This window comes from Salvelinus fontinalis, chromosome 41 (assembly GCF_029448725.1).
Source record: "Salvelinus fontinalis isolate EN_2023a chromosome 41, ASM2944872v1, whole genome shotgun sequence".
NCBI lineage: Eukaryota > Metazoa > Chordata > Actinopteri > Salmoniformes > Salmonidae > Salvelinus > Salvelinus fontinalis.
The window spans coordinates 7,740,038-7,884,216 of NC_074705.1; the positions used below are offsets into that span (position 1 = coordinate 7,740,038).

Genomic DNA, 144,179 nt, shown 5'->3' on the forward strand with positions numbered 1-144,179 from the left:
ACCGTTTACTCCAAATGCTGTTGATTTCCATTTTATTCTTAAACGGAAGTTGTAGTTCAGTCGTGTCTCTCCTTAAAAAACAAAAATGAGTGGCTGGAAGAAGTTGAAATATGGAACCCTGTGGACTTCACTCCACTTTAGAGCATGGAAGAATTTATAGATGTGCAGCTTGTGCTTAACCTAACGTAGCAGGCTTGTGCCAAACATTCGCAAACTATTCAGATTGGAATGGCAATGCGTGGAAACCATACAAATCAAATTGTATTTGTCAGATGATTGGTAAACAACAGGTGTAGACTAAAAGCAGTGGTGGGAAAAGTACTGAAAAGTCATACTTCAGTAAAAGTAAAGATACCTTAATAGAAAATAACTCAAGTGAAAGTCACCCATTAAAATACTAATTGAGTTAAAGTCTAAAACTATTTGATTTTAAATATACTTCAGTATTAAAAGTAAACGGAATTGCTAAAATATAGTTATGTATCAAAAGTAAAAGTATTAATAATTTCAAAGTCCTTATATTATGCAAAACAGACAGCATAGTTTCTTTATTTTTTTTACATTTTTTACAGATAGCCAGGGGCACACTCCAAGACATTTGTGTTTAGTGAGTCCTCCAGATCAGAGGCACCAGGGATGTTTTCTTGATAAGTGGATGAATTGGACCATTTTCCTGTCAAAATGTAACGAGTACTTTTGGGTGTCAGGGAAAATGTATGGGAAAAGTACATAATTTTCTTCAGGAATGTAGTGAAGTAAAAGTTGTCAAAAATAGTGAAGTACAGATACCCCAAAAAACAACTTAAGTAGTGCTTTAAAGTATTTTTACTTAAGTACTTTACACCACTGACTAAAAGTGAAATTCTTACTTACGGGTTCTTTCTTTTCCAACAATGCGGAGTTAAAGATGCACTATGCAGAAATCGCTCCTCCATTTCCTGGTTGCTAAAATTCAAATAGTTCGCCTAATTTCAGTTTGTGACAAAACAAGCAAGTATAGGGTAGAGAATCATTGTGTAGACCTTACATTGAAATGCTTACTTACAAGCCCCTACCCCAAAATGCTTTAAGAAGTTTTAAAAAATAATAAAAAATAAGTGTCAAGTAAAAAATTGAAAATAAAGTAACAAATAATTAAACAGCAGCAGTAAAATAACAAGAGAGGCTATATACAGGGGGTTACCGGTACAGAGTCAATGTGCGTGGGCACCGGTTAGTTGAGGTAATATGTACATGTAGGTAGAGTTAAAGTGACTATGCATAGATAATAAACAGAAAGTAGCAGCAGCGTTAAAGAGGGGTCTGGGTAGCCCTTTGATTGGCTGTTCAGGAGGCTTATGGCTTGGGGGTAGAAGCTGTTAATAAGCCCTTTGGACCTAGTCTTGGCACTCCGGTACCGCTTGCCGTGTGGTAGCAGAGAGAACAGTCTATGACTAGGGTGGCTGGAGTCTTTGACAATTTTTAGGGCCTTCCTCTGACACCTCCTGGTATAGAGGTCCTGGATGGCAGGAAGCTTGGCCCCTTGATGTACAGTGCCATACTCACCACCCTGTGTAGATCAGGTGCCTTGCAGTTGCCGTACCAAGCGGTGTTGCAGCCTGTCAAGATGCTCTCAATGGTCCAGACCACATTTTTTCAGCCTCCTGAGGGCAGGCGCTGTCATGCCCTTTTCACAACTGTGTGGGTGTGTGTGGACCATGATAATTCCTTAGTGATTTGGACACTGAGGAACTTGAAGCTCTCGACCTGCTCCACTACAGCCCCGTCTGTGGATGGGGGCGTACTCGCCCCTCCGGTTTCCTGTGGTCCACGGTCAGCTCCTTTGTCTTGCTGACATTGAGGGAGAGGTTGTTGTCCTGGCACCACGCTGTCAGGTTTCTTTGCCCCCTCCCTATAGGCTGCCTCATCGTCGTCGGTGATCAGTCGTACCACCGTTGTGTTGTCAGCAAACTTGATGATGGTGTTGGAGTCATGCACGGCCACGCAGGGAGTACAGGTGGGGACAAAGCACACACCCCTGAGGGGCCCCCGTGTTGATGATCAGCGTGCCGGATGTGTTGTTGCCTACACTCACCACTTGGGGGTGGCCCATCAGGAAGTCCAGTATCCAATTGCAGAGGCAGGTGTTTAGTACCAGGGTCCTGAGCTTGGTGATGAGTTTGGAGGTGACTGTGGTGTTGGTACATGGGACTATGGTACAACTTCCGTTTAAGAACCCAACAGCTTTTACGTTGAAGAGCATTTGGAATAAATGGTGTCTGTTGCAAAAGAATCAGGACAGTTGAGAGCTGCGCGCTCTTGCTGCCCGACAGATGATTCCGCTCAAATGAGGCTGTGTGTGCGGCCCGTGTGAGATAAATAATCTATATAATGAACTAGCAGCTTCAGGAATTCCATTTTTTTCATCAATTATATAGCCTTGATTGAAAATAACTCCCCGGACCAGCAGGCAGCCCTGTATGTCGAACCCTGGATGAGTGTGTTTGTTCTTGTCAGCCCCTAACGATGTGTGTGTGTGTGTTGGTTTGGCAGCTGGAGAGGATCAACTTGTCAGCTGCCCAGACACTGAGGGCAGCCTTCATCAAGGTAAGACACACAAACACACGATCCCTGACATCTAACCCCTTACCTCATAAACGTATGACCTTTGCCCTTACGTAACCGCTGGGCTCTGGTTGCAAGGATGGGCAGTGTAATTGTGTGTTTGTGTTGCTAGGCGGAGAGGGAGAACCCAGGCCTAACTCAGGACATCATAATGAAAATTCTGGAGAAGAAAAACGTTCAGATAAACTACACAGAGTCTCTGCTGCGCATGGCTGCAGATGACGTGGAAGGTGTGTGTGTAGAAAAGTGCCAGCACTAAGCATCTGCTTACAAGGGCTTCAGTGTGTTTGTAGCTGTTTATTAAAATATACTCCTATTCCCTGTGTGTGTGTGTGTGTGTGTGTGTGTGTGTGTGTGTGTGTGTAGAGTTTTTAGTGGACAGGCCAGAGCAGGAGTTCCAGGACCTAAATGAGAAATCCAGAGCTCTGAAACACATCCTCAGTAAGATACCTGACGAGATCAACGACAGGGTACGCTTCCTACAGACAATTAAGTGAGTACACGCACACTGTACACACTAACACACACACCTTCATGAGCATGTCCTTCACATCCTGCTTCTTGATTGGTGTTGGTTGTTTTCCATAGAGACATCGCCAGTGCTATAAAGGAGCTCCTGGATACAGTCAATAACGTCTTTAAGAAATACCACTACCAGAACCGCAGGGTAAGACACAGAGATGTGGAATATACACTGAGTGGACAAAACAGCTCTTTCCATGGCATTGACTGAGCAGGTGAATCCAGGTGAAAAGCTATGAACCCTTATTGATGTCACTTGTTAAATGGACTTCAATCAGTGTAGATTAATGGGAGGAGACGGGTTAAAGAAGGACATGGATTGTGTGTGTGCGCCATTCAAAAAATATTCAAGTGCTTTTAACCAGGGTATGGTAGTAGGTGCCAGGCGCACAGGTGTGAGTGTGTCAAGAACTGCAACGCTGCTGGGTTTTTCAGGCTCAATAGTTTCCTGTGTGTATCAAGAATGGTCCACCACCCAAAGGACATCCAGTCAACTTGACATGACTGTGGGAAGCATTGGAGTCAACATGGGCCATCGTCCCTGTGGAACACTTTTGACATCCTTGTAGAGTCCATGCCCTGACGAATTGAGGCTGTTCTGAGGGCAAAAGGGGGTGCAACTCAATATTAGGAAGGTGTTCCTAATGTTTTGTACACTCAGTGTGTTTCTTCCTTATCTTTAATGTGATCAATGGCTGCAAGGAGAGCTGATATCATTGTGAAGGCGATGTTCACATCTGTCTGTCTCTTCTCTCTGTGTCCAGGCTCTTGAGCACCAGAAGAAGGAGTTTGTCAAATACTCCAAAAGCTTCAGCGACACTCTCAAAACATACTTCAAAGATGGAAAGTGAGTCGTGTAGAGTAGATTCATAAGGAAGCTGAATAGATAGATATATGCTTATCGAAAGCAGTGAATTGTGATTGGGGGATTTTTTTTCTTCACAAAATAGCACTTACTAAACCCACAGCAAAAATACACTGAACAAAAATTTAAATGCAACATATAAGGTGTTGGTCCCATGTTACATAAGCTAAAATAGAAGATCCCAGAAATGTTCCATACGCACAAAAAGCGTATTTCTCTCAAATGTTGTGCACAAATTTGTTTATATCCCTGTTAGTGAGCATTTCTCCTTTGCCAAGATAATCCATCCACCTGACAGGTGTGGCATATCAAGAAGCTGATTAAATAGCATGATCATTACACAGGTGCACCTTGTGCTGTTGACAATAAAAGGCTACTCTAAAATGTGCAGTTTTGTCACACAACACACTGCCACAGATGCCATGTTCTGGGGGAGCGTGCAATTGGCATGCTGACTGCAGGAATTTCCCCCAGAGCTCTTGCCAGAGAATTGGGAATTTGACAATACGTCCAACCGCAGACCACATGTAACCATGCCAGCCCAGGACCTCCACATCCAGCTTCTTCACCTGCGGGTACGTCTGAGACCAGCCACCTGGACAGCTGGTGAAACGGTGGGTTTGCACTACCCGAAGAATTTCGGCACAAACCAAACCGTCTCAGGGAAGCTCATCTGCATGCTCGTTGTCCTCCACCAAAGCTTTGATCTAACTGCAGTTTGGCGTTGTAACAGACTTCAGTGGGCAAATGCTTACCCTCGATGGCCACTGGCACGCTGGAGAAGTGTGCTCTTCACGGATGAATCTCGGTTTCAACTATACCGGGCAGATGGCAGACGTGTATATTATCATGTGGGCGAGCGGTTTACTGATGTCAACGTTGTCAACAGAGTGCCCCATGGTGGCGGTGGGGTTATGGTATGGCAAGGCATAAGCTATGGACAACGAACACAATTGCATTTTATCGATGACAATTTGAATGCACAGAGATACCGTGGCGAGATCCTGGCCCATTGTCGTGCCATTCATCCGCCACCATCACCTCATGTTTCAGAATGATAATGCACGGCCCCATGTACACAATTCCTGGCAACTGAAAATGTCCCACTTCTTCCATGGCCTGCACACTCACCAGACATGTCGCTCATTGAGCCTGTTTGGGATGCTCAGGAACGACAGCATGTTCCAGTTCTCTTCAATATCCAGCAACTTTCCACAACCATTAAAGAAGAGTTGGACAACATTCCACAGGCCACAATCAATAGCCTGATCAACTCAATCCCCAGTTCAAAACTATTTTTCCCAGTCGCATCTAGTTTTTTCCCGAGTTCCCTGTTGTCTTGAACGCACTGAAGTCAGAAGTCTGAAATTTCCGTGTTCCTAGTTGTTTTAAACACTGCATTGGTCTCAGCGGAGGGAGGGAGAGAGCAGCAGAGGGTCTGCCTCTCACGGTCCCTGCTCTGTCCTTCCTTGCCTTGCCTCAGGTGAGACTGACCAGAGATGGGGGACACCGTCTTCCACCTGATGGCAAAATGAGTCGGAGCTCATCTACCTCATGCACAAATTCATGTTGTTCCTATGACCGGAGAAAGTGAAATATTCCTCGATATATTAAAATAGACACGATGAGCTGCTAATAACAATAAAAACGCATTGCTATCGATACACTTGGCTACCAATTAATCACAGCTGCAGCGCGAGTGGTGTTACAGAGTACGTTTTATGTTTTGTAATCGTGTTGAATAAAAACAGTGTTGACAGTGCTGAATAAAAACAGTGTTAACAGTGCTGAATAAAAACAGTGTTGACAGTGCTGAATAAAAACAGTGTTGACAGTGCTGAATAAAAACAGTGTTGACAGTGCTGAATAAAAACAGTGTTGACAGTGCTGAATAAAAACAGTGTTGACAGTGCTGAATAAAAACAGTGTTAACAGTGCTGAATAAAAACAGTGTTGACAGTGCTGAATAAAAACAGTGTTAACAGTGCTGAATAAAAACAGTGTTGACAGTGCTGAATAAAAACAGTGTTGACAGTGCTGAATAAAAACAGTGTTAACAGTGCTGAATAAAAACAGTGTTGACAGTGCTGAATAAAAACTCAGTCATAAAAACAGCAGCTCTTTGCTGTATTCTTTGAGTCTCTATGCTCATGGTTTTTAAAAGTTCTGAAATCTGATGTAGCTAGTATCAAACTTTGTAGGCCCACTCGATTTAGCCACAGATCTGCCGGTGCGCAGGGCTTCTGAATCAAGTGCACCGCCAATTGCGCCACCGACCGGTTGGTGACCACTGCCTTATATGAACTGTAACTCAGTAAAATCTTTGAAATTGTTGCATGTTGCGTTTTATATTTTGTTCAGTGTACATTAATTCTAATAATATTAGTAGTGGGAATGTTCTTACTGTTTATTTTACGATGACCATGAGAAACCAATTATATAAGCAGGTTTGAAATGTCAGGGCTATTTTGAAACAACTGTTTTGCTGACATTGTGTGTTCGTTTTATTTGCAGTCGTTAAATAACAACAACTGAACCATCCTTGTTTCCAGGGCGATCAACGTGTTCATCAGTGCGAATAGACTGATCCACCAAACCAACCTCATTCTGCAGACCTTCAAGACCGTCTCATAGGTACAATAAGAGTGTGTGTGAGATAGTATAGAGATAGTTAGAGTTCTAGTTGGATATAACCTGTTGTTGCATGAACATTGCCATTGAGGGCTTCCATCATTTTAAAGTAGACAAGTGAGTGGCGATTCCTATGGATTGGGAGGTATCAGCCAATGAAGGAATGAGCAGAACATTGGCTGCTTCTTCAAATTGGGTTACCCAGTTTGTAAATGGCTTTAAGCTGTATCACTGCTACCTAATGGCCACAATAAATGAATGACACACAAGATTTGGTTCAGGATTCCAGCACTGCGGGTGGCGGTAATTCACCATTATGAAGTTCATGCTTTTTTTAAACACAACAAAGAAGAAAATGGACTACTTCAAAATGGAGATAGCACAGGCAGTGCCATTGAGGCTGTCACAGAAGCCATAATGGGACAGATACAAAGATGAGATCTCTAACTAACTCTGTGGTGGGAGATTGTTTATTAGGCTGGTGCTACTGTCTATGTCCACTGACATCCTCCTCTCTCCTCAAATCAAATCAAGTTTTATTAGTCACATACACGTGTTTAGCAGCTGTTATTGTGGGTGTTGCGAAATGCTTGTGCTTCTAGATCTAACAGTGCAGTAATATCTAACAAGTAACATCTAACAGTTTCACAAGATATACCCAAAATGCACTTAAATCTAATTAAGGAATGGATTAAGAACATATATACATATGTCAGAGCAGCATTGGACTAAGATACAGTGGCATAGTATAGAGTACTGTATATACATATGAGATGAGTAATGCAATATTTACAAACAATTAAAGTGACTAAGATACCGCAGAATAGTACAGAGTACAGTTTACGCATATGAGATTAATAATGCAAGATACGGAGAGACATTACGTCCTTGATTAAAGTGGCTAGTGTTTCATTTCCTTAAAGTGGCCAGTGATTCCTAATCTATGTCTATAGACAGCAGCCTCTGATGTGCTGGAGATGGCTGTTTGACAGTCAGTGGTGTAGTATAGAATACAATACATTATATACATATGAAATGGGTGATGCAATATGTAAACACAATTTAGAAGTGACTAAGATACCGTAGAATAGTGTGGAGTGCAGTTTATACATATGAGATGAGTAATGCTAGATACGGAACATTATTGAAGTGGCTAGTGATGCATTTCTAAAAGTGACCAGTGATTTCTAATCTATGTCTCCTGTGTTTGTGTGTCTTTGTCTGAACGTGTGTGTAGGCTTGCCTTGGAGAGGCCATCCAATCTTCCAACAAAGCAACATTAAAAATGCCATATGTTCGGAGAGCACCTTTTACCAGATTCAAATGTACAATAGAGGCTTGATTTTTACCGGACAGTTTTAATTTATACACTTGAGGTGTGTTCAAAAAGGCTGATGTTAGCAGTGAAATACGTCAGCTTTTAAACTGTTAGCTAATGTTAGTGAATGTTTAATGGCCAAAATCTAGCTGAAGAACTTCAGCATATGTGACAGCTTTTTTACTTATCCCTAGCTACTGTTTAATTGTTTGAATCAGCATTTTAACGTTTAGGGACAGTCTTGTTGATCGGGCTGTGACGATACCAGTATGACAATATTTTTTCCATTTTTCTTTGGTCCTATAAAAACCTGCTGTATGTAAAATATTCTGTGCTATATCTTAGAAAATAAATAAATGTGACAAGATAATGATATTTGTTTCTAACTTTAGGGCTGTTTCCTAAAGATGTAAAATTCGCTTTGTGTTTTGTTTCTTGCCATGGTATTAATGATACTGGTATCTTCCTGGCCCTTCTTGTTGAACACACCTGGTCTTGTTAGAAGTAGAGGAGACGAGGCGTTTGTCAGACTTATTGCCATTTTTGATCATATATATTCATGTGATTACTTTACATTAGGCTCAAGGTAGAAGTTGCCCCTAACCACATATCTAGGATCAGATTACCTTTCCCCAATCCTAACTACCTGTTACTGGGATGGAGAATACAGTTAGCTCCAAAAGTATTTAATTTTTTGTTGTTTTGGCTGTGTACTCTAGCACTTTGGATTTGAAATTATATAATGACTGAGGTTAAAGTGCAGACTGTCAGCTTTAGTTTGAGGGTATTTTCATCCATATCGGGTAAATTGTTTAGAAATTACAGCACTTTTTGTACGTAGTCCCCCCCATTTTAGGGGACCAAAGGTATTTCATACAAATTCACTTGTGTATTAAAGTAGTAAAAAGTATTTGGTCCCATATTCATAGCACACAATGACTACATCAAGCTTGTGACTCTACACATTTGTTGAATGAATTTGCTGTTCGTTTTGGTTGTGTTTTAGATTATTTTGTGCCCAATAGAAATGAATGGTAAATATTGTATTGTCATTTTGGAGTGAGTTTTAGTGTAAATAAGAATAGAATGTTTCTAAACTCTTCTACATTAATGTGGAAGTTATCATGATTATAGATAATCCTGAATATATTGTGAATAATGATATGAGAAAGTTAGACACACAAACATGCTAATGTAACCTGTTATTGTAATGGTGAGCGGTTAGCATGTTTTAGGGGTATGATATTTGTGCATCTGTAACTTTCTCACTCATCATTATTCACGATGCATTCAGAATTATCCATGATCATGGTAGCATCCACATCAATGTAGAAGTGTATTCTATGACAGTCTGCACTTTAACCTCATTGTCATTGTATAATTTTAAATCCAAAGTGCTGAAGTACAGAGCCAAAATAACAACAGCAAAAACTCACTGTTCCAATACTTTTGGAGCTCACTGTATCTGACCTTGTGTCAGCGTTTAGGGGCAACTTCCTCCTGCATCTACTATAGCTTCTTAATCATGCTTTCAGAACGGAAACTGCTTTCACTACCTACTGTGCATCTCAAGTGTCTCCCTCTCTTAAGATAAAGCAATAGGATGTTCTAACCCTACTGGGTATGACCTTTCACCTGTCCAGTTTACAGAGTAGTGCAGAGGAAGGGAGCAGTGTAAGGAGAGGAAACCTTGTTAGATTATTGAGATGCACCCGTATTCTACTCTCTATTAGAAGACAGAAAACCAAAAGACTTCAAGCACAGAGTTGCTGAATCCCAAGTAGACTCCTGTACGAGGGGGTAGGGGCAGACTAGGGAGGGATCAATTTGGGATTCATAAAGTAACATTCTCACTCTGTCTGTGTGTGTAGCTACAGCGAGCATGACTGAGGAGAGAGGAGGGTTTGTAAAAGGAGTCTGTCCCTGATGTTTAAAGATGAAGGGATAGAAATGGCTCCAGGTTGAAGCTGTCTTTGTATTTAACTGATACTGTATATCTGGTGGCAAATGTTCAATAAATTATTTCCTAATGATGCCGTTTGTGTTTAGAGGGGAGACAAGAGATTTTTTTTAAGACTACTGGGATTTATCCCAGTAGATTTCCCATGAATGGAGTACTTCAGATAAGATAGTGTTTTATTGTCTGTTTACACAGACAGTTGCCTCATCATAAAAACTAAACTTGTTCTGTTTTCTGTTCCAGAGATCTAGTGCTTAGCCCCTAACCCCTCTCCTCTAATCACTTGTGTATATCTGAAAGGATTGTATAGGTGGAACCAGACCTAGGTTAAATTACTAATTAAAATATCTCAATTACTTTCACATACATTTCAAAGTAAGTATTCAGATATACTTAGTAGCTGTAGCTGAATATTGGAAAGTATTTCCTCATTGAAGAACTTTTTTGTTAACAGGCAGGCAGGTCCAATTTGTAAGTCGCTCTGGATAAGAGCGTCTGCTAAATGACTTAAATGTAAAATGTAAATGTATAATTTTCAGGAAATATAAGGTAACTACTTCCTTATTGAGAACAATAATAAGTATGTCGGATTTCTAGTGTGGTCTTGCTTTTTGCAAACACACTCATTACATGAAAATCTAGTACTTTGAAGTACACGATATTCTAGTTCATTCATTGTAAGTATACTAAAGACATTTTTTGAAGACATGAAAAGTATACTTTTTGTAAGTATACTGAAGTACACTTATTGAGATATGAAAATCAAGTGTATGCTCAAGAAGTATACTGCAGTACACTTTTCACCACATGAAAATAGAGTACACTTTGGATATACTGTATTTGAATGAAAATGAGGTTGAATATAAACTACATTCATCAATCTGACTTCATTATTATGCGAATAAATACATCAGGCCCTGTACTTTTCTGGAAGATCTTAGTCAAGGCAGCGACCATGGCGTCACAACTCATTATCACTATAATGAACATGTGTCTATCTCGCACCTTTATGCAAGTATTAAGAGGCTAGTTACAAATAGCTAATCCTGGCGACCAATGTTCTAGCATTTAATTTATTGAGGCAAGTAGATCAGGGATGTCAGGTGGAACCCAGCATAAGCTATATGTATAGTGTAAATGGGTCTTTCTATGTACTAGGGTACCAGGGAGGATTTCCTACACTGAACAACTTGTTACAGATGTTGATAAGTCATTGATCATTTTTTAAATGTCATTACATGAAGATAGAAGGGGGCATCATAGCTATATTCAATCAAATTCACGAGTTGATTTAATACCTGTTTAACACACTATCATGGTTGGTGTCTTGACGGATTTGTCCAAAATCGTGTGACATAAAATATGACCTTCTGTCCTTGCATTTATGGTGGTGTAAGTTGTCATTATATAATATCTTACACAATCAGTTAAATTATACATTGAACTTGAACCCTGTAAGAATCCTGGATCTAGCTGTTGGACAGTTTGTTGTATAGAGATATCAGAAATGCAGTGTAACTACATAACATTTTGGGTCTCCTTATCTTATGGTGTGAAAACAGTTTTCATGTGTACACAATTCCAAAATAATGTATTTGATTGCAAAATCGAATGCTTCTAACCCGAAAGAGTCACCTTACCTTGATACTTAAAACCTAAATCGATATTGTCATTAACGTGGTTCTTCAATGATTATGCATAATACTTGTTGGATGCACATTTGGTGTCCAGCTGATCAGTTACGCCATGATATTTTCACACATCATCATCTGATCCAGAAGGCAATTTTCTGAATGACAGTCAAGTGATGAACAGCTGTTGTGATAGCGCATGCAAAGGTGTTGGCGAGGAATGTCCAGAATATTTTGGTGTCTCATTCCTTAAACTCGTGAAGACAGTTGTGCCTGGATCCACATTGGATCTAATATCTACATAGCCACGGGAAGTAGGGGTGCTGAATCCCAAATAGACTCTTGGATGAGGGGGTAGGGAGGGACTAGGGAAATATAAAAAAATGTCTTCCCAAAGTAGCGCACTGTTACAAGTCCTGTATTAGCAGACCAAATAGCTCTGCAGCTCTGGCAATGTTATTTTTTCTCCAGAAAAGTAGTGCGTTGGGCCTTTTTTACTGCTGTATTAGCAGATCAATTATACAATTGTATAACATTGAGGTCCTCGAAAAGGACAATAGAGTGCTTGAAAACGTCCCTGAAACTCCTTGAATTAGACTTGCCAGTGTCTGTATGAACCCTACTTAAAGGATGTATAGTCCTAGTCCTGTGTTGTTGTATAGGTGGAGTAATGGGCTAATTTGCATGTATTCCCTTTTATTCCTCTAAGTACACATGTGGAACTGCATGAAAATCCTTTTGATCTTGTTTCAAACCATTTAGAAATGTTAATCCCAATGTCACACATTGTCCTTATTATTTATAGAAAGACCCTAATAACAACTACCGATAGACCTACAGTCGTAGCCAAAAGTTTTGAGAACGACACAAATACACATTTTCACAAAGTCTCCTGCCTCAGTTTGTATGATGGCAATTTGCATATACTCCAGAATGTTATGAAGAGTGATCAAATTAATTGCAATTAATTGCAGAGTCCCTCTTTGCCATGCAAATGAACAGAATCCCCCCAAAACATTTCCACTGCATTTCAGCACTGCCTCAAAAGGACCAGTCAGTGATTCTCTCGTTAATACAGGTGTGAGTGTTGACGAGGACAAGGCTGGAGATCACTCTGTAATGCTGATTGAGTTTGAATAACAGACTGGAAGCTTCAAAAGGAGGGTGGTGCTTGGAATCATTGTTCTTCCTCTTCCTGTCAACCATGGTTACCTGCAAGGAAACACGTGCCATCATCATTGCTTTACACAAAAAGGTCTTCACAGGCAAGGATATTGCTGCCAGTAAGATTGCACCTAAATCAACCCTTTATCAGATCATCAAGAACTTCAAGGAGAGCGGTTCAATTGTTGTGAAGAAGGCTTCAGGGCACCCAAAAAAGTCCAGCAAGCGCCAGGACCGTCTCCTAAAGTTGATTCAGCTGCGGGATCGGGGCACCACCAGTACAGAGCTTGCTCAGAAATGGCAGCAGGCAGGTGGGAGTGCATCTGCACACACAGTGAGGCGAAGACTTTTGGAGGATTGCCTGGTGTCAAGAAGGGCAGCAAAGAAGCCACTTCTCTCCAGGAAAAACATCAGGGACAGACTGATATTCTGCAAAAGGTACAGGGATTGGACTGCTGAGGACTGGGGTAACGTCATTTTCTCTGATGAATCCCCTTTCCGATTGTTTGGGGCATCTGGAAAAAAGCTTGTCCGGAGAAGACAAGGTGAGCGCTACCATCAGTCCTGTGTCATGCCAACAGTAAAGCATCCTAAGATCATTCATGTGTGGGGTTGCTTCTCAGCCAAGGGAGTGGGCTCACTCACAATTTTGCCTAAGAACACAGCCATGAATAAAGAATGGTACCAACACATCCTCCGAGAGCAACTTCTCCCAACCATCCAGGGACAGTTTGGTGACGAACAATGCCTTTTCCAGCATGATGGAGCACCTTGCCATAAGGCAAAAGTGATAACTAAGTGGCTCGGGGAACAAAACATCGATATTTTGGGTCCATGGCCAGGAAACTCCCCAGACCTTAATCCATTGAGAACTTGTGGTCAATCCTCAAGAGGCAGGTGGACAAACAAAAACCCACAAATTCTGACAAACTCCAAGCATTGATTATACAAGAATGGGCTGCCATCAGTCAGGATGTGGCCCAGAAGTGAATTGACAGCGTGCCAGGGCGGATTGCAGAGGTCTTGAAAAAGAAGGGTCAACACCGCAAATATTGACTCTTTGCATCAACTTCATGTAATTGTCAATAAAAGTCTTTGACACTTATGAAATGCTTGTGATTATACTTCAGTATTCCATAGTAACATCTGACAAAAATATCTAAAGACACTGAAGCAGCAAACTTTGTGGAAATTAATATTTGTGTCATTCTCAAAACTTTTGGCCACGACTATACTAAATAGTAAATAAAATAATTCCTCTGTAAAATGTGGAATGCATTTACTCATTTCAACTAATAGGATGTATTAATAACTAACGAATTAACACTCAACTACAGTGTACATGAAATACATGTGACATTACAGATAACACACTAACACCCCTTCAAATGAGTGGATTCAGCTATTTCAGGTATTTCAGGTGTATAAAAACAAGCACGCAGCCATGCAATCTCCATAGCCAAACATTGGCAGTAGAATGACCTTACTGAAGAGCTCTGTGACTTTCAACGTGGAACCGTCTTAGGATGCCACCTTTCCAACAAGTCGGTTCGTCAAATTTCTGCCCTGCTAGAGCTGCGCCGGTCAATTGTAAATGCTGTTGTTGTGAATTGGAAACGTCTAGGAGCAACAACGGCTCAGCCGAGAAATGGTAGGCCACACAAGCTCACAGAACAGGACCGCCAAGTGCTGAAGTGCGTGGTGTGTAAAAATTGTCTGTCCTTGGTTGCAGTACTCACTACCGAGTTCCAAATTGCCTCTGGAAGCAATGTCAGCACAAGAACTGTTAGTCGGGAGCTTCATGAAATGGGTTTCCATGGCCGAGCAGCCGCACACAAGCCTAAGATCACCATGCGTAATGCCAAGCGTTGGCTAGAGCGGTGTAAAGCTCACTGCCATTGGACTCTGGAACAGTGGAAACGCGTTCTCTGGAGTGATGAATCACGCTTCAATACACATGATTTTTGAATGAGATGTTTGAGGAGCAGGTGTCCACATACTTTTGTTCATGTAGTGTAAGACTCAACATGGTTACACGTGTCTTCTGATCAAAATTATCTAAGAGAAAAAACTGTGTGTGTGATACACACAGGAGTTTGCTAACAAAGTATGAACAAATTCACTGTCCTTATAACCAAAGTCAAGCAGAAAAACTCAAGCCCAACCTGAATGAACATTTCTTTGCCGTTTGCTAGTTTAAAGAAGTTAGGAAAACACACCAAGATTCTAATCTAATCAACTCAATTTAAATGACAGGTGTGCACCCCTGTCGCTCAGGCTTTGAACTATCCGCTGTCCAATGAACAGAATAACACAGTTTCCCTGTAACACAACCTGGTCTCAGAACATTTTGTATTTTTCTGTAAGTAAATCCAAGACACATTTAGCATATGTTACGTTTCGTATGGTATGTATTAATTTGTGGATGTCCATCATCCATTTTGTATGATATGTTACACATTACAATTTGTATATGTTATGAAATGCAATTAATACAGTATATAAGAAATTGCAATTCGTACAATATATTACAATATGTTAGGAATTCGCAAAATGTACAATATGTTACGAATGTGAAAAAACGTATCATAGGTTACGAATCCAATTTGTTGTGGCTAACGTTAGCTAGGTGGCTAATACTAATGTTAGCTAACTGGCTAACGTTAGCTAGGTTAGGAGTTAGGTTAAAGAGTTAAGGTTAGGGTTAAGGGAAGGTTTAGCTAAAAGGGTTAAGGGAAGGGTTCGCTAACATGCCAAGTAGTTACAAAGTCGCTAAAAAGAAGTAAGTAGTTGAAAAATTGCTGATTAGCTAGAATGCTAAAGCTGTCCATGATGAGATTCATACACAAAACCTTTGGGTTGCTAGACTTTTGCGTAATATGCCTACTTATCCACTCCAAGTAAACAGCAAAGTGGGTCAATTTCCGCAACAACTACGAGCGTTGAAGCATAGACAACATTTCTCTGCCAGTTTGGTTTCATTGCTACCACACTGTAACAGCATGAAGCAAACCCATTCACATGCACAGATACTGTATGTGACTGTGTGAGAGCGAAGTCTTGCATTTCAATATCTGTGGTGCTGCTCGAGGCAATGCCATTTACCTGAGTCTACCTTTAAGTATACTTTTTCCACCTGCAGGCACACTAATGATATGGTCCTTTTGAAATACTTAAAACACAGAAATAGATTACCCCTCAGTTTTTTTAAATCCTTTTAGGGGAAGATCAGCTTTAATGTTGCAGATAGGTTTGTAGCTTCCATCAATGTAATTGCCTGCATAATTTCCAATCCCCCATATATTTTTTTGTAAATATACAGTGCCTTCGGAAAGTATTCAGACTCCTTGACTTTTTCCACATTTTGTTAGGTTACAGCCTTCTTCTAAAATTGATAAATAGTTTCCCCCCTCATCAATCCACACACAATACCCCATAATGACAAAGCAAAAACAGGTTGAGAAATGTTTGCTAATTTATAAAAAATGAAAAAATATAATATCACATTCACATAAGTATCCAGACCCTTTACTCAGTACTTTATTGAAGCACCTTTGGCAGTGATTACAGCATCTTCTTGGGTAGGACGCTACAAGCTTGGCATAGCTGTATATGGGGAGTTTCTGCCATTCTTCTCTGCAGATTCTCTCAAGCTCTGTCAGGTTGGATGGGGAACGTTGCTGCACAGCTACATTCAGGTCTCTCCAGAGATGTTTGATCGGGTTCAAGTCCGGGCTCTGGCTGGGCCACTCAAGGACATTCAAAGACTTGTCCCGAAGCCACTCCTGCGATGTCTTGGCTGTGTGCTTAGGGTCGTTGTTCTGTTGGACGGTGAACCTTGCCCCAGTCTGAGGTCCTGAGCACTCTGGAGCAGGTTTTCATCAAGGATCTCTTTGTACTTTGCTCCGTTCATCTTTGCCTCGATCCTGACAAGTCTCCCTGCCACTGAAAAACATCCCCACAGCATGATGCTGCCACCATCATGCTTCGCCATACGGATGGTTCCAGGTTTCTTCCAGACGTGACGCTTGGCATTCAGGCCAAAAAGTTCAATCTTGGTTTCAGACCAGAGAATCTTGTGTATATACAGTACCAGTCAAAGGTTTGGACACCTATTCTTTCCAGTGTTTTTCTATAATTTTTTAAATAGTGAAGACATCAAAACTATGAAATAACACATGGAATCATGTAGTAACCAAAAAAGTGTTAAACTATTAATATTTTTTATAATGAAGAATAATCATGGATTACGGTTCAACAATATGTCTCATATTTCTAATGTCAGTTAGCCTACCACTGACTCAGTGTTTACAATTATAAAGCGTTTAATATAGATTTCATAAGTGGCAGATATAAAAAAAAAGTGTCTGGTAGAAATGAAAGAGATGAATTATCCTGCGTTGGTGTCTTATCAACAAAGTGAAACAAACAACTTAAAAAAGCCCCCCAAAATGTTCTAATTTTTTGAGCCAATTTATTTTAACTTCATTGTCATTTGGTGATGGAAACTATACTATCTCTGACAGGAACATTCTGATTTAGTTTATGGTCGAAGCACTCCAATTTAAGCCAATCATTAAGTTGGTTCTGGTTGTACTTACAACCACGAACGGCACATGTTGTCCCCGAGCTCCATAACATTTCATCATCTAGCGAGTGAATATCTTATTATTGCTTATCCCAGTTGGCTTCTAAAATCTACTCAGTACTTCGCTACTTCTGCCGGAAATGCCACCCATAATCGTTTCCCCAGTAACCTCCCCAGGAAACCTGTGGATACATTTTACGAACACAATCTATTTTACAATAGTTATCTTTTGTTTCTCTTTACTTCTATCCTTCCGCTACACTCAACCCCTCCCATCTACAGTTGAAGTCAGAAGTTTACATACACTTATGTTGGAGTCATTCAAACTCGTTTTTCAACCACTCCACAAATTTCTTGTTAACAAACTATAGTTTTGGCAAGTCGGTTAGGACATCTACTTTGTGCATGACACAAGTCATTTTTCCAACAATTGTTTACAGACAGATTATTTCACTGTATCACAATTCCAGTGGGTCAGAAGTTTACATACACTAAGTTGACTGTGCCTTTAAACAGCTTGGAAAAGTCCAGAAAATGATGTTGTGGCTTTAGAAGCTTCTGATAGGCTAATTTACATAATATGAGTCAATTGGAGGTGTACCTGTGGATGTATTTCAAGGCCTACCTTTAAACTCAGTGCCTCTTTGCTTGACGTCATGGGAAACTCAAAAGAAAACAGCCAAAACCTCAGGTTCATCCTTGGGAGCAATTTCCAAATGCCTGAAGGTACCACGTTCATCTGTACAAATAATAGTACGCAAGTATAAACACCATGGGACCACGCAGCCGTCATATCGCTCAGGAAGGAGACGCGTTCTGTCTCCTAGAGATGAACGTACTTTGGTGCGAAAGTGCAAATCAATCCCAGAACAGCAGCAAAGGACCTTGTGAAGATGCTGGAGGATACAGGTTCAAAAGTAGCTATATCCCCTGTAAACGAGTCCTATATCAACATAACCTGAAAGGCCGCTCAGCAAGGAAGAACCCACTGCTCCAAAACCGCCATAAAAAAGCCAGACTACAGTTTGCAACTGCACATGGGGACAAATATCGTAATTTTTGGAGAAATGTCTTCTGGTCTGATGACCTCTCCTATCATTGCTATGCAGACGACACACAATTAATCTTCTCCTTTCCCCCTTCTGATGACCAGGTGGCGAATCGCATCTCTGCATGTCTGGCAGACATATCAGTGTGGATGACGGATCACCACCTCAAGCTGAACCTCGGCAAGACGGAGCTGCTCTTCCTCCCGGGGAAGGACTGCTCGTTCCATGATCTCGCCATCACGGTTGACAACTCCATTGTGTCCTCCTCCCAGAGCGCTAAGAACCTTGGCATGATCCTGGACAACACCCTGTCGTTCTCAACTAACATCAAGGCGGTGGCCCGTTCCTGTAGGTTCATGCTCTACAACATCCGCAGAGTACGACCCTGCCTCACACAGGAAGCGGCGCAGGTCCTAATCCAGGCACTTGTCATCTCCCGTCTGGATTACTGCAACTCGCTGTTGGCTGGGCTCCCTGCCTGTGCCATTAAACCCCTACAACTCATCCAGAACGCCGCAGCCCGCCTGGTGTTCAACCTTCCCAAGTTCTCTCACGTCACCCCGCTCCTCCGCTCTCTCCACTGGCTTCCAGTTGAAGCTCGCATCCGCTACAAGACCATGGTGCTTGCCTACGGAGCTGTGAGGGGAACGGCACCTCAGTACCTTCAGGCTCTGATCAGGCCCTACACCCAAACAAGGGCACTGCGTTCATCCACCTCTGGCCTGCTCGCCTCCCTACCACTGAGGAAGTACAGTTCCCGCTCAGCCCAGTGAAAACTGTTCGCTGCTCTGGCACCCCAATGGTGGAACAAGCTCCCTCACGACGCCAGGACAGCGGAGTCAATCACCACCTTCCGGAGACACCTGAAACCCCACCTCTTTAAGGAATACCTAGGATAGGATAAAGCAATCCTTCTGACCCCCCCCCCCCTTAAAAGATTTAGATGCACTATTGTAAAGTGGCTGTTCCACTGGATGTCATAAGGTGAATGCACCAATTTGTAAGTCGCTCTGGATAAGAGCGTCTGCTAAATGACTTAAATATAGATGTAAATGATGAAACAAAAATAGAACTGTTTGGCCATAATGACCATCGTTATGTTTGGAGGAAACGGGGAGGCTTGCAAGCCGAAGAACACCATCCCAACCGTGAAGCACGGGTGTGGCAGCATCATGCTGTGGGGGTGCTTTGCAGCAGGAGGAACTGGTGTACTTCATAAAATAAATAGCATCATGAGGAAGGACTTATGTGGATATATTGAAGAAACATCAAGACATCAGTCAGGAAGTTAAAGCTTGGTCGCAAATGGGTCTTCCAAATGGACAATGACCCCAAGCATATTTCCAAAGTTGTGGCAAAATGGCTTAAGGACAACAAAGTCAAGGTATTGGAGTGGCCATCACAAAGCCCTGACCTCAATCCTATAGAAAATGTGTGGGCAGAACTGAAAAAGCCTTTGCGAGCAACGATTCCTACAAACCTGACTCAGTTACACCAGCACTGTCAAGAGGAATGGGCCACAATTCACCCAACTTATTGTGGGAAGCTTGTGGAAGGCTACCCGAAAAGTTTGACCCAAGTTAAACAATTTAAAGGCAATGCTACCAAATACTAATTGAGTGTATGTAAACTTCTGACCCACTGGGAATGTGATGAAAGAAATAAAAGCTCACGTAAATAATTCTCTACTAGTATTCTGACATTTCACATTCTTAAAATAAAGTGGTGATCCTAACTGACCTAAGACAGGGAATCATTTTTACGAGGATTAAATGTCAGGAATTGTGAAAAACAGAGTTTAAATGTATTTGGCTAAGGTGTATGTAAACTTCAACTGTATTTCTGAATACCATCCTGTTTGATTTCTATTTGCCATATATTTTTTTAACTCTACTGTTCCACAAAAGTTCTGAACCTATATACATTTTACAGACACAGTATATTTTACATTAGTTGTCTTGTTATTAGTCCCACCCTTCAGCTCCACTTAACTCCTCCCATCTATCTTTTAACACCATCCATATTGGATTTCCACTTGCCATATTTTTCAACTGTGCTGTGATATTTTACAAAGGTTCTGAACCGTTCTATTCTCATAGTTTCTACAGATTGTAAATGAAAGTTAAAATCTTTTGCTGGAAGTTTTATTATTCATTGATTGACTAGGACTTTTTAAAATCACCGAACAGTGCTATCTGCAGAGTTAGCTCCAGGTAAATATTACAATTCTTCAGCCATTGCTGGACTTTGGTAGTTTAAACTGCAATCGGTGACATTGGTCCCATAGGCACCAATGTGATAGCAGCTGGGTCTTGTCTGCTGAGTTCATTGATTGTATATGAACCAGAAAAAAAAATTGTGAGTGGATGTCTCGCTTCCATCTCTGACTACTCCTTCCTCCTTCCTTCGATTAGTAGTCCTGCTTGCTCCAGTGCTTTATCTACATTAGGCACTAGTTGTCTCTCGTAGTCCCAGACTCTCTTGTCTTCATGCAGCTCCTCCTTGGTCAGTCCTTGTCGTAGGGGAACTCTGACATGGATGATACGACACATGTTAGGAAGAACCTTCACCGTCTGCCCGAAGTTACGCAGCACAGAGTGGACCGACGTCTGCTCCACTGCCCTGGGGTCAGAGACACAGAAGGGTTGTTAGACAGAGGCTCTATTCTATCCTTTCCTGGGTCTTACTTTCATCTTGTAGGGGTGGTAGGTTCTAACCAGAGCCCTATACTACCAACTCTGAGTTCAACTTGCGATAACCACTTACATAAATGTGGCTCACCTTTTAGCCAGGCACATTTCTGGGCAGGCTAAATCAGGGCTAACTCTACTCATCCTGAATGAAATATCTGAGCTGTGAGTTGAGGACCATTGAGATCAGGTTCCCATCATCCCTTTCATTTGAGGAGGACCACTGATTAAATATTATATTAATCAAATGTTTTTTTCTGTGTAATGTTTTGTTGTTGTAATATTAAATACACATTTAGTAATGACAGGATACATTTGAAACTTCACGCAGAGTATAACTTTTGTATGACTTTATATAATTATTTTATCTATGGGAGTGGGGAGAAAAGTTGCTTGTGCATTGATAAACACACCAAAGACGGCATTAACTAAACGTAATAAAAGTAAGACGGCACTTCTTATGACCTTTTTCACACCATAACCTGCAGAATTTTCAAGGTAGCTTTTATTTCATGTTGATTTGGTTAAAAATGTAATGTAGCGCTGACTCGCCCATGGATTTATGTTTCAGCGTTGTCTCAATGAAGAGTTCGGGGCTCAACTAGCCACGTGCGACATGCATGAGCAGTTATAAGTCTGCCTGAGTGAGCAGCAGGAGGACACGCAATATCCAACGTCGTAATAGGGATGAAGCCTGACCTGGAATGTGAACCTAACTGAAGCTGACTAGCTTTAGAAAACCCTGAGTATATCTAGCTAGCTTCTTAGTATACTACTCTGGGCCATACTATCGTCTTGGAGGGGTGGTAGGTTCGAACCTGGGCCGTACTATCATCTTGGAGGGGTGGGAGATGCGATAGTCTGGCTCCTCTCTGTAGATGTGCTCCATGATGTTGATCCCTGGAACATTTCTCCATCGGGGCCGTTCAAACCTTCCACTGGGCTCAAACTGGGACTTAGGGAAGATGTGGTTCTCTATGAGGAACACTTCGGCCTGGGGAGAAGGAGGGTTGAGTGAGAGAAGGCGAAAGAGAGAGAATGAATTCTGATTTTTTCCCCCCCTTCATATCCGATATATCTTTCTCACTGCCCACACCTTTATTGTATTTTGACCCATATCAGATTTGCACATTCACACTGACGTAGCATATGAAATAGCTTGCAAATGTAATGCGTCAAAAGACTGGATTCCATGGCTGCGTTTACACGTGCAGCCCAATTCTGATCTTTTTTCAATAGTTGGTCTTTTCCGTTCTAAAAAATGTCAGAAGATGAGATGATTGGTCAAAAAACAATAACAAAACCAAAAACACCAAAGATCAGTAATTGCGGTTTACACATTGGGGAAAATATCAGATTTGTATCAGATAATTGGCAAGAAAATCTGAATTGGGATGCCTGTGTAAACATCCTAACATATGCATACTACACACATAATGATCATAATTAACAGACATACGCACTACTTCCCTGAGTCCTCCCCCTACCTTTTGGTTTTGCCTCTGAAGTACATCCATCATCTGGGGCAGGGTTTGATGCTGGTACGGAGCTATAATCTCATCTATGTCGTTCAGCAGTACATAGCGTGACTGATACATGTGTCTGTAGACACAGTCATTCAGAGTGGTCAACTGGCCATAGTAGTGGATGTCCCCTCCATGTTCACTGGGCTGCCACCCGCGGGACGGGTTCATGTATTTATCGATAGGCCAGGGCACCACCTGCAGTCAATCAATCCGTTAGTTAATTTGGGAGAACGGGCTCGTGGTAATGACTGGAGCGGAATAGGTGGAGTGGTATCAAATACATCAAACACATGGTTTCCAGGTGTTTGATGCCATTCCATTTGCTCCTTTCCAGCCATTATTATGATCCGTTCTCCCCTCAGCAGCCTCCACTGCTATCTATCTATGTATCTATCCATCTATCTATCCATCCATCCAATCAGTTAATTCCTACCTCCACAAAGCCGTCGTGTGTGTAAATCTGTAGCAGTCTATCCAGCTCTGATCCACAGCTGGTGTTATACACCACAACATGCTGCACTCCCAACAACCTGCAATATAGAAATCAATCAATCAACCATTTAATCAATCAATTGATCACTCAATCAATCAATCAACCATTTAATCAATCAACCAATCGATCAATCAATACCCACTTGTACATCTCCAGAGTCTGGGTGACCTGAAGCACGTTGTTATAATCGCCAAATAAATTGGACCAACAGACAGTGAAGTTGAACTGAAACTCCTCTTCCTCCCTTTTCACAAGGTTCTGGATGCGGAGGAAGGTTTGCTTCTGAGCGAGCTTGGCGTCAGCTTGTGTGGCGAGGGTCACGTGTGACGGGTTGCAGTCGGGACGATTCGGACAAAGGACGTCGGTCGTCACGAAGCGGAAACCTTTATCCCAATACAGAACAGAGTCACATATATGTAAATCCACAAACTAATCAGCGAATCACCAAGCCCCTTATTTCTTTGATTCGGGTGTTGATTCAGGTGTGTCAGTGCAGGGCTAAAACCAAATAGCAAATAGCAGGTACCAAAGTGATCCGAGTGCATCTGGACTTCAGCCTTCATTCCATTAGCCCAGTGAGTCCCACAGTAGAACACACAGTACAGAGGCTGGACTGAGTCTCGTCTGAAGATACTGATGATGCGTACGGAGCTTCCCTCCACACGATGTTCCTTGTAGGCCCCCACCATGAAGTGTTTGGTGTCGTTGACGGGCGTGATGGACTGGTCAGAGATGTGGTGCGGATAGAGGTGCTGGTGGTTGCCTGGCTGTGACCTGCGGAATCATGGACAGATTTTTCCTTTTGGCACATTTATTAAGTTTCTTGATCGTACGGCAGAGGTTTCACGGTACCTGGGCAATGTGAAGATGACGTAGACCATGACTGCCAGAGCAGAAGCTATCAGTAGAGGGAACGCACGCCTCTTCACCATAATGAGCCAGATCTATAAAGGTAGTTTATAGAAGGTGAAGATTGAGGTGACCTTTGAAGAGAAGGGAAAGTTAATAATGTAGTCGCACTTGCTCCCTGCCTGCGTTTACACATGCAGCCCAATTCTGATCGTTTTTTTGCCACAAATTGGTCTTTCGACCAATCAGATCAGCTCTTTTTCCCATAATTGGGCAAAAGATCAGAATTGGGATGCCTGTTTAAACGCAGCCTCTGATCCTTAGAGTGAGATGAAGATATTCATGACATGCAAAATGTTGTATCTAATGACACTCAATAGGCCTCAATTTTAAGTTTCAACTTTCAGCATTATTTGTCCCAGAGACGGAAATAGTGGCTTTGCAGGAGAGCACGTATGACATGAAAAACATAACAAATCCACATTGACCAGAATAGAAATGACAGCAAGGGACACAATGGAAATAAGTAACTGACTTTGTTGTATTAGTTTTGTCTAGTTTTGTACTGTGTGTATGTATTTCTTAAACTGTCAAATAAAAGAAATCAACCACTGCCTTGAGGGGAAATAAAAGGTGTGTGCCGTGGTTGATCGCAGTTGTAGTTGTGTGTGTGTGTGTGTGTGTAGAGTTCTTAGTGGACAAGCCAGAGCAGGAGTTTCAGGACCTAAATGAGAAAGCTCTGAAACACATCCTCAGGAAGATACCTGACAAGATCAATGACCAGGTACTCTTACCAAAGATGGTTGAAAAATGAAGATGTCCCACTTAGGCTGTTTATCATATAAAACAAATTGTCCATTCCGGTCTGCTTAATTAACGGGGTGGCTCTCGCATAGACACCAATGCATTAGCAGCTAGGTCTGGTCTGCTTAGTTGACTGTATATGAACCAGTAAAAAAATGAGGGAGTGGGATGTCTCTCTTCCTCTTCCGTCTCTGTGCTTACTACACACAAATGGTGTGGATATTACAGCCTACTACAGGATGGGACAGTAGCCTCTTTCTTTCTTTCTTTCTTTCTTTCTTTCTTTCTTTCTTTCTTTCTTTCTTTCTTTCTCTCTTTCTTTCTTTCTTTCTTTCTTTCTCTCTCTCTCTCTCTCTCTCTCACCTGTGCGTCACACAATGCAGATTGTGGAAGCTGTACTGTAATTGGAGAAATACACTTCATTTACATAATGTTGGGGGACCCTAGAGCCTGGACATGGCATCTCATATGGGTGTTTCCCACTTTACATCACATGGCTAACTGGTGCTTGTTGCCAAGAGGAATAAGTGGGATGTCTCTCTTCCTCTTCCGTCTCTGTGCTTACTACACACACACGCACGTGTACAGATAGAGCCATAGAGGTGGGGCACCTGCACTTTTTCCCTCCTATGAAAAAAGTGCACTTTTAATTGGTAGCAGTTTTTTAAAATAATTCTTCTGTATATCATTGTCCGTCTCTTTTCTCTCTTGTAATTTAAATGCAACGAATTGTCCTTCAAAGTACATCATTTACACCACTGATCCTGCGTAACCTGCCGGTTACTTCATCTAATTCATATTCTCGCTACCCAGGCTTGCAATACATATGTCAATCTGTGCTTGAATTAGTGTAAATTACAGTTTGCACTTTTTTTGGTAGGCCTATTCCATTCCAATATCCCATTGTAGCAGCCTGCTAAACTAAATACAGTACAGATCAAATATGTATTGTATTTCACACATGTCAACAGTCATCACCAAGGCTACAGACACTGACTGACACTCTGCAGGAGACAGGGCTTCGTCGGCTGTGAAAACCAGGAACAACCTCATCTCCAAACTAGCTGGCTCTACAGAGAGCACTGCCACCACCAGAACTAGCACTCTCATTCTCAGCAGCACCTTTACAGGAAATCACATGATTTCACATGTGGCCAACTTACCTGGTAAAATGTGTTTTTGGAACACTTGACATGTGATCACGTTTTCACATGTGTAGTTTCATGTTATCACATGTTGCTTTACATTGTTGCCAAGTAAGACACACACACACACACACACACACACACACACACACACACACACACACACACACACACACACACACACACACACACACACACACACACACACACACACACACACACACACACACACACACAGGGTTGGTCCTGGTCGATCCCTAGATGGGAGACCAGATGCTGCTGGAAGTGGTGTTGGAGGGCCAGGAGGAGGCACTCTTTCCTCGGGTCTGAAATGTTTACTCCCAATACCCCAGGGCAGTGATTGGGTGCCCTGTGTAGGGTGCTGTCTTTTGGATGGGACGTTAAATGGGTGTCGTGACTCTCTGTGGTCATTAAAGATCCTATGGTACTTATCGTAAGAGTAGGGGTGTTAACCCCGATGTCCTGGCTAAATTCCCAACCTGGCCTTCATACCATGGCCACCTAATCATCCCCAGCTTACAATTGGCTCATTCACCCCCCCCCCCCCCCTCTCCCCTGAAACTATTTCCCAGGTCATTGCTGTAAGTGAGATTGTGTTCTCAGTCAACTTACCTGGTAAAATACAAATAAATAAATAAAACACTACCCCATAATGACAAATCAAATTGAAAACAGGTTTTTAGAAATGTTTTAAATGTTTCATATAATTTAAAAAACGAAATACCTTATTTACATAAATATTCAGACCATTTGCTATGAGACTTGAAATTGAGCTCAGGTGCATCTTGTTTCCATTGATCATCCCTGAGATGTTTCTACAACTTTATTGGAGTCAACCTGTGGTACATTCAATTGATTGGACATGATTTGGAAAGGCACACATCTGTCTATACAAGGTCCCACAGTTGACAGTGCATGTCAGAGCAAAAACCAAGCCATGAGGTCGAAGGAATTGTCCGTAGAGCTCAGAGACACGATTGTGTCAAGGCACAGTTCTGGGGAAGGGTACCAAAACATTTCTGCAGCATTGATTGTCCCCAAGAACACAGTGGCCTCCATCATTTTTCTTAAATGGAAGAAGTTTGCAACAACCAAGACTCTTCCTGGAGATGGCCGCCCAGCCAAACTGAGCAATCGGGGGAGAAGGGCCTTGGTCAGGGAGGTGACCAAGAACCCAATGGTCACTCTGACAGAGCTCCATAGTTCCTCTGTGGAGATAGGAGAACCTTCCAGAAGGACAACCATCTATGCAGCACTCCACCAATCAGGCCTTTATGGTAGAGTGGCCAGACGGAAGTCACTCCTCAGTAAAATGCACATGACAGCCCACTTGGAGTTTGCCAAAAGGCACCTAAAGGACTCTCAGACCGTGAGAAACAAGATTCTCTGGTCTGATGAAACCAAGAGTAAACCCTTTGGCCTGAATGCCAAGCGTCACATCTGGAGGAAACATGGCCCCATCCCTACGGTGAAGCATGGTGGTGGCAGCATCATGCTGTGGGGATGTTTTTCAGAGGTAGGGACTGGAAGACTAGTCAGGATCAAGGGAAAGATGAACGGAGCAAAGTACAGAGAGATCCTTGAGGAAAACCTGCTCCAGAGCGCTCAGGACCTCAGACTGGGACGAAGCACACAGCCAAGACAACTCAGGAGGGGCTTCGGGACAAGTCTCTGAATGTCCTTGAGTGGCCCAGCCAGAGCCCGGACTTGAACCCGATCTAACATCTCTGGAGAGACCTGAAAATAGCTGTGCAGCGACGCTCCCCATCCAACCTGACAGAGCTTGAGAGGATCTGCAGAGAAGAATGGGAGAAACTCCCCAAAAACAGATGTGCCCAGCTTGTAGCGTCATACCCAAGACGACTTAATGCTATATTCGCTACCAAAGGTGCTTCAACAAAGTACTGAGTAATATTTAATTTAAAAAAAGTATTTTTGTAAATATTTATATCCATATACATACACGCATGCATACATATACACATATAGACATACACATACCTATATAGACATACATACTTCTATAAGAATAGACCTTTATTATTATTCCCCGCAAACCCTACCACCCTTCCCCAATTGGAGTAAACTAATAAACACTTAGGCTATTACCTTCAGTTTATGCATCTTATACATATTTTACAGACACAATCTATTTTACAATAGTTATATTTAGTTTGTTTTTAGTCCTTCCTCTATTTCTGATGTCCATCCAGTTTGATTTCTATTTGTAACTGTGCTATTTCACAAAAGTTATGAAGCTATATACATTTTACAGACCCCGTATGTTTTACATTGTTTGTCTTGTTATTAGTCCCATCCTTCAGCTCCATTCAACCCCTCCCATCTATCTCTCAACATCATCCATTTTGGATTTCTATTTGCCATATATTTTTCAACTGGGCTGTGATGCTTCACAAAAGTATTGAACCTTTCTATTCTCATAGCTTCTACAGATTGTAAATTCAATTTTTATTTTTTTGCTAAAATAATTATATTATTGATTGATTGACTATGACTTTTCAAATCACCCAGTATTGCTATCTGCAGCGTTAGTTCTAGGCAACTGTTGCAATTCTTCAGCCATTCCTGGACCTGTGACCAAAAACGAGCTACATATGGACAATACCAAAATAAATGATCTAATGACTCTGCCTCCTCACAGCAGAATCTGCAGAGCTGGGAAGATTGTATCCCTCATATATATAACGTTCTATTGGTTGCAAGAATTTTGTACAATAATTTAAATTGAAAAATGTGAAGTTTTGAATCCGGTGTTGTTTTGCGTATCAATTCATAAACCATGTGCCATGGAATGGATACATCGAAAATCTCTTCCCAACTATTTTGCAATTTACATGGCTCGGCTATCAGTTTTTTGGTCCTTAAATGAAATTGGTATAGGTTTTTATTTATCACACTTTTCTTTAACCATTTATGTTCTTTAATACAGGGCCGACATACAAGTTCCTTACTTCTTTCCCCTTTTACTTGCCTCTTCCATTTTTGTTGTAATGCTGCAATTAGTTGGTTGTAATTTTGGGTAGAGCAGAGATTTCCATATGTCTGTGTTAGCTGCATGTGTGACATAACTCCTCCAGTCCTATTTATGATATCATTCACTAAAATTATACCTTTTTTAAAAAATTCTTTAAAAGATATATTTTTTTGAATCAATTTTGAATCAAAATACTTTCAGTTTTTTACTTTAAATACATTTGCAAACATTTCTAAAAACCTGGTTTTGCTTTGTCATTATGTTATTGTGTTTAGATTGAGAACGGTTTTATTTAATACATTTTAGAACAAGGCTGTAACATAAGAAGATGTGGAAAAAGTCAAAGGGTCTGAATACTTTCTGAATGCATTGTATCCGGAGACTCCGGATACCCACAAAATTAAACAGTAAACAGTTACAAACTGTAACTGTAATCAGGTGTGTTATCAGCAGAACATATTGTAATCAGATTACTGATACATTTGAAAATCTAAATGATTAGTTCTTGGATTACTTTTAAATTCAAGAAAGGATGTTGTCTCATCAGGATCCTGGCAACACTGTTCTAGATGTAGTGGTGATGACAGTAGTTCTGACTGACAACTTTACCAGGACACGGATCTGCTGATGTCAATCTCTCTCCATAAACCTAATCTATGCTAAGTGACACGTTGTTTGCTTAGCTAGCTAGGTAGCTCATGTCAAATGAATAGGTTACTATCACGTATCTGAAAATACATGATTAACTGATGTTTACTGATCATGAAAAGCATGCAGTTACTTGCTGTATAACTCTGATGATAGAGCTAAATGTGGAATAATCAGAAATGTCTGTAGTTCTGACTATGCTATTCAAGAGGTAATGTTACTAAAAACAAATAGTTATACAATGTATTTAACAATCTCTTGAAAACGGCTAGTAGCCCACTTGTTAATGGTTTTTAGTGAAAAATCGTATACATTTCTGGCACCAACATCAATCAATTTCTGAATATACCTGTGTGTAAGTCCAGGAAGAGGAGCAAATTGTATCCACAAAAAGGTAGTGATGTGTAGATAGATTCAAAGTTCAAATTGTTTAGTCAAATCCACCAGACGCAGCCAAACCATGGAAATGGTGTGGATATTACAGCCTACTACAGGATACGACAGTAGCCTCTTTCTTTCTTTCTTTCTTTCTTTCTTTCTTTTGAATTGATAGGCTGTTTATCATATAAAACAAATTGTCCATTCCGGTCTGCTTAATTAACGGGGTGGCTCTCGCATAGGCACCAATGCATTAGCAGCTAGGTCTGGTCTGCTTAGTTGACTGTAGATGAACCAGTAAAAAAATGAGGGAGTGGGATGTCTCTCTTCCTCTTCCGTCTCTGTGCTTACTACACACAAATAGTGTGGATATTACTACACACAAATGGTGTGGATATTACAGCCTACTACAGGATGGGACAGTAGCCTCTTTCTTTCTTTCTTTCTTTCTTTCTTTCTTTCTTTCTTTCTTTCTTTCTTTCTTTCTTTCTTTCTCTCTCTCTCTCTCTCTCTCTCTCACCTGTGCGTCACACAATGCAGATTGTGGAAGCTGTACTGTAATTGGAGAAATACACTTCATTTACATAATGTTGGGGGACCCTAGAGCCTGGACATGGCATCTCATATGGGTGTTTCCCACTTTACATCACATGGCTAACTGGTGCTTGTTGCCAAGAGGAATAACCTGTTTCACAGCACATCCTTGCTGGTAGAACCAGTTTGTTGAGTTTGGGACTATAAAGTTCTGTCTGCGTTCAGGTGAAAATGTAGTTATTGACATAGCCTTGTTCTGTTCAATGTTCTCTACCTATATTAATACCACAATTCATGTTAAGTTCAAAAGATACAAATGACTGACCCCATTCTAACCAATGAGTGTTCAGAACTTTATTTCAGAATCATCTTTTTGCAGATACAACCTTATATTCCCAAGCTCTCGTAATTGTTTGTCTTGTCGTAGCCTAGGCTAATGCTGTCTGTCTGCCTGTCCATTTGTCTGTCTGTCAGGTGAACTTTAGAGTGTAATGCCACTTTCAATGCTGATAAACAGCACAAGCCTACACACGCGAACACACACACACACACACAAACTATCTCCACAGTTTGTTTTAATCGCTTTGGTACTATTTTCACAAGGATGTGGTACATTTTCACAAGTCTTAGTGCAAAACTCCAAATGGGTCACACTTGTAACACAGCCAGTCTTTCATTCAAAACCTGTCATTGTGCATTTAGATTGTAAGCATCTCTACCACACACCCATTGATTCAAAATATATGTTTATTGTGAAATGTAATGAGAACATTGGTTTAATCAAATAACATTTTATTGTAGACCTTACAGTGAAATGCTTACTTACGAGCTCCTAATCAACAGTGCAGTTTAAAAAAATACGGATAAGAATAAGAGATAAAAGTAACAAGTAATTAAAGAGCAGCAGTAAAAAATAACAATATATACAGGGGGGTGCCGGTACAGAGTCAATGTGCGTATGTAAAAAAAATAAATAAATAAATAAATAAAGGGGAAACAGGTTGTAGCGAAATAACAACTGAATACCAAGCAATGTCCACTAATGAACCCCCCCCAAAAAATTTTTTTACCACAAAATGTAAGGTAAGGTATGCTTTCCGTCTTACAATATAACATTTGCTGAGTGTAGAGTTAATTAAAGTGACTATGCATAGATGACAACAGAGAGTTGCAGTGGTGTGGAGAGGGGGGGATGCGCATAGTCTGGGTAGCCATTTGACTAGATGTTCAGGAGTCTTATGGCTTGGGGGTAGAAGCTGTTTAGAAGCTGTTTAGAAGCCTCTTGGACCTAGACTTGGCGCTCCAGTACCACTTGCCATGCGGTAGCAGGGAGAACAGTCTATGACTAGGGTGGCTGGAGTCTTTGACAATTTTTAGGGCCTTCCTCTGACACCGCCTGGTATAGAGGTCCTGGATGGCAGGAAGCTTGGCCCCAGTGATGTACTGGGCCGTTCGCACTACCCTCTGTAGTGCCTTGCGGTCGGAGGCCGAGCAGTTGCCATACCAGGCAGTGATGCAACCAGTCAGGATGGTGCCGCTGTAGAACCTTTTGAGGATTTGAGGACCCGTGCCAAATCTTTTCAGTCTCCTGAGGGGGAATAGGCTTTGTCGTGCCCTCTTCACGACTGTCTTGGTGTGCTTGGACCATTCTAGTTTGTTGTTGATGTGGACACTAAGGAACTTGAAGCTCTTAACCTGCTCCACTGCAGCCCCGTCGATGAGAATGGGGGCGTGCTCGGTCCTCCTTTTCCTGTAGTCCAGAATCATCTCCTTAGTCTGGTTACGTTGAGGGATAGGTTGTTATTCTGGCACCACCCGGCCAGGTCTCTGACCTCCTCCCTATAGGCTGTCTCGTTGTTGTCGGTGATCATGCCCACTGTTGTGTCGTCTGCAAACTTAATGATGGTGTTGGAGTCGTGCCTGGCCATGCAGTCATGGGTGAACAGAGAATACAGGAGGGGACTGAGCATGCACCCCTGGGGAGCTTCAGTGTTGAGGATCAGCGTGGAAGATGTGTTAGTACCTACCCTCACCACCTGGGGGCGGCCCGTCAGGAAGTCCAGGATCCAGTTGCAGAGGGAGGTGTTTAGTCTAGGATCTTTAGCTTAGTGATGAGCTTTGAGGGTACTATGGTGTTGAATGCTGAGCTGTAGTCAATGAATAGCATTCTCACATAAGTGTTCCTTTTGTCCAGGTGGGAAAGGGCAGTGTGGAGTGCAATAGAGATTGCATCATCTGTGGATCTGTTTGGGCGGTATGCAAAATGGAGTGGGTCTAGGGTTTCTGGGATAATGGTGTTGATGTGAGCTGTTACCTACCTTTCAAAGCACTTCATGGCTACGGACATGAGTGCTACAGGTCTGTAGTCATTTAGGCAGGTTGCCTTTGTGCTCTTGGGCACAGGGACTATGGTGGTCTGCTTGAAACATGTTGGTATTACAGACTCAATCAGGGACATGATGAAAGTGAGTGCTATGAGGCGGTAGTCATTTAGCTCAGTTACCTTAGCTTTCTTGGGAACAGGAACAATGGTGGCCCTTTTGAAGCATGTGGGAACAGCAGACTGGGATAAGGATTGATTGAATATGTCCGTAAACACCCCAGCCAGCTGGTATGCGCATGCTCTGAGGACGCAGCTGGGGATGCCGTCTGGGCCTGCAGTCTTGCGAGGGTTAACACGTTTAAATGTTTTACTCACGTTAGCTGCAGTGAAGGAGAGCCCGCAAGTTTTGGTAGCGGGTCGTGTCAGCGGCACTGTATTGTCCTCAAAGCGAGCAAAGTAGTTGTTTAGTCTGTCTGGGAGCAAGACATCCTGGTCCGCGACGGGGCTGGTTTTTCTTTTGTAGTCCGTGATTGACTGTAGACCCTGCCACACACCTCTCGTGTCTGAGCCGTTGAAATGCGACTCTACTTTGTTTCTATACTGACGCTTAGCTTGTTTGATTGCCTTGCGGATGGAAGAGCTACACTGTTTGTATTCGGTCATGTTTCCGGTCACCTTGCCCTGATTAAGAGCAGTGGTTCGCACTTTCAGTTTTGCGCGAATGCTGCCATCAATCCACTGTTTCTGGTTGGGGAATGTTTTAATAGACACTGGGTACAACATCACCGATGCAATTGCTAATAAACTCGCTCACCGAATCAGTGTATTCATCAATGTTGTTGTTCGCCACTTTGCGTAACATATCCCAGTCCACATGATCGAAGCAATCTTGAAGTGTGGAATCTGATTGGTCGGACCAGCGTTGAACAGACGCTTCCTGTTTTAGTTTCTCATCATCTTAAATAAGCATAACCCGTTCAAAAAATTTGAACCAGGAACAGAGATAGCCCTTGGTTCACTCCAGACCTGACTGCCCTTGACCAGCACAAAAACATCCTGTGGTGTACTGCATTAGCATCGAATAGCCCCCGCAATATGCAACTTTTCAGGAAAGTTAGGAACCAATATACACAGGCAGTTAGGAAAGCAAAGGCTAGCTTTTTCAAACAGAAATTTGCATCCTGTAGCACTAACTTCAAAAGGTTCTGGGACACTGTAAAGTCCATGAAGAATAAGAGCACCTCCTCCCAGCTGCCCACTGCACTGAGGCTAGGAAACACTGTCACTATCGATAAATCCGCGATAATTGAGAATTTCAATAAGCATTTTTCTACGGCTGGCCATGCTTTCCACCTGGCTACCCCTATCCCGGTCAACAACCCTGCACCCCTCACCGCAACTTGCCCAAAGCCTCGCCCATTACTCCTTCACCAAAATCCAGATAGCTGAAGTTCTGAAAGAGCTGCAAAATCTGGACCCCTACAAATCAGCCGGGCTAGACCATCTGGACCCTCTCTTCCTAAAATTATCTTTCCCGAAATTGTTGCAACCACTATTACTAGCTTGTTCAAGCTTTCTTTTGTATCATCTGAGATCCCCAAAGATTGGAAAGCTTGTCGTGGTAATTTCTTGTATTACTCAATGATGAGAGAGCTAACCACACACAAATCAGAATTATATTATAAAGTCCATCTTTAATATAATATGAGCTTCACCATAGCCCTTTTTTGACTCTCAGATCAATTCAGTGTCTATAAATGAATTCTCTGAGAGTCCTTACAAAACAATTCTTAGTTTCATTTATAGCCAAGATACACCCCTCTCAACTTACAAAGAATCCTTTACCCAAAAGAGGAGTATCCCATAGCTAGACAGCATCAGCTATAAATCATCGTTCAGTTTGGTCCCCTAAACAAGGTTCTAATCTCATTCTTGGTACTTCACTGTCTACCAAAACATTACCTCATCCAATGGCATACATCAATTGTCAAGTCTAGATACTCCCAACCAACATACAACCCCTCCTGGATAAGCTCAGAAAAGACAGTGTGCCTCTTCGGTCATATACCAGATCAAGATAAGGGCAACCTCAGAGGGGACATACAATGGTTCCAAACACTGCCTTACTCCTTCCCCCCATGAGAAAAGTAGGGAGTGACTGGGGTACAGACATTGTATGAGATAACTAACTGGTTCCCCATTAATAACGCCATCCCTTCACATGGTTTAGGAATAGTTACAGACACATTCCCATAAGAAAACAATGTTCCATTCTGTCCTCCTCCCCTTCTGATATTCTACATAGCACCACATGGTTTAACAGATACATTGGCATATGAAGACAAGCCTGACCTCTCCCCTCTCTGGGCCCCAAGTGACTAAGCCCTAGCTCAGAAGGGAAAATACAACTGCCCACAGTATCTCACAAGCATATGATGAAAATAACATCTTATCTATCTATGTTACCTAGCTAAATCTGATTCTGCCACGACAAGCTGCCGCGCTCATCCCCCTCTTCAAAGGGGGGAGACACTCTAGACCCAAACTGCTACAGACCTGTATCTATCCTACCCTGCCTTTCTAAGGTCTTCGAAAGCCAAGTTAACAAACAGGGTGCACCTCAGCCACGTTCAAGGTCCTAAACGACATCATAACCGCCATCAATAAGAGACAATACTGTGCAGCTGTATTCATCGACCTGGCCAAGGCTTTCGACTCTGTCAATCACCACATTCTTATCGGCAGACTCAACAGCCTTGGTTTCTCAAATGACTGCCTCGCCTGGTTCACCAACTACTTCTCTGACAGAGTTCAGTGTGTCAAATCGGAGGGCCTGTTGTCCAGACCTCTGGCAGTCTCTATGGGAGTGCCACAGGGTTCAAACCTCGGGCCGACTCTTTTCTCTGTATACATCAATGATGTCACTCTTGCTGCTGGTGATTCTCTGATCCACCTCTACGCAGACAACACCATTCTGTATACTTCTGGCCCTTCTTTGGACACTGTGTTAACAAACCGCCAGACGAGCTTCAATGCCATACAACTCTCCTTCAGTGGCCTCCAACGGCTCTGAAATGCAAGCAAAACTAAATGTATGCTCTTCAACCGATCACTGCCCACACCTACCCACCCGTCCAGCATCACTACTCTGGACGGTTCTGACTTAGAATATGTGGACAACTACAAATACCTAGGTGTCTGGTTAGACTGTAAACTCTCCTTCCAGACTCACATTAAGCATCTCCAATCCAAAATTAAATCTAGAATCGGCTTCCTATTTCGCAACAAAGCATCCTTCACTCATGCTGCTAAACATACCCTTGTAAAACTGACTATCCTACTGATCCTTGACTCGGCGATGTCATTTACAAAATAGCCTCCAACACTCTACTCAGCAAATTGGATGCAGTCTATCACAGTGCCATCCGTTTTGTCACCAAAGCCCCATATACTACCCACCACTGCGACCTGTATGCTCTCGTTGGCTGGCCCTCGCTTCATATCCATCTCCAAACCCACTGGCTCCAGGTCATCTATAAGTCTTTGCTAGGTAAAGCCCCGGCTTATCTCAGCTCACTGGTCACCATGGCAGCACACACCTGCAGCACGCGCTCCAGCAGGTATATTTTACTGGTCACCCCCAAAGCCAATTCCTCCTTCGGCCGCCTTTCCTTCCAGTTCTCTGCTGCCAATGACTGGAACGAACTGCAAAAGTCACTGAAGCTGGAGACTCATATCTCCCTCACTAGCTTTAAGCACCAGCTGTCAGAGCAGCTCACAGATCACTGCACGTGTACATAGCCAATCTTTAAATAGCACATCCAACTACCTCATCACCGTATTGTTATTTATTATATTTATTTTGCTCCTTTGCACCCCAGGACCTCTACTTGCACACGTATCTTCTGCACATCCATCACCCCAGTGTTTAATTTGCCATACTGTAATAATTTCACCACTATGGCCTATTTATTACCTCACCCCCCTTATCCTACCTCATTTGCACACACTGTACATAGACCTTCTCTATTGTATTATTGACTGCATGTTTGTTTATTCCATGTGTAACTCTGTGTTGTTGTTTGTGTCGCACTGCTTTGCTTTATCTTGGCCAGGTCGCAGTTGTAAATGAGAAAAAATGTATAAAATTGAGCGGAGGCAGATGGAGAGGAGTGTAACGATCGTCGTCTTCTTCGGACGAGGAATGGGAAAGATCGGACCAAAATGCAGCGCGGTACGTGTCCATGTTAAATTTATTAAAACTGAACACTAAATACAAAATAACAAAAGTGAAACAACGAAAATCGAAACATTCATGAAAGTGTACACAACACAACACAAAACAGGAAACAACTACCCACAAACACAGGTGGGAACAGCCTACCTAAGTATGGTTCTCAATCAGAGACAACGATTGACAGCTGCCTCTGATTGGGAACCATACCAGGCCAAACACATAGAAATACAACACACAGAACAAAACATAGAATGCCCACCCCAACTCACGCCCTGACCAAACCAAAATAGAGAGATAAACAAGGAACTAAGGTCAGGACGTGACAAGGAGGCTCGGAAGAGTAAAGATGTACTTCCAATTGGCTCATTCATCCCCCTCCTCTTCCCTGTAACTATTCCCCAGGTCGTTGCTGTAAATGAGAAAGTGTTCTCAGTCAACTTACATGGTAAGATAAATATATAATATATATATATGCATATACACTGCTCAAAAAAATAAAGGGAACACTTAAACAACACAATGTAACTCCAAGTCAATCACACTTCTGTGAAATCAAACTGTCCACTTAGGAAGCAACACTGATTGACAATAAATTTCACATGCTGTTGTGCAAATGGAATAGACAAAAGGTGGAAATTATAGGCAATTAGTAAGACACCCCCAAAAAAGGAATGGTTCTGCAGGTGGTGACCACACACCACTTCTCAGTTCCTATGCTTCCTGACTGATGTTTTGGTCACTTTTGAATGCTGTCGGTGCTTTCACTCTAGTGGTAGCATGAGACGGAGTCTACAACCCACACAAGTGGCTCAGGTAGTGCAGCTCATCCAGGATGGCACATCAATGCGAGCTGTGGCAAAAAGGTTTGCTGTGTCTGTCAGCGTAGTGTCCAGAGCAAGGAGGCGCTACCAGGAGACAGGCCAGTACATCAGGAGACGTGGAGGAGGCCGTAGGAGGGCAACAACCCAGCAGCAGGACCGCTACCTCCGCCTTTGTGCAAGGAGGTGCACTGCCAGAGCCCTGCAAAATGACCTCCAGCAGGCCACAAATGTGCATGTGACTGCTCAAATGGTCAGAAACAGACTCCATGAGGGTGGTATGAGGGCCCGACGTCCACAGTTGGGGGTTGTGCTTACAGCCCAACACCGTGCAGGACGTTTGGCATTTGCCAGAGAACACCAAGATTGGCAAATTCGCCACTGGCGCCCTGTGCTCTTCACAGATGAAAGCAGGTTCACACTGAGCACATGAGCACATGTGACAGACGTGACAGAGTCTGGAGACGCCGTGGAGAACGTTCTGCTGCCTGCAACATCCTCCAGCATGACCGGTTTGGCGGTGGGTCAGTCATGGTGTGGGGTGGCATTTCTTTGTGGGGCCGCACAGCCCTCCATGTGCTCGCCAGAGGTAGCCTGACTGCCATTAGGTACTGAGATGAGATCCTCAGACCCCTTGTGAGACCATATGCTGACACATGCACATTTGGGGCCTGCTGGAGGTCATTTTGCAGGGCTCTGGCAGTGCACCTCCTTGCACAAAGGCGGTGTTAGCGGTCCTGCTGCTGGGTTGTTGCCCTCCTACGGCCTCCTCCACGTCTCCTGATGTACTGGCCTGTCTCTTGGTAGCGCCTCCATGCTCTGGACACTACGCTGACAGACACAGCAAACCTTTTTGCCACAGCTTGCATTGATGTGCCATCCTGGATAAACTGCACTACCTGAGCCACTTGTGTGGGTTGTAGACTCCGTCTCATGCTACCACTAGAGTGAAAGCCCCGCCAGCATTCAAAAGTGACCAAAACATCAGCCAGGAAGCATAGGAACTAAGAAGTGGTGTGTGGTCACCACCTGCAGAACCATTCCTTTTTTGGGGGTGTCTTACTAATTGCCTATAATTTTCACCTTTTGTCTATTCAATTTGCACAACAGCATGTGAAATTTATTGTCAATCAGTGTTGCTTCCTAAGTGGACAGTTTGATTTCACAGAAGTGTGATTGACTTAGAGTTACATTGTGTTGTTTAAGTGTTCCCTTTATTTTTTTGAGCAGTGTATATATATTAAGCTGAGTATGTTAAGTACAATATCACCAATCTGAAATGGTGGCACCATCTCGCGATGATGTGCAGAGTTGGGTTCCTCTCCCAATCAGTGGCAAAGGTTGAGGGTTGAGTGTTCTGATGTGTAGCTGCTGCATCATGGCTATTCATCAAATAATGACATACCACGTTCAAGTATTACGTGATTAAATTAATCATATAACAATTAATTAAGTAGTAATCTGGGGTACCAAGAGAAAAATGTATTTAACGAGTTACTGTTTCCCGGCTTAACTCAAGGATATCAGAATATCTCAATATACTATCCGTCATCCATCAATCATTTGCTCCTATTTCAGTCTCATTCTGAACGTCGTAATATCCTATAAATCTGTATGAATCTCTAGTCTCCATGATGAATCAGCGATACACAAATTGGCTTAATTATTTATTTACTAACTAATAATTAATCTCACAGAATTACATAAACACACACAGGATAGATGATACACTGATTATTAACATGATGCAATGAAAAGTTCCTAGTGGACTAACCCGATATGATGGCTGGTTACACAATGAAAGGGGGTGGGGAACGAAAGAACGGGAGAAGGAGAGACAAAGGAATTAAACTATCGTACATACAGTTGAATAATACGCTCATCGTAAATATGGATATTTAGCATCCTAACAACCGCTCATTCGGATTTAGAAATGCAATGTACATATTTACGCTTGTATGTCTTTCTCGTCTCTCTCTGTTGAAATACGCCGGTCCATTTTCTGGGGAGCCAGCCGACAGAAAGTCTTTGGTTGTGTAAGTCTCTGGTTGACCACCAGAGGTCACCATGTCCTTTGTAGTGGTAGCTTCTTGGTCTCGGAGTGTCTGTTAGAACGTATCTTCCAGTTGTGTACTACGCAGTGTTCAGCGGGCCTTGCCCTTCACTCTGGTTGTTTAGAATAGATACCCTAGAGATACCTATAGTGGTGAGAGGAAATTGGTCTCTCGTCTTTGGTCGAGTTTCCTAGGCTAACAGTGCATAAACAGCAGCAGACTGGATGCTCCTGTGTGGTCTTCTTTTCGAGAGAGTTTCAGAGGGTCTTTAAACCATTTTGTAATGTATTCATCTTGCGCTGCACGTATAATGGTCTTTAGTTTTAAACCATTTCTCAGCCATGTAGCTACTGCTCCACGCTGTCTGGTCTCTATTTAAATGACAACCATTTCAATGTGTAGCCCCATCTCCACGTTGTCTGGTCTAATGTACATTTTGTTTGGAGTCCTTTTATAAGCACTCTTGGAAAAAGGGGCATTCCATCCTTTTGGCATAATATCTGTGCTCACGTGGGCGTGGTTACTGACTGGGTAAAACTTTACATGAAAAAAAAAAATCTTCTCACAAATAGTTCCATATTTAACCCTCCCGCTGTTCTTGGGTCAAAATGAACCGCCCTTGTGTTTAACCCTCCCGCTGTCATTGGGTCAAAATGACCCGCCCTTGTGTTTAACCCTACCGCTGTCATTGGGTCAAAATGAACCGCCCTTGTGTTTAACCCTCCCGCTGTCATTGGGTCAAAATGACCCGCCCTTGTGTTTAAATTCCACAACATTTAGATGTAAATCTTATAACTGGTACGTGTACATTTGTAGAGTTACCGTTATTTGGTTATACCGTCCTTAATGATATCACAAAACAACAAATGATTTGACATGATTGTTTTTAAGTCCCTCCCGACTATTTTCCACATTATTTATGTTAGAAATATTATTTCAATGTCCAACCTTTTTTTTTTTATTATTATTTTTTTTTTATCCCATTTTCTCCCCAATTTTCGTGGTATCCAATCGCTAGTAATTACTACCTTGTCTCATCGCTACAACTCCCGTACGGGCTCGGGAGAGACGAAGGTCGAAAGCCATGCGTCCTCCGAAGCACAACCCAACCAGCCGTACTGCTTCTTAACACAGCGCGCCTCCAACCCGGAAGCCAGCCGCACCAATGTGTCAGAGGAAACACCGTGTACCTGGCCCCCTTGGTTGGCGCGCACTGCACCCGGCCCGCCACAGGAGTCGCTGGAGCGCGATGAGACAAGGATATCCCTACCGGCCAAACCCTCCCTACCCCGGACGACGCTATGCCAATTGTCCGTCGCCCCACGGACCTCCCGGTCGCGGCCGGCTGCGACAGAGCCTGGGCGCGAACCCAGAGACTCTGGTGGCGCAGTTAGCACTGCGATGCAGTGCCCTTGACCACTGCGCCACCCGGGAGGCCAATGTCCAACCTTTTGATGTCAAAGTTTGGCTATCTGTCAGCCCTGTGCCGAGCTGATCTGACGCCTATGATCCTCACCCAAGAGAGAGAGTCATGACAGCACCAAAGGCTAATAGTACCAAAGGCTAATAGCACCAAACACAAAAAAAGCCAAAAGCATGGTACTAGAGCATGGCTAAAAGGAGAACATTATTCTTCAGTCTCAAGATTATATAATCATTCGGAATGACGTATACATACATCATTACAGATGTCGGTAGATATGAAACTGATACAACTTCCAACTGAACAAACAGTGAGTCATTGCTACTTTGTCATGTTTTGTGGTAGAGAGAGTGAAATTCAGCAGTTTAGCAAATGCAAGGATGGATTGTTAGTTCCTGAGCCTAGAATTTGGTGTCCTGACATCTGATACCAAGACAAATGGAAAACCTGTAGACCAGACCGTTTTAAGTTATGTGCATGTAATCATATGATTATAAGCAAAAGTATGTGAGGATGTGGTCGTCTTGAATATTGGTCATCATCTTGGATCTTGGTCATCATTTTGGCATCCTGGTCATCATCTCGACATCGTGGTCATCATCTTGGATCTTGGTCGTCATCTTGGTATCCTGCTCGTCATCTTTGCATCCTGGTCATCATCTTGGATCTTGGTCATCATCTTGGCATCCTGGTCCTCATCTTGGCATCCTGGTCCTCATCTTTGCATCATGGTCGTTATCTTGGCATCCTGGTCGTCATCTTGGATCTTGGTCGTCATCTTTGCATCCCGGTCGTCATCTTTTCATCCTGCTCGTCATCTTTGCATCCTGGTCGTCACCTTGGCATCCTGGTCATCACCTTGGCATCCTGGTCGTCATCTTGGATCTTGCTCGTCATCTTGGCATCATGGTCATCATCTTGGATCTTGGTCGTCATCTTGGTCGTCATCTTGGCACCTTGGCCGCCATCTTTATCATCTTGGATCTTGGTCATCATCTTGGCTGACTGGTTATCATCTTGGATCTTGGTCGTCATCTTGGCATCCTGGTCGCAATCTTGGCATCCTGGTCGTCCCCCACAGTGTGTGTGTGTGTGTGTGTGTGTGTGTGTGTGTGTGTGTGTGTGTGTGTGTGTGTGTGTGTGTGTGTGTGTGTGTGTGACCAACAAACAAAACCTCGACTTAAATCGAAAACACGTGTTTTTGTGATCACGTTTTCACCTGTGTAGTTTCATGTTATCACATGTTGCTTTACATGTTGTCACATGTTATCACATTAACGTCAAATGAAGACGTGTTTTTGGAACACTTCACATATGATCACATATGAAATGCATGTGTTTTTTCCATAAGGTGAGTATGGTGCACCAGTAAGGCCAAGGTCGTCACACACACACACACACACACACACACACACACACACACACACACACACACACACACACACACACACACACACACACACACACACACACACACACACACACACACACACAGCTAAATGCCATCATGCGTATCACCCACAATCTGTAGTTAGAATGACTGCCACCGTAGGGAAGATTGATAAATGAGACTAAACTGTCTAAACTGTATAACCATGTCAATAACAGGTGAAAGGAATCCAACCACTTACAGATTGGATTAGTTTGATTTAGGAACAAGCACATTATGATCCAGTCCACTTCCCTGGCTCGCTGTCCTGGCAAACATCACCCCACACCAAATATAAGCCTCCCATCAAGAAAGTACCAGGACAAGGATTTGCGGGTGGGTATAATTTGTGGAACGTTCCAACAGGAATCCGTTCCAAAAACTTCTAAATATCAAGGCTGCCAACAAACAACGCATACAGAGTCGTATAACAGTAGAATTAGATACCGGGTAGTGAGTGAGCTATGTAATTACGTTTTTCACTCACCGCGTTTATTGAAAAATGTCTCTCTTCATTCTGGCAGCCTCCACCATTTCTCGTTCGTTGGTTTAGTTATTATTTCCGATGTTCCTGCATTCGCCGGTGAACTCTGTTGCGCCTCAATTATGAAATCGCTGTGGTTGAAATGTAACTAATGACCGCTAGCCCAAGTATTTTATTAGCTAGGTGGCTTGTACACAATTGTTACCGATGATACTGTATATACCTACTCGTACTACAGAAACATGCATTGTATTTTGCCAAGGTCTCTTTGTGTTAATCCTGTTTCCCAAATATAGCAGGTAACTTGTGTCTATGTCGATGTTGTTGCGTTCATCTTGCCTAGTTAAATAAAGGTTAAATAATTAGAACATTTAAAATATATACTTTGACCTATTTCCGTTAACCCCAAGATGCTTGATTCACTACAGCTGCTTTTGAATAACTTTCCAGTCGTTTTTGCTTTACATTCCGACTTTTGAACGTCTGTTTATTGGACATGTATATAGTGTCTAATCAAAAAGAACAACGTATGTAAAGCATCCCATCTGTTTAAGGTTATAGTGTGTGTGTGTGTGTGTGTGTGTGGTGTAGGTCCTCTTGATGTCCACTAGGTGTCAGCACAGCTTCAATAATGTCACACCAGGTTCACAACATGTTTTCATGTGTAACAAATCAAATTGTATTTGTCACATGCGCCTAATACTACATGTGTAGACCTTACAGTGAAATGCTGACTTACAAGCCCTTAACCAACAATTTAGTTGTAAGAAAAATGTGTTAAGTAAAAAATAAGAAATAAAAGTAACAAATAATTAAAGATCAGCAGTAAAATAAAAATAGCAAGGCTATATACATGGGGTACCGGTACAGAGTCAATGTGTGGGGGCACCTGTTAGTCAGGTAATTGATGTGTTCCAAGTCCAGTGGTGTAAATTACTTAACAAACATGTATTTAAACTACTCCACTACATTCTGTTTATATCTGGGGGGTTTTGTATCTGTACTTTTACTCTTTCTGTTTCTTTACAACATCAAGTTTTACTTCACTACATTTCTAAAGAAAATAATGTATTTTGTACTCCATACAGTTTCCCTGGCACCCAAAAGGTACTTTTTGCATTTCGAATGCTAAGCCGGACAGGAAAATGGTCCAATTCACACACTTATCAAGAGAACATCCCTGGTCATCCCTACTGCCTCTGATCTAGCGGACTCACTAAACACATGCTTCGTTTGTAAATTATGTCTGAGTGTTCCCATGGCTATTTCTTAAATAAAAATGCAAGAGAATCGTGCTCTCTGGTTTGCTTATATATGGAAGGTCAAATCATTTATACTTTTACCACTGATACTTAAGTATCTTTTAGCAATGACGTTTACTTAGTATTTTACTGGGTGACTTTCACTTTTACTTGAGACATTTTCTATGAAGGTATCTTTACTTTTACTCAAGTATGACAATTGGGTACTTTTTCCACCACTGTTCAAGAAATTTAACACCCAAGACCCAACATTCACTTGGTGGCTTGAAATAAGAGTGCTGAACTAGGATCTGTTTAGCATTTGTGAGTAGAAGGAATAACATTACTTTGACGGGGGTGGGGGGTACAGATTCCAGTTCAGCATTCTTAGCCTGAGACGTTTCATAAATGCGTACAGAGGAGTACTTTTCTACAATCCGCTTTGCCCAGATCATTCTGAATCAGTTGTCTCTGGAATAAGATTATATGGACAGGCGTGGGTTTGATTGTAGATCAGCACTCCTACTAAACACCAGTTGCTGTAACCTAACATTTTATCATCCAATTTCCCTTGCTGTCTAATGTCCTTCCGGAACCCCACCTCAACATTGTCCTGTCAAGGCAACAAAGGCAAGTTGGCATGCTCTTGCAAGGATCCTAACTCACAACCTCTCCTTTGGGAATTCACCACCATGACTACTACTACAACTATTTCTAAACTATCTTAACATGTGGCTTTCTTCAGGGGGACCAAGACTAGGAACACCTTTGAATGGTCTACAAAGCATGCCCCCAGGTCAAAGTTGGCTTTTTGCAGACAAGGATTATATTGTTACTCCACGACATAATATGTTATCACAACTCTATTAAAAGGACATTCTATACAAGGTGTCACTTCAGTCCTTCTATTTGATGGGAACTAGCCCCTACCCCCTACACACCTCAAGTTAGCGCTTTCATGCCCACAAAAGGCAACATCAAAAATAGTTATATTTAAATTACACTTCTGGGATTTGAACTCTCAAACTCTGGTTTGTGGAGCAACCACCATAACCTCAACTCTACCGGACAGACAGATACAAAATGTAAAGGGGTACTTGAAAAAGCACACATCAAAGACAACATTTCAGAGGTTTGGAGAATGGTGTGGGGGCTTGTACTTCTTGCATCCACCAACCGTTCCTCAATATTCTTCTGATGACTACAAGCATAGATTATGAATCTTCAAACCCTACACTATAGGATGGTTGTGTTTAGGAACGGAGGACGAAATCCGAAAGGGACGTGTTTCCAATTACCAGCAAATAGACCCTAGAAATGTTATACCATCATCTTAATATTGTCACTTTGTCCCTTCATTTGCCTACTACTGTCTATAAGCTATCATAACATGTGTTTTTCTTCTTTGGGACAAGGTATCGGAACACCTTTGAATGGTCTACAAAGCATGCCCCCAGGTAAAAGTTGGCTTTTGCAGACAAGGATTATATTGTTACTCCACGACATAATATGTTATCACAACTCTAGTAAAAGACATTCTATACAAGGTGTCACTTCAGTCCTTCTATTTGATGGGAACTGGGATGATGGGAGCATGCCAACTTGCTTTTGTTGCCTTGACAGGACAATGTTGAGGTGGGGTTCCGGAAGGACATTAGACAGCAAGGGAAATTGGATGATAAAATGTTAGGTTACAGCAACTGGTGTTTAGTAGGAGTGCTGATCTACAATCAAACCCACGCCTGTCCATATAATCTTATTCCAGAGACAACTGATTCAGAATGATCTGGGCAAAGCGGATTGTAGAAAAGTACTCCTCTGTACGCATTTATGAAACGTCTCAGGCTAATAATGCTGAACTTGAATCTGTACCCCCCACCCCCGTCAAAGTAATGTTATTCATTCTACTCACAAATGCTAAACAGATCCTAGTTCAGCACTCTTATTTCAAGCCACCAAGTGAATGTTGGGTCTTGGGTGTTAAATTTCTTGAACAGTGGTGGAAAAAGTACCCAATTGTCATACTTGAGTAAAAGTAAAGATACCTTCATAGAAAATGTCTCAAGTAAAAGTGAAAGTCACCCAGTAAAATACTAAGTAAACGTCATTGCTAAAAGATACTTAAGTATCAGTGGTAAAAGTATAAATGATTTGACCTTCCATATATAAGCAAACCAGAGAGCACGATTCTCTTGCATTTTTATTTAAGAAATAGCCATGGGAACACTCAGACATAATTTACAAACGAAGCATGTGTTTAGTGAGTCCGCTAGATCAGAGGCAGTAGGGATGACCAGGGATGTTCTCTTGATAAGTGTGTGAATTGGACCATTTTCCTGTCCGGCTTAGCATTCGAAATGCAAAAAGTACCTTTTGGGTGCCAGGGAAACTGTATGGAGTACAAAATAAATTATTTTCTTTAGAAATGTAGTGAAGTAAAACTTGATGTTGTAAAAAAACAGAAAGAGTAAAAGTACAGATACAAATTCCCCCAGATATAAACAGAATGTAGTGGAGTAGTTTAAATACATGTTTGTTAAGTAATTTACACCACTGGACTTGGAACACATCAATTACCTGACTAACAGGTGCCCCCACACATTGACTCTGTACCGGTACCCCATGTATATAGCCTTGCTATTTTTATTTTACTGCTGATCTTTAATTATTTGTTACTTTTATTTCTTATTTTTTACTTAACACATTTTTCTTACAACTAAATTGTTGGTTAAGGGCTTGTAAGTCAGCATTTCACTGTAAGGTCTACACATGTAGTATTAGGCGCATGTGACAAATACAATTTGATTTGTTACACATGAAAACATGTTGTGAACCTGGTGTGACATTATTGAAGCTGTGCTGACACCTAGTGGACATCAAGAGGACCTACACCACACACACACACATACACTATAACCTTAATAAAACAGATGGGATGCTTTACATACGTTGTTCTTTTTGATTAGACACTATATACATGTCCAATAAACAGACGTTCAAAAGTCGGAATGTAAAGCAAAAACGACTGGAAAGTTATTCAAAAGCAGCTGTAGTGAATCAAGCATCTTGGGGTTAACGGAAATAGGTCAAAGTATATATTTTAAATGTTCTAATTTATTTACTCTTTATTTAACTAGGCAAGATGAACTAAACAACATCGACATAGACACAAGTTACCTGCTATATTTGGGAAACAGGATTAACACAAAGAGACCTTGGCAAAATACAATGCATGTTTCTGTAGTACGAGTAGGTATATACAGTATCATCGGTAACAATTGTGTGCAAGCCACCTAGCTAATAAAATACTTGGGCTAGCGGTCATTAGTTACATTTCAACCACAGCGATTTCATAATTGAGGCGCAACAGAGTTCACCAGCGAATGCAGGAACATCGGAAATAATAACTGAACCAACGAACGAGAAATGGTGGAGGCTACCAGAATGAAGAGAGACATTTTTCAATAAACGTGGTGAAGTGAAAAACGTAATTACATAGCTCACTCACTACCCGGTATCTCATTCTACTGTTATACGACTCTGTATGCGTTGTTTGTTGGCAACCTTGATATTTACGAAGTTTTTGGAACGGATTCCTGTTGGAACATTCCACAAATTATACCCACCCGGATTTGCCAATGTCAATCTCTCTCCATAAACGTAATCTATGCTAAGTGACACGTTGTTTGCTTAGCTAGCTAGGTAGCTCATGTCAAATGAATAGGTTACTATCACGTATCTGAAAATACATGATTAACTGATGTTTACTGATCATGAAAGGCATGCAGTTACTTGCTGTATAACTTACTTGCTGTATAACTGATGATAGAGCTAAATGTGGAATCATCAGAAACGTCTGTAGTTCTGACTATGCTATTCAAGAGGTAATGTTATTAAAATCAAATAGTTATACAATGTATTTAACAATCTCTTGAAAATGGTAAGCGGCCTAGTTGTTCATGGTTTTACCAAAAAACGTATACATTTCTGGCACCAACATCAATTAATCTCGAGAAGGATCTGAATATACCTGCGTGTAAATACAGGAAAAGGAGAGAATAATATCCACAAAAAGGTTGTGATGTGTAGATAGATTCACATCCAAGCACTGACATTTTTTCAAAGTTCAAATTGTTAACCTGTTGGGGATGGGGGCGCTGTTTAGACTATTTATGCTAATGTGGCTAATTTTTTAAACGGCTTCCCACAAAATCCTTGATCGTACAATATGCATATTATTATTATTATTGGATAGAAAACAGTCTATAGTTTCTATAGGAGTTGAAATTTTGTCTCTAAGTGGAACAGAGCCCATTCTACAGCAATTTCCCTGACATGGAGTCAGATTTGAGAAACGTTGGCCACTTTTCTGAAGTCATTTAAACGGGCACTGTCGTTGCTATGACTATACGGACACTTCTTACGTCTTCCCCTGGATGCCTTTACGTGATGACGATTCCAACGGGCTCGATTGCTCGTTCACAGGCCCTACAAATGAAAAAAACCTTTAGCTAGCAAGTCTTTTCTTGCTGCGTAACGCGCGTGGAAGACACCGACCCTCTCCTGTTCCAAGCGTTAGTTTAGCCTGTTATATTTCTCCGGTCATCTTTTCACTCGTTATAGGAGTTACAAACATCACAAAGTAGTTAATTTAAAGCGTTTTATAGCAATTTATATCCGTTTAGTGCGATTTTGGGACATTTATTTTTGCAACGATGTGAAAAGTTGGGCACGCTTTTCAGTTCATCCCGAACGTAGTTGACATTTCCACATGGCAAGAGGACAGCTTTCCACCAAAAGACGATTTCTCCCAAGAAAGGATCCTTTGCCCAAGATACTGATGGAAGAACAGCTCAAGGTAGGACATTTTTATTATGATAAATCGTGTTTCTGTCGAAACATTTTAGTGGCTTAGGACGCCATGTTTTTTGACGTAGCTTCGCTTGGCGCAAACTGTATTGAAAAGTAAGGATAAATTAAAAAATGTAATAACGCAATTGTATTAAGAATTAAATTGTCTATCAATCCCTGTCCACCCTATATTTTTTAGTCACGTTTATGAGTATTTATGTATAAGAGTAGATCACTGTCTAAGTGGCGCAAGGACGTTTTCTTTACCAGCTTGTCTACATTTCACATTGTCTAACCATGATTTTGGTGGCTAAATATAAACATTTTCGATCAAACTGTATATGCATGTTGTAATGTGATGTTACAGGAGTGTCATCGGAAGAATTCTGAGAAGGTTAGTGAAAAAATTAATATCTTTTGGCGATGTTGACTTTTATCGCTCACTTTGGCTAGAATCAATGCTGGGCTGCTAATTGCTATGTGCTAAGCTAATATAACGATTTATTGTGTTTTCGCTGTAAGACACTTAGAAAATCTGAAATATTGTCTGTATTCACAGGATCTGTGTCTTTCGATTCGTGTATGCTGTGTATTTTTACGAAATGTTTGATGATTAGTAGTTAGGTAAACACGTTGCTCATTGTAATTATTCTAGTCCATTTGTGATGGTGGGTGCAATTGTAAACTATGCCATATACCTGAAATATGCACTTTTTTCTAACAAAACCTATCCCATACCATAAATATGTTATCAGACTGTCATCTAATGAGTTTTTTTGTTGGTTAGGGGCTATAAATATCTTAGTTTAGCCGAATTGGTGATGGCTACTGGTGTTGGTGGACAAATAAAAGATGGTGGATTATGCTAATGTGTTTTTAGGTAATAGATGTACATCTTTACATATTGTGTCTTCCCTGTAAAACATTTTAAAAATCGGAAATGTTGACTGGATTCATAAGATCTGTGTCTTTCATTAGCTGTATTGGACTTTAATGTGTGAAAGTTAAATATTTAAAAAAAATATTTTTTTTGAATTTCGCGGCACTGGTTTTTCAGTGGGGGGGGGGGGGTGTGCCGCTAGCGCCACGCTGATCCTAGACAGGTTAAGTCGAATCCACTAGACGCAGCCAAACCATGGAAATGGTGTGGATATTACAGCCTACTACAGGATGTGACAGTAGCCTCTCTCTCTCTCTCTCTTTCTCTTTCTCTCTCTCACTCTCTCTCATTCTCTCTTTCTCTCTCTCTCTCTCTCTCTCTCTCTCTCTCTCTCTCTCTCTCTCTTTCTCTTTCTCTCTCTCACTCTCTCTCATTCTCTCTTTCTCTCTCTCTCTCTCTCTCTTTATCTCTCTCTCTCTTTCTCTCTCTCTCTCACTCTCTTTCTCTCTCTTTCTCTCTCTTTCTCTCTCACTCTCTCTCTCTCTCTCTCTCTCTCTCTCTCTCTCTCACCTGTGGGTACACAATGCCGATGTCGAAACTGTACTGTAATTGGAGAAAAACATTTCCATAATGGTGTGGGGCATGACATCTCATATGCCTGTTTCCCCCTCAACGTCACATCGCAAACTGGTGCATGTTGCCAAGAGGAAAAGCCTGTGTCACAACGTGTCCTTGCTGATTGAACCGGTTTGTAGAGTTTGGGACTAATAAAAAACAAATAGTTATACAATGTATTTAACAATCTCTTGGAAACGGCAAGTAGCCTAGTTATTCATGTTTTTTAAGTGACAATCCTACGTATATATTTCTGGGACCAACATCAATCAATTTCAAGAAGGATCTGAATATACCTGCGTGTAAGTACAGGAAATGTAAGGAGTGACGCCAGACAGGAGAAGCAGATCCTTCGCCCTCGAGCGCCAGAGGGAGGAAGAGCGGGAGCAGGCGTGACAGGAAAAGGAGGGAATTAAACTCAGCAAAAAAAAGAAACGTCCCTTTTTCAGGACCCTGTCTTTCAAAGATAATTCATAAAAATCCAAATAACTTCACAGATCTTCATTGTAAAGGGTTTAAACACTGTTTCCCATGCTTGTTCAATGAAGCATGAACAATTAATGATCATGCACCTGTGGAACGGGTGTTAAGGCACTGACAGCTTACAGACGGTAGGCAATTAAGGTCACAGTTGTGAACATTTCTGACACTAAAGAGGCCTTTCTACTGACTCTGAAAAACACCAAAAGAATGATGCCCAGGGTCCCTGCTCATCTGTGTGAACGTGCCTTAGGCATGCTGCAAGGAGGCATGAGGACTGCAGATGTGGCCAGGGCAATAAATTGCAATGTCCCTACTGAGATGCCTAAGACAGGGCAACAGGTGGGTTTGTGCCTATGCACCGCTGGACCAGACAGGACTGGCAAAAAGTGCTCTTCACTGACGAGTCACAGTTTTGTCACACCAGGGGTGATGGTCGGATTCGCGTTTATCGTCGAAGGAATGAGCGTTACACCGAGGCCTGTACTCTGGAGCGGGATCAGTTTGGAGGTGGAGGGTTACACGGAAGACATCCTGCTCCCTCATGTGATACCCCTCCAGCATGACAATGCCACCAGCCATACTGCTCGTTCTGTGTGTGATTTCCTGCAAGACAGGAATGTCAGTGTTCTGCCATGGCCAGCGAAGAGCCCGGATCTTAATCCCATTGAGCACGTCTGGGACCTGTTGGATTGGAGGGTGAGGGCTAGGGCCATTCCCCCCAGAAATGTCCGGGAAATTGCAGGTGCCTTGGTGGAATAGTGGGGTAACATCTCACAGCAAGAACTGGCAAATCTGGTGCAGTCCATGAGGAGGAGATGCACTGCAGTACTTAATGCAGCTGGTGGCCACACCAGATACTGACTGTTACATTTGATTTTGTTCAGGGACACATTATTCCACTTCTGTTAGTCACATGTCTGTTTATGTAGTCCGTCTCTCTACATCACTCTGTCATTCTGCTTTTGTTGTATTCAGTGCATGTGTGTGCCACCCATACACAACAGAGGTATTGTTAAAATGATTATTGATATTGTTTTAATGTGTCAGGTTTTGTATGATATGAAGCACTGGTTTATGGTAAGTGTCCTTCTGTGCATAAGGGATTATTAAACACAGAAACAATGTTTTAAATGACAAGTTATGCTGGAGACAAGATTCTAGATGGCCTGGTCCCGGAGGTGCAGTGGATTGACAGCAGATCCGATAAGATCTCTAGCAGGCAGAAAGAGGGATATAAATCTTGAATATGCAGAGATGTTGAGATAGAGTAAAATACACTTGATGTTTATGTCCTGCTTTGCAATGTGTGCGTGGGTGTGTGTCCATTGTCTATCATAAAAGTACATACTAAGTTGAGTCAATCTGACTTACCTTCAGTGCTTGAATATATTTATTTTACATAATGCCCTGATGTATGGTTTCCCACTGGGGAAAAACGGACCAAATCAACGTTGTTCACACACCATTTCAATCAAGCAAATCTATGTGATGACATTGAATTAACGTGGAAAACGGATTGGATTTGCAAAAAGTCATCAACGTAAGGGCATTTTATCTTTTTTCACCCAACTTTTCACCTAAATCCAATGATATGGGGACATTTTTTGTTGATTTTACATGATGTAAATCAAAAGTAGACGTTGAACTGACGTCTGTGGCCAGTGGGTTGTTTGTATGTGTGTGCAGAGAGAATGAAAGGGAGGAAGACAGGCTCATAGGCTGAAATGGACTAAATGGAAAGGTATGAACCCATCCTTCGATATCTCCTCCCACCAACCGCCTTGGACGTGTGTGTATGTGCATTTGTGTTGCGATACCGCTAACTGTGGCTCTAATAGCAGATTGTTGGTCTCCCTCCTGTGGCAGTCAGAGGAACAGCAGGCGGCAGAGACCTCAAAGACCAAATTAATTCACCACATGGCACCTCACTACACTCACCGCCCCTAGGCTCCACAGCCTAAGATGTTCTCCTCACAAAAAGATTGTATAGATTTTCTACCATTAATACGTCAGATTTCACGCTATTAGTGACTATCTATATCCTTCAATGTTTCATGTCCTAAGGCCTCTCTCATTCTCTGTTACGCTTTTTTATTCTCTCTCCCTCTCCCCCTTTTTGTGTGTGAGGCACAGTGTAATTCAAGCCATGGTTTTAGAGTAGCACCCTTTATTGTATATATGATGTGGTCACTGTAGAGAAGGCTAAACCAGATGCAGAACTGTCCTTTACACCAGGGCTGGCCAAACATCCTCCTGCAGAGATACCATCTGAACAAGCTGCTTTTCATCGCTAAAATGAAGAGTGTTTATGTTGGGCTGGAGCAAAACCCTACACCTACAGTAGGGTCGTTACTAGCTTCCACAGCCACAAAGTCATAATTATGGTTAAACTCTGCCTATTTCTACAATTTCTCTTCTTAAAATTAGATTTTAAACATAACAATAATCTTAATCCTAACATGAACCACACTGCTAACTTTATGCCTTACCCTAACCTTAAATTAAGACCAAAAAGCCAACAAAAAAATCCCATATATTTTTTATATGCGGCCAATCTCGACTTTGTGGCTGTGGTAACCAGTGGAAAGCACCCTGTATCTCTCCAGGAGGAGGATTGGCCATCTCTGCTATACACTGATATAATATGATCCCATACAGTAGCAAAGCTCCAACACACAAGAAACTAAGAATAAATATATTCACAATTTCCTCTAATATTTGTAGGAGATAAAAGCATAAAAAGGTACCTCCTTTAAAAGATAATCGATATTTCATAGAAGTGTCTTTCCCGTGTCGAAACGCTTCGTCCTGGTTTTCTGTTCTTTTTCCCACTTTAAGTCCATTGAAGTGACTTGAATGCCGTTGTCCGATGAAAGTAGTCAAGTCAACATCCCCTTTAGGGGTTTATAGCTGTGTCTCATGGTTCTCTCGTATCCCGCAGGCCCTTATATTCCACCTGAGAACAAACACTCTCAGAGCCCTATTCTGGAAATGCCCTATTCAGGAAATGCAAACATACAAACGCAAATAAACTCTTACAAATGCAAACATACTCCTCTGTCTCTTCACATGAGGAAGGCTACTTTCGACTATAATCCGGGAAATACAGTTTCAGCTTTTGATTGAATAGGGCCCTCAATTTCAGAGCAGCTCTGAGTCCCGTCCATTATTATTCAAACCTGTTTAGATAAATAGATCTGTGTTCATAGAAAAATAAGCCTTGACCACTTGCTGGCTGCTTGCAGGCCCCGGTCAAATACGTGTGTCAAATACATTCAAATACTGTACTTGAGCTGCCTTGGAGTTAGTTTGCCCAGTACAACTGTGACACCAACGGAATAGCCCCATAAGTGTGTAAGCTAAATCCAAACTCATCTCAAGCACTTTTTTGAACGTATCGGACATGTGTATTAGACCCAGGTCTGGCTGCTAGTTGCTAAGGCACTTGACTGTGTCATATCTCCCTCTTTCCACACCACAGGAGGCTGGTGAGAGGAGGACAGCTCATAATAATGGCTGGGATGGAGTGAATGGAATGGTACCCAACACATGTTTGAAACCATTCCATTATTCTGTTCCAGCCACTACAATGAGCCCGTCCTCCTCAATGAAGGTACCACCAGCCGCATGTGGTCCACAGTAACACTCAGACACAGTGACACTCAGACACAGTGACACTCAGACACAGTGACACTAATACCAGGAATGTAGTGTCCAGGGTAAACACACTTCAACACCTCTTCCACATTGTTTTCATATGGAAAGTGTTACATGCTACATTAGACGACCGTCAGACTGGGACTCTGTGTTTACACCCCCCCTCTCTTTACCACTTCATTCCTGACTCCTCCCTGTGTCTCAGTCTCTCTCTCTCACTGTGCTTCATGATGTTATTTGAGAGGCAGAGCAACTGAGTGTCTCATCAGCAGGTCTTTAGAGAGCAAACATGAACACACACCCACTATATTGTCTAACATGAACACACACCCACCAGGAAAAGAGAGCCAAGGTCTGTACCTACAATAAAGATACACAATGAACACACACCCACCACATTGTCTTGTTTTGTGATGCTGGGAATAAAAAAGCCTGATCTGATACTTAGTACTTAGTCATCAATGGTACAAAAAATAATTGCTAGTCTCAGGCACTGATCTAGGATCAGCTTACCCTTTCCAAAGCCTCATCTAAGGGTAACTTCATCCTAGTCCTAACAGCTCTCCCCACACACAGGTTTACCTCCGCATATCAACATGTTCAAGACATGACATATTACAGGAGTCATTTCTTGTCATCGCCAGCGGTTCCATAGTAACATTTATCTATTAGAACTGATAAGATCTGTCCAGGACTTCCATGTAATCCGGCTTGGTACTGAGTCTCATTCTCAACTCTCGCGGAAACTCTGAGTTCTGGCTCTGATTACTACTGCTTGGCCCCGCGCACACTGTCATTGTAGTAACCACGAGTGATTGGCTGGGTCTAGTTTCCTCTTTGGGTTCGGGGGGCTGAGGGGGTTGTGGAGGGTGGGGATAGCGGGGTGGTGGGGGACGTGTATACCTGTCCGGCAGGTCTCGGAACTCTGGGACGGGGGCGGACATTCCGGAGATCCCAAACAGGCAGTCAACCAATCCCACCTTGGGGGTGGGGCCCTGGCTGTCTATGACCGTTGGGCAGAGGGTCCCGTTTGCGTGGAGATCTGAAAGAGGGGGTCCCACTGCCCCGGCAACGGTACTGATGGAGGGGGGGGACACCTCCATATTCCATTCTCTCTCTCTCTCTGCCACCAAACGATAGTGTCCTTCGCTCTCTCTCTCCCCCGCCAAGCGGTATCTTCCCACGTTATCTTTCTCTTTAGAAGCAGAGAACTGCTGCTGTTGTTGCCTCACCACTGAATCATCCTCATTCTTATAGACTGGGCTACTGCACATGTGTGTTGAGGGACTGAGGTTAGGGTTAGGGCCAGGGTCGACGGGGAGGATGCTATCGTAGACGAGGCTATGATGCAAGGCAGATGGAGGAGGGGTCTTTGGTACCGGTAACCTGTGGTGCTGCTGCTCGGTGAATATTCCACATTCCATCTGAATCCCGGCCAGATCCACCTCACCCTGCCGCCGGAACGGCAGCTTGTCCCGCCTCCTCAGGGCATAGGCGATCAGCGCTGCTGCCGCAAAGAACGCCGACACGAACAGCACCAGCAGGCTGAGCACCAACACCGACAGAGGGATGGAAGCCTTGGTGATGGGACCCAGGGGGCCATTGCCTGGCACAGGGTAGCCCAGAGAGAAATCACCGTCTGGGGCTGTGGAGCTGTTCCACTCCTCCTGGTTCTCCACCGTGGCCTGGTGGGTGTCCAGGTCTGGACAGAGGAGGTCCAGGGAAAGAGAGCGAAGGTCTGTACCTACAACAAAGATACACAATGAAAAGAAAGGCACTTTCTTTAAGTCACTGAAGAGCAACAAACCAAACAAATATAGGAACAACAGTGGAAGAGCCCCATGCATTCACCTACACTGCACACCTGTGTAGAGGAGCGTCAACTTCACACATCCATGCCAGACATCAACCACATTGAAAATACGCAAAGACCTTCCTTCACTGGCCAGAGAACACAAGAAGAGGGGTGCCACGTTCACAGCAAGTTCCCAGCAGGAGCCCTCCCCCCTTTTGTTCAATACTGAGTAAAGGCTCTGAATACTTATGTAAATTTGATATATATTTTTTAAATAAATTAGCACCAGAAAAAACTGTTCCAACATAGGACAATGCACAGAACAATCAGCCTTCTTGTTGCAAAAAAGGCGGCATGCACCTCCAAATGGTACTCAGACGCCTGTAGGAGACAGAGACCCAGCAGGGTCCTGATGAAGACTGAGGAAGACTACGACTCAGCTACTTCTCCATGGAGAACAGTGGACCGAAAGGGCCTCCAATCTCTCTTATTTCTTCAAGCTAACTGGTGCAATATGGTTTCACATTCTGTCCCCTTTCATTCAAAGAAAATCACCTACTAAATCTTGTGTTTTTGGTATGTTTCATTGAATGTGGCTAATATGTTGATTCGATCACAATTCCCACAGCAGAATGAAACGCTAATAGCGTAAACCAAATGAGTTTGACACCCCTGGTATAGACTAACGGGGCGAACTCTAGTATAGCTCAATCTCGTGCGTCTCGCGCAGACTTCTATTTCCTCTGCGCGTCAGTTTATAGGGAACATTGCTTCTGAAATCCTTTGTTTTGGACTTTGCGTGCAAGGAGAGTTTTCTGAAGACCGTTGGTTCCAGACAGATATGTAAAACGGTTGTCCAGCTCAATCTCATCTTCCCAGATTTGAATGTGAGCGTGTATTCTATGTTTGTTACTTTTGTATCTGTTATTATTGGCTGTCTTTCCCCTGAACATTCCTGTCTCTATTCATATTCAGGACTTTCAAACTCTTGGCCATTTTTCCATTTAATCAAATACTATGGAAATACCTTTTCCCTTCCTTTCATTTAGCATTATACAAACATCTTTATTATTCATTCATCCTTTACATTCAGTACGTGATCCGGTTTATTTCCTAATAAATCCGTTGTTCATAAAGTATCTACTGTTCTCCATGAATGCATTGCCTTGCCATTTAACAGTACTCAATTACCTTCAGATAGAATTATGTGATAAGTTGTATTTATCCCTTGTTGCTAAATGCTGACTCAGAACAAACAAGTGGTGCCCGATTAATGAATTCACATAGACACTCCTTTACACCTGGGAAGTGTGGGAAGTGTCAAGGGGAGAGGAATGGTGAATGGTATGGTAATGTTAACTGTGCTAGAAAAATAAATAGAGCCGCACACTCTATATATATACAGCATATAAACTCCCAGTCATTTATTGGGTAAAACACCAATGTTTCGGCAGACGTTCAGAAGCCTTCAGATGTTGCTGTTTTACCCAATAAATTACTGGGAGTTTATATGTATATAGAGAGTGTGCCCCTCTCTTTATTTATTTTCATAGCTTACAGTTTATTCGCCGTTAGTCAGCACCTCTACACAAAATAAGGTTCTCTGGGTGTGCGCCAGTTCATGCTTTTTATTAGAATGTTAACTGTGCTGCCATGAGCCTTAGACCCCGGTACCTGTGGTCTCTTCTGGTGAGTGACAGACCACCTCCCCCACCACCACCACCGCACTCAGGCCCTCCAGCCAGCGCTTCAGAGGGGCCGCATCACACCTGCACTCCCATGGGTTCTGCTGCAGGTCCACCTGGGAGGAGATGATGAGAAAAGCTTTATTTCAGTCTGTTTCCATAGAAATGAGGAACATCTGACTAGTTCAGTTAGATGCTCTAGAATCCCCTTTACAGACAGACTGACAGACACCTGTGCCCATACATGTTACACACACACACCTATACTCATACACACCGCCCCGCTACACACACCCTGTCTGCACACACACCTAACTCACTACAAACACCCCTCCCCATCCCTTCCTCCTACCTGCACCAGTCCAGTGAGGTGCTCTAACACCCCCTCTACAGGCAGGCTGAGGAAGTGGTTGTTGCGGAGGTTGAGGCGGGAGAGGGAGATGCTCTGGAACACTCCGACAGGAAGTGACCTCAACAGGTTGGCGTTGAGGAAGAGCAGCTGGAGAGACGGCATGGGGCTGAACGCTCCCGCCTCCACCACACCGATCTCATTGTACTCAAAGTACAGGTACCTACAAGGAGACATGATCACACAGGACCCAGGAATGTGTGTGTGAGAGAGTGAGTGAGTGTGTGTGGCAGTCAGTCCTACCTGAGGTTAAGTAGACCCAGGAACATGTGTGGGCTAAGCCTCTGCAGGTTGTTGCCGTTCAGGTAGAGACTCCTCAGGGTCGGCAGGCTGGAGAACGCTCCCTCCTGGAGAACCAGACAGAGAGAAAGAGAGAGAGAGGGGGGAGAGAGTGAGCGACAGGGACAGAGAGAGAAAGAGAGAGAGAGAGGAGAAAGAGAGAAAGACAGACAGAAAGAGAGAGAGATAAAGAGAGACCGAGAAAGAAAGCGAGAGAGAAAGAGAAGGTAAATACAGGGACTTCATGTCCATTGTGCCACTGGGCCCCTCAATTTCATCAAGCGGTATGCTGAAATCCAGGTTATAGGCCTAATGTTTTGTTTTTACGCATAATTAAATCATAGATATCAAACGTGGCCATCAGTGCTCCCCGTGTATGACTCCTCAGGCTAAAGATAATCTGAACGCTAGGAGATTTTCTGCATAAAGATACCATGAATAAAGGAGATCCTCTGGCTAAAGACAACCTGAATAAAAGTGATCCTCTGGCTAAAGTCAACCTGAAAAAAGGAGATCCCCTGGCTAATGACAACCTGAATAAAGGAGATCGTCTGACTAATGACAACGTGAATAAAGGAGATCCCCTGGCTAAAGACAACCTGAATAATGAATAAAGGAGATCCTCTGGCTAATGACAACCTGAATAAAGAAGATCCTCTGGCTAATGACAACCTGAATAAAGGAGATCCCCTGGCTAATGACAACCTGAGTAAATGAATAAAGGAGATCCTCTGGCTAATGACAACCTGAATAAAGAAGATCCTCTGGCTAATGACAACCTGAATAAAGGAGATCCCCTGGCTAATGACAACCTGAATAATGAATAAAGGAGATCCTCTGGCTAATGACAACCTGAATAAAGAAGATCCTCTGGCTAATGACAACCTGAATAAAGGAGATCCCCTGGCTAATGACAACCTGAATAAATGAGATCCCCTGGCTAATGACAATCTGAATAAAGGAGATCCCCTGGCTAATGACAACCTGAATAAAGGAGATCCCCTGGCTAATGACAACCTGAATAAATGAGATCCCCTGGCTAAAGACAACCTGAATAAAGGAGATCCCCTGGCTAAAGACAACCTGAATAAAGGAGACCCTCTCTGGCTAATGACAACCTGAATAAAGGAGACCCTCTCTGGCTAATGACAACCTGAATAAAGGAGATCGCCGTGCTAAGCACAACCTGAATAAAGGATATCCTCTGGCTAAAGACAACCTGAATACAGGAGATCCTCTGGCTAAAGACAACCTGAAAAAAGGAGATCCTCTGGCTAATGACAACCTGAATAAAAGAGATCCTCTGGCTAATTACAACCTGAATAAAGGAGATCCCCTGGCTAATGATACCCTGAATAATCCCATCGCTAAAGACAACCTGAATAAAGGAGCTCCTGTGGCTAATAACAACCTGAATAAAGGAGATCCCCTGGCTAATGACAACCTGAATAAAGGATATCCTCTGGCTAATGACAACCTGAATAAAGGAGATCCTCTGGCTAATGACAACCTGAACCAAGGAGATCCCCTGGCTAAAGCCTTCCCCATTTCTCTTTCTCCCAAATACAGTCAGCTGATGTTCTTAATGAGCTGCAAAATCTGGACCCTTACAAATCAGCCGGGCTAGATAATCTGGACCCTTTCTTTCTAAAACTATCTGCTGAAATTGTTGCCACCCCTATTACTAGCCTCTTCAACCTCTCTTTCGTGTCGTCTGAGATCCCCAAAGATTGGAAAGCAGCTGCGGTTATCCCCCTCTTCAAAGGGGGGGACACCCTTGACCCTAACTGCTACAGACCTATATCTATCCTACCCTGCCTTTCTAAGGTCTTCGAAAGCCAAGTCAACAAACAGATTACCGACCATTTCGAATCACACCACACCTTCTCCGCTATGCAATCTGGTTTCAGAGCTGGTCATGGGTGCACCTCAGCCACGCTCAAGGTCATAAACGATATCGTAACCGCCATCGATAGGAAACAATACTGTGCAGCCGTATTCATTGACCTGGCCAAGGCTTTTGACTCTGTCAATCACCACATCCTCATTGGCAGACTCGACAGCCTTGGTTTCTCTAATGATTGCCTCGCCTGGTTCACCAACTACTTCTCTGATAGAGTTCAGTGTGTCAAATCGGAGGGTCTGTTGTCCGGGCCTCTGGCAGTCTCTATGGGGGTGCCACAGGGTTCAATTCTTGGACCGACTCTCTTCTCTGTTTACATCAATGATGTCGCTCTTGCTGCTGGTGATTCTCTGATCCACCTCTACGCAGACGACACTATTCTGTATACTTCTGGCCCTTCTTTTGACACTGTGTTAACAACCCTCCAGACGAGCTTCAATGCCATACAACTCTCCTTCCGTGGCCTCCAACTGCTCTTAAATACAAGTAAAACCAAATGCATGCTCTTCAACCGATTGCTGCCTGCTCCTGCCCGCCTGTCCAACATCACTACTTTGGACGGCTCTGACTTAGAATATGTGGACAACTACAAATACCTAGGTGTCTGGTTAGACTGTAAACTCTCCTTCCAGACCCACATCAAACATCTCCAATCCAAAGTCAAATCTAGAATTGGCTTCCTATTCCGCAACAAAGCATCCTTTACTCATGCTGCCAAACATACCCTTGTAAAACTGACCATCCTACCAATCCTCGACTTCGGTGATGTCATTTACAAAATAGCCTCCAAAACCCTACTCAATAAATTGGATGCAGTCTATCACAGTGCCATCCGTTTTGTCACCAAAGCCCCATATACTACCCACCACTGCGACCTGTACACTCTCGTTGGCTGGCCCTCGCTTCATACTCGTCGCCAAACCCACTGGTTCCAGGTCATCTACAAGACCCTGCTAGGTAAAGTCCCCCCTTATCTCAGCTCGCTGGTCACCATAGCAGCACCTACCCGTAGCACGCGCTCCAGCAGGTATATCTCTCTAGTCACCCCCAAAACCAATTCTTCCTTTGGACGCCTCTCCTTCCAGTTCTCTGCTGCCAATGACTGGAACGAACTACAAAAATCTCTGAAACTGGAAACACCTATCTCCCTCACTAGCTTTAAGCACCAGCTGTCAGAGCAGCTCATAGATTACTGCACCTGTACATAACCCATCTACAATTTAGCCCAAACAACTACCTCTTTACCTACTGTATTTATTTATTAATTTATTTTGCTCCTTTGCACCCCATTATTTCTGTCTCTACTTTGCACTTTCTTCCAATGCAAACCAACCATTCCAGTGTTTTTTTTAGTTTTTATTTTACTTGCTGTGTTGTACTCACTTCGCCTCCATGGCCTTTTTATATTTTTATTTATTTATACATATATCTGTTTGCCTTCACCTCCCTTATCTCACCTCACTTGCTCACATTGTATATAGACTTATTTTTTTTTATTTTTTTCACTGTATTATTGACTATATGTTTGTTTTTACTCCATGTGTAACTATGTGTTGTTGTATGTGTCGAACTGCTTTGCTTTATCTTGGCCAGGTCGCAATTGTAAATGAGAACGTGTTCTCAATTTGCCTACCTGGTTAAATAAAGGTTAAATAAAAAAATAAAAAAATAAATAAAGACAACCTGAATAAAGGAGATCCTCTGTCTAAAGACAACCTGAATAAAGGAGATCCTCTGGCTAAGGACAACCTGAATACAGGAGATCCTCTGACTAAAGACAACCTGAATAAAGGAGATCCTCTGGCTAATGACAACCTGAATAAAGTAGATCCTCTAGCTAATGACAACCTGAATAAAGGAGATCCTCTGGCTAATGACAACCTGATTAAAGTAGATCCTCTAGCTAAAGTCAACCTGAAAAAAGGAGATCCCCTGGCTAATGACAACCTGAATAAAGGAGATCGTCTGACTAATGACAACCTGAATAAAGGAGATCCCCTGGCTAAAGACAACCTGAATAAAGGAGACCCTCTCTGGCTAATGACAACCTGAATAAAGGAGACCCTCTCTGGCTAATGACAACCTGAATAAAGGAGATCGCCGTGCTAAGCACAACCTGAATAAAGGATATCCTCTGGCTAAGGACAACCTGAATACAGGAGATCCTCTGGCTAAAGACAACCTGAAAAAAGGAGATCCTCTGGCTAATGACAACCTGAATAAAAGAGATCCTCTGGCTAATTACAACCTGAATAAAGGAGATCCCCTGGCTAATGACAACCTGAATAAAGGAGATCCCATCGCTAAAGACAACCTGAATAAAGGAGATCCCCTGGCTAATGACAACCTGAATAAAGGATATCCTCTGGCTAATGACAACCTGAATAAAGGAGATCCTCTGGCTAATGACAACCTGAACCAAGGAGATCCCCTGACTAAAGACAACCTGAATAAAGGAGATCCTCTGTCTAAAGACAACCTGAATAAAGGAGATCCTCTGGCTAAGGACAACCTGAATATAGGAGATCCTCTGACTAAAGACAACCTGAATAAAGGAGATCCTCAGGCTAATGACAACCTGAATAAAGTAGATCCTCTAGCTAATGACAACCTGAATAAAGGAGATCCTCTGGCTAATGACAACCTGACTAAAGTAGATCCTCTAGCTAAAGTCAACCTGAAAAAAGGAGATCCCCTGGCTAATGACAACCTGAATAAAGGAGATCGTCTGACTAATGACAACGTGAATAAAAGGAGATCCCCTGGCTAAAGACAACCTAAATAAAGGAGATCCTCTGGCTAATGACAACCTGAATAATGAATAAAGGAGATCCTCTGGCTAATGACAACCTGAATAAAGAATGTCCTCTGGCTAATGACAACCTGAATAAAGGAGATCCCCTGGCTAATGACAACCTGAATAAAGGATATCCTCTGGCTAATGACAACCTGAATAAAGGAGATCCTCTGGCTAATGACAACCTGAACCAAGGAGATCCCCTGGCTAAAGACAACCTGAATAAAGGAGATCCTCTGGCTAAGGACAACCTGAATACAGGAGATCCTCTGACTAAAGACAACCTGAATAAAGGAGATCCTCTGGCTAATGACAACCTGAATAAAGTAGATCCTCTAGCTAATGACAACCTGAATAAAGGAGATCCTCTGGCTAATGACAACCTGACTAAATGAGATCCTCTGGCTAATGACAACCTGAATAAAGGAGATCCTCTGGCTAATGACAACCTGAATAAAGGAGATCCTCTGACTAAAGACAACCTGAATAAAGGAGAACCTCTGGCTAATGACAACCTGAATAAAGGAGATCCTCTGGCTAGTGACAACCTGAAAAAAGGATTCCCCTGGCTAATGACAACCTCAATAAAGGATATACCCTGGCGAATGACAACCTGAAAAAAGGAGATCCTCTGGCTAATGACAACCTGAATAAAGGAGATCATCTGGTGGCTAATGACAAACTGAATAAAGGAGGTCCCCAGGCTAATGACAACCTGAATAAAGGAGATCCTCTGGCTAATGACAAACTGAATAAATGAGATCCCCTGGCTAAAGACAACCTGAATAAAGGAGATCCCCTGGGTAATGACAACCTGAATAAAGGAGATCCCCTGGCTAATGACAACCTGAATAAAGGAGATCCCCTGGCTAAAGACAACCTGAATAAAGGAGATCCCCTGGCTAAAGACAACCTGAATAAAGGAGATCCCCTGCCTAAAGATTACCTGAAGAATGAAGATCCTCTGGCTAATGACAACCTGAATAAAGGATATCCTCTGGCTAATGACAACCTGAATAAAGGAAATCCTCTGGCTAAAGACAACCTGAATAAAGGAGATCCCCTGGCTAATGACAACCTGAATAAAATAGATCCTCTGGCTAATGACAACCTGAATAAAGGAGATCCCCTGGCTAATGACAACCTGAATAAAGGAGATCGCCGTGCTAAGCACAACCTGAATAAAGGATATCCTCTGGCTAAAGACAACCTGAATACAGGAGATCCTCTGGCTAAAGACAACCTGAAAAAAAGAGATCCTCTGGCTAATGACAACCTGAATAAAAGAGATCCTCTGGCTAATTACAACCTGAATAAAGGAGATCCCCTGGCTGATGACAACCTGAATAAACGAGATCCCATCGCTAAAGACAACCTGAATAAAGGAGCTCCTGTGGCTAATGACAACCTGAATAAAGGAGATCCCCTGGCTAATGCCAACCTGAATAAAGGATATCCTCTGGCTAATGAAAACCTGAATAAAGGAGATCCTCTGGCTAATGACAACCTGAACCAAGGAGATCCCCTGGCTAAAGACAACCTGAATAAAGGAGATCCTCTGGCTAAGGACAACCTGAATACAGGAGATCCTCTGACTAAAGACAACCTGAATAAAGGAGATCCTCTGGCTAATGACAACCTGAATAAAGTAGATCCTCTAGCTAATGACAACCTGAATAAAGGAGATCCTCTGGCTAATGACAACCTGACTAAATGAGATCCTCTGGCTAATGACAACCTGAATAAAGGAGATCCTCTGGCTAATGACAACCTGAATAAAGGAGATCCTCTGACTAAAGACAACATGAATAAAGGAGAACCTCTGGCTAATGACAATCTGAATAAAGGAGATCCTCTGGCTAGTGACAACCTGAAAAAAGGATTCCCCTGGCTAATGACAACCTCAATAAAGGATATACCCTGGCGAATGACAACCTGAAAAAAGGAGATCCTCTGGCTAATGACAACCTGAATAAAGGAGATCATCTGGTGGCTAATGACAAACTGAATAAAGGAGGTCCCCAGGCTAATGACAACCTGAATAAAGGAGATCCTCTGGCTAATGACAAACTGAATAAATGAGATCCCCTGGCTAAAGACAAGCTGAATAAAGGAGATCACCTTCCTAATGACAACCTGAATAAAGAGGATCCTCTGACTAATGACAACCTGAATAAAGGAAATCCTCTGGCTAATGACAACCGGAATAAAGGAGATCCCCTGGCTAATGACAACCTGAATAAAGGAGATCCTCTGCCTAATGACAACCTGAATAAAGGAGATCCCCTGGCTAATGACAATCTGAATAATGGAGATCCTCTGGCTAAAGACAACCTGAATAAAGGATATCCTCTGGCTAATGACAACCTGAATAAAGGAGATCCCCTGGCTAAAGACAACCTGAATAAAGGAGATCCTCTGTCTAAAGACAACCTGAATAAAGGAGATCCCCCTTGCTAATGAAAACCTGAATAAAGGAGATCCTCTGGCTAATGACAACCTGAATAAAGGAGATCCCCTGCCTAAAGACAACCTGAATAAAGAAGATCCTCTGTCTAATGACAACCTGAATAAAGGATAGCCTCTGGCTAAAGACAACCTGAATAAAGGAGATCCTCTGGCTAATGACAACCTGAATAAAGGAGATCGTCTGGCTAATGACAACCTGAATAAATTAGATCCCCTGGTTAATGACAACCTGAATAAAGGAGATCCCCTGGCTAAAGACAACCTGAATAAAGGAGATCCTCTGGATAATGACAACCTGAATATGGAGATCCCCTGGCTAATGACAACCTGAAAAAAGAAGATCCTCTGGCTAATGACAACCTGAATAAAGGAGATCCTCTGGCTAATGACAACCTGAATAAAGGAGATCCCCTGGCTAATGACAACCTGAATAAAGGAGATCGCCGTGCTAAGCACGACCTGAATAAAGGATATCCTCTGGCTAATGACAACCTAAATAAAGGAGATCCTCTGGCTAATTACAACCTGAATAAAGGAGATCCCTTGGCTAATGACAACCTGAATAAAGGAGATCCCCTGGCTAAAGACAACCTGAATAAAGGAGATCCTCTGGCTAATGACAAGCTGAATAAAGGAGATCCCCTGGCTAAAGACAACCTGAATAAAGGATATCCTCTGGCTAAAGACAACCTGAATAAAGGTGATCCTCTGGCCAATGACAACCTGAATAAAGGAGATCCTCTGGCCAATGACAACCTGAATAAAGGAGATCCTCTGTCTATAGACAACCTGAATAAAGGAGCTCCTGTGGCTAATGACAACCTGAATAAAGGAGATCCCCTGGCTAATGATAACCTGAATAAAGGATATCCTCTGGCTAATGACAACCTGAATAAAGGAGATCCTCTGGCTAATGTCAACCTGAATAAAGGAGATCCCCTGGCTAAAGACAACCTGAATAAAGGAGATCCTCTGTCTAAAGACAACCTGAATAAAGGAGATCCCCTCCCTAAGGACAACCTGAATACAGGAGATCCTCTGACTAAAGACAACCTGAATAAAGGAGATCCTCTGGCTAATGACAACCTGAATAAAGGAGATCCCCTGGCTAAAGACAACCTGAATAAAGGAGATCCTCTGTCTAAAGACAACCTGAATAAAGGAGATCCCCCTTGCTAATGAAAACCTGAATAAAGGAGATCCTCTGGCTAATGACAACCTGAATAAAGGAGATCCCCTGCCTAAAGACAACCTGAATAAAGAAGATCCTCTGTCTAATGACAACCTGAATAAAGGATAGCCTCTGGCTAAAGACAACCTGAATAAAGGAGATCCTCTGGCTAATGACAACCTGAATAAAGGAGATCGTCTGGCTAATGACAACCTGAATAAATTAGATCCCCTGGTTAATGACAACCTGAATAAAGGAGATCCCCTGGCTAAAGACAACCTGAATAAAGGAGATCCTCTGGATAATGACAACCTGAATATGGAGATCCCCTGGCTAATGACAACCTGAAAAAAGAAGATCCTCTGGCTAATGACAACCTGAATAAAGGAGATCCTCTGGCTAATGACAACCTGAATAAAGGAGATCCCCTGGCTAATGACAACCTGAATAAAGGAGATTGCCGTGCTAAGCACAACCTGAATAAAGGATATCCTCTGGCTAATGACAACCTAAATAAAGGAGATCCTCTGGCTAATTACAACCTGAATAAAGGAGATCCCCTGGCTAAAGACAACCTGAATAAAGGAGATCCTCTGGCTAATGACAAGCTGAATAAAGGAGATCCCCTGGCTAAAGACAACCTGAATAAAGGATATCCTCTGGCTAAAGACAACCTGAATAAAGGTGATCCTCTGGCCAATGACAACCTGAATAAAGGAGATCCTCTGGCCAATGACAACCTGAATAAAGGAGATCCTCTGTCTATAGACAACCTGAATAAAGGAGCTCCTGTGGCTAATGACAACCTGAATAAAGGAGATCCTCTGGCTAATGACAACCTGAATAAAGGAGATCCCCTGGCTAAAGACAACCTGAATAAAGGAGATCCTCTGTCTAAAGACAACCTGAATAAAGGAGATCCCCCTTGCTAATGAAAACCTGAATAAAGGAGATCCTCTGGCTAATGACAACCTGAATAAAGGAGATCCCCTGCCTAAAGACAACCTGAATAAAGAAGATCCTCTGGCTAATGACAACCTGAATAAAGGATATCCTCTGGCTAAAGACAACCTGAATAAAGGAGATCCTCTGGCTAATGACAACCTGAATAAAGGAGATGGTCTGGCTAATGACAACCTGAATAAATTAGATCCCCTGGTTAATGACAACCTGAATAAAGGAGATCCCCTGGCTAAAGACAACCTGAATAAAGGAGATCCTCTGGATAATGACAACCTGAATATGGAGATCCCCTGGCTAATGACAACCTGAAAAAAGAAGATCCTCTGGCTAATGACAACCTGAATAAAGGAGATCCTCTGGCTAATGACAATCTGAATAAAGGAGATCCCCTGGCTAATGACAACCTGAATAAAGGAGATCGCCGTGCTAAGCACAACCTGAATAAAGGATATCCTCTGGCTAATGACAACCTAAATAAAGGAGATCCTCTGGCTAATTACAACCTGAATAAAGGAGATCCCTTGGCTAATGACAACCTGAATAAAGGAGATCCCCTGGCTAAAGACAACCTGAATAAAGGAGATCCTCTGGCTAATGACAAGCTGAATAAAGGAGATCCCCTGGCTAAAGACAACCTGAATAAAGGATATCCTGTGGCTAAAGACAACCTGAATAAAGGTGATCCTCTGGCCAATGACAACCTGAATAAAGGAGATCCTCTGGCCAATGACAACCTGAATAAAGGAGATCCTCTGTCTATAGACAACCTGAATAAAGGAGCTCCTGTGGCTAATGACAACCTGAATAAAGGAGATCCCCTGGCTAATGATAACCTGAATAAAGGATATCCTCTGGCTAATGACAACCTGAATAAAGGAGATCCTCTGGCTAATGTCAACCTGAATAAAGGAGATCCCCTGTCTAAAGACAACCTGAATAAAGGAGATCCTCTGGCTAAAGACAACCTGAATAAAGGAGATCCTCTGGCTAATGACAACCTGAATAAAGGAGATCGTCTGGCTAATGACAACCTGAATAAATTAGATCCCCTGGTTAATGACAACCTGAATAAAGGAGATCGTCTGGCTAAAGACAACCTGAATAAAGGAGATCCTCTGGATAATGACAACCTGAATATGGAGATCCCCTGGCTAATGACAACCTGAAAAAAGAAGATCCTCTGGCTAATGACAACCTGAATAAAGGAGATCCTCTGGCTAATGACAACCTGAATAAAGGAGATCCCCTGGCTAATGACAACCTGAATAAAGGAGATCGCCGTGCTAAGCACAACCTGAATAAAGGATATCCTCTGGCTAATGACAACCTAAATAAAGGAGATCCTCTGGCTAATTACAACCTGAATAAAGGAGATCCCTTGGCTAATGACAACCTGAAAAAAGGAGATCCCCTGGCTAAAGACAACCTGAATAAAGGAGATCCTCTGGCTAATGACAAGCTGAAAAAAGGAGATCCCCTGGCTAAAGACAACCTGAATAAAGGATATCCTCTGGCTAAAGACAACCTGAATAAAGGTGATCCTCTGGCCAATGACAACCTGAATAAAGGAGATCCTCTGGCCAATGACAACCTGAATAAAGGAGATCCTCTGTCTATAGACAACCTGAATAAAGGAGCTCCTGTGGCTAATGACAACCTGAATAAAGGAGATCCTCTGGCTAATGACAACCTGAATAAAGGAGATCCCCTGGCTAAAGACAACCTGAATAAAGGAGATCCTCTGTCTAAAGACAACCTGAATAAAGGAGATCCCCCTTGCTAATGAAAACCTGAATAAAGGAGATCCTCTGGCTAATGACAACCTGAATAAAGGAGATCCCCTTGCTAAAGACAACCTGAATAAAGAAGATCCTCTGGCTAATGACAACCTGAATAAAGGATATCCTCTGGCTAAAGACAACCTGAATAAAGGAGATCCTCTGGCTAATGACAACCTGAATAAAGGAGATCGTCTGGCTAATGACAACCTGAATAAATTAGATCCCCTGGTTAATGACAACCTGAATAAAGGAGATCCCCTGGCTAAAGACAACCTGAATAAAGGAGATCCTCTGGATAATGACAACCTGAATATGGAGATCCCCTGGCTAATGACAACCTGAAAAAAGAAGATCCTCTGGCTAATGACAACCTGAATAAAGGAGATCCTCTGGCTAATGACAATCTGAATAAAGGAGATCCCCTAGCTAATGACAACCTGAATAAAGGAGATCGCCGTGCTAAGCACAACCTGAATAAAGGATATCCTCTGGCTAATGACAACCTAAATAAAGGAGATCCTCTGGCTAATTACAACCTGAATAAAGGAGATCCCTTGGCTAATGACAACCTGAATAAAGGAGATCCCCTGGCTAAAGACAACCTGAATAAAGGAGATCCTCTGGCTAATGACAAGCTGAATAAAGGAGATCCCCTGGCTAAAGACAACCTGAATAAAGGATATCCTCTGGCTAAAGACAACCTGAATAAAGGTGATCCTCTGGCCAATGACAACCTGAATAAAGGAGATCCTCTGGCCAATGACAACCTGAATAAAGGAGATCCTCTGTCTATAGACAACCTGAATAAAGGAGCTCCTGTGGCTAATGACAACCTGAATAAAGGAGATCCCCTGGCTAATGATAACCTGAATAAAGGATATCCTCTGGCTAATGACAACCTGAATAAAGGAGATCCTCTGGCTAATGTCAACCTGAATAAAGGAGATCCCCTGGCTAAAGACAACCTGAATAAAGGAGATCCTCTGTCTAAAGACAACCTGAATAAAGGAGATCCCCTCCCTAAGGACAACCTGAATACAGGAGATCCTCTGACTAAAGACAACCTGAATAAAGGAGATCCTCTGGCTAATGACAACCTGAATAAAGTAGATCCTCTAGCTAATGACAACCTGAATAAAGGAGATCCTCTGGCTAATGACAACCTGACTAAATGAGATCCTCTGGCTAATGACAACCTGAATAAAGGAGATCCTCTGGCTAATGACAACCTGAAAAAAGGATTCCCCTGGCTAATGACAACCTCAATAAAGGATATACCCTGGCGAATAACAACCTGAAAAAAGGAGATCCTCTGGCTAATGACAACATGAATAAAGGAGATCATCTGGTGGCTAATGACAAACTGAATAAAGGAGGTCCCCTGGCTAATGACAACCTGAATAAAGGAGATCCTCTGGCTAATGACAACCTGATTAAAGGAGATCCCCTGGCTAAATACAACCTGAATTAAGGAGATCCTCTGTCTAAAGACAACCTGAATAAAGGAGACCCCCTTGCTAATGAAAACCTGAATAAAGGAGATCCTCTGGCTAATGACAACCTGAATAAAGGAGATCCCCTGCCTAAAGACAACCTGAATAAAGAAGATCCTCTGGCTAATGACAACCTGAATAAAGGATATCCTCTGGCTAAAGACAACCTGAATAAAGGAGATCCTCTGGCTAATGGCAACCTGAATAAAGGAGATGGTCTGGCTAATGACAACCTGAATAAATTAGATCCCCTGGTTAATGACAACCTGAATAAAGGAGATCCTCTGGCTAATGACAACCTGAATAAAGGAGATCCCCTGGCTAAAGACAACCTGAATAAAGGAGATCCTCTGTCTAAAGACAACCTGAATAAAGGATATCCTCTGGCTAATGACAACCTAAATAAAGGAGATCCTCTGGCTAATTACAACCTGAATAAAGGAGATCCCTTGGCTAATGACAACCTGAATAAAGGAGATCCCCTGGCTAAAGAAAACCTGAATAAAGGAGATCCTGTGGCTAATGACAAGTTGAATAAAGGAGATCCCCTGGCTAAAGACAACCTGAATAAAGGATATCCTCTGGCTAAAGACAACCTGAATAAAGGAGATCATCTGGCCAATGACAACCTGAATAAAGGATATCCTCTGGCCAATGAAAACCTGACTAAAGGAGATCCTCTGTCTAAAGACAACCTGAATAAAGGAGCTCCTGTGGCTAATGATAACCTGAATAAAGGATATCCTCTGGCTAATGACAACCTGAATAAAGGAGATCCTCTGGCTAATGTCAACCTGAATAAAGGAGATCCCCTGGCTAAAGACAACCTGAATAAAGGAGATCCTCTGTCTAAAGACAACCTGAATAAAGGAGATCCCCTCCCTGAGGACAACCTGAATACAGGAGATCCTCTGACTAAAGACAACCTGAATAAAGGAGATCCTCTGGCTAATGACAACCTGAATAAAGTAGATCCTCTAGCTAATGACAACCTGAATAAAGGAGATCCTCTGGCTAATGACAACCTGACTAAATGAGATCCTCTGGCTAATGACAACCTGAATAAAGGAGATCCTCTTGCTAATGACAACCTGAAAAAAGGATTCCCCTGGCTAATGACAACCTCAATAAAGGATATACCCTGGCGAATGACAACCTGAAAAAAGGAGATCCTCTGGCTAATGACAACCTGAATAAAGGAGATCATCTGGTGGCTAATGACAAACTGAATAAAGGAGGTCCCCTGGCTAATGACAACCTGAATAAAGGAGATCCTCTGGCTAATGACAACCTGAATAAAGGAGACCCCCCTTGCTAATGAAAACCTGAATAAAGGAGATCCTCTGGCTAATGACAACCTGAATAAAGGAGATCCCCTGCCTAAAGACAACCTGAATAAAGGAGATCCTCTGGCTAAGGACAACCTGAATACAGGAGATCCTCTGACTAAAGACAACCTGAATAAAGGAGATCCTCTGGCTAATGACAACCTGAATAAAGTAGATCCTCTAGCTAATGACAACCTGAATAAAGGAGATCCTCTGGCTAATGACAACCTGACTAAATGAGATCCTCTGGCTAATGACAACCTGAATAAAGGAGATCCTCTGGCTAATGACAACCTGAAAAAAGGATTCCCCTGGCTAATGACAAGCTGAATAAAGGAGATCCTCTGGCTAATGACAACCTGAATAAAGGAGATCCCCTGGCTAAAGACAACCTGAATAAAGAAGATCCTCTGGCTAATGACAACCTGAATAAAGGATATCCTCTGGCTAAAGACAACCTGAATAAAGGAGATCGTCTGGCTAATGACAACCTGAATAAAGGAGATCCTCTGGCCAATGACAACCTGAATAAAGGAGATCCTCTGGCTAATGACAACCTGACTAAATGAGATCCTCTGGCTAATGACAACCTGAATAAAGGAGATCCTCTGGCTAATGACAACCTGAAAAAAGGATTCCCCTGGCTAATGACAACCTCAATAAAGGATATACCCTGGCGAATAACAACCTGAAAAAAGGAGATCCTCTGGCTAATGACAACCTGAATAAAGGAGATCATCTGGTGGCTAATGACAAACTGAATAAAGGAGGTCCCCTGGCTAATGACAACCTGAATAAAGGAGATCCTCTGGCTAATGACAACCTGATTAAAGGAGATCCCCTGGCTAAATACAACCTGAATTAAGGAGATCCTCTGTCTAAAGACAACCTGAATAAAGGAGACCCCCCTTGCTAATGAAAACCTGAATAAAGGAGATCCTCTGGCTAATGACAACCTGAATAAAGGAGATCCCCTGCCTAAAGACAACCTGAATAAAGAAGATCCTCTGGCTAATGACAACCTGAATAAAGGATATCCTCTGGCTAAAGACAACCTGAATAAAGGAGATCCTCTGGCTAATGACAACCTGAATAAAGGAGATGGTCTGGCTAATGACAATCTGAATAAATTAGATCCCCTGGTTAATGACAACCTGAATAAAGGAGATCCTCTGGCTAATGACAACCTGAATAAAGGAGATCCCCTGGCTAAAGACAACCTGAATAAAGGAGATCCTCTGTCTAAAGACAACCTGAATAAAGGATATCCTCTGGCTAATGACAACCAAAATAAAGGAGATCCTCTGGCTAATTACAACCTGAATAAAGGAGATCCCTTGGCTAATGACAACCTGAATAAAGGAGATCCCCTGGCTAAAGATAACCTGAATAAAGGAGATCCGGTTGCTAATGACAAGTTGAATAAAGGAGATCCCCTGGCTAAAGACAACCTGAATAAAGGATATCCTCTGGCTAAAGACAACCTGAATAAAGGAGATCATCTGGCCAATGACAACCTGAATAAAGGATATCCTCTGGCCAATGAAAACCTGAATAAAGGAGATCCTCTGTCTAAAGACAACCTGAATAAAGGAGCTCCTGTGGCTAATGATAACCTGAATAAAGGATATCCTCTGGCTAATGACAACCTGAATAAAGGAGATCCTCTGGCTAATGTCAACCTGAATAAAGGAGATCCCCTGGCTAAAGACAACCTGAATAAAGGAGATCCTCTGTCTAAAGACAACCTGAATAAAGGAGATCCCCTCCCTGAGGACAACCTGAATACAGGAGATCCTCTGACTAAAGACAACCTGAATAAAGGAGATCCTCTGGCTAATGACAACCTGAATAAAGAAGATCCTCTGGCTAATGACAACCTGAATAAAGGATATCCTCTGGCTAAAGACAACCTGAATAAAGGAGATCGTCTGGCTAATGACAACCTGAATAAAGGAGATCCTCTGGCCAATGACAACCTGAATAAAGGAGATCCTCTGGCTAATGACAACCTGACTAAATGAGATCCTCTGGCTAATGACAACCTGAATAAAGGAGATCCTCTGGCTAATGACAACCTGAAAAAAGGATTCCCCTGGCTAATGACAACCTCAATAAAGGATATACCCTGGCGAATAACAACCTGAAAAAAGGAGATCCTCTGGCTAATGACAACCTGAATAAAGGAGATCATCTGGTGGCTAATGACAAACTGAATAAAGGAGGTCCCCTGGCTAATGACAACCTGAATAAAGGAGATCCTCTGGCTAATGACAACCTGATTAAAGGAGATCCCCTGGCTAAATACAACCTGAATTAAGGAGATCCTCTGTCTAAAGACAACCTGAATAAAGGAGACCCCCCTTGCTAATGAAAACCTGAATAAAGGAGATCCTCTGGCTAATGACAACCTGAATAAAGGAGATCCCCTGCCTAAAGACAACCTGAATAAAGAAGATCCTCTGGCTAATGACAACCTGAATAAAGGATATCCTCTGGCTAAAGACAACCTGAATAAAGGAGATCCTCTGGCTAATGACAACCTGAATAAAGGAGATGGTCTGGCTAATGACAACCTGAATAAATTAGATCCCCTGGTTAATGACAACCTGAATAAAGGAGATCCTCTGGCTAATGACAATCTGAATAAAGGAGATCCCCTGGCTAAAGACAACCTGAATAAAGGAGATCCTCTGTCTAAAGACAACCTGAATAAAGGATATCCTCTGGCTAATGACAACCTAAATAAAGGAGATCCTCTGGCTAATTACAACCTGAATAAAGGAGATCCCTTGGCTAATGACAACCTGAATAAAGGAGATCCCCTGGCTAAAGATAACCTGAATAAAGGAGATCCTGTGGCTAATGACAAGTTGAATAAAGGAGATCCCCTGGCTAAAGACAACCTGAATAAAGGATATCCTCTGGCTAAAGACAACCTGAATAAAGGAGATCATCTGGCCAATGACAACCTGAATAAAGGATATCCTCTGGCCAATGAAAACCTGAATAAAGGAGATCCTCTGTCTAAAGACAACCTGAATAAAGGAGCTCCTGTGGCTAATGATAACCTGAATAAAGGATATCCTCTGGCTAATGACAACCTGAATAAAGGAGATCCTCTGGCTAATGTCAACCTGAATAAAGGAGATCCCCTGGCTAAAGACAACCTGAATAAAGGAGATCCTCTGTCTAAAGACAACCTGAATAAAGGAGATCCCCTCCCTGAGGACAACCTGAATACAGGAGATCCTCTGACTAAAGACAACCTGAATAAAGGAGATCCTCTGGCTAATGACAACCTGAATAAAGTAGATCCTCTAGCTAATGACAACCTGAATAAAGGAGATCCTCTGGCTAATGACAACCTGACTAAATGAGATCCTCTGGCTAATGACAACCTGAATAAAGGAGATCCTCTTGCTAATGACAACCTGAAAAAAGGATTCCCCTGGCTAATGACAACCTCAATAAAGGATATACCCTGGCGAATGACAACCTGAAAAAAGGAGATCCTCTGGCTAATGACAACCTGAATAAAGGAGATCATCTGGTGGCTAATGACAAACTGAATAAAGGAGGTCCCCTGGCTAATGACAACCTGAATAAAGGAGATCCTCTGGCTAATGACAACCTGAATAAAGGAGACCCCCCTTGCTAATGAAAACCTGAATAAAGGAGATCCTCTGGCTAATGACAACCTGAATAAAGGAGATCCCCTGCCTAAAGACAACCTGAATAAAGGAGATCCTCTGGCTAAGGACAACCTGAATACAGGAGATCCTCTGACTAAAGACAACCTGAATAAAGGAGATCCTCTGGCTAATGACAACCTGAATAAAGTAGATCCTCTAGCTAATGACAACCTGAATAAAGGAGATCCTCTGGCTAATGACAACCTGACTAAATGAGATCCTCTGGCTAATGACAACCTGAATAAAGGAGATCCTCTGGCTAATGACAACCTGAAAAAAGGATTCCCCTGGCTAATGACAAGCTGAATAAAGGAGATCCTCTGGCTAATGACAACCTGAATAAAGGAGATCCCCTGGCTAAAGACAACCTGAATAAAGAAGATCCTCTGGCTAATGACAACCTGAATAAAGGATATCCTCTGGCTAAAGACAACCTGAATAAAGGAGATCGTCTGGCTAATGACAACCTGAATAAAGGAGATCCTCTGGCTAATGACAACCTGAAAAAAGGATTCCCCTGGCTAATGACAACCTCAATAAAGGATATACCCTGGCGAATAACAACCTGAAAAAAGGAGATCCTCTGGCTAATGACAACCTGAATAAAGGAGATCATCTGGTGGCTAATGACAAACTGAATAAAGGAGGTCCCCTGGCTAATGACAACCTGAATAAAGGAGATCCTCTGGCTAATGACAACCTGAATAAAGGAGATCCCCTGGCTAAAGACAACCTGAATAAAGGAGATCCTCTGTCTAAAGACAACCTGAATAAAGGAGATCCCCCTTGCTAATGAAAACCTGAATAAAGGAGATCCTCTGGCTAATGACAACCTGAATAAAGGAGATCCCCTGCCTAAAGACAACCTGAATAAAGAAGATCCTCTGGCTAATGACAACCTGAATAAAGGATATCCTCTGGCTAAAGACAACCTGAATAAAGGAGATCCTCTGGCTAATGACAACCTGAATAAAGGAGATCGTCTGGCTAATGACAACCTGAATAAATTAGATCCCCTGGTTAATGACAACCTGAATAAAGGAGATCCCCTGGCTAAAGACAACCTGAATAAAGGAGATCCTCTGGATAATGACAACCTGAATATGGAGATCCCCTGGCTAATGACAACCTGAAAAAAGAAGATCCTCTGGCTAATGACAACCTGAATAAAGGAGATCCTCTGGCTAATGACAATCTGAATAAAGGAGATCCCCTGGCTAATGACAACCTGAATAAAGGAGATCGCCGTGCTAAGCACAACCTGAATAAAGGATATCCTCTGGCTAATGACAACCTAAATAAAGGAGATCCTCTGGCTAATTACAACCTGAATAAAGGAGATCCCTTGGCTAATGACAACCTGAATAAAGGAGATCCCCTGGCTAAAGACAACCTGAATAAAGGAGATCCTCTGGCTAATGACAAGCTGAATAAAGGAGATCCCCTGGCTAAAGACAACCTGAATAAAGGATATCCTCTGGCTAAAGACAACCTGAATAAAGGTGATCCTCTGGCCAATGACAACCTGAATAAAGGAGATCCTCTGGCCAATGACAACCTGAATAAAGGAGATCCTCTGTCTATAGACAACCTGAATAAAGGAGCTCCTGTTGCTAATGACAACCTGAATAAAGGAGATCCCCTGGCTAATGATAACCTGAATAAAGGATATCCTCTGGCTAATGACAACCTGAATAAAGGAGATCCTCTGGCTAATGTCAACCTGAATAAAGGAGATCCCCTGGCTAAAGACAACCTGAATAAAGGAGATCCTCTGTCTAAAGACAACCTGAATAAAGGAGATCCCCTCCCTAAGGACAACCTGAATACAGGAGATCCTCTGACTAAAGACAACCTGAATAAAGGAGATCCTCTGGCTAATGACAACCTGAATAAAGTAGATCCTCTAGCTAATGACAACCTGAATAAAGGAGATCCTCTGGCTAATGACAACCTGACTAAATGAGATCCTCTGGCTAATGACAACCTGAATAAAGGAGATCCTCTGGCTAATGACAACCTGAAAAAAGGATTCCCCTGGCTAATGACAACCTCAATAAAGGATATACCCTGGCGAATAACAACCTGAAAAAAGGAGATCCTCTGGCTAATGACAACCTGAATAAAGGAGATCATCTGGTGGCTAATGACAAACTGAATAAAGGAGGTCCCCTGGCTAATGACAACCTGAATAAAGGAGATCCTCTGGCTAATGACAACCTGAATAAAGGAGATCCCCTGGCTAAATACAACCTGAATAAAGGAGATCCTCTGGCTAATGACAACCTGAATAAAGGAGATCCCCTGCCTAAAGACAACCTGAATAAAGAAGATCCTCTGGCTAATGACAACCTGAATAAAGGATATCCTCTGGCTAAAGACAACCTGAATAAAGGAGATCCTCTGGCTAATGACAACCTGAATAAAGGAGATGGTCTGGCTAATGACAACCTGAATAAATTAGATCCCCTGGTTAATGACAACCTGAATAAAGGAGATCCTCTGGCTAATGACAACCTGAATAAAGGAGATCCCCTGGCTAAAGACAACCTGAATAAAGGAGATCCTCTGTCTAAAGACAACCTGAATAAAGGATATCCTCTGGCTAATGACAACCTAAATAAAGGAGATCCTCTGGCTAATTACAACCTGAATAAAGGAGATCCCTTGGCTAATGACAACCTGAATAAAGGAGATCCCCTGGCTAAAGACAACCTGAATAAAGGAGATCCTGTGGCTAATGACAAGTTGAATAAAGGAGATCCCCTGGCTAAAGACAACCTGAATAAAGGATATCCTCTGGCTAAAGACAACCTGAATAAAGGAGATCATCTGGCCAATGACAACCTGAATAAAGGATATCCTCTGGCCAATGACAACCTGAATAAAGGAGATCCTCTGTCTAAAGACAACCTGAATAAAGGAGCTCCTGTGGCTAATGATAACCTGAATAAAGGATATCCTCTGGCTAATGACAACCTGAATAAAGGAGATCCTCTGGCTAATGTCAACCTGAATAAAGGTGATCCTCTGTCTAAAGACAACCTGAATAAAGGAGATCCCCTCCCTAAGGACAACCTGAATACAGGAGATCCTCTGACTAAAGACAACCTGAATAAAGGAGATCCTCTGGCTAATGACAACCTGAATAAAGTAGATCCTCTAGCTAATGACAACCTGAATAAAGGAGATCCTCTGGCTAATGACAACCTGACTAAATGAGATCCTCTGGCTAATGACAACCTGAATAAAGGAGATCCTCTTGCTAATGACAACCTGAAAAAAGGATTCCCCTGGCTAATGACAACCTCAATAAAGGATATACCCTGGCGAATGACAACCTGAAAAAAGGAGATCCTCTGGCTAATGACAACCTGAATAAAGGAGATCATCTGGTGGCTAATGACAAACTGAATAAAGGAGGTCCCCTGGCTAATGACAACCTGAATAAAGGAGATCCTCTGGCTAATGACAACCTGAATAAAGGAGACCCCCCTTGCTAATGAAAACCTGAATAAAGGAGATCCTCTGGCTAATGACAACCTGAATAAAGGAGATCCCCATGCCTAAAGACAACCTGAATAAAGGAGATCCTCTGGCTAAGGACAACCTGAATACAGGAGATCCTCTGACTAAAGACAACCTGAATAAAGGAGATCCTCTGGCTAATGACAACCTGAATAAAGTAGATCCTCTAGCTAATGACAACCTGAATAAAGGAGATCCTCTGGCTAATGACAACCTGACTAAATGAGATCCTCTGGCTAATGACAACCTGAAAAAAGGATTCCCCTGGCTAATGACAACCTCAATAAAGGATATACCCTGGCGAATAACAACCTGAAAAAAGGAGATCCTCTGGCTAATGACAACCTGAATAAAGGAGATCATCTGGTGGCTAATGACAAACTGAATAAAGGAGGTCCCCTGGCTAATGACAACCTGAATAAAGGAGATCCTCTGGCTAATGACAACCTGAATAAAGGAGATCCCCTGGCTAAATACAACCTGAATAAAGGAGATCCTCTGGCTAATGACAACCTGAATAAAGGAGATCCCCTGCCTAAAGACAACCTGAATAAAGAAGATCCTCTGGCTAATGACAACCTGAATAAAGGATATCCTCTGGCTAAAGACAACCTGAATAAAGGAGATCCTCTGGCTAATGACAACCTGAATAAAGGAGATGGTCTGGCTAATGACAACCTGAATAAATTAGATCCCCTGGTTAATGACAACCTGAATAAAGGAGATCCTCTGGCTAATGACAACCTGAATAAAGGAGATCCCCTGGCTAAAGACAACCTGAATAAAGGAGATCCTCTGTCTAAAGACAACCTGAATAAAGGATATCCTCTGGCTAATGACAACCTAAATAAAGGAGATCCTCTGGCTAATTACAACCTGAATAAAGGAGATCCCTTGGCTAATGACAACCTGAATAAAGGAGATCCCCTGGCTAAAGACAACCTGAATAAAGGAGATCCTGTGGCTAATGACAAGTTGAATAAAGGAGATCCCCTGGCTAAAGACAACCTGAATAAAGGATATCCTCTGGCTAAAGACAACCTGAATAAAGGAGATCATCTGGCCAATGACAACCTGAATAAAGGATATCCTCTGGCCAATGACAACCTGAATAAAGGAGATCCTCTGTCTAAAGACAACCTGAATAAAGGAGCTCCTGTGGCTAATGATAACCTGAATAAAGGATATCCTCTGGCTAATGACAACCTGAATAAAGGAGATCCTCTGGCTAATGTCAACCTGAATAAAGGTGATCCTCTGTCTAAAGACAACCTGAATAAAGGAGATCCCCTCCCTAAGGACAACCTGAATACAGGAGATCCTCTGACTAAAGACAACCTGAATAAAGGAGATCCTCTGGCTAATGACAACCTGAATAAAGTAGATCCTCTAGCTAATGACAACCTGAATAAAGGAGATCCTCTGGCTAATGACAACCTGACTAAATGAGATCCTCTGGCTAATGACAACCTGAATAAAGGAGATCCTCTTGCTAATGACAACCTGAAAAAAGGATTCCCCTGGCTAATGACAACCTCAATAAAGGATATACCCTGGCGAATGACAACCTGAAAAAAGGAGATCCTCTGGCTAATGACAACCTGAATAAAGGAGATCATCTGGTGGCTAATGACAAACTGAATAAAGGAGGTCCCCTGGCTAATGACAACCTGAATAAAGGAGATCCTCTGGCTAATGACAACCTGAATAAAGGAGACCCCCCTTGCTAATGAAAACCTGAATAAAGGAGATCCTCTGGCTAATGACAACCTGAATAAAGGAGATCCCCATGCCTAAAGACAACCTGAATAAAGGAGATCCTCTGGCTAAGGACAACCTGAATACAGGAGATCCTCTGACTAAAGACAACCTGAATAAAGGAGATCCTCTGGCTAATGACAACCTGAATAAAGTAGATCCTCTAGCTAATGACAACCTGAATAAAGGAGATCCTCTGGCTAATGACAACCTGACTAAATGAGATCCTCTGGCTAATGACAACCTGAATAAAGGAGATCCTCTGGCTAATGACAACCTGAAAAAAGGATTCCCCTGGCTAATGACAAGCTGAATAAAGGAGATCCTCTGGCTAATGACAACCTGAATAAAGGAGATCCCCTGGCTAAAGACAACCTGAATAAAGAAGATCCTCTGGCTAATGACAACCTGAATAAAGGATATCCTCTGGCTAAAGACAACCTGAATAAAGGAGATCCTCTGGCTAATGACAACCTGAATAAAGGAGATCGTCTGGCTAATGACATCCTGAATAAATTAGATCCCCTGGTTAATGACAACCTGAATAAAGGAGATCCCTTGGCTAAAGACAACCTGAATAAAGGAGATCCTCTGGATAATAACAACCTGAATATGGAGATCCCCTGGCTAATGACAACCTGAAAAAAAGGAGATCCTCTGGCTAATGACAACCTGAATAAAGGAAATCCTCTGGCTAATGACAACCTGAATAAAGGAGATCCCCTGGCTAATGACAACCTGAATAAAGGAGATCCTCTGGCTAATGACAACCTGAATAAAGGAGATCCCCTGGCTAATGACAACCTGAATAAAGGAGATCGCCGTGCTAAGCACAACCTGAATAAAGGATATCCTCTGGCTAAAGACAACCTGAAAACAGGAGATCCTCTGGCTAAAGAAAACCTGAATAAAGGAGATCCTCTGGCTAATGACAACCTGAATAAAGGAGATCCTCTGGCTAATTACAACCTGAATAAAGGAGATCCCTTGGCTAATGACAACCTGAATAAATGAGATCCCCTGGCTAAAGACAAGCTGAATAAAGGAGATCCCTTGGCTAATGACAACCTGAATAAATGAGATCCCCTGGCTAAAGACAAGCTGAATAAAGGAGATCCTCTGGCTAATGACAACCTGAATAAAGGAGATCCCCTGGCTAAAGACAACCTGAATAAAGGAGATCCTCTGGCTAATGACAACCTGAATAAAGGAGATCGTCTGGCTAATGACAACCTGAATAAATTAGATCCCCTGGTTAATGACAACCTGAATAAAGGAGATCCTCTGGCTAATGACAACCTGAATAAAGGAGATCCCCTGGCTAAAGACAACCTGAATAAAGGAGATCCTCTGGCTAAAGACAACCTGAATAAAGGAGATCCCCCTTGCTAATGAAAACCTGAATAAAGGAGATCCTCTGGCTAATGACAACCTGAATAAAGGAGATCCTCTGCCTAAAGACAACCTGAATAAAGAAGATCCTCTGGCTAATGACAACCTGAATAAAGGATATCCTCTGGCTAAAGACAACCTGAATAAAGGAGATCCTCTGGCTAATGACAACCTGAATAAAGGAGATCCTCTGCCTAAAGACAACCTGAATAAAGAAGATCCTCTGGCTAATGACAACCTGAATAAAGGATTTCCTCTGGCTAAAGACAACCTGAATAAAGGAGATCCTCTGGCTAATGACAACCTGAATAAAGGAGATCCCTTGGCTAAAGACAATCTGAATAAAGAAGATCCTCTGGATAATGACAACCTGAATATGGAGATCCCCTGGCTAATGACAACCTGAAAAAAGGAGATCCTCTGGCTAATGACAACATGAATAAAGGAAATCCTCTGGCTAATGACAACCTGAATAAAGGAGATCCCCTGGCTAATGACAACCTGAATAAAGGAGATCCTCTGGCTAATGACAACCTGATTAAAGGAGATCCCCTGGCTAATGACAACCTGAATAAAGGACATCGCCGTGCTAAGCACAACCTGAATAAAGGATATCCTCTGGCTAAAGACAACCTGAATACAGGAGATCCTCTGGCTAAAGAAAACCTGAAAAAGGGAGATCCTCTGGCTAATGACAACCTGAATAAAGGAGATCCTCTGGCTAATTACAACCTGAATAAAGGAGATCCCTTGGCTAATGACAAGCTGAATAAATGAGATCCCCTGGCTAAAGACAAGCTGAATAAAGGAGATCCTCTGGCTAATGACAACCTGAATAAAGGAGATCCCCTGGCTAAAGACAGCCTGAATAAAGGAGATCCTCTGTCTAAAGACAACCTGAATAAAGGAGATCCCCCTTGCTAATGAAAACCTGAATAAAGGAGATCCTCTGGCTAATGACAACCTGAATAAAGGAGATCCCCTGCCTAAAGACAACCTGAAGAAAGAAGATCCTCTGGCTAAAGAAAACCTGAATAAATGAGATCCCCTGGCTAAAGACAAGCTGAATAAAGGAGATCCTCTGGCTAATGACAACCTGAATAAAGGAGATCCCCTGGCTAAAGACAACCTGAATAAAGGAGATTCTCTGTCTAAAGACAACCTGAATAAAGGAGATCCCCCTTGCTAATGAAAACCTGAATAAAGGAGATCCTCTGGCTAATGACAACCTGAATAAAGGAGATCCCCTGCCTAAAGACAACCTGAATAAAGAAGATCCTCTGGATAATGACAACCTGAAAAAAGGATATCCTCTGGCTGAAGACAACCTGAATAAAGGAGATCCTCTGGCTAATGACAACCTGAATAAAGGAGATCGTCTGGCTAATGACAACCTGAATAAATTAGATCCCCTGGTTAATGACAACCTGAATAAAGGAGATCCTCTGGCTAATGACAACCTGAATAAAGGAGATCCCCTGGCTAAAGACAACCTGAATAAAGGAGATCCTCTGTCTAAAGACAACCTGAATAAAGGAGATCCCCCTTGCTCATGAAAACCTGAATAAAGGAGATCCTCTGGCTAATGACAACCTGAATAAAGGAGATCCTCTGCCTAAAGACAACCTGAATAAAGAAGATCCTCTGGCTAATGACAACCTGAATAAAGGATATCCTCTGGCTAAAGACAACCTGAATAAAGGAGATCCTCTGGCTAATGACAACCTGAATAAAGGAGATCCCTTGGCAAAAGACAATCTGAATAAAGGAGATCCTCTGGATAATGACAACCTGAATATGGAGATCCCCTGGCTAATGACAACCTGAAAAAAGGAGATCCTCTGGCTAATGACAACCTGAATAAAGGAAATCCTCTGGCTAATGACATCCTGAATAAAGGAGATCCCCTGGCTAATGACAACCTGAATAAAGGAGATCCTCTGGCTAATGACAACCTGAATAAAGGAGATCCCCTGGCTAATGACAACCTGAATAAAGGAGATCGCCGTGCTAAGCACAACCTGAATAAAGGATATCCTCTGGCTAAAGACAACCTGAAAACAGGAGATCCTCTGGCTAAAGAAAACCTGAAAAAAGGAGATCCTCTGGCAAATGACAACCTGAATAAAGGAGATCCTCTGGCAAATTACAACCTGAATAAAGGAGATCCCTTGGCTAATGACAAGCTGAATAAATGAGATCCCCTGGCTAAAGACAAGCTGAATAAAGGAGATCCTCTGGCTAATGACAACCTGAATAAAGGAGATCCCCTGGCTAAAGACAACCTGAATAAAGGAGATCCTCTGTCTAAAGACAACCTGAATAAAGGAGATCCCCCTTGCTAATGAAATTCCTGAATAAAGGAGATCCTCTGGCTAATGACAACCTGAATAAAGGAGATCCCCTGCCTAAAGACAACCTGAATAAAGAAGATCCTCTGGCTAATGACAACCTGAATAAAGGATATCCTCTGGCTAAAGACAACCTGAATAAAGGAGATCCTCTGGCTAATGACAACCTGAATAAAGGAGATCGTCTGGCTAATGACAACCTGAATAAATTAGATCCCCTGGTTAATGACAACCTGAATAAAGGAGATCCTCTGGCTAATGACAACCTGAATAAAGGAGATCCCCTGGCGAAAGACAACCTGAATAAAGGAGATCCCCTGGCTAAAGACAACCTGAATAAAGGAGATCCTCTGTCTAAAGACAACCTGAATAAAGGAGATCCCCCTTGCTAATGAAAACCTGAATAAAGGAGATCCTCTGGCTAATGACAACCTGAATAAAGGAGATCCTCTGCCTAAAGACAACCTGAATAAAGAAGATCCTCTGGCTAATGACAACCTGAATAAAGGATATCCTCTGGCTAAAGACAACCTGAATAAAGGAGATCCTCTGGCTAATGACAACCTGAATAAAGGAGATCGTCTGGCTAATGACAACCTGAAAAAAGGAGATCCTCTGGCTAATGACAACCTGAATAAAGGAAATCCTCTGGCTAATGACAACCTGAATAAAGGAGATCCCCTGGCTAATGACAACCTGAATAAAGGAGATCCCTTGGCTAATGACAACCTGAATAAAGGAGATCCCCTGGCTAAAGACAACCTGAATAAAGGAGATTCTGTGTCTAAAGACAACCTGAATAAAGGAGATCCTCTGGCTAAGGACAACCTGAATACAGGAGATCCTCTGACTAAAGACAACCTAAATAAAGTAGATCCTCTGGCTAATGACAACCTGAATAAAGTAGATCCTCTAGCTAATGACAACCTGAATAAAGGAGATCCTCTGGCTAATGACAACCTGACTAAATGAGATCCTCTGGCTAATGACAACCTGAATAAAGGAGATCCTCTGGCTAATGACAACCTGAAAAAAGGATTCCCCTGGCTAATGACATCCTCAATAAAGGATATACCCTGGCGAATGACAACCTGAAAAAAGGAGATCCTCTGGCTAATGACAACCTTAATAAAGGAGATCCTCTGGCTAATGACAACCTGAATAAAGGAGATCCCCTGGCTAAAGACAAGCTGAATAAAGGAGATCCTCTAGCTAATGACAACCTGAATAAAGGAGATCCCCTGGCTAAAGACAACCTGAATAAAGGAGATCCTCTGTCTAAAGACAACCTGAATAAAGGAGATCCCCCTTGCTAATGAAAACCTGAATAAAGGAGATCCTCTGGCTAATGACAACCTGAATAAAGGAGATCCCCTGCCTAAAGACAACCTGAATAAAGGAGATCCTCTGGCTAATGACAACCTGAATAAAGGAGATCGTCTGGCTAATGACAACCTGAATAAATTAGATCCCCTGGTTAATGACAACCTGAATAAAGGAGATCCCCTGGCTAAAGACAACCTGAATAAAGGAGATCCTCTGGATAATGACAACCTAAATATGGAGATCCCCTGGCTAATGACAACCTGAAAAAAGGAGATCCTCTGGCTAATGACAACCTGAATAAAGGAAATCCTCTGGCTAATGACAACCTGAATAAAGGAGATCCCCTGGCTAATGACAACCTGAATAAAGGAGATCCTCTGGCTAATGACAACCTGAATAAAGGAGATCCCCTGGCTAATGACAACCTGAATAAAGGAGATCGCCGTGATAAGCACAACCTGAATAAAGGATATCCTCTGGCTAAAGACAACCTGAATACAGGAGATCCTCTGGCTAAAGAAAACCTGAATAAAGGAGATCCTCTGGCTAATGACAACCTGAATAAAGGAGATCCTCTGGCTAATTACAACCTGAATAAAGGAGATCCCTTGGCTAATGACAACCTGAATAAATGAGATCCCCTGGCTAAAGACAAGCTGAATAAAGGAGATCCTCTGGCTAATGACAACCTGAATAAAGATGATCCCCTGGCTAAAGACAACCTGAATAAAGGAGATCCTCTGTCTAAAGACAACCTGAATAAAGGAGATCCCCCTTGCTAATGAAAACCTGAATAAAGGAGATCCTCTGGCTAATGACAACCTGAATAAAGGAGATCCCCTGCCTAAAGACAACCTGAATAAAGAAGATCCTCTGGCTAATGACAACCTGAATAAAGGATATCCTCTGGCTAAAGACAACCTGAATAAAGGAGATCCTCTGGCTAATGACAACCTGAATAAAGGAGATCGTCTGGCTAATGACAACCTGAATAAATTAGATCGTCTGGTTAATGACAACCTGAATAAAGGAGATCCTCTGGCTAATGACAACCTGAATAAAGGAGATCCCCTGGCTAAAGACAACCTGAATAAAGGAGATCCTCTGTCTAAAGACAACCTGAATAAAGGAGATCCCCCTTGCTAATGAAAACCTGAATAAAGGAGATCCTCTGGCTAATGACAACCTGAATAAAGGAGATCCCCTGCCTAAAGACAACCTGAATAAAGAAGATCCTCTGGCTAATGACAACTTGAATAAAGGATATCCTCTGGCTAAAGACAACCTGAATAAAGGAGATCCTCTGGCTAATGACAACCTGAATAAATTAGATCCCCTGGTTAATGACAACCTGAATAAAGGAGATCCCCTGGCTAAAGACAACCTGAATAAAGGAGATCCTCTGGATAATGACAACCTGAATATGGAGATCCCCTGGCTAATGACAACCTGAAAAAGGGAGATCCTCTGGCTAATGACAACCTGAATAAAGGAAATCCTCTGGCTAATGACAACCTGAATAAAGGAGATCCCCTAGCTAATGACAACCTGAATAAAGGAGATCCCTTGGCTAATGACAACCTGAATAAAGGAGATCCCCTGGCTAAAGACAACCTGAATAAAGGAGATCCTGTGTCTAAAGACAACCTGAATAAAGGAGATCCTCTGGCTAAGGACAACCTGAATACAGGAGATCCTCTGACTAAAGACAACCTGAATAAAGGAGATCCTCTGGCTAATGACGACCTGAATAAAGTAGATCCTCTAGCTAATGACAACCTGAATAAAGGAGATCCTCTGGCTAATGACAAACTGACTAAATGAGATCCTCTGGCTAATGACAACCTGAATAAAGGAGATCCTCTGGCTAATGACAACCGGAAAAAAGGATTCCCCTGGCTAATGACAACCTCAATAAAGGATATACCCTGGCGAATGACAACCTGAAAAAAGGAGATCCTCTGGCTAATGACAACCTGAATAAAGGAGATCCCCTGGCTAATGACAACCTGAATAAAGGAGATCGCCGCGATAAGCACAACCTGAATAAAGGATATCCTCTGGCTAAAGACAACCTGAATACAGGAGATCCTCTGGCTAAAGAAAACCTGAATAAAGGAGATCCTCTGGCTAATGACAACCTGAATAAAGGAGATCCTCTGGCTAATTACAACCTGAATAAAGGAGATCCCTTGGCTAATGACAACCTGAATAAATGAGATCCCCTGGCTAAAGACAAGCTGAATAAAGGAGATCCTCTGGCTAATGACAACCTGAATAAAGGAGATCCCCTGGCTAAAGACAACCTGAATAAAGGAGATCCTCTGTCTAAAGACAACCTGAATAAAGGAGATCCCCCTTGCTAATGAAAACCTGAATAAAGGAGATCCTCTGGCTAATGACAACCTGAATAAAGGAGATCCCCTGCCTAAAGACATCCTGAATAAAGAAGATCCTATGGCTAATGACAACCTGAATAAAGGATATCCTCTGGCTAAAGACAACCTGAATAAAGGAGATCCTCTGGCTAATGACAACCTGAATAAAGGAGATCGTCTGGCTAATGACAACCTGAATAAATTAGATCGTCTGGTTAATGACAACCTGAATAAAGGAGATCCTCTGGCTAATGACAACCTGAATAAAGGAGATCCCCTGGCTAAAGACAACCTGAATAAAGGAGATCCTCTGTCTAAAGACAACCTGAATAAAGGAGATCCCCCTTGCTAATGAAAACCTGAATAAAGGAGATATTCTGGCTAATGACAACCTGAATAAAGGAGATCCCCTGCCTAAAGACAACCTGAATAAAGAAGATCCTCTGGCTAATCACAACTTGAATAAAGGATATCCTCTGGCTAAAGACAACCTGAATAAAGGAGATCCTCTGGCTAATGACAACCTGAATAAAGGAGATCAACTGGCTAATGACAACCTGAATAAATTAGATCCCCTGGTTAATGACAACCTGAATAAAGGAGATCCCCTGGCTAAAGACAACCTGAATAAAGGAGATCCTCTAGATAATGACAACCTGAATATGGAGATCCCCTGGCTAATGACAACCTGAAAAAGGGAGATCCTCTGGCTAATGACAACCTGAATAAAGGAAATCCTCTGGCTAATGACAACCTGAATAAAGGAGATCCCCTGGCTAATGACAACCTGAATAAAGGAGATCCCTTGGCTAATGACAACCTGAATAAAGGAGATCCCCTGGCTAAAGACAACCTGAATAAAGGAGATCCTGTGTCTAAAGACAACCTGAATAAAGGAGATCCTCTGGCTAAGGACAACCTGAATACAGGAGAACCTCTGACTAAAGACAACCTGAATAAAGGAGATCCTCTGGCTAATGACGACCTGAATAAAGTAGATCCTCTAGCTAATGACAACCTGAATAAAGGAGATCCTCTGGCTAATGACAAACTGACTAAATGAGATCCTCTGGCTAATGACAACCTGAATAAAGGAGATCCTCTGGCTAATGACAACCGGAAAAAAGGATTCCCCTGGCTAATGACAACCTCAATAAAGGATATACCCTGGCGAATGACAACCTGAAAAAAGGAGATCCTCTGGCTAATGACAACCTGAATAAAGGAGATCCCTTGGCTAATGACAACCTGAATAAAGGAGATCCCCTGGCTAAAGACAACCTGAATAAAGGAGATTCTGTGTCTAAAGACAACCTGAATAAAGGAGATCCTCTGGCTAAGGACAACCTGAATACAGGAGATCCTCTGACTAAAGACAACCTAAATAAAGTAGATCCTCTGGCTAATGACAACCTGAATAAAGTAGATCCTCTAGCTAATGACAACCTGAATAAAGGAGATCCTCTGGCTAATGACAACCTGACTAAATGAGATCCTCTGGCTAATGACAACCTGAATAAAGGAGATCCTCTGGCTAATGACAACCTGAAAAAAGGATTCCCCTGGCTAATGACATCCTCAATAAAGGATATACCCTGTCGAATGACAACCTTAATAAAGGAGATCCTCTGGCTAATGACAACCTTAATAAAGGAGATCATCTGGTGGCTAATGACAAACTGAATAAAGGAGGTCCCCTGGCTAATGACAACCTGAATAAAGGAGATCCTCTGGCTAATGACAACCTGAATAAAGGAGATCCCCTGGCTAAAGACAAGCTGAATAAAGGAGATCCTCTGGCTAATGACAACCTGAATAAAGGAGATCCCCTGGCTAAAGACAACCTGAATAAAGGAGATCCTCTGTCTAAAGACAACCTGAATAAAGGAGATCCCCCTTGCTAATGAAAACCTGAATAAAGGAGATCCTCTGGCTAATGACAACCTGAATAAAGGAGATCCCCTGCCTAAAGACAACCTGAATAAAGAAGATCCTCTGGCTAATGACAACCTGAATAAAGGATATCCTCTGGCTAAAGACAACCTGAATAAAGGAGATCCTCTGGCTAATGAAAACCTGAATAAAGGAGATCGTCTGGCTAATGACAACCTGAATAAATTAGATCCCCTGGTTAATGACAACCTGAATAAAGGAGATCCCCTGGCTAAAGACAACCTGAATAAAGGAGATCCTCTGGCTAATGACAACCTGAATAAAGGAGATCCCCTGGCTAATGACAACCTGAAAAAAGGAGATCCTCTGGCTAATGACAACCTGAATAAAGGAAATCCTCTGGCTAATGACAACCTGAATAAAGGAGATCCCCTGGCTAATGACAACCTGAATAAAGGAGATCCTCTGGCTAATGACAACCTGAATAAAGGAGATCCCCTGGCTAATGACAACCTGAATAAAGGAGATCGCCGTGATAAGCACAACCTGAATAAAGGATATCCTCTGGCTAAAGACAACCTGAATACAGGAGATCCTCTGGCTAAAGAAAACCTGAATAAAGGAGATCCTCTGGCTAATGACAACCTGAATAAAGGAGATCCTCTGGCTAATTACAACCTGAATAAAGGAGATCCCTTGGCTAATGACAACCTGAATAAATGAGATCCCCTGGCTAAAGACGAGCTGAATAAAGGAGATCCTCTGGCTAATGACAACCTGAATAAAGGAGATCCCCTGGCTAAAGACAACCTGAATAAAGGAGATCCTCTGTCTAAAGACAACCTGAATAAAGGAGATCCCCCTTGCTAATGAAAACCTGAATAAAGGAGATCCTCTGGCTAATGACAACCTGAATAAAAGAGATCCCCTGCCTAAAGACAACCTGAATAAAGAAGATCCTCTGGCTAATGACAACCTGAATAAAAGATATCCTCTGGCTAAAGACAACCTGAATAAAGGAGATCCTCTGGCTAATGACAACCTGAATAAAGGAGATCGTCTGGCTAATGACAACCTGAATAAATTAGATCGTCTGGTTAATGACAACCTGAATAAAGGAGATCCTCTGGCTAATGACAACCTGAATAAAGGAGATCCCCTGGCTAAAGACAACCTGAATAAAGGAGATCCTCTGTCTAAAGACAACCTGAATAAAGGAGATCCTCTGGCTAATGACAACCTGAATAAAGGAGATCCCCTGCCTAAAGACAACCTGAATAAAGAAGATCCTCTGGCTAATGACAACCTGAATAAAGGATATCCTCTGGCTAAAGACAACCTGAATAAAGGAGATCCTCTGGCTAATGACAACCTGAATAAAGGAGATCATCTGGCTAATGACAACCTGAAAAAATTAGATCCCCTGGTTAATGACAACCTGAAAAAAGGAGATCCCCTGGCTAAAGACAACCTGAATAAAGGAGATCCTCTGGATAATGACAACCTGAATATGGAGATCCCCTGGCTAATGACAACCTGAAAAAGGGAGATCCTCTGGCTAATGACAACCTGAATAAAGGAAATCCTCTGGCTAATGACAACCTGAATAAAGGAGATCCCCTGGCTAATGACAACCTGAATAAAGGAGATCCCTTGGCTAATGACAACCTGAATAAAGGAGATCCCCTGGCTAAAGACAACCTGAATAAAGGAGATCCTGTGTCTAAAGACAACCTGAATAAAGGAGATCCTCTGGCTAAGGACAACCTGAATACAGGAGATCCTCTGACTAAAGACAACCTGAATAAAGGAGATCCTCTGGCTAATGACAACCTGAATAAAGTAGATCCTCTAGCTAATGACAACCTGAATAAAGGAGATCCTCTGGCTAATGACAAACTGACTAAATGAGATCCTCTGGCTAATGACAACCTGAATAAAGGAGATCCTCTGGCTAATGACAACCGGAAAAAAGGATTCCCCTGGCTAATGACAACCTCAATAAAGGATATACCCTGGCGAATGACAACCTGAAAAAAGGAGATCCTCTGGCTAATGACAACCTGAATAAAGGAGATCATCTGGTGGCTAATGACAAACTGAATAAAGGAGGTCCCCTGGCTAATGACAATCTGAATAAAGGAGATCCTCTGGCTAATGACAACCTGAATAAATGAGATCCCCTGGCTAAAGACAAGCTGAATAAAGGAGATCCTCTGGCTAATGACAACCTGAATAAAGGAGATCCCCTGGCTAAAGACAACCTGAATAAAGGAGATCCTCTGTCTAAAGACAACCTGAATAAAGGAGATCCCCCTTGCTAATGAAAACCTGAATAAAGGAGATCGTCTGGCTAATGACAACCTGAATAAAGGAGATCGTCTGGCTAATGACAACCTGAATAAATTAGATCCCCTGGCTAATGACAACCTGAATAAAGGAGATCCTCTGGCTAATGACAAACTGACTAAATGAGATCCTCTGGCTAATGACAACCTGAATAAAGGAGATCCTCTGGCTAATGACAACCGGAAAAAAGGATTCCCCTGGCTAATGACAACCTCAATAAAGGATATCCTCTGGCGAATGACAACCTGAAAAAAGGAGATCCTCTGGCTAATGACAACCTGAATAAAGGAGATCCCCTGGCTAATGACAACCTGAATAAAGGAGATCGCCGCGATAAGCACAACCTGAATAAAGGATATCCTCTGGCTAAAGACAACCTGAATACAGGAGATCCTCTGGCTAAAGAAAACCTGAATAAAGGAGATCCTCTGGCTAATGACAACCTGAATAAAGGAGATCCTCTGGCTAATTACAACCTGAATAAAGGAGATCCCTTGGCTAATGACAACCTGAATAAATGAGATCCCCTGGCTAAAGACAAGCTGAATAAAGGAGATCCTCTGGCTAATGACAACCTGAATAAAGGAGATCCCCTGGCTAAAGACAACCTGAATAAAGGAGATCCTCTGTCTAAAGACAACCTGAATAAAGGAGATCCCCCTTGCTAATGAAAACCTGAATAAAGGAGATCCTCTGGCTAATGACAACCTGAATAAAGGAGATCCCCTGCCTAAAGACATCCTGAATAAAGAAGATCCTATGGCTAATGACAACCTGAATAAAGGATATCCTCTGGCTAAAGACAACCTGAATAAAGGAGATCCTCTGGCTAATGACAACCTGAATAAAGGAGATCGTCTGGCTAATGACAACCTGAATAAATTAGATCGTCTGGTTAATGACAACCTGAATAAAGGAGATCCTCTGGCTAATGACAACCTGAATAAAGGAGATCCCCTGGCTAAAGACAACCTGAATAAAGGAGATCCTCTGTCTAAAGACAACCTGAATAAAGGAGATCCCCCTTGCTAATGAAAACCTGAATAAAGGAGATATTCTGGCTAATGACAACCTGAAAAAAGGAGATCCCCTGCCTAAAGACAACCTGAATAAAGAAGATCCTCTGGCTAATCACAACTTGAATAAAGGATATCCTCTGGCTAAAGACAACCTGAATAAAGGAGATCCTCTGGCTAATGACAACCTGAATAAAGGAGATCAACTGGCTAATGACAACCTGAATAAATTAGATCCCCTGGTTAATGACAACCTGAATAAAGGAGATCCCCTGGCTAAAGACAACCTGAATAAAGGAGATCCTCTAGATAATGACAACCTGAATATGGAGATCCCCTGGCTAATGACAACCTGAAAAAGGGAGATCCTCTGGCTAATGACAACCTGAATAAAGGAAATCCTCTGGCTAATGACAACCTGAATAAAGGAGATCCCCTGGCTAATGACAACCTGAATAAAGGAGATCCCTTGGCTAATGACAACCTGAATAAAGGAGATCCCCTGGCTAAAGACAACCTGAATAAAGGAGATCCTGTGTCTAAAGACAACCTGAATAAAGGAGATCCTCTGGCTAAGGACAACCTGAATACAGGAGAACCTCTGACTAAAGACAACCTGAATAAAGGAGATCCTCTGGCTAATGACGACCTGAATAAAGTAGATCCTCTAGCTAATGACAACCTGAATAAAGGAGATCCTCTGGCTAATGACAAACTGACTAAATGAGATCCTCTGGCTAATGACAACCTGAATAAAGGAGATCCTCTGGCTAATGACAACCGGAAAAAAGGATTCCCCTGGCTAATGACAACCTCAATAAAGGATATACCCTGGCGAATGACAACCTGAAAAAAGGAGATCCTCTGGCTAATGACAACCTGAATAAAGGAGATCCCTTGGCTAATGACAACCTGAATAAAGGAGATCCCCTGGCTAAAGACAACCTGAATAAAGGAGATTCTGTGTCTAAAGACAACCTGAATAAAGGAGATCCTCTGGCTAAGGACAACCTGAATACAGGAGATCCTCTGACTAAAGACAACCTAAATAAAGTAGATCCTCTGGCTAATGACAACCTGAATAAAGTAGATCCTCTAGCTAATGACAACCTGAATAAAGGAGATCCTCTGGCTAATGACAACCTGACTAAATGAGATCCTCTGGCTAATGACAACCTGAATAAAGGAGATCCTCTGGCTAATGACAACCTGAAAAAAGGATTCCCCTGGCTAATGACATCCTCAATAAAGGATATACCCTGTCGAATGACAACCTTAATAAAGGAGATCCTCTGGCTAATGACAACCTTAATAAAGGAGATCATCTGGTGGCTAATGACAAACTGAATAAAGGAGGTCCCCTGGCTAATGACAACCTGAATAAAGGAGATCCTCTGGCTAATGACAACCTGAATAAAGGAGATCCCCTGGCTAAAGACAAGCTGAATAAAGGAGATCCTCTGGCTAATGACAACCTGAATAAAGGAGATCCCCTGGCTAAAGACAACCTGAATAAAGGAGATCCTCTGTCTAAAGACAACCTGAATAAAGGAGATCCCCCTTGCTAATGAAAACCTGAATAAAGGAGATCCTCTGGCTAATGACAACCTGAATAAAGGAGATCCCCTGCCTAAAGACAACCTGAATAAAGAAGATCCTCTGGCTAATGACAACCTGAATAAAGGATATCCTCTGGCTAAAGACAACCTGAATAAAGGAGATCCTCTGGCTAATGAAAACCTGAATGAAGGAGATCGTCTGGCTAATGACAACCTGAATAAATTAGATCCCCTGGTTAATGACAACCTGAATAAAGGAGATCCCCTGGCTAAAGACAACCTGAATAAAGGAGATCCTCTGGCTAATGACAACCTGAATAAAGGAGATCCCCTGGCTAATGACAACCTGAAAAAAGGAGATCCTCTGGCTAATGACAACCTGAATAAAGGAAATCCTCTGGCTAATGACAACCTGAATAAAGGAGATCCCCTGGCTAATGACAACCTGAATAAAGGAGATCCTCTGGCTAATGACAACCTGAATAAAGGAGATCCCCTGGCTAATGACAACCTGAATAAAGGAGATCGCCGTGATAAGCACAACCTGAATAAAGGATATCCTCTGGCTAAAGACAACCTGAATACAGGAGATCCTCTGGCTAAAGAAAACCTGAATAAAGGAGATCCTCTGGCTAATGACAACCTGAATAAAGGAGATCCTCTGGCTAATTACAACCTGAATAAAGGAGATCCCTTGGCTAATGACAACCTGAATAAATGAGATCCCCTGGCTAAAGACGAGCTGAATAAAGGAGATCCTCTGGCTAATGACAACCTGAATAAAGGAGATCCCCTGGCTAAAGACAACCTGAATAAAGGAGATCCTCTGTCTAAAGACAACCTGAATAAAGGAGATCCCCCTTGCTAATGAAAACCTGAATAAAGGAGATCCTCTGGCTAATGACAACCTGAATAAAAGAGATCCCCTGCCTAAAGACAACCTGAATAAAGAAGATCCTCTGGCTAATGACAACCTGAATAAAAGATATCCTCTGGCTAAAGACAACCTGAATAAAGGAGATCCTCTGGCTAATGACAACCTGAATAAAGGAGATCGTCTGGCTAATGACAACCTGAATAAATTAGATCGTCTGGTTAATGACAACCTGAATAAAGGAGATCCTCTGGCTAATGACAACCTGAATAAAGGAGATCCCCTGGCTAAAGACAACCTGAATAAAGGAGATCCTCTGTCTAAAGACAACCTGAATAAAGGAGATCCCCCTTGCTAATGAAAACCTGAATAAAGGAGATCCTCTGGCTAATGACAACCTGAATAAAGGAGATCCCCTGCCTAAAGACAACCTGAATAAAGAAGATCCTCTGGCTAATGACAACCTGAATAAAGGATATCCTCTGGCTAAAGACAACCTGAATAAAGGAGATCCTCTGGCTAATGACAACCTGAATAAAGGAGATCATCTGGCTAATGACAACCTGAATAAATTAGATCCCCTGGTTAATGACAACCTGAAAAAAGGAGATCCCCTGGCTAAAGACAACCTGAATTAAGGAGATCCTCTGGATAATGACAACCTGAATATGGAGATCCCCTGGCTAATGACAACCTGAAAAAGGGAGATCCTCTGGCTAATGACAACCTGAATAAAGGAAATCCTCTGGCTAATGACAACCTGAATAAAGGAGATCCCCTGGCTAATGACAACCTGAATAAAGGAGATCCCTTGGCTAATGACAACCTGAATAAAGGAGATCCCCTGGCTAAAGACAACCTGAATAAAGGAGATCCTGTGTCTAAAGACAACCTGAATAAAGGAGATCCTCTGGCTAAGGACAACCTGAATACAGGAGATCCTCTGACTAAAGACAACCTGAATAAAGGAGATCCTCTGGCTAATGACAACCTGAATAAAGTAGATCCTCTAGCTAATGACAACCTGAATAAAGGAGATCCTCTGGCTAATGACAAACTGACTAAATGAGATCCTCTGGCTAATGACAACCTGAATAAAGGAGATCCTCTGGCTAATGACAACCGGAAAAAAGGATTCCCCTGGCTAATGACAACCTCAATAAAGGATATACCCTGGCGAATGACAACCTGAAAAAAGGAGATCCTCTGGCTAATGACAACCTGAATAAAGGAGGTCCCCTGGCTAATGACAATCTGAATAAAGGAGATCCTCTGGCTAATGACAACCTGAATAAATGAGATCCCCTGGCTAAAGACAAGCTGAATAAAGGAGATCCTCTGGCTAATGACAACCTGAATAAAGGAGATCCCCTGGCTAAAGACAACCTGAATAAAGGAGATCCTCTGTCTAAAGACAACCTGAATAAAGGAGATCCCCCTTGCTAATGAAAACCTGAATAAAGGAGATCGTCTGGCTAATGACAACCTGAATAAAGGAGATCGTCTGGCTAATGACAACCTGAATAAATTAGATCCCCTGGCTAATGACAAGCTGAATAAAGGAGATCCTCTGGCTAAAGACAACCTGAATAAAGGAGATCCTCTGGCTAATGACAACCTGAATAAAGGAGATCATCTGGCTAATGACAACCTGAATAAATTAGATCCCCTGGTTAATGACAACCTGAAAAAAGGAGATCCCCTGGCTAAAGACAACCTGAATTAAGGAGATCCTCTGGATAATGACAACCTGAATATGGAGATCCCCTGGCTAATGACAACCTGAAAAAGGGAGATCCTCTGGCTAATGACAACCTGAATAAAGGAAATCCTCTGGCTAATGACAACCTGAATAAAGGAGATCCCCTGGCTAATGACAACCTGAATAAAGGAGATCCCTTGGCTAATGACAACCTGAATAAAGGAGATCCCCTGGCTAAAGACAACCTGAATAAAGGAGATCCTGTGTCTAAAGACAACCTGAATAAAGGAGATCCTCTGGCTAAGGACAACCTGAATACAGGAGATCCTCTGACTAAAGACAACCTGAATAAAGGAGATCCTCTGGCTAATGACAACCTGAATAAAGTAGATCCTCTAGCTAATGACAACCTGAATAAAGGAGATCCTCTGGCTAATGACAAACTGACTAAATGAGATCCTCTGGCTAATGACAACCTGAATAAAGGAGATCCTCTGGCTAATGACAACCGGAAAAAAGGATTCCCCTGGCTAATGACAACCTCAATAAAGGATATACCCTGGCGAATGACAACCTGAAAAAAGGAGATCCTCTGGCTAATGACAACCTGAATAAAGGAGGTCCCCTGGCTAATGACAATCTGAATAAAGGAGATCCTCTGGCTAATGACAACCTGAATAAATGAGATCCCCTGGCTAAAGACAAGCTGAATAAAGGAGATCCTCTGGCTAATGACAACCTGAATAAAGGAGATCCCCTGGCTAAAGACAACCTGAATAAAGGAGATCCTCTGTCTAAAGACAACCTGAATAAAGGAGATCCCCCTTGCTAATGAAAACCTGAATAAAGGAGATCGTCTGGCTAATGACAACCTGAATAAAGGAGATCGTCTGGCTAATGACAACCTGAATAAATTAGATCCCCTGGCTAATGACAAGCTGAATAAAGGAGATCCTCTGGCTAATGACAACCTGAATAAAGGAGATCCGCTGGCTAAAGACAACCTGAATAAAGGAGATCCTCTGTCTAAAGACAACCTGAATAAAGGAGATCCCCCTTGCTAATGAAAACCTGAATAAAGGAGATCCTCTGGCTAATGACAACCTGAATAAAGGAGATCCCCTGCCTAAAGACAACCTGAATAAAGAAGATCCTCTGGCTAATGACAACCTGAATAAAGGATATCCTCTGGCTAAAGACAACCTGAATAAAGGAGATCCTCTGGCTAATGACAACTTGAATAAAGGAGATCGTCTGGCTAATGACAACCTGAATAAATTAGATCGTCTGGTTAATGACAACCTGAATAAAGGAGATCCTCTGGCTAATGACAACCTGAATAAAGGAGATCCCCTGGCTAAAGACAACCTGAATAAAGGAGATCCTCTGTCTAAAGACAACCTGAATAAAGGAGATCCCCCTTGCTAATGAAAACCTGAATAAAGGAGATCCTCTGGCTAATGACAACCTGAATAAAGGAGATCCCCTGCCTAAAGACAACCTGAATAAAGAAGATCCTCTGGCTAATGACAACCTGAATAAAGGATATCCTCTGGCTAAAGACAACCTGAATAAAGGAGATCCTCTGGCTAATGACAACCTGAATAAAGGAGATCATCTGGCTAATGACAACCTGAATAAATTAGATCCCCTGGTTAATGACAACCTGAATAAAGGAGATCCCCTGGCTAAAGACAACCTGAATAAAGGAGATCCTCTGGATAATGACAACCTGAATATGGAGAGCCCCTGGCTAATGACAACCTGAAAAAGGGAGATCCTCTGGCTAATGACAACCTGAATAAAGGAAATCCTCTGGCTAATGACAACCTGAATAAAGGAGATCCCCTGGCTAATGACAACCTGAATAAAGGAGATCCCTTGGCTAATGACAACCTGAATAAAGGAGATCCCCTGGCTAAAGACAACCTGAATAAAGGAGATCCTGTGTCTAAAGACAACCTGAATAAAGGAGATCCTCTGGCTAAGGACAACCTGAATACAGGAGATCCTCTGACTAAAGACAACCTGAATAAAGGAGATCCTCTGGCTAATGACAACCTGAATAAAGTAGATCCTCTAGCTAATGACAACCTGAATAAAGGAGATCCTCTGGCTAATGACAAACTGACTAAATGAGATCCTCTGGCTAATGACAACCTGAATAAAGGAGATCCTCTGGCTAATGACAACCGGAAAAAAGGATTCCCCTGGCTAATGACAACCTCAATAAAGGATATACCCTGGCGAATGACAACCTGAAAAAAGGAGATCCTCTGGCTAATGACAACCTGAATAAAGGAGATCATCTGGTGGCTAATGACAAACTGAATAAAGGAGGTCCCCTGGCTAATGACAACCTGAATAAAGGAGATCCTCTGGCTAATGACAACCTGAATAAATGAGATCCCCTGGCTAAAGACAAGCTGAATAAAGGAGATCCTCTGGCTAATGACAACCTGAATAAAGGAGATCCCCTGGCTAAAGACAACCTGAATAAAGGAGATCCTCTGTCTAAAGACAACCTGAATAAAGGAGATCCCCCTTGCTAATGAAAACCTGAATAAAGGAGATCCTCTGGCTAATGACAACCTGAATAAAGGATATCCTCTGGCTAAAGACAACCTGAATAAAGGAGATCCTCTGGCTAATGACAACCTGAATAAAGGAGATCGTCTGGCTAATGACAACCTGAATAAAGGAGATCGTCTGGCTAATGACAACCTGAATAAATTAGATCCCCAGGCTAATGACAAGCTGAATAAAGAAGATCCTCTGGCTAATGACAACCTGAATAAAGGAGATCCCCTGGCTAAAGACAACCTGAATAAAGGAGATCCTCTGTCTAAAGACAACCTGAATAAAGGAGATCCCCCTTGCTAATGAAAACCTGAATAAAGGAGATCCTCTGGCTAATGACAACCTGAATAAAGGAGATCCCCTGCCTAAAGACAACCTGAATAAAGAAGATCCTCTGGCTAATGACAACCTGAATAAAGGATATCCTCTGGCTAAAGACAACCTGAATAAAGGAGATCCTCTGGCTAATGACAACCTGAATAAAGGAGATCGTCTGGCTAATGACAACCTGAATAAATTAGATCGTCTGGTTAATGACAACCTGAATAAAGGAGATCCTCTGGCTAATGACAACCTGAATAAAGGAGATCCCCTGGCTAAAGACAACCTGAATAAAGGAGATCCTCTGTCTAAAGACAACCTGAATAAAGGAGATCCCCCTTGCTAATGAAAACCTGAATAAAGGAGATCCTCTGGCTAATGACAACCTGAATAAAGGAGATCCCCTGCCTAAAGACAACCTGAATAAAGAAGATCCTCTGGCTAATGACAACCTGAATAAAGGATATCCTCTGGCTAAAGACAACCTGAATAAAGGAGATCCTCTGGCTAATGACAACCTGAATAAAGGAGATCATCTGGCTAATGACAACCTGAATAAATTAGATCCCCTGGTTAATGACAACCTGAATAAAGGAGATCCCCTGGCTAAAGACAACCTGAATAAAGGAGATCCTCTGGATAATGACAACCTGAATATGGAGATCCCCTGGCTAATGACAACCTGAAAAAGGGAGATCCTCTGGCTAATGACAACCTGAATAAAGGAAATCCTCTGGCTAATGACAACCTGAATAAAGGAGATCCCCTGGCTAATGACAACCTGAATAAAGGAGATCCCTTGGCTAATGACAACCTGAATAAAGGAGATCCCCTGGCTAAAGACAACCTGAATAAGGAGATCCTGTGTCTAAAGACAACCTGAATAAAGGAGATCCTCTGGCTAAGGACAACCTGAATACAGGAGATCCTCTGACTAAAGACAACCTGAATAAAGGAGATCCTCTGGCTAATGACAACCTGAATAAAGTAGATCCTCTAGCTAATGACAACCTGAATAAAGGAGATCCTCTGGCTAATGACAAACTGACTAAATGAGATCCTCTGGCTAATGACAACCTGAATAAAGGAGATCCTCTGGCTAATGACAACCGGAAAAAAGGATTCCCCTGGCTAATGACAACCTCAATAAAGGATATACCCTGGCGAATGACAACCTGAAAAAAGGAGATCCTCTGGCTAATGACAACCTGAATAAATGAGATCCCCTGGCTAAAGACAAGCTGAATAAAGGAGATCCTCTGGCTAATGACAACCTGAATAAAGGAGATCCCCTGGCTAAAGACAACCTGAATAAAGGAGATCCTCTGTCTAAAGACAACCTGAATAAAGGAGATCCCCCTTGCTAATGAAAACCTGAATAAAGGAGATCCTCTGGCTAATGACAACCTGAATAAAGGATATCCTCTGGCTAAAGACAACCTGAATAAAGGAGATCCTCTGGCTAATGACAACCTGAATAAAGGAGATCGTCTGGCTAATGACAACCTGAATAAAGGAGATCATCTGGCTAATGACAACCTGAATAAATTAGATCCCCTGGCTAATGACAACCTGAATAAAGGAGATCCTCTGGCTAATGACAACCTGAATAAAGGAGATCCCCTGGCTAATGACAACCTGAATAAAGGAAATCGCCGTGCTAAGCACAACCTGAATAAAGGATATCCTCTGGCTAAAGACAACCTGAATACAGGAGATCCTCTGGCTAAAGAAAACCTGAATAAAGGAGATCTTCTGGCTAATGACAACCTGAATAAACGAGATCCTCTGGCTAATTACAACCTGAATAAAGGAGATCCCTTGGCTAATGACAACCTGAATAAATGAGATCCCCTGGCTAAAGACAAGCTGAATAAAGGAGATCCTCTGGCTAATGACAACCTGAATAAAGGAGATCCCCTGGCTAAAGACAACCTGAATAAAGGAGATCCTCTGTCTAAAGACAACCTGAATAAAGGAGATCCCCCTTGCTAATGAAAACCTGAATAAAGGAGATCCTCTGGCTAATGACAACCTGAATAAAGGAGATCCCCTGCCTAAAGACAACCTGAATAAAGAAGATCCTCTGGTTAATGACAACCTGAATAAAGGATATCCTCTGGCTAAAGACAACCTGAATAAAGGAGATCATCTGGCTAATGACAACCTGAATAAAGGAGATCCTTTAGCTAATGACAACCTGAATAAACGAGATCCTCTGGCTAATGACAACCTGAATAAAGGAGATCCCCTGGCTGAAGAAAACCTGAATTAAGGAGATCCTCTGGCTAAAGACAACCTGAATAAAGGAGATCCTCTGGCTAAAGACAACCTGAATAAAGGAGATCCTCTGGCTAATGACAACCTGAATAAAGGAGATCCTCTGGCTAATGACAACCTGAATAAATGAGATCCCCTGGCTAAAGACAAGCTGAATAAAGGAGATCCCCTGCCTAAAGACAACCTGAATAAAGGAGATCCCCTCCCTAATGACAACCTGAATAAAGAAGATCCTCTGGCTAATGACAACCTGATTAAAGGAGATCCTCTGGCTAATGACAACCTGAATAAAGAAGATCCTCTGGCTAATGACAACCTGAAGAAAGGAGACCCCCTTGACTAAAGACAACCTGAATAAAGGAGAACCCTGGCTAATGACAACCTGAATAAAGGAGATCCCCTGGCTAATGACAACCTGAATAAAGGAGATCCCCTGGCTATTGACAACCTGAATAAATGAGATTCCCTGGCTAAAGACAACCTGAATAAAGGAGATCCCCTGGGTAATGACAACCTGAATAAAGGAGATCCGGTTGTTTCCCAGGTGAAGTAGATCCAGACTGGAAAAATTCCAGAAATCTGACTTATAGATCCGCTGGATGAGGTTGCCACTGAGGTACAGCTTCCGTCCGTTGAGGGGGCGTGGCATGAGCTGGGACACGTTGTGGAAGCCGCTCTCCTTACAGTTGACTGTCAGTCCTAGGTCTGGAACAATTATACTGAATCAACTTTATTTGTTCAGCTCTTTTCATACAATTCAGCCCAAAGTGTTTTGCATTGAGCACATATGCAAAGCCAGTCTCAGAACTATGACATTATCAGACACAGTGGGGTGACTTCCTGTTTACAGACAACCACATAAATCAGATTTGTCCCCTGTGCATAGTGCCAAGATTGTCCCTGTGTCACGCCCTGGCCTTAGTATTCTTTATTTTCTTTATTATTTTAGTTAGGTCAGGGTGTGACATGGGTAATTTATGTGGGTTTTGTAGTGTCTAGGGTGGTTGTAAGGTTTAGGGGGGTTTATTTAGAGGAGTTGGGTTTATGTTTAATATAGTTGTCTAGCTGTGTCTATGGTTGAGTGTAGGTGTTTAGGAAAGTCTATGGTTGCCTGAATTGGGTCTCAATTAGAGACAGCTGGTTATTGTTGTCTCTGATTGGGAGCCATATTTAAGGTAACCATAGGCTTTAGCTGTTTGTGGGGAATTGTCTATGTCTAAACGTTAGTAGCTTGTGTGTGCACTTTCGTTTTGTAGCTTCACGGTCGTTTGTTGTTTTGTTAGTTTGTAAGTGTTTTGTTTCGTTTTTCCTTCTTCAAAATAAAAAGAAAATGTATTTTCCACGCGCTGCATGTTGGTCCTCACTCTCTCCAAAAGACGATCGTGACAGAATTCCCCACCAATGCGGGATCAAGCAGCGCGAAAAACGGCAACAGGAGCAGCGCAAGGATTCATGGACATGGGAGGAAATTCTGGACCGGGAAGAACCAGGAGAATATAACCGCCCCAAAGCTGAGCTGGAGGCAGCGAAAGCAGAGAGGCGGCAATATGAGGAGCTAGCTCGGAGGCAGGAAAAGGATCTGGGCAACACTACGTGGGAGGAGATCGACAGGTGGACGATCAACCCAGGGAGAGTGCCGGAGCCCGCCTGGGATTCTCTGGCGCAGTGCAAGGAGGGATACCGGCGGATGGAGGCAGCACGACGAAGCGGTTGGAAGCCTGTGAGAAAACCCCAAAAATGTCTTGGGGGGGGGGCTTAAAGGGAGAGTGGCGAAGTCAGGTAGGAAACCTGCGCCTACTCCCTGTACTTACCGTGGAGAGCGAGAGTACGGGCAGACACCGTGTTACGCAGTAGAGCGCACGGTGTCTCCTGTACATGTGCATAGCCCGGTGCGGGTTATTCCACCTCCCCGCACTGGCAGGGCTAGATTGAGTATTGAGCCGGATGTCATGAAGCCGGCCCTACATATCTGGCCACCAGTGCGTCTCCTCGGGCCGGTTTACATGGCACCAGCCTTACGCATGGTGTCCCCGGTTCGCCTACATAGCCCGGTGCGGGTTATTCCACCTCACCGTACTGGTCGGGCGACGGGGAGCATTCAACCAGGTAAGGTTGGGCAGGCTCAATGCTCAAGGGAGCCAATACGCCTGCACGGTCCGGTATTTCCGGCGCCACCTTCCCGCCCCAGTCCAGTTCCACCAGTGCCTACACCACGCACCAGGCTTCCAGTGTGTCTCCAGAGCCCTGTTCCTCCTCCACGCACTCGTCCTATGGTGCGTGTCTCCAGCCCGGTACCACCAATTCCGGCACCACGCACCAAGCCTCCTGTGCGTCTCCAGAGTCCTGTGCATCCTGTTGCTGCTCCCCGCATTAGCCCTGAGATGCGTGTCCCCAGCCCGGTACCACCAGTTCCGGCACCACGCACTAGGCCTAATGTGCGTTCCCAGGGTCCAGTATGCCCTGTTCCTTCTCCCCGCACTAGCCTGAAGGTGCGTGTCCTTAGCCCGGTGCCTCCAGTTCCGGCACCACGCACCAGGCCTACAGTGCGCCTATTCGGGCCAGAGCCATCCGTCTCCCCAGCGCCATCTGAGCCATCCGTCTCCCCAGCGCCGTCTGAGCCATCCGTCTCCCCAGCGCCGTCTGAGCCACCCGTCTGTCCCGAGCCGTCAGAGCCGTTAATCAGTCAGGAGCCGCTAGAGCCATTCGTCAGACAGGATCTGTCAGAGCCGCCAACCAGACAGGATCTGCCAGAGCCGCCAACCAGACAGGATCAGCCAGATCCGTCAGCCAGACATGAGCAGCCAGATCCGTCAGCCAGCCATGAGCAGCCAGATCAGTCAGCCAGCCATGAGCCGTCCAGCCAGGATCCGCCAGAGCCGTCCAGCCAAGATCCGCCAGAGCAGTCATCCAGCCAGGATCCGTCCCTCAGTCCGGTGCTGCCCCTTAGTCCGGTGCTGCCCCTTAGTCCAGTGGGGTTGAGGGGGAGGGTGGCCATTTGGAGGAGGCTACGTAAGCGGGTAGTGACTATGGTGGGGTGGGGACCACGACCAGTACCGAAGCCGCCGCCATGGAAGGACGCCCACCCAGACCCTCGCCTAGACTATGTGCTGGTGCGCCCGGAGTTCGCACCTTAAGGGGGGGGGTTTATGTCACGCCCTGGCCTTAGTATTCTTTGTTTTCTTTATTATTTTAGTTAGGTCAGGGTGTGACATGGGTAATTTATGTGGGTTTTGTAGTGTCTAGGGTGGTTGTAAGGTTTAGGGGGGTTTATTTAGAGGAGTTGGGTTTATGTTTAGTATAGTTGTCTAGCTGTGTCTATGGTTGAGTGTAGGTGTTTAGGAAAGTCTATGGTTGCCTGAATTGGGTCTCAATTAGAGACAGCTGGTTATTGTTGTCTCTGATTGGGAGCCATATTTAAGGTAACCATAGGCTTTAGCTGTTTGTGGGGAATTGTCTATGTCTAAACGTTAGTAGCTTGGGTGTGCACTTTCGTTTTGTAGCTTCACGGTCGTTTGTTGTTTTGTTAGTTTGTAAGTGTTTTGTTTCGTTTTTCCTTCTTCAAAATAAAAAGAAGATGTATTTTCCACGCGCTGCATGTTGGTCCTCACTCTCTCCAAAAGACGATCGTGACACCCTGTTAGTTTGTGTCCTTTGTGGCTTGCCCACATTGTGAAGAACACAATAGTAGCAGTCTTGGCAAATTCAAATCATGCTGTTGTTTATATCTGTTATCAGGAAGTCACCCTGCTGTGTGTGAGATCATACTCCTGAGCCAAAGAAGTCCCATCCAAACTGTACCTGAGATGTGGAGGTTACAGGTGCACCCCAGAGGACATATGATAGGGATGGGGGGGCGGGTCTGGTACCCTGCGATGGGAGGGGGCTGGTTGGGGAGGAGACTACGCTGAGTGGGGGGCGTCTTGGAGGGCCGGGGGCGCTTGGTGGGCCGAGGGGACCTCTCTCTCTCCCTCCGCTCCACCGATGAGGAAGAAGTCGACGAAGATGAGGTATGTGTGTTCTGATGGTGAACCATGGAGGACGGCTTGGTGGGTCTGGGCCTCCCAGGGTTGGGGTTCGCTTTCGGGTGAGAGGGCGGATGCTGAGGAGGCTGTACCCCTCCATGCTTCTCCCTCTCTCCCTCCTTCTCCCCCTCTCCCTCCACCTCTCCGGCACACAGTTCTTTGCGTGGTATCTCCCTCAGGTCTTTCCCGTGCAGGTGGAAGGGGTATTCACAGGTGATGTCCCCCACCACTGCGGTGTAAGGGATGTGTCCCAGCCACGTCTGCAACTGGACAACCTCACAGCCACAGATCCAGGGGTTCTCCTCCAACTGGAGCTCCATCAGGCTGCGGCCCACGTACTCCAGGGTCCCGGCGTAGGCCAGGCTCTTCAGACGGTTCCCCCGCAGGTCCAGGTGGGTCAGAGACACAGATCTGGGGGTGGAAGGGATCATTAGGGCTGGGGTCAATTCCATTTCAATTCAGGAATAACATTTCCACATTGCGAAAAATTGGAATTGGTGATCATGTTGTTAAAGAATAAGGAACAAAATGTGATTGAAAACAACTTTGTCAGACAGTTACCTTGGCCAGAGTGAGAAACAGACCCATGATGTGGACATGGTAAAGCACGTTTAATAAGCAGGTAGATACCTGAAGAGATGAGGAGGCAGAGCAGGGATCAGGTTGTCGTTGAGGATGAGCACTCGTAATTTATGCAGGTAGCGTAGCGCCCCACTGTCGATGCGTTTGATGACATTGTAGTCGGCCTGTAGGTAGAGGGGATAGAGGTAAAGTCAAAGTGTTCAAATGTGACATTTTGACACAAACAGGAACTCATCAGGCTCAGGAGATCACACATAACTTATTGATTATCATTGTCACAGTAAGTATGGATGAGGACTAATCCCAGTGATTAATGATGAGGATTGACCACAGTGTTTATTGATGGTTCTAATGGGTAGTAATGATGGCAGGCCTACCTGCAGGTACTCCAGTGCCTCCAGGCCAGAGAAGGTGTCGTTGCGGAACACCTCCAGTTTGTTCTCGTGGAGGTAGAGGCGTCTCAGTGTCCCCAGACCATGAAACGCCCCGGCACGGATGTCCTGCAGCGCGTTGTTGCCTAGGTTTATCGCCACGGCATTGCTATGGTGCAGGAAGCCGTTGCTATAGAGACGCCTCAAGGAGTTCCTCTGCAGGTTGAGCTTGAAGGGGCGGAGCCAAGACTGAGACACCTGATTGGTTGATTGATTGATTGGTTGGTTGACTTCATTTAATCGTATACAAATACATATATGCCAAAACAGAAACAGTACATTTAGTGCAGTAATGCAGTACAGTGCAGAACAGGGTTGTTTATTAATATACTACTGCAGTATGTATATTATAAAATGAGGTACATTAGATTAAGGTAGTGCAGTGCAGTCACCTGGCTGGCGTTAGTGAAGCCCCGCCCATCACAGTGCACGTGCAACACGCCCTCTTTGACCTCGCACGTGCACGGCTCGAAGCACGGTTCGTCCACCTCCTCCTCCGAACTGTCCACCATAGGGGTGTGTGTGGAGGTGGGCGTCGGGGTGTGTGTGTGAGTGTGTGTCTGGGTCAGGGTCACACAACCCAGGACCACCACAGACAGCAGGGAGAGCCACAGCATCCTACCTCCTCTGCCTTCAGCCCAGGCCAGGGCAGCGGCACACACCCACCCCTCACCGCACTGCATACAGAAACACACACATGGCTACTGTTAAATTGGATCCTATAAGACCCAGCAGAGTGATGCTTATGCATGTCTCTTTGTTTATGAACTACTGGCATCGTCGCGTTACTGTTACTGTTCCTGGTAGTACTCTGGTTTCACATGCTGGAACCAACACTTGGACTGGTACCAGAATAAACTTGGTTTCACATGAGTGAAAATATCGTTTTATATCGTATATAGATATATGAGTTATAGTGCTATATTTAAGGGGGTGTGGTATATGCCCAATATAACACGGCTAAGGGCTGTTCTTAGGCACAACGCAACGCAGAGTAAATATTATTATAAACTGGGTGGTTCGAGCCCAAATGCTGATTGGCTGACAGCCGTGGTATATTAGACCGTATACCACAGGTATGACAAAACATTTATTTTTACTGCTCTAATTACCTTGGTAACCAGTTTATAATAGCAATAAAGCACCTCAGGGATTTGTGATATATGGCCAATATACCATGGCTAAAGGCTGTGTCTAGACACCCCGCGTTGCGTCATGCTTAAGAACAGCCCTTAGCTGGTATATTGGCCATATACCACACCTCCTCTGACCTTATTGCTAATTGTAATATAACTTTAATTTATAGTATATATATTTATATAGGAGTTATAGCACGGTTCAGTATACATAATGCTTCAGGTTCTATACCAGACAGTGACGTGGACAACACCCATTACATTCATCAACAAGGAACTAACAAGAGGAATCCAAGGCCATTATAATACATTAGGTTGATTACCATGATAATACAGCAGATAGCATGAGAGAGGATCTGAAGACCTCTTCAGGACATAAGAGGCTGCTTTAAAATCCTAATGACAGTCAGAGTGATGTTGATGATGACAATAAAATAATATATTATAAACACAGGGCCGGATGGATGAGAGGAGAAGACTGCACTAGAAAACTAGAGATGCAGTATAATTCTATGCTGTCTTTAACCAGGAAAATGACATCTAAATCAGGAGTCTCTCTTTGCCTGATTCATGTAACTTGGAGGCCACCATGCAGAAGGTAATGGGCTACTAATCAAAAAACAATAACAATCAGAAGCTACTAGCCAGTTCAATTGCTCCTGCATATAGACAGACAGAGAGCCGTCCCCAGGCTCAATTACTCCTGCATATAGACAGACAGAGAGCCGTCCCCAGGCTCAATTGCTCCTGCATATAGACAGACAGAGAGCCGTCCCCAGGCTCAATTGCTCCTGCATATAGACAGACAGAGAGCCGTCCCCAGGCTCAATTGCTCCTGCATATAGACAGACAGAGAGCCGGCTGGCTGCTGGACGAGATTAGTTTAGAAGCAGCTACCACACACTGAAGAAGGCCATGATAATGAAGGTAAAAAAAAGAATAATGAATAATGCAATGATAACAATAACAGCAACTACAACAGCGATAATGTAACAATAAGGACAATGTAATAAAGTGCAGTGGTAATGTAACAACAAGGACCATATAATAAAATGTAATGATAATGTAACAATAAGGATAATGTAATAAAAGGTCATGATAAGGTAATGATGTGAATCAGTGGCTGGGAAAATACTGCAGTATGATAAACAGACAACCTGAGATGAGATGTCAGAGAGAGGTGATTATGGAATGAGAGGAAGAGGACAAGGGGAGAGAAGAGGAGAAGGGGAGTGGAAAAGAAAGGGGGAGAGGAGAGGATGATAGATATGAAAAGAAGACTGGAGAGCAGGGAAAAGAAGATGAGAGACGGGGAAGAGAAGAAAATAGAAGATTGGAGTGAGGGGAAATGAGCAGAGGAAGAGAGGGAGCAGAAGAGAGAGAAAATAAGAGGAGAAAAGAAAAGAGAGGAGTGAGGGTTTTATGAGAAGAGGAGAGGAGGAGCAGAATGTTGTGCTGAAGAGAGAGGATTGATTGCGTAACCATGAGAAACCGTGAGTCGGTCAGTCAAGGCTATCGTGTCTCTCTCTCTCGCTCTCGCTCTCTCTCTCTCACACACACAGACACACACAGGAGAGCTCCAAGTGAAACGGCTCAAATCTATTGATATTGATTGTATCAAAAGCCTTCCTTTTCCCTGCACATAGTGTTCCCTGACTGGGGGGGGGGGTCAGAGGAGGAGAGAGAGAGAGAGGTTTGTAGATTGAGTAGATAAATACATGCAGGTTTGTATTCAGTGGATATATACATGCAGGTTTGTATTGAGTGGATTCTAGTATCCTTTTCACACTATAATTATGACGTTAAACATATTGTGCAAGATCAATATTTAAATAGACACTACTGAAGTATTGCAATTTGGTCCTCATTGGATAATGACTGTCTGACCTACAAGACAACACTGTTTACTTGCTCTAGCCACTTGATTGGCTAATAACTCAGGCCCCTCTCTCCTGTCACCCTCTCTCATTTTTCCTCTCTCTCTCTCACAGAAATCTATTCATCCATCCATCCACTCATCTATGCATCCAGAGCAGGTGTGGTTAGACCTACTTTGCTTTTCTTTCGTGACTCTTCCTTCCTTGTTTCCTTCCTTCCTACCTTCCTCCCCCTGTTCTCCATCCCCTGCACCGTGGTGCAAACCAACCAGCAATGACCGCGGCAGCTGCTTACTACAACACATATTCATGTCACATAATCCCAGCGTCTACCTTTCCTCACGAACCCACTGTCCAACCAGGGCCGATACATAGCTTTCCCTGCCTGGCGCAATCCGGCCCCTCTTCCCTAGAAACACAACGCACCATCCAAAATCAAGACTATGTTGATAGCTATATCCATACAATAATGTAAATTAGTAACATTACTGGGCACAATTGTAATTATAGAATTACTGCATGTCCAAATAGTCATTAATATAACCTATTAAGGCACTAAATCCTTGGCACTAATGCAAACCATTTATATTCGCCTTTGTCTGCCTCCCCTTCCCCTCCCACTAGCGCTAAGAACCATACAGCGGCAGTGGAGAGACGAGGTCTTTACTCACTCAGGTCCCGCGAAGAAATCCACGAACAGCCGATGGGAGACTTTACGCGTTGGCTGTCGACATGTCTGTTTGCTTTTCAGCTGCACTCTTCCTTCCCTCTCTCCTTGCCTCTCCTGGAGCGGTTGAGGCGGATGGGGGGAGCAGAGGGAACGTGACAGGACTGCAATGTGGATGAGAGAGAGAGAGAGAGAGAGAGAGAGAGAGAGAGAGAGAGAGAGAGAGAGAGAGAGAGAGAGAGAGAGAGAGAGAGACAGAGACAGAGACAGAGACAGAGACAGAGACAGAGAGAGAGAGAGAGAGAGAGAGAGAGAGAGAGAGAGAGAGAGAGAGAGAGAGAGAGAGAGAGAGAGAGAGAGAGAGAGAGAGAGAGAGAGAGAGAACCGTAGAAAAAGCGCACCGCTTTAGAATGCAGGTCTGTTCCCCTCTCCAGCGCTCAACAGTGCTGCCCGCGGGAACTCAGCTGCGGCGCGGGACTGCCACCGAACACGCGCATGATGCTGCGTGGAATATTTTAGGAGGATGACTTGTCTCTCCATCTTTGATAACCGGGTAGCCTAATTAAAGTAAAGAAAATTAAGTAGCCTAAAGGACAATAAAAGAAAGGAGGAATGAGTGGAGTGAAGCTGGGGCAGTATTCGAAGAAGAAGCTGGTTTGGATTTAGTGCCATGCTTAATTCTATTTGAATTAATTATACAGGTCTAAAGAAAACCAGAGTAGGCCTATAGGGCTATCGGGTAGGTTACTTCGCTAAGAAACAGTTTAGTACTAGAGTGGTGGATCGTGCATCCAATGTAAATGTAATCGGTGTCCATTGGGGTATTTGTAAATAAGAGTTTAAACGTCAAAAACGGGTAGGTCTGTAAAAGTGGCCAAATATTCTTCGTTTTGAATTATTCCTCAATCGAGGGCTGTTGACAGACGACATCACGCAGACATTAGGCTACCTACATTTTACATTACATTTACATTTAAGTCATTTAGCAGACGCTCTTATCCAGAGCGACTTACAAATTGGAAAGTTCATACATATTCATCCTGGTCCCCCCGTGGGAATTGAACCCTGGTCCCCCCGTGGGAATTGAACCCACAACCCTGGGGTTGCAAGCGCCATGCTCTACCAACTGAGCCACACGGGCTACCTAAACTGTTGGCCTAGCGGGCTATCAACTGTATCTTCACATGCACAGATGTAAATCACCCTACCCAGGCCTTCAGCTTTACCGACAATAATTCATCATCTCATTACTTTATTCATCTCTGCTCATGCCCTTAAGCACCAACAACGGATTTCTAGAGAACCGGTGTTTTAGTTACCATGGCGACCCGCGCCAGCCGGCATCCTTGCAGCATCCTTGCACACCTCGGTAGACTGACTTATCTTCTGCTCTTCTACTGTACTGTATACACAGAATCTACTGTATAGACCGGTTGTACACACGCACACGCACACGCACACACACACACACACACACACACACACACACACACACACACACACACACACACACACACACACACACACACACACACACACACACACACACACACACACACTAGTTAATAATAAAAAGTGGAATTGGGCTAGAACAATAATGTGATGGAATGTATGGAGAAAGACTGCCCATAATAGCCAACATAGATCAATGCTACCCCATGGTAGGCTAAGGCCTGAATGCGTTCTTCCCTCCCAGACACAGTAACTTCAAAGCAGCTCATTGGCAAGTAAGTTACTGTATTTCATATTGCAGTACACCTACTGTAATCTAAATACAGAATCAAAGCAAGAACTGTGTAATGACACAGTACAATACCGTATAATTGACTGTATTATACAGTAACAAAGTAAATGCTACTGTAATCGTAATGAATGAGTGGATTAATTAAATTCATTGAGGGGAGATGGGGTTTCTACATTCACAGTATTTTATTGTAATTGGTGCAAGCAGATTACAGCATATCAATGAATATATGGTGTTTGTTATTACTTACACTTCTAGAGACTTTATTAACAACGGCTTCCAAACTGGCAGCGACTAAACAGACCAACATGACATAGCAGAATGCTCAACCATTAATGGTTTAAGACTTGCTGCCCAATCTGTCCCCTATACTTTTTCAATTGATGGGGCACTACTACCGCATACCAGTTACATTGGTACAGCACTCTCACTAACAGGTGCAACAAACATAGCCTCTGACAAGGCACGCCTCAAAATATGTTACTGAGCCAGAACAAAATACCATGCACCCACTAGTGTTCCCCCCCAATAATTGCACTCCACAAATATGGAAATACAGGAATTCTTTCCCTGGCCACAACATTTTCCCACTATGAACCATAATTTAGAGTATGCTGTAGTGAAATGTTTCACAGTATTTTACTGTTGATAATGCCAAAAATGACTGTATAAATTCCCGTTTTATTTTACAGTGTGGGCCTAGCAGCACATCACAACATGTACATGCAGGCCTGGCCTACATACCATTATAACCATTTCCAGTTCAATTTCACATTAATCTCAGCTTACATCAATGTGAAATCCCTACGGGTAATGGAGTAGTACTTACATCTATCTCTCTCTCTCTCCATATATATATATATATATACAGTGGGGAGAACAAGTATTTGATACACTGCCGATTCTGCAGGTTTTCCTACTTACAAAGCATGTAGAGGTCTGTAATTTTTTATCATAGGTACACTTCAACTGTGAGAGACGGAATCTAAAACAAAAATCCAGAAAATCACATTGTATGATTTTTAAGTAATTAATTAGCATTTTATTGCATGACATAAGTATTTGATACATCAGAAAAGCAGAACATAATATTTAGTACAGAAACCTTTGTTTGCAATTGCAGAGATCATACGTTTCCTGTAGTTCTTGACCAGGTTTGCACACACTGCAGCAGGGATTTTGGCCCACTCCTCCATATAGACCTTCTCCAGACCCTTCAGGTTTCGGGGCTGTCGCTGGGCAATATGGACTTTCAGCTCCCTCCAAAGATTTTCTATTGGGTTCAGGTCTGGAGACTGGCTAGGCCACTCCAGGACCTTGAGATGCTTCTTAGCCAGTTGCCCTGGCTGTGTGTTTTCGGGTCTTTGTCATGCTGGAAGACCCAAACCCATCTTCAATGTTCTTAATGAAGAAAGGAGGTTGTTGGCCAAGATCTGGCGATACATGGCCCCATCCATCCTCCCCTCAATATGGTGCAGTAGTCCTGTCCCCTTTGCAGAAAAGCATCCCCAAAGAATGATGTTTCCACCTCCATGCTTCACGGTTGGGATGATGTTCTTGGGGTTGTACTCATCCTTCTTCTTCCTCCAAACCCGGCGAGTGGAGTTAGACCTAAAAGCTCTATTTTTGTCTCATCAGACCACATGACCTTCTCCCATTCCTCCTCTGGATCATCCAGATGGTCATTGGCAAACTTCAGACGGGCCTGGACATGCGCTGGCTTGAGCAGGGGGACCTTGTGTGCGCTGCAGGATTTTAATCCATGACGGCGTAGTGTGTTACTAATGGTTTTCTTTGAGACTGTGGTCCCAGCTCTCTTCAGGTCATTGACCAGGTCCTGCTGTGTAGTTCTGGGCTGATCCCTCACCTTCTTCATGATCATTGATGCCCCACGAGGTGAGATCTTGCATGGAGCCCCAGACTGAGGGTGATTGACCGTCATCTTGAACTTCTTCCATTTTCTAATAATTGCGCCAACAGTTGTTGCCTTCTCACCAAGCTGCTTGCCTATTGTCCTGTAGCCCATCCCAGCCTTGTGCAGGTCTACAATTCTATCCCTGATGTCCTTACACAGCTCTCTGGTCTTGGCCATTGTGGAGAGGTTGGAGTCTGTTTGATTGAGTGTGTGGGCAGGTATCTTTTATACAGGTAACGAGTTCAAACAGGTGCAGTTAATACAGGTAATGAGTGGAGAACAGGAGGACTTCTTAAAGAAAAACTAACAGGTCTGTGAGAGCCGGAATTCTTACTGGTTGGTAGGTGATCAAATACTTATGTCATGCAATAAAATGCAAATTAATTACTTAAAAATCATACAATGTGATTTTCTGGATTTTTGCTTTAGATTCCGTCTTGCACAGTTGAAGTGTACCTATGATAAAAATTACAGACCTCTACATGCTTTGTAAGTAGGAAAACCTGCAAAATCGGCAGTGAATCAAATACTTGTTCTCCCCACTGTATATACATATATATATCTCAATCTGTCTGTCTGTCTGTCTGTCTGTCTGTCTGTCTCTCTCGCTTTCTCTCTCTCGCTTTCTCTATCTCTCGCTTTCTTTCTCTCTCTCTCTCTCTCTCTCTCGCTTTCTCTCTCTCTCTCTCCCTCTCTCTCTCGCTTTCTCTCTCTCGCTTGCTTTCTCTCTCTCGCTTTCTCTCTCTCGCTTGCTTTCTCTCTCTCTCGCTTTCTCTCTCTCTCTTTCTCTCTCACTCTCTCTCGCTTTCTCTCTCTCTCGCTTTCTCTCTCTCTCTCTCCTGACAGAGATAAAAAAATGAGAATCTTTCCTCGTAGATGTTTATCAGAGAGGGAGAGACTGAGGCACTTCCAGTAATGTCAATGTGTGTGTGTGTGTGCGTGTGTTTGTTTGTGTGTGTGTGTTAGATGATGGTTATAGATTTCAGAGCTCTCAGGTGCATTAGTGTATGATAACAGTTTTCCCACAAAGCTATAATGCACAAACAATGGAAACACACACACATACACGTACGCGCACACGCACTTGTACGCGTACACATGGTACAGACCAGATACAGTGCATTCGGAAAGTATCCAGACCTCTTGACTTTTTCAACATTTTGTTTACGTTACAGCCTTATTCTAAAATTGATTGAATACTTTTTTCCTTCATCAATCTGCATACAAAAGCCCATAATAACCAAGCGAAAACAGGTTTTTAGAAAAATCTTATTTACATTAATGTTCAGACCCTTTGCTATGAGACTCGAAATTGAGCTCGGGTGCATCCTGTTTCCATTGATCATCCTTGAGCTGTTTCTACTTGATTGGAGTCCACCTTTGACAAATTCAATTGATTGGACATTATTTGGAAAGGCACACACCTGTCTATATAAAGTCTCACAGTTGACAGTGCATGTCAGAGCAAAAACCAAGCCATGAGGTCGAAGGAATTGTTCGTAGAGCTCCAAGACACGATTGTGTCGAGGCACAGATCTGGGGAAGGGTACCAAAACATTTCTGTAGCATTGAAGGTCCCCAACAACACAGTGGCCTCCATCATTCTTAAATGGAAAAAGTTTGGAACTACCAAGACTCTTCCTAGAGCTGGCCCCCCGGCCAAACTGAGCAATCGGGGGAAAGGGGCCTTGGTCAGGGAGGTGACCAAGAACCCGATGGTCCCTCTGACAAAGCTCCAGAGTTCCTCTGTGGAGATGGGAGAATCTTCCAGAAGGACAACCATCTCTGCAGCACTCCACCAATCAGGCCTTTATGGTAGAGTGGCCAGATGGAAGCCAATCCTCAGTAAAAGGCACATGGCAGCACATTTGGAGTTTGCCAAAAGGCACCTAAAGGAGACTCAGACCATGAGAAATAAGATTTTCTGGTCTGATGAAACCTAGATTGAACTCTTTGGTCTGATTGCCAAGCGTCACGTCTGGAGGCTTCCTACGGTGAAGCATGGTGGTGGCAACATCATGCTGTGGGGATGTTTTTCAGTGGCAGGGACTGGGAGACTAGTCAGGATCGAGGGAAAGATGAACGGACCAAAGTACAGAGATGAAAACCTGCACCTTCCAACAGGTGAACCTAAGCACACAGCCAAAACAACACAGGAGTGGCTTCAGGACAAGTCTCTGAATGTTCTTGAGTGGCCCAGACAGAGCCCGGACTTGAACATCTCGGGAGAGACCAGCAATTAGCTGTGCAGCGACACTCCCCATCCAACCTGATAGAGCTTGAGAGGATCTGCAGTGAAGAATGTGAGAAACTCCCCAAATGCAGGTGTGCCAGGCTTGTAGCATCATACCGAAAAATACTCAAGGCTGTAATCGCTGCCAAAGGTGCTTCAACAAAGTACTGAGTAAAGGGTCTGAATACATATGTAGATGTTATCTTTCTTTTTCTTTTTAAGTATACATTTGCAAAAATTTCACAAAAATTGTTTTTTAAATTATCATTATTGGGTATTGTGTATAGATTGATCAGGAAAAAAACACAATTTAATACATTTCAGAATAAGGTTGTAACGTATAAACATTTGGGGAAAAGTCAAGGGGTCTGAATACCTTCCAAATGCACTGTATGTATTTATCCCCCAGGTGAATATGTTATGATTCAAGTACACAGTAATTGGATCCTAAAATCTGTGGTTAGGGGCACATTGTAAGACAGAATCCATAAAAAAACACTCAGTGTCCTAAAAACTGTAATCCACGGAGGACTCCAAAATTAAGAACAAAGTGCCCTTTACTGGTTTTAACAGCCGATCAGTCAGTTTGCTGCCGGCACTTAGTAAACTTTTGGAAAAAATGTGTTTGACCAGATACAGTTCTATAGTGCCTTAAAAAAGTATTCATCCCCCTTGGCGTTCTTTCTATTTTGTTGCATTACAACATGTAATTTAAATGGATTCTTATTTGGATTTCATGTAATGGACATGCACAAAATAGTCCAAATTGGTGAACTGAAATTAAAAAAATAACACGTTTCAAAAATTAAATAAAAAATAAAAAAACGGAAAAGTGGTGCATGCGTATGTTGTTAGGATTTGGCCAGGATTGTTTTGGTCACTAGATGCCCCCATTGCGCCTTTTTGAACCTTTTGTTTTTCCCTTGTTCTAGTTATTATTTGCACCTGTGCCTCATTTCATTGTAGGTATTTAAACCCTTAGTGTTCCTCAGTTCTTTGCTCTGTGTTTGTATGTTAGCACCCAGCCCCAGCCATGCTGTGAACATTTATTTCTCTTGTTGGATTTTCCTGAGGTACTCTGGTTTTGTTCTTGTTTATTTTTTATTATTCTTTTGAGGTTTGTTTTTTCCCTGCTGTTCTTACCACTTTGTGGATTTTCATTGTATCTTGGAGGATATTATTTTTTCTCTTGGCATTACTTTTGACGTTGTGGATTTATATTTTTTGCCTGAAGATCTTTTTCCTTTATTAAACCACCGTCTCTAGTCCTGCTGTGTCTGCCTCATCTTCTGGGTTCTGCCGACTATTAGTGACTGTTTCTCACACCGGGTCCTGACATATGTGTTTACGCCCTTTGCTATGAAGCCCCTAAATAAGATCTGGTGGACCCAATTACCTTCAGAAGTCACATAATTGGTTAAATAAAGTCCACCTGTGTGCAATCTAAGTGTCACATGATCTGTCACACGATCTCAGTATATATACACCTGTTCTGAAAGGCCCCAGAGTCTGCAACACCACTAACCAAGGGGCACCACCAACCAAGCAACACCATGAAGACCAAGGAACTCTCCAAACAGGTCAGAGACAAAGGTGTGGGGAAGTAAAGATGAGGGTTGGGTTATAAAAAAATATCCAAAACTTTGAACATCCCACGGAGCACCATTAAATCCATTATTAAAATTGGAAAGAATATGGCACCACAACAAACCTTCCAAGAGAGGGCCGCCAACCAAAACTTACAGACCAGGCAAGGAAGGCATGAATCAGAGAGGTAACACAGTGACCAAAGATAACCCTGTGGGGGCTGCAAAGCTCCACAGCGGAGACTGGAGTATCTGTCCATAGGACCACTTTAAGCCGTACACTCCACAGAGCTGAGCTTACGGAAGCGTGGCCAGAAAAAAGCCATTGCTTAAAGAAAAAAATAGGCAAACACGTTTGGTGTTCACCAAAAGGCACGTGGGAGATTCCCCAAACATATGGAAGAAGGTACTCTGGTCAGATGAGAGATAAAAAATAAAAAATTGGCCATCAAGGAAAACACTGTCTGGCACAAACCCAACACCTCTCATCACTCCGAGAACATCATCCCCACAGTGAAGCATGGTGGTGGCAGCATCATGCTGTGGGGATGTTTTTCATCAGCAGGGACTGGGAAACTGTTCAGAATTGAAGGAATGATGGATGAAGCTAAATACAGGGAAATTATTGAGGGAAACCTGTTTCAGTCTTCCAGAGATTTGAGACTGGTACTGAGGTTCACCTTCCAGCAGGACAATGACCCTCAGCATACTACTAAAGCAACACTTGAGTGGTTTAAGGGGAAACATTTAAATGTCTTGTAATGGCCTAGTCAAAGCCCAGACCTCAATCCAATTGAGAATCTGTGGTATGACTTAAAGATGTACCAGCGGAACCCATCCAACTTGAAGGAACTGGAGCAGTTTTGCCTTGAAGGATGGGCAACAATCCCAGTGGCTAGATGTGCCAAGCTTATAGAGACATACCCCAAGAGACTTACAGCTATAATTGCTGCAAAAGGTGGCTCTACAAAGTATTGACTTTGAGGGGGTGAATAGTTATGCACACCCAAGTTTTCAGTTTTTTTGTCTTATTTCTTGTTTGTTTCACAATAAAAAATATTGTGCATCTTCATAGTGGTAGGCATGTTGTGTAAATAAAATGATACAACCCCCCCAAAAAGCCATTTTAATTCCAGGTTGTAATGAAAATATGAAAAATGCCAAGGGGGGTGAGTACTTTCGCAAGCCACAGTATTTCTCTGTGAACAATTTAACAACAGATTTTCAGCATGCTTATTTGTATTAGTATTTATTATGGATCCCCATTAGCTGATACCAAGGCAGCAGCTACTCTTCCTGGGGTCCAGCAAAAATGAAGGCAGTAGTATACATTTGTAAAGAACAGATGCTGGGACACGAAAAACAGGTGCAGGAAGTGAACATTTAATAAATCACGGACATGAAACAAACCAGAACAGTGTCTGGACAGGGGAAAAACAAAATAACAGTACGACAATAATGCTGACAAAGGGAACAAACTAAGGAACAGACAGATATAGAGGGGGCAATCAACAAAGTGAAGCAGTCCAGGTGAGTCCAATGAGCACTGATGCGCATAATGATGTTGACAGGTGCGCGTAATGATGGGCAACCGGGCGTCCTCGAGCGTCAGGGTGGGGAAACGAGAGCAGGAACAACATTATAATAACATTTTTAAACATTAAAATACATTTTACAATGGATTTCACAATACATTAAGTCTGTGCCCTCCGGCCACTACTCTACTACGTCACAGAGCACTCAACATGAGAAGGGCCCTCAACATGTACTGCACTGACACAAATGACTGATGATTGGCTAAAATAGATTGTAATGGCTTTACATCTACCATATAATGGGTTGAGAGCTATCTATCCAATAGAACACAGAGGGGCTTCTTTAATGGAAGCTTCTCTAATGTACAACATGTAAAGTGTGGTATTCCGCAAGGCAGCTGTCTTGTTCCTTTACTGTTTTCTATTTTTACTAATAATCTACCACTGGCATTTAACAAAACCTGTGGGTCTATGTATGCTGATGATTCAACATTATATTGTCAGGAACCACAGCTAGTGAAATCACTGCAACCCTAAACAAAGGGTTAGACTGCAATATGTCATGATCAAGGCATATTGGTTCAATTGTTGTAAAGATGTTGAGAGGTATGTCCTGTGATAAAGAGATGATCAGCATTTTAACACCACAGTCAACCACAAGTTCTGCAGGCTCTCGTTTGATCTAATCTTGACTATTGCCTGGTGAGGTGGTCAAATGCTGCAAAGAAGGACCTAGAAAAGCTGCAGCTGGCCCAGAACAGAGGAACACGTCTTGCCCGTCAATGTACCCAGAGGTCAATGTCAACAATATCCATGTCGGCCTCTTTTGGCTCAAAGCAGAGGAGAGATTTACAGCATGAATTATTTTTTTGTCATATAGGTCAACTGAACAGCAAACCTGATTTAAAAAAAACAAATAAAGCAACTCCTCACGGCACAAAACCTCTCCCCCATGTGACCTCATTTTTATGTGTATGTAATGACATAACTGATAGACACACACACACTTTAGTTGTAGTTTTAAAAATATTTGTTAATAAATAAGTCTGTAATGTGAATGTTATTTTTTTTTTAAATTATGTAAATTCAAAAGTATTTTTGTCTGTAATATCTTTTTTTGTTATGTGTCAGACCCCAGGAAGACTAGCTATCGCCGTTAACGTCACCTAATGGGGATCCTAATAAAAATAAATCATAAAGGGAGCCAACAGAGATGCTAATCAGATACCTCTGTCTATTCTCTGGGGGTAGAGTTGTGCACTGTGTGTGTGAGTGTACTTTTTAGACTGTTGGAGGAGCCTCTAAAATAGGTAGTCTATTTATACTCATGTACTATCTATGTTAAGAGCTGTCCAGCGCTGAAATTGACTGCTTTACTTCCCTCTCTTCTCTTCCTCTTTTTTGTTCATTCCTCTGCACCGTTAAACCTGCCAAATACCTCTTCTTTCTTTCTTTCTGTCTGTCTTTCTTTCGTCCTTTCTTACCCTACTCTCCTCTTCCGTGGACTCTACCCAGCCAGAGACAAGACACTCTGCTCTGGCTTCTACTCACCTCTAGTCTCTTGCATTTGGTTCTGGAACACACACACACACACACACACACACACACACACACACACACACACACACACACACACACACACACACACACACACACACACACACACACACACACACACACACACACACACACACACACACACACACACACACACACACGCCAGCTAATGAATTAAACCCCCTGCTTTAATTAGGGTTTTAATCAGTTGCCATGGGAACCTTGGCCCTTTAGAATCTAAAGTCATACTAAGTACACACAGACACACACGCACACGCACACACACACACACACACACACACACACACACACACACACACACACACACACACACACACACACACACACACACACACACACACACACACACACACACAGAGAGAGACAAATATAATATAAATAAATTGCATAGAATTACATAGAGTAGACTGTATTTTTGTAAGTATTGTTGAATCTTCGCTGGCCTGGTTCTGCATTAAACAGACTGAAGTCTGTAGTTTCATTAGTCATTATCAGGATATCCAGCACATTATCATTAGTGTCCAGTCTGTTCAGGAGAACGAGAGTCTAATCTGTGTCTCTGCAAACGGCCCAAAAGCAAGGTCATGTCTTTAGCAGTCGCTCGTTCAACTGTAGGCCTACAGACCATCAACAGACAAACTATCAATATCGGCCCTGTTGTCGCCTACCCCCTAGCGGCTCAACACTGCCACTGGAAGGTTTGGAATTTAGGAAGCAATTCAATAGAACGTATCACTTGTATTCTACTGTATCTGCATCACAATGTACAGTTGCCTATCTCAAGCCTTTCTATGGACAAGCCACCAAGCGACTGTAACTACCTCGATGCTGTTTTTATTACGGTGCAATGAATGAGTGCTGGAAAATATAAACTCATTATGGACTGCTGTAACGCGGGACTGTGGTAAGTATAGGTCCTGTCAGACAACTTGTTGACACTGTCCATTTTGTTGTTGCTGCTAGTGCTACGGTACTTGTTAGTTACAATGTAACAAACAGTCTCGTGTTGCTGCTACAATGTAACCACAATGTGAAGAGTAGAGAAGTTCCCACGTGTGGCGTATTTTGCCCTATCACGATCGTTCAAAGTTTCCGTAATCACGCCCCTGGGTGTGTCTGCCTTGTTTCGAAGCAATCAAATGCTGCAATGTTGAAATGCTCTTCGTTTTCGACGAATCAAGGCGCTCCTTATAGCAAAATAATCATCCGACCACATGCAGGGGAAACGCTAGGTTCCATCCCTGTGATATCAAGAAGCAAGGTATGGAAACATCGCCGGGACCAACGCTACTTTGTTAGCTGTCAAACTTGACCAAACATAAGATTCATTTCTAGGACATAGAACCAATTTGAAGTACACGTTCCTGTAGTATAAAAGTTGGGTGGGGTTTGACATGTGTTGTGTGAGTCGCTAGCCTAGAAAAGTCTGAGGCTTTTTGATAGACGTGTCGGGCGATCAAGGTGAAGTAGCCTGTATCTGTGTTACTGTATCTTTCATAGTATTGCCATTTTGTATTCGATGTCTCGATTGCTATAGCGATATAAGTTGGCTGACTTGAAGTGCTGACTGACCCTACATAAAGTCGAGCCGGGGACGGTGTAGTGTGGGGCACTAGGGTTGTTTTTGTAGCTGACGCAGCTGAATACGGGCGAACAAACGAGACAGGCGTTGGGTGAATAGATGTATTGTCGCCCCCCCCCCCCCCCCCCCAATTGCATCTGTTGTCTGTGTCTGGCATGATCATATTGTTTTTGACAACTGATCAAACTAATACATAGATGTTTGCTTCACAGAGTCTTACTTTCAATCACTGTCACTTCTTGACAGACGTGTCACTAAAATGAAATATTTACTCAGTAGCCTAGCTTAAGCAACCATTTTAAATTCAATTAAATCCAGCCCATCACCATTGCTGTCCTTAGAGTGACACGCGGTGTCACCGTGTTGGCCAGTAGAGCAGGGCTATTCAGTTCCAGACCTGCAGGGCCCAAACCCCTTTGGGTGTCATCCTTCCCTGCTAATCATGGGCTGACTCAGACCTGGCACACAAGGTGAATGGACTCTCTGCCCGATCAGTGACATGAATGAACTTCCAAGTAGAGAAGAGTCCCTCCAGACCTGGTGTTGAATAACCTGTCTTGGTTTCCCTGTGTCCTATTCACCGTGGCTCGCTGTTGTCGCCCCACAGTGCCAAAGTGTCGTCACTATTCAGAATGCCACAGACCAACAAGTCCAGAAGTGCCTCAGCCAGTGGCTCGAGTACCGGACTGGGCCGAGGGGAGGAAAGAGAAGAAGAAAGAGAGGAAGCTGAGCCAGAGCCAAAGGTCCAAGTCCAGGGAGCAGGGGATGGAGGAGGAGAGAACACTGGAGACCCAGAGATCATCAAGTCCCCTAGTGACCCCAAACAGTACAGGTAACATTGTTTACCTTACACACCAACGTTTGTGTGTGTGTGAGTGTGAGAGAGAGACTTTGTCTTTCTTTCCATCCGTCTGTCTGTCTGTCTGTCTGTGAGACTCTGCAGGGTGTCTGGGGGAGTAACAGGTCACATGTCGGCCAAGGCGCGGTGTAAACAAGCTGAAGCGCGCAGTAAACAGCTGGAGGGCCAAACTCTGTGTGTGGTTGTGTCAGCATCTTAGAATAAGAGAATGGTGTTTACCTCTGTCTAACCCCTTCCACAGGTACATCGAGCTGACCAATGGGCTTCGAGTTCTGCTAATTTCAGACTTCACTGGTCCCGCCTCCTCTGGAGATGATGAATCAGAGGAGGAGGAGGAGGAACTGGGGGAGGAGGAAGAGGAGGAAGAAGACTCAGGAGAGGGAACAGAGGAAGAGTCTGAAGAAGAGGAGGATGACAAGGACAGTGACTTTGAGGATGATGAGGATGGAGGGAAGAGGAAGAAGGGACACTCAGAAAAACAGGTGAGAGGGTGACCTGAAGAGGAAATAACAGCACATTAGCAGCAATAGTAATAAGGGTGTTGATGATTGTGTGTTTGTTTATGTGTGTTTGTGTGTGTGTGTGTGTGTATGTCAGTCTGCAGCAGCGCTGTGTGTGGGTATTGGCAGCTTCAGTGACCCCAATGACCTCCCAGGCCTCGCCCACTTCCTGGAACACAGTGAGTATGATGGCCCTTAAGGATGAGATTGTTTTGTTGTGATAAATCTGGTGCAATGCTGTGTTTGTGACAAGGGGATATAAATAAGACTTTCCTCCTCTCCTCCCTCTCTCCTCTCCTCCCTCTCTCCTCTCCTCCCTCTCTCTCCTCTCCTCCCTCTCTCTCCTCTCCTCCCTCTCTCTCCTCTCCTCCCTCTCTCCTCCCTCTCTCCTCCCTCTCTCCTCCCTCTCTCCTCCTCTCCTCTCCTCTCCTCCCTCTCTCCTCCTCTCCTCCCTCTCTCCTCTCCTCCCTCCCTCTCTCCTCTCCTCCCTCTCTCCTCTCCTCCTCCCTCTCTCCTCCTCTCCTCCTGGAGTGGTGTTCATGGGCAGTGAGAAGTACCCATCAGAGAATGGTTTCGATGCCTTCCTGAAGAAACATGGGGGCAGTGACAACGCCTCCACGGACTGTGAGAGAACCGTCTTCCAGTTTGACGTCCAGAGAAAGAAATTCAGAGAGGCTCTGGACAGGTCAGCAACACACCACCATTATAGTCTCTGTGCCTTGTCTCTTGATTCGGATTAGTCCATCTGACTCTGTACCTGTCTGTGATTGGCTCTCTCCAGATGGGCCCAGTTTTTCATCTGTCCTCTGATGATCCGAGACGCCATCGACAGGGAGGTGGAAGCTGTCGACTCCGGTGAGAGGCATTCTGGGGGAAAAAATGTTGACCTTATTCAGACCTTATGCACTGGTTATGTAGTGACCTGCTCCCCCTTCTCTCTTTTATCAGAGTACCAACTGGCCAAGCCGTCTGACTCTCATAGGAAAGAGATGTTGTTTGGGAGTCTAGCGAAGCCAGGTCACCCCATGGGCAAGTTCTGCTGGGGTGAGGACACGCACGCACACACAAAAACTACTCTGTGTACTGTGTTGTCATGTGTAAATGAGAGACAGATGTTGTGTTATTGTGGTATGTGACTGAGCTGTTGTCATGGTTTCCACCGGTGGTTGTCATGGTTTCCCCAGGTAACGCCCAGACTCTGAAGACAGAGCCCAGGAAAAAGAAGATCAACGTTTACAAGAGGCTCCGCTCCTTCTGGAAGAGACATTACTCTGCTCACTACATGACCCTGACTGTGCAGTCTAAAGGTGACGCGCACTCACACACACATACACACACACGACATTGCCGCGCAGTCACACATGTAACTCTGTTGTCCTCCTCTGTCGGTGTGTGTGTGTAGAGAAGCTGGACACTCTAGAGGAGTGGGTGAAGGAGATCTTCAGTGGAGTGCCCAACAAGTGAGTCTCAGCTGTACATAAATCCCTCACCATTCAAATATTATAATATGGCCATTTAGCGAACACTTACTGAACCCTGTTCCTCAGTGCTCAGCCCAAGCCGGACTTCTCTGAGCTGCTGGATCCCTTTGATACTCCAGCCTTCAACAAGCTGTACAGAGGTAGGAACGCCTGTCTATTGAGCTGACCTGTACAGACTTCTGATCTCCTTTAGAGCCATACAGCTTCAGTTCAGCTCACTGAAAACAGGATCTTGAATGGGAATCAATTGTTGGTCCCCAAAAATACATGCTCACAAGTATAGTAAGACATAGCTGTGTGTTTCAGTTGTTCCTGTGAGGAAGGTCCATGCTCTGACAATCACATGGTCCCTGCCTCCTCAGGAGAAACACTACAGGTAAGAAACACAACTACAGACAATACAGCTACTGCAGATAATACAGCTACTGCAGATAATACAGCTACTGCAGATAATACAGCTACTGCAGATAATACAGCTACTGCAGATAATACAGCTACTGCAGATAATACAGCTACTCCAGATAATACAGCTACTGCAGATAATACAGCTACTCCAGATAATACAGCTACTCCAGATACTACAGCTACTCCAGATACTACAGCTACTCCAGATACTACAGCTACTCCAGATACTACAGCTACTACAGATAATACAGCTACTGCAGATAATACAGCTACTGCAGATAATACAGCTTCTACAGCTATTACATATAATACAGCTACTACAGATAATACAGCTACTACAGATAATACAGCTACTACAGATAATACAGCTACTACAGATAATACAGCGACTACAGATAATACAGCGACTACAGATAATACAGCGACTGCAGATAATACAGCGACTGCAGATAATACAGCGACTGCAGATAATACAGCTACTGCAGATAATACAGCTACTACAGATATTACAGCTACTACAGACAATACAGCTACTACAGATATTACAGCTACTACAGATATTACAGCTACTACAGATATTACAGATAATACAGCTACTACAGATAATACAGTTACTGCAGATAATACAGCTACTGCAGATAATACAGCTACTGCAGATAATACAGCTACTGCAGATATTACAGATACTACAGATATTACAGATACTACAGATATTACAGATACTACAGATATTACAGCTACTACAGATATTACAGCTACTACAGATATTACAGCTACTACAGATATTACAGCTACTACAGATATTACAGATAATACAGCTACTACAGATAATACAGTTACTGCAGATAATACAGCTACTGCAGATAATACAGCTACTGCAGATATTACAGATACTACAGATATTACAGATACTACAGATATTACAGATAATACAGCTACTACAGATAATACAGCTACTACAGATAATATAGCTACTACAGATAATACAGCTACTGCAGATAATACAGCTACTACAGATATTACAGCTACTGCAGATAATACAGATACTACAGCTACTACAGATAATACAGCTACTGCAGATAATACAGCTACTGCAGATAATACAGCTACTGCAGATAATACAGCTACTGCAGATAATACAGCTACTGCAGATAATACAGCTACTGCAGATAATACAGCTACTGCAGATAATACAGCTACTGCAGATAATACAGCTACTGCAGATACTACAGCTACTACAGATACTACAGCTACTACAGATACTACAGCTACTACAGATAATACAGCTACTACAGATAATACAGCTACTACAGATACTACAGCTACTACAGATAATACAGCTACTACAGATAATACAGCTAATACAGCTACTGCAGATAATACAGCTACTACAGCTACTGCAGATAATACAGCTACTGCAGATAATACAGCTACTACAGATAATACAGCTACTGCAGATAATACAGCTACTACAGATATTACAGATAATACAGCTACTGCAGATAATACAGCTACTACAGATAATACAGCTACTACAACTTTATAATACAGGAACTACAGGAGAGATTCTACTGTTGATGATGCACCTCTCTCTGCCTCACTCTTTCTGCCTCTCTTCGCCCCCCCTATCCCGTTCTCGCTCTACTGCTCTCTCTCTCTTTCTCAGGGTGAAGCCTCTCCACTACATCTCTTGGCTAATTGGTCACGAGGGCACAGGCAGCATCCTATCAATTCTCAGGAGGAAGTGAGTCAGAACTACAGCATACAGGACTACATAACCCATAATGCACCGTTTTATAGCAATGTTTGTGGTAACTGTACTTAGGTGCTGAGGTGTGTGTGTGTGTGTGTGTGTGTGTGTGTGTGTGTAGGTGCTGGGCCATGGCTCTGTTTGGAGGGAACAGTGAAACAGGCTTTGACCAGAACTCTACCTACTCCATCTTCTCCATCTCCATCACACTCACTGACCAAGGATTCCAGAACTTCTACCAGGTTGGTACACACTCACTGACCAAGGATTCCAGAACTTCTACCAGGTTGGTACACACTCACTGACCAAGGATTCCAGAACTTCTACCAGGCTGGTACACACTCACTGACCAAGGATTCCAGAACTTCTACCAGGCTGGTACACACTCACTGACCAAGGATTCCAGAACTTCTACCAGGTTGGTACACACTCACTGACCAAGGATTCCAGAACTTCTACAAGGCTGGTACACACTCACTGACCAAGGATTCCAGAACTTCTACCATGTTGGTACACACTCACTGACCAAGGATTCCAGAACTTCTACCAGGTTGGTACACACTCACTGACCAAGGATTCCAGAACTTCTACCAGGTTGGTACACACTCACTGACCAAGGATTCCAGAACTTCTACCAGGTTGGTACACACTCACTGACCAAGGATTCCAGAACTTCTACCAGGTTGGTACACACTCACTGACCAAGGATTCCAGAACTTCTACCAGGTTGGTACACACTCACTGACCAAGGATTCCAGAACTTCTACCAGGTTGGTACACACTCACTGACCAAGGATTCCAGAACTTCTACAAGGCTGGTACACACTCACTGACCAAGGATTCCAGAACTTCTACCATGTTGGTACACACTCACTGACCAAGGATTCCAGAACTTCTACCAGGTTGGTACACACTCACTGACCAAGGATTCCAGAACTTCTACCAGGTTGGTACACACTCACTGACCAAGGATTCCAGAACTTCTACCAGGTTGGTACACACTCACTGACCAAGGATTCCAGAACTTCTACCAGGTTGGTACACACTCACTGACCAAGGATTCCAGAACTTCTACCAGGTTGGTACACACTCACTGACCAAGGATTCCAGAACTTCTACCAGGTTGGTACACACTCACTCACACACCCATTCAAAGTCCTATTTTCCCTAACCCTAATTATAACCCTAACCCTAGTTATAAACCTAACCCTGAAACCTAAAATAGTATTTTTACAAGTGAGGACAGGCAAAATTTCCTCACTTCTCTAAATTTTAGTTGGCTTACTATTCTTGTGAGCACTTTTGGTACTCACAAGTATAGTAAAACGTTTGGTACACAGTACACACATTATCTGTGTTTCTCTACAGGTGGCTCACCTGGTCTTCCAGTATCTCAAGATGCTGCAGAGCCTGGGCCCCCAACAAAGGTAGTGTCTCTGTGATTAGGGCTTCATTATAGGCATGTGAAATGCAGAATATGTGCTTTATTTATACAGTATATGACTATATCTTTCTCTTTCCCTCTCTCATCTGTCTCCATCTCGCTCGCTCTCTCTCTCTATCTCTCCCTCTGCCTCTCTCTCTCTCTCTCTCTATGTTTGTAGGATCTATGAGGAGATTCAAAAGATTGAAGCCAATGAGTTTCACTACCAGGAACAGGTAATACTACTAGCATTCTCCTCCTATCTACAAGTACAGGAATGAATGCACCCAACCAACAGATGCACCCCTGTGTGTTTCAGACGGACCCTATAGAGTATGTGGAGGATATCTGTGAGAACATGCAGCTGTTTCCTAAAGAACACTTCCTCACCGGAGACCAGCTCATGTTCCAGTATTCACCTGAGGTACGGACTGTGTGTGTGTGTGTGTTAAGGTGATCGTTTCGGCCCTTTCCTTGCTTACTAAGCTAACCTGGTGTGTGTATGTGCTGTTTGGAGAAGGTGCTTTCTGTATCCTTAAGTGTCCATGCATACAAAGACCTTTGAAATGTTTGAAACCTTCTTGAATGTAATGTGATTTGTTGATTCAAAGAAAGTATTTCTAGTGTGTGTGTGTGTGTGTGTGTGTGTGTGTGTGTGTGTGTGTAGGTGATCAGTGCGGCCCTGTCCTTGCTGACTCCAGACAGATCCAACCTGTTGCTGCTCTCTCCAGACCACGAAGGCCACTGTCCCCTCAGGGAGAAATGGTTTGGGACACATTACAGCATAGAGGGTGAGAGACACACACACACACACACACACACACACACACGGGCCTACTACAGTGGCTTCAGAAAGAATTCATACCCCTTGACTTGTTCCACATTTTGTTGTGTTACAGCCTGAGTTCAAAATGGATTAAATATACACTACCGTTCAAAAGTTTGGGGTCACTAGGAAATGTCCTTGTTTTTGAAAAAAATAAAATAAAATTGTCCATTTAAAATAACATCAAATGGATTAGAAATACAGTGTAGACATTGTTAATGTTGTAAATGACTATTGTAGCTGGAAACGGCAGATTTTTACGGAATATTTACATTGGCGTAGAGAAGCCCATTATCAGCAACCGTCACTCCTGTGTTCCAATGGCACGTTGTGTTAGCTAATCCAAGTTTATCATTTTAAAAGGCTAATTGATCATTAGAAAACCCTTTTGCAATTATGTTAGCACAGCTTAAAACTTTTGTGATGATTAAAGAAGCAATACAACTGTCCTTCTTTAGACTAGTTGAGTTTCTGGAACATTTGTGGGTTCGATAACAGGCTCAAAATGGCCAGAAACAAAGACCTTTCTTCTGAAACTCATCAGTCTATTCTTGCTCTGAGAAATGAAGGCGATTCAGAGCTTTACACACCTTGATTGTGCAATATTTGCACATTATTCTTTTTAAAGTTATTCAAGCTCTGTCAAGTTCATTGTTGATCATTGATAGACAGCCATTTTCAGGTCTTGCCATAGATTTTCAAGCTGATTTAAATCAAAACTGTAACTAGGCCACTCAGGAACATTCAATACCGTCTTGGTAAACAACTCCAGTGTATTTTTGGCCTTGTGTTTTAGGTTATTGTCCTGCTGAAAGGTGAATTTGTCTCCCAGTGTCTGTTGGAAAGCAGACTGAACCAGGCTTTCCTCTTTGCCTGTGCTTAGATCTATTCCGTTTCTTTTTATCCTAGTCATGCCGATGACAAGCATACCAATAACATGATGCAGCCATCACCATGCTTGAAAATATGAAGAGTGGTACTCAGTAATGTGTTGTGTTTGGCCCAAACATAACACTTTGTGTTCAGGACATAGTTTATTTCTTTGCCACATGTTTTTCAGTTTTACTTTAATGCCTTAATGGAAGCAGGATGCATGTTTTGGAATATGTTTTATTCTGTACAGGCTAGTGTTGTGAAGTAACTACAATGTTGTTTATACATCCTCAGTTTTCTCCTATCACAGCCATTAAACTCTAACTGGTTTCCTTCCTCTCTGGCAACTGAGTTAGGAAGGACGCCTGTATCTTTGTAGTGACTGGGTGTATTGATGCACCATCCAAAGTGTAATTAATAACTTCACCATGCTTAAAGGGATATTCAATCTCTGTTTTTTTACCATTTAACCAGCCCTTCTTCGCAAGGCATTGGAAAACCTCCCTGGTCTTTGTGCTTGAAATGTACTGCTCGACTGAGGGACCTTACAGATAATTGTATGTGTGGGGTACAGAGATGAGGTAGTCATTCAAAAATCATGTTAAACACTGTTATTGCACACAGAGTGAGTCCATGCAACTTATTATGTGACTTGTTAAACACATTTTTACTCCTGAACTTATTTAGGCTTTTAGGGTTCGAATACGTATTTACTCAAGACATTTCAGCTTTTCATTATTAATTAATTTGTAAAAATGTCTAAAAACATAATTCCACTTTGACATTATGGGGTATTGTGTGTAGACCAGTGACACAAAATCTCAATTGAATACATTTTAAATTCAGGCTGTAAAACAAAAAATCTTGGAAAAAGTCGAGAGGTGTGAATACTTTCTGAAGGCACTGTATCTGTTTGCATTGTTAGAGGACCAGATTATATTAACATGGTCCCAATATGTGGAGAAAGAGAGAGGGTATCCTGATAGTTGTCTCTTCTCTGTCCAGATATCCAACAGGGGTGGAGAGAGCGCTGGAACGGAGACTTTGAGCACAACTCTGACCTGCACCTCCCTGTCGAGAACAAGTTCATCGGTTAGTGTGTTTATGTCTGTGTGTTTCTGTGTTGTGAACCTTCCTAATGTGTTTATATTTCGTGTCTTCCTTCCAGCGACTGATTTCAGCCTGAAGCAGTCTGACTGTCCTGATACTGATCTGCCAGTCAGAGTAACTGCCAACGACCGAGGATGTCTCTGGTACAAGAAGGACAACAACTTCAACATACCCAAAGGTGTGTGTGTGTGTGTGTGTGTTAGGACTGTGACGGTCATGGCATTTTGGATGATGGTAATTGGCCAGCCAAATGACGCGATCTCCGTAATAACCATTTGAATAGTAATAAAAAAAATAGAATGGGCGTCCCCATTCAAGTCAATGGTGGCATAATGGGTGGACTGGCAGCCATTGCGAGTGTACCCACAAGAGGGTTTACTCCGCCCAAAATCTGTCCACGAAAATAAGACCACCAAGTGAGGAATTTTTTGTATGGAGGTCAATGAGAGAGTGTTGAATTTTGTGAACGAACAATGTAATTGCTATATTCCCACGTGAGGCTTATTTGATCTGCTAGGTTTTCAGGAATGGTTAGGTTGTTACGACTGCACTGATATAGGTGGACGCGTTTGACCAACTTTGAAAAAAACGACTTTATATCAGAATTGTTCAGGTGGGACCATTCTGCCCTCTCATTGGCTAGAATGGTCCCACCTGAATGCCTTCCATCTTTAAGGACATGCATTTCCATTGTTAGAGCGGTCACTCCACTATCTTGTCAATATAATTGAAAATCTTTGATTCAACTCAACTGACGTTACACAAAAGACATTTCATTACAAGAGCCACATCAGTTATCATTTGAATTAACATTCTACATTACCGTGGAAGTTATTACTTCACAATACTATGCAGCCATCCCTAGTGTACCTATGAGTTTACCAGTCAAATTGCCAGGGTAAGAGGTTCCAAGCATATAGATCCTCCTAAATGATGATTCTTGTTGATAATTCTATGGTTCCAAGCCCGTTCTTTTCATGTGTGCTGCTGTTTCCTAGGCAACCGAAGACTCATTTGCTACAGCACTTTGCTTGTTTCAACTAGGAGCAACAAAGTTTCATCATGTTGTTTAGAGTACATGTTACAGCAGAAACACACTCCACCGCACAAATTCCAGGCCGTCCTGTTCGTACCCCAAAAACAAAAATGATGGCGGTTATTTTCTCTTCATAATGGTTTTCATCCATACAGTAATTGTGCCAGCCCTAGTGTGTGTGTGTTTCAAAGTAACTACTTTATAACACACACACACAATCTGGCGTCAATGTCCACATATTCTCTTAAAGGAAAATTTCACCCAAAAACTCTTTTGGTATTTGTTTCATTAGTCCATTGTTGATATAGTCACAAAATGTCAGCAGTTTATAACTTCATCATACTGGCTGTGTTTCTGTATTTTGAAAGTAATATATCTTGAAACATGATTGCTGACATGCAAAACATTTTGGGACTATATCAACAAAGGACTAGTGAAACAAATACCAAAATGTTGTTTTTGGGTGGAATTTTGCCTTAATCTTAACCCCTCTGAGCCTGGTTTCTCTCTAGGTTTCTTCATAGGTTCCTTCCTTCTAGGGAGTTTTTACTGGCAACTGTTCTTCTGCTGATCTTTATTTTACCTTTATTTAATGTATAAAAGGCTTTATAAAACATTTGATTTGAGTTACTACAACATTGAACAATTAAAATGGTCAATAGCTATACTCTTTCATTGATCTGTCGTTTCTACTCTCTCCTTTGCTGATCTGTCGTTTCTTCTTTCTCTCCTTCAGCGTATATCCGATTCCATCTCATCTCTCCGGTCATCCAACAGTCAGCCAAGAAGTAAGTCCAGAGTTTAGTTAGCCATTAGCCAACAATTGTTTCACAGGTAGAGATTGTGCTAAAATTGCTAGCCTCTCGAGAATGCAGCCATAGCTAGGAACTGTTTTACACAGTATTTTAATCCTGTTTCTCTCTGCTTATCTCCAACACCCCTTCCCCCCTCTCTCACTCACTCCCACCCCTCTCCACCCGCCCCTTCCTCTAATTCTCTGCCCCCCCCCCCCCCCCCCTTTAGCCTGGTGTTATTTGACCTGCTAGTGAACATACTGGGTCATAACCTAGCAGAGCCAGCCTACGAGGCTGACGTGGCCCAGCTGGACTACAAGCTGTCAGTAGGAGAACACGGGCTGGTTATCAAGGTCAAGGGCTTCAACCACAAACTGCCTGTGAGTTAGACCCAGACACGCTGCACCGCGCCACACACACACCACACTCAATGATGATGATGGTGTTCCCTCCTCTCCCTCTGTAGCTCCTGTTCCATCTGATCCTGGACCATCTAGCTGACTTCTCTGCCTGTCAAGATGTCTTCAATATGTTCTCTGAGCAGCTCAAAAAGACCTACTTCAACATCCTCATACGACCTGAGAAACTGGGCAAGTACGTCACGCGCGTGTGTGTGGGTCTCTTTGTTGGTGTGTGTGTCCCACCTCACCATTGTCTTCTCTCTCTCACCAAACACACACTCTCAGGGACGTGCGGTTGTTGGTCCTGGAGCATGGTCGCTGGTCCATGGTAGAGAAGTACCAGGCGCTGGCAGACGGTGGTCTGACTGTAGAAGAACTGATGGAGTTCAGCAGAACCTTCAGGACCCAGCGCTATGCAGAGGGACTGGTGCAGGGGAACTTCACTAGCCAGGTGACTGGACCATGAACACACACACACACACCCTTTCCACCAAACCCTCTTGTATGATTTCTGATGTTTATTAAAGTGATCTGTTTTCTCTACAGGAGTCAATCCAGTTCCTGCAGTACGTCACTGAGTAAGTTTACACACACACACACACACACACACACACACACACACACACACACACACACACACACATAACTTTCTTTGCTATCTGTCTGTCAGTAAGCTGCAGTTCTCCAAGTTGCCAGCAGAGGTCCCTGTGTTGTTCAGAGTGGTGGAGCTGCCTTTGAAACAGCACCTCTGTAAGGTCAAAGCACTGAACAAGGGAGACGCCAACTCAGAGGTCACAGTCTACTACCAGGTACACACTGGTACAATTCATCTGTTCATGACTGATTGACTTACCTCTGACATTCATTCACTCTCTCCCCTTCTTCCTTTTTCCCTCTCCAGTCTGGTCTGAAACACCTCAGAGAACACACACTGATGGAGCTGCTGGTGGTGAGTACACCAACAACCATTCATCCCCTAACCCCTCATCCCTTCTTCCTCTCATCCTCTGACCTCTGTGTTGTTGATATTGTTGTTATTGTTGTGGTTCCAGATGCACATGGAGGAGCCCTGCTTTGACTTCCTCAGGACAAAAGAGACTCTGGGGTCAGTGTCTGTCTTTCACTCGTCTGTCTCTCTGGTGACTAAATAGACCCTGGAACCTCTGGAAAGAGTAGGAGTGTCCCAACCTTCCTGGGTGTCCCAACCTTCCTGGGTGTCCCAACCTTCCTGGGTGTCCCAACCTTCCTGGGTGTCCCAACCTTCCTGAGTGTCCCAACCTTCCTGAGTGTCCCAACCTTCCTGAGTGTCCCAACCTTCCTGAGTGTCCCAACCTTCCTGAGTGTCCCAACCTTCCTGAGTGTCCCAACCTTCCTGAGTGTCCCAACCTTCCTGAGTGTCCCAACCTTCCTGAGTGTCCCAACCTTCCTGAGTGTCCCAACCTTCCTGGGTGTCCCAACCTTCCTGGGTGTCCCAACCTTCCTGGGTGTCCCAACCTTCCTGGGTGTCCCAACCTTCCTGAGTGTCCCAACCTTCCTGAGTGTCCCAACCTTCCTGAGTGTCCCAACCTTCCTGAGTGTCCCAACCTTCCTGAGTGTCCCAACCTTCCTGAGTGTCCCAACCTTCCTGAGTGTCCCAACCTTCCTGAGTGTCCCAACCTTCCTGAGTGTCCCAACCTTCCTGAGTGTCCCAACCTTCCTGAGTGTCCCAACCTTCCTGAGTGTCCCAACCTTCCTGAGTGTCCCAACCTTCCTGAGTGTCCCAACCTTCCTGAGTGTCCCAACCTTCCTGAGTGTCCCAACCTTCCTGAGTGTCCCAACTTTCCTGAGTGTCCCAACCTTCCTGAGTGTCCCAACCTTCCTGAGTGTCCCAACCTTCCTGAGTGTCCCAACCTTCCTGAGTGTCCCAACCTTCCTGAGTGTCCCAACCTTCCTGAGTGTCCCAACCTTCCTGAGTGTCCCAACCTTCCTGAGTGTCCCAACCTTCCTGAGTGTCCCAACCTTCCTGAGTGTCCCAACCTTCCTGAGTGTCCCAACCTTCCTGAGTGTCCCAACCTTCCTGAGTGTCCCAACCTTCCTCAGTGTCCCAACCTTCCTCAGTGTCCCAACCTTCCTCAGTGTCCCAACCTTCCTCAGTGTCCCAACCTTCCTCAGTGTCCCAACCTTCCTCAGTGTCCCAACCTTCCTGAGTGTCCCAACCTTCCTGAGTGTCCCAACCTTCCTGAGTGTCCCAACCTTCCTGAGTGTCCCAACCTTCCTGAGTGTCCCAACCTTCCTGAGTGTCCCAACCTTCCTGAGTGTCCCAACCTTCCTGAGTGTCCCAACCTTCCTGAGTGTCCCAACCTTCCTGAGTGTCCCAACCTTCCTGAGTGTCCCAACCTTCCTGAGTGTCCCAACCTTCCTGAGTGTCCCAACCTTCCTGAGTGTCCCAACCTTCCTGAGTGTCCCAACTTTCCTGAGTGTCCCAACCTTCCTGAGTGTCCCAACCTTCCTGAGTGTCCCAACCTTCCTGAGTGTCCCAACCTTCCTGAGTGTCCCAACCTTCCTGAGTGTCCCAACCTTCCTGAGTGTCCCAACCTTCCTGAGTGTCCCAACCTTCCTGAGTGTCCCAACCTTCCTGAGTGTCCCAACCTTCCTGAGTGTCCCAACCTTCCTGAGTGTCCCAACCTTCCTGAGTGTCCCAACCTTCCTGAGTGTCCCAACCTTCCTGAGTGTCCCAAACCTTCCTCAGTGTCCCAAACCTTCCTCAGTGTCCCAAACCTTCCTCAGTGTCCCAAACCTTCCTCAGTGTCCCAAACCTTCCTCAGTGTCCCAAACCTTCCTCAGTGTCCCAAACCTTCCTCAGTGTCCCAAACCTTCCTCAGTGTCCCAAACCTTCCTCAGTGTCCCAAACCTTCCTCAGTGTCCCAAACCTTCCTCAGTGTCCCAAACCTTCCTCAGTGTCCCAAACCTTCCTCAGTGTCCCAAACCTTCCTCAGTGTCCCAAACCTTCCTCAGTGTCCCAAACCTTCCTCAGTGTCCCAAACCTTCCTCAGTGTCCCAAACCTTCCTCAGTGTCCCAAACCTTCCTCAGTGTCCCAAACCTTCCTCAGTGTCCCAAACCTTCCTCAGTGTCCCAAACCTTCCTCAGTGTCCCAAACCTTCCTCAGTGTCCCAAACCTTCCTCAGTGTCCCAAACCTTCCTCAGTGTCCCAAACCTTCCTCAGTGTCCCAAACCTTCCTCAGTGTCCCAAACCTTCCTCAGTGTCCCAAACCTTCCTCAGTGTCCCAAACCTTCCTCAGTGTCCCAAACCTTCCTCAGTGTCCCAAACCTTCCTCAGTGTCCCAAACCTTCCTCAGTGTCCCAAACCTTCCTCAGTGTCCCAAACCTTCCTCAGTGTCCCAAACCTTCCTCAGTGTCCCAAACCTTCCTCAGTGTCCCAAACCTTCCTCGGCATCTCAGTCCCCCAACCTCCACCTTCTAATTGGCTCAGTCAACTTAAACCCCTCTCTCCGTCTCTCTCCTCCAGGTATCATGTTTATCCAACCTGCAGAAACACATCTGGAGTCCTGGGCTTCTCTGTCACGGTGGAAACACAGGCCACCAAGTTCAAGTGAGATCCTCATACTGACTGTATGAACCAATGACATTGTGCACTGCAGTGATTTTGATGTGGCCTTCCTGAGGCTAGAAGTACTATCTCTTATGACCTGTAAACGCCTCTTATAGTAATCTCTTCTCTCTCTCTCAGTACTGAGCTGGTAGAGTTGAAGATAGAGGAGTTCCTGTCTTCCTTTGGAGAGAAGTTGAGTGCTCTGACTGAGAGTGCCTTCAACACACAGGTGTGTGTGTGTCTGACTATATATCGGAGTGTACTGAAGTTTACTTGTTAAGCTGAAGGTGTGTGTGTGTGTGTGTACACAGGTGACTGCGTTGGTCAAGCTAAAGGAGTGTGAGGACACACACCTGGGAGAGGAGGTGGACAGGAACTGGGCCGAGGTCGTTACACAGCAGTATGTCTTCAACAGGCTTCACAGAGAGGTGAGACACACACACCGGACAATTCAGTTTTTCTGGTGTGTGCAGAATTTGACATTGCTTTCTGTAGTTGCTGCAGATGTTTCATGTGTGACTGTGTGTAGATTGAGGCCCTGAAGCAGATGACCAGAGCAGAGCTGGTATCCTGGTATCTGGAACACCGCGGACACAACTGCAGAAAACTCAGTGTACATGTAAGTGTATAGTTGAGCAGTGTTATCAATGTTTAAGAGCTGTGTGTGTGCGCTCTAACATCGACCTCCCTCCCCAGGTGGTGGGTTTTGGGCCGGAGGAGGGCGACCCCCCAGGAGATGACAAGCAGAGTCGTCATGGCAACGGAGAGAGGGATGAGGAAGAGTGTGGCAGTTCGTCCTACGGTGAAGTGTCCAAACTGACCTTCCTCCCCGCCTCGCCCAAGATGGCCGCCGCTACATCCATCATGGACATTCCTTCATTTACCCAGAGCCTTACCCTCTTCCCATACCACAAGATCATCCAATAGACTACCAACATCTATTTTCTCAATATTTCTTTCAAACTCTCTCCTTCATTTCCTGACCATAACATCATCTAATAAACTCAATGGTAGTGTATCTCATTGTCTTTGGGGCTGACTATCATATCACAACTTCTTGTTCATTACTATAATATCTCCTAAGGCTTTAAAATTGCACCTCTATAAGTACTATGCATGTTCATAAGGCAATACAACACTTTCTATAAATACAGGATGGAGAATGTTTTATGGGATGTCCTATCTCTGCATAGTGTACAGCTTATGTAGACTTGCTACAAGTGTTCATAACAGCTTATTGGCAGTCAGCAAGCAGCTCCCTGCAACATTCGGGTAAGGGTCAAACATGGACGAGTCCTAGCCTGTCATATTCAACATGTCTCTCATAGAGTTCGACCGATTATGATTTTTCAATGCCGATACCGATTATTGGAGGACAAAAAAAGCCGATATTTTTTTAATAAATCTATATCACACACATTTTTGTAATAATGATAATTGCAACAATACTGAATGAACACTTATTTTAACTTAATATAATACATAAATACACACACAGCTCTGAAGTGACAATGATACTGAAGAGTCTGCTTAGGAGACAAATAATCTCAACTGTTTGAATAAAAATAGAGTTTAAGTTACCTGTGATGAATTTTGAAAACAAACTGTCATTTCTATATGCAGGAAATCCTATTTTAATAATGGGCATGGTAAGAATTGACAACCAAAGTGCGAGTCATAATTCTCATGACACCTAGCAAAATCTGAAAAACGTTTCCTTCATTTATTCCATAGGATATTTTCAGATTCACTTAAAATAAGGTCTGTGTTTCGTGTAGGCTTACACCGCTTATTTTATTACTGTTTAGATATCCATAGGACAAGGTAACTCTGATCAATATTGGCTAAATATAAGCGAAGATTAAGAAAATTGTAGTGGATTTATGAAAATATGTTGACAAACGTTACCTTATCCTAGTGAGATTTACACGGGTATCAAAACGCCGAGGCGGTTTAAGCCTGCACGAAACACAGACCTTATTTGAAGTAGATCAAGACATTCTCTACAGAAGACAAGAACGGTAAAATAACGAAGGAACCCCTTTCAAATTCAGCCGCAAGTTAGTCGACGTGTTATAATTCCTCTATTTCTCTCTAAACCATATACCTTTGGCTAATCTGGAAACTATCACCTCGAAAACAAAACGTTTATTCCGTTCCGTATTTTATCTAACGGGTGGCATCCATGAGTCTAAATATTCCTGTTACATTGCACAACCTTCAATGTTATGTCATAATTAGTTCGCAAAGAGACACTTTTGCATATACCCTGACTCTGCGTGCAATGAACACAAGAGAAATGACACAATTTCACCTGGTTAATATTGCCTGCTAACCTGGATGTTTTTTAGCTAAATATGCAAGTTTAAAAATATATACTTGTGTATTGATTTTAAGAAAGGCATTGATGTTTATGGCTAAGTACACATTGGAGCCTCCCAGGTGGCGCAGTGGTCTAGGGCACTGCATCGCAGTGCTAACTGCGCCACCAGAGTCTCTGGGTTCGCGCCCAGGCTCTGTCGCAGCCGGCCGCGACCGGGAGGTCCGTGGGGCGACGCACAATTGAAAACAAGTCGTCCGGGGTAGGGAGGGTTTGGCCGGTAGGGATATCCTTGTCTCATCGCGCTCCAGCGACTCCTGTGGCGGGCCGGGCGCAGTGCGAGCCAACCAAGGGGGCCAGGTACACGGTGTTTCCTCCGACACATTGGTGCGGCTGGCTTCCGGGTTGGAGGCGCGCTGTGTTAAAGAAGCAGTACGGCTGGTTGGGTTGTGCTTCGGAGGACGCATGGCTTTCGACCTTCGTCTCTCCCGAGCCCGTACGGGAGTTGTAGCGATGAGACAAGGTAGTAATTACTAGCGATTGGATACCACGAAAATTGGGGAGAAAATGGGGTAAAAATTAATAAAATAAAAAAAAGTACACATTGGAGCGATGACAGTCATTGATTGATTGTTTTTTATAAGATACGTTTAATGCTAGCTAGCAACTTACCTTAGCTTACTGCATTTGCGTAACAGGCAGGCTCCTCGTGGAGTGCAATGTAATCAGGTGTTAGCATTGGACTAGTTAACTGCAAGGTTGCAGGTCTGCCTCGTTCCTATGCCGTCATTAATAAATAAAAATGTGTTCTTAACTGACTTGCCTAGTTAAATAAAGATTAAATAAAGGTGTAAAAAAAAAAAAAAAAAAAAAGGCATATCGGCGCCCAAAAATACCGATTTCCGATTGTTATGAAAACTCGACCTCTAGTCTCTCACTGCAGTCACCCTCTCACACAGCACACGCGGAATCAAAGATGTTCCACTGGATTTTTATTCCGGCAAACAAACTATTTGCGGCATTTAGAGTTTTGGAATACCACCGGTAAATCAGTTGATGCTAGTGACTCAGAGTCAGGTGTGAGTACGCTTTTTAAGCTTCCTAACTGAAACTCTTCCCACACTGAACATGCTGGTGTCTCTTAACACTCCCTGACTCACTGAAACTCTTCCCACACTGAGAGCAGTGATACGGCCTCTCTCCTGTGTGAATACGCTGGTGTTTCTTTAAATGTCCTGACACACTGAACCTCTTCCCACACTGGGAACAGTGATATGGCCTCTCTCCTGTGTGAGTACGTTGGTGCACCTTTAAGTCTCCTGATCGATGGAAACTCTTCCCACACTGAGAGCAGTGATACGGCCTCTCTCCTGTGTGAATACGCTGGTGTTTCTTTACATTTCCTGACACATTGAACCTCTTCCCACACTGGGAACAGTGATATGGCCTCTCTCCTGTGTGAGTACGTTGGTGCACCTTTAAGTCTCCTGATCGATGGAAACTCTTCCCACACTGAGAGCAGTGATACGGCCTGTCTCCTGTGTGAGTACGTTGGTGCACCTTTAAGTCTCCTGATCGATGGAAACTCTTCCCACACTGAGAGCAGTGGTGAGGTCTTGGCTTCCCTGTGTCTCTGTGTTTCTGGGTGGGGAGTGTGATGGGGGTGCGATCTGAAGTTGTTGAACACCGCTGAGAGCCACTGGGTGGTGCTAGTGTCTCTGATCTAATCCCTCCACTCCTAGGCAGCCTGACGTACTCTTCCCTGTGGCATCTCTTTATGTGCTTGTAGAGGTAGATCTGAGCCGTGAAGGAGAACGGACAACCAGAGCAGGAAAAGATCTGAGACTGGGACGACTCATTCACACCTGAAAGGAAAGGAGAGAGGGAGGGGAGGAGAGAAACGGAAGGGCTGTTTAGAGAGGTCAGAGAAAAGCAAGT

The 144,179-nt window shown here is 43.1% G+C and overlaps 5 protein-coding genes across 9 annotated transcripts in view; 2 read left to right on the forward strand and 3 right to left on the reverse strand.

The window, feature by feature from the left end:
* Positions 1–9,973, forward strand: part of LOC129840351 (programmed cell death protein 10-B-like) — an 11,612-nt gene extending 1,639 nt beyond the window's left edge. Inside the window, exons 3-9 of the mRNA XM_055908163.1 lie at positions 2,533–2,586; positions 2,717–2,834; positions 2,971–3,097; positions 3,193–3,271; positions 3,891–3,973; positions 6,544–6,625; positions 7,860–9,973. Coding sequence (XP_055764138.1) covers positions 2,533–2,586; positions 2,717–2,834; positions 2,971–3,097; positions 3,193–3,271; positions 3,891–3,973; positions 6,544–6,625 — 543 coding nt within the window. The 3' untranslated portion in view covers positions 7,860–9,973. The remainder of the gene's footprint in view (positions 1–2,532; positions 2,587–2,716; positions 2,835–2,970; positions 3,098–3,192; positions 3,272–3,890; positions 3,974–6,543; positions 6,626–7,859) is intronic.
* Positions 9,974–19,306: 9,333 nt separating this feature from the next.
* LOC129840630 (uncharacterized) lies at positions 19,307–24,244 on the reverse strand. The gene is made up of 7 exons (XM_055908641.1): positions 23,894–24,244; positions 23,568–23,815; positions 23,184–23,424; positions 22,982–23,078; positions 22,510–22,743; positions 21,841–22,016; positions 19,307–20,954 (listed from the first exon to the last, which is right to left on the reverse strand). The coding sequence occupies exons 1-7, from the start codon at positions 23,971–23,973 to the stop codon at positions 20,720–20,722; spliced, it is 1,311 nt and encodes a 436-aa protein (XP_055764616.1). The 5' UTR covers positions 23,974–24,244; the 3' UTR covers positions 19,307–20,719.
* A 29,159-nt stretch (positions 24,245–53,403) lies between these two features.
* On the reverse strand, positions 53,404–113,126 carry LOC129840304 (SLIT and NTRK-like protein 3). Its single transcript, XM_055908105.1, has 10 exons — positions 112,705–113,126; positions 109,413–109,697; positions 108,967–109,218; positions 108,638–108,753; positions 107,784–108,418; positions 104,500–104,690; positions 59,043–59,146; positions 58,743–58,962; positions 58,380–58,506; positions 53,404–56,654 (listed from the first exon to the last, which is right to left on the reverse strand). The coding sequence occupies exons 2-10, from the start codon at positions 109,635–109,637 to the stop codon at positions 55,579–55,581; spliced, it is 2,946 nt and encodes a 981-aa protein (XP_055764080.1). The 5' UTR covers positions 109,638–109,697; positions 112,705–113,126; the 3' UTR covers positions 53,404–55,578.
* Positions 113,127–124,452: 11,326 nt separating this feature from the next.
* On the forward strand, positions 124,453–140,939 carry LOC129840742 (nardilysin-like). 5 transcript variants are annotated; one of them, XM_055908888.1, is made up of 32 exons: positions 124,453–124,552; positions 125,481–125,705; positions 125,974–126,214; positions 126,330–126,411; positions 126,764–126,917; positions 127,014–127,087; positions 127,181–127,276; positions 127,417–127,539; positions 127,635–127,692; positions 127,780–127,853; positions 128,020–128,089; positions 129,785–129,862; positions 129,990–130,110; positions 131,237–131,295; positions 131,473–131,527; positions 131,611–131,715; positions 131,959–132,082; positions 133,996–134,082; positions 134,159–134,278; positions 135,873–135,924; positions 136,160–136,310; positions 136,397–136,524; positions 136,617–136,782; positions 136,878–136,909; positions 137,002–137,140; positions 137,233–137,280; positions 137,384–137,436; positions 139,838–139,921; positions 140,060–140,150; positions 140,233–140,349; positions 140,451–140,540; positions 140,618–140,939. In XM_055908888.1, the coding sequence occupies exons 2-32, from the start codon at positions 125,506–125,508 to the stop codon at positions 140,846–140,848; spliced, it is 3,303 nt and encodes a 1,100-aa protein (XP_055764863.1). In that variant the 5' UTR covers positions 124,453–124,552; positions 125,481–125,505; the 3' UTR covers positions 140,849–140,939. The 5 variants fall into 5 exon arrangements, with proteins under 5 accessions (XP_055764863.1, XP_055764860.1, XP_055764862.1 ...); XM_055908889.1 differs by lacking the exon at positions 124,453–124,552 and adding an exon at positions 125,192–125,343; XM_055908885.1 differs by having other exon boundaries at positions 127,014–127,276.
* Positions 140,940–141,283: 344 nt separating this feature from the next.
* Positions 141,284–144,179, reverse strand: part of LOC129840743 (histone-lysine N-methyltransferase PRDM9-like) — an 11,151-nt gene continuing 8,255 nt past the window's right edge. Inside the window, exon 8 of the mRNA XM_055908890.1 lies at positions 141,284–144,106. Coding sequence (XP_055764865.1) covers positions 143,343–144,106 — 764 coding nt within the window. The 3' untranslated portion in view covers positions 141,284–143,342. The remainder of the gene's footprint in view (positions 144,107–144,179) is intronic.

Coding starts and splice junctions, on each gene's coding strand:
- LOC129840630 (XM_055908641.1), bottom strand. CDS start 23,973: ATGGTGAAGAGGCGTGCGTTCCCTCTACTGATAGCTTCTGCTCTGGCA. Junction 22,744..22,981: donor CACACGACGGCTTTGTGGAG/GTAGGAATTAAC, acceptor GATTGACTGCAG/GTGGTGCCCTGGCCTATCGA. Junction 22,017..22,509: donor TTCAGAGGCAAAACCAAAAG/GTAGGGGGAGGA, acceptor CCTTCTCCCCAG/GCCGAAGTGTTCCTCATAGA.
- LOC129840304 (XM_055908105.1), bottom strand. CDS start 109,637: ATGCTGTGGCTCTCCCTGCTGTCTGTGGTGGTCCTGGGTTGTGTGACC. Junction 59,147..104,499: donor ACCGGATCTCCTTTATTCAG/GTTGTCATTACC, acceptor CTGGTTCTCCAG/GAGGGAGCGTTCTCCAGCCT. Junction 58,507..58,742: donor ACCTCACTGGACTGGTGCAG/GTAGGAGGAAGG, acceptor ATCTCCTCCCAG/GTGGACCTGCAGCAGAACCC.
- LOC129840742 (XM_055908885.1), top strand. CDS start 125,506: ATGCCACAGACCAACAAGTCCAGAAGTGCCTCAGCCAGTGGCTCGAGT. Junction 137,281..137,383: donor CACTGATGGAGCTGCTGGTG/GTGAGTACACCA, acceptor TTGTGGTTCCAG/ATGCACATGGAGGAGCCCTG. Junction 139,922..140,059: donor ACACAGGCCACCAAGTTCAA/GTGAGATCCTCA, acceptor TCTCTCTCTCAG/TACTGAGCTGGTAGAGTTGA.